Raw genomic sequence first — 122,428 nt, forward strand, 5'->3', positions numbered from 1 at the left:
GAAGAGATGATGTGATATGCCCCACATTCCCTGGGCAATAAATGGTAATACCTAGATTTGAACCCAGATTCCTTAATGCCACATTCAATGCTCCTTCCACTACACTAATAAGACTTTTCTAGTGGTGGTGGTGGTGGTGGTTACAGTTGGAGAAAACCTGTTCTCCCTGCCCTTAAGGCAATCTCTGTCTAATTGAGGAAACAAGATTCACACAATTAATACTTTGCTTATAACATTTGCTTAGTTCTTTACAATTTTCATGTTCTCTTTTATTATTCTCATTTTACAGATGAAAGAACTGAAATGTAGATACATCTTAGGATCAGAGGACTGAGAACTGAAAGTATCTTTAGAGACTATGTAGTGGAAATCTCTCATTTTCCAGATGCAGCAACCCTTTGAGATAGGTGCTACTGTTGTTGAGTCTTTTCAGTTCTGTCTGACTTTTCATAACCTTATCAGGAATTTTCTTGGCAAAGATAGTAGAATGATCTGCCATTTCCTTCTCTAGCTCACTTTACAGATGAGGAAACTGAGGAAAACAAGGCTAAGTGACTTGCTCAAGGTCACTGGATTGAACTCATAAAGATGACTCTTCCTGACTCCAGGCCTGGCGCTCTATCCACTGTGCCAGCTAGCTGCCCTTGAGGTAGGTAGTGTGCAAATTATCATCCTCATTTAACAGATCAAGAAATTGAGGCTTAGGGAGATTAAGTGACTTGCCTGTGGTCAGCCAGCTAGCAAGTGGAAGAACTGGGACGTGTCCCAGGTCTTGTGATAACAAGTCCAACATGCCTTTCACTACCTTGTTGCAAACACTGGAACTGTTATTAAAGAGATGTTCGTTGAATTGAAAGGAATTGAATTGAAATTGAAGGAGGAAGAGCTCAGACCAGGGCTTTTGTTAGTCCATGTGCTTTGCTCTGAACTGGGTCCCTTAAGCACTAAATAGGGATCCTCAGGAAAGCCCTTCTTGGCCACTTCCTCTGAAATGTGACCTTCAGCTCAGGAACCTGGGAGAAGAACAGAGAGAGAGAGTTGGACATATTTTTCACAGCCAAGTCACATGTAAGGGCTGGGCATCATGTCTCTAGGGCTGAACCCACACTCTCAGAGCTATGTTAAGACAGGATTGGGAGGTCTCCCTCTCCCTGATCTCTGGGAACAGTCACATGGACTTGGCCCTGCTATAGACAGATGGTTTCCCTGACTGGCAATGGACTTATTTACAGCTTACAATGGGGGGAAGGGGGACAAAGAGAGATCATTTCCAGTAGTTCCTCATGATTCCATGCAACAAACATGCTAGAGATATAAAAATAAAAACAGCAGAGACCCTGTCCTCAAAAAGCTTATAGTCTAGTGGGAGAGAGTAGAGAGGCATGGCATAAACATAACAAAATACAGAGGAGGGTGAGCCAGGAGCAAAGAAGACTTCCAACTCTCACTAGACCCTGGGCAAGCCCCTGAACCTTCCTTTGCTTTAATCTCTTGGAGAAGGAAAGGTAATCTATTCCACTATCTTTGGCAAGAAAACCCTATGTTCAATATTTGGCAGAAGGGATCTAAAGGTTGAATATGACTGAACAATAAATTTGTATATATATATATATGTATATATATATATTCATGTTTATGTTATCTCCTTCATTATAAAGTAAGCTCCCTGAGGGCAGGGATTTTTCCCCCTTTCTTTGTATTCTCAGTTTTACTACAAAGCAACTAAGTAAACCTTTGCAGATTGATAGATCTAAAGTTTCCATTCCTGAAGGAGGCCTTGAAAGAAGATTTCAAAGAGTGGAAAGTAGAACGTCCATTCCAGATAGAGTCAGGTAGACATACTTTCACTAAGCCCATTATACTCCGGGTACTATGTTAAGTGCTAGGGATAAAAAAAGAGGCTGATGTCAGTCCCTGCCCTCAAGGAGCTTACAGTCTAATGGGGGGGGGGGGGGGGTGGAGATAACAGGCAAACAAATATATACAAATAGGAGAATAAAAAAATTAAAAAAGAGACGACACTAGAATTAAGAAGGGTTGGGAAAGGTTTCTTGTAAAAGGGAGAATTTTAACTGGAACTTAAAAGAAGCCAGGGAAGGCAGGAGGTGGAGAGGGGGGAGATTTTGGAGAACACATAGAGTTGGGAGAATGCAGGATCAGATCTGGGAACAGTTCCAGCCATCCAATTCCTCTGTAATGTACAGTTTGTGAAGGGGAATCACTTTCAAATGAGTCTGTAAATGGAAGTTACAGCCAGATTGTGCCAGGCCAAGATGGTTTTTTTTTAGTACTCAAAAAGAAGTGGGATGAAAGCAGATGCCCATTGATTAGGGGAATGGTTGAACAAAGTGTATTCTATCGGTCAAATAGAGTATGATAAGAAATGACAAACATGAAGTACTCAGAAAAGCCTGAGAAGACCTCTATGAAGTGATGTAGAGTGAAATGAGGAGAACCAGGAGCGTCTTTTATACAATGACCACAGTAATATAAAGGAAAGCAATGAAGAAAGACTGCAGACTCCTGATGGATGCATAAGACTGACAGTGAATCATCTTTTGTATGGAGATGGTAGATTGTAGTAGATACAGAGAGATGCATCTATTTTTAGACATAGGCTAGTATTTGTTTTGCTTAACTACTGATTTGTTATAAGGGAGGGTTGGGGGGAGGTAGTCATTGGGAATTGATGGTGATGGATTTTTTTGAATTTTCAAAAGGAAACAATAACAATAAAAGACTAAGAAATTTTTATCTTTATCCCAAGGGAAATAGGGATCCAAAGAAGGTGATTTTGAGCCAGAGAGAATTTTGGCATTCTATGGCCTTCTGAAGAAGCCTTTGAATATTCAAGAACTTCTTCACAAAATTTCCTCCAGCATTGGACACCCAGGCCCAGTGGCTTTAACCTCGAGTCCAACACAGACAACAAGGATATAGAAATATGGAAGAGGATTGCAGGGAGGCAGGATGATAATGGAAATTTCTCCCGTGCTTTAAGATTTGCAAAGCCCTTTTCTCACATCAGCTCTATGATGGATATACAAGGATGATTATTCTCATTTTAAAGGGAAAGAATCTAGCTCCAAAAGGGGGAAATGACTTCCTTTGGTTACCCAATTAGTAAATGATGGAGCTAGAACTCAGATGTAGGTCTTCTCACCCAATCAATCAACAGACAAGCTGTTGTTATTTGTCCTTCCATCTGAAGAGGACCATGACATCAGGGTGGTGATGCCATGACATGCCAGTGGATTGGATTTAAGTGAAGGAAAGCCATGTAAAGTTACCAACCTCACTTTCTCCTCCAAAGTTATCTGAGTCCAGTGGCCAGATATGGATCAGGACTACTGGAGACAGCCCTGGATGTAGTGAGAGACCTTGATCTTTTTAAACTAAGATCTTTAACAGGATCTCAGTTTGACTTTAGGCAATGCCCCTTCTGTATTTAAGACTGGGTATGAAAAATATGAGGCAAAGAATGGTCACTTTTACCTAGTTAAAAAAATCAAACTAGGAGGGAAAGAGTCTCAAGGTTTCTGAACAAAACAGAAAAAAATTGCTATTTACAATCATTCTGGGTCCCATCAGGGACCAAATAATGACTTGACCTGGGACCTATTATTGGCCTATCAATGAGAGCCAGAATGTTTTGGGTTTAAGGCACAGAAATAAAAATAAAATATAGGGATAAAAATAAATAAAAAATATATAAAATAAATAAAATAAAATAAAAATAAAAATAAAATAAAAATCCCAATATTTATTATGTGACAGCTTAGGAGGTGAGGTGAGAGTCAAAGAAAAAAAAAAACCAGTCCCTGCCTTCAAGTAATTTACATTATACCCAGGGAAATAATTTGCATATATATGTAAAGAAATAAGATATAAAGTAATTTATGGGAGTGGCATGGGATCACAAAAAGCTTCAATTAAGGGGGTGCACTTGAGCAGAACATGGAAGGATTTGAATAGGTAAAGATGAAGAGGGTATGGAGAGGCAGCCTGGGGAAGGTAGCAGGTTGATGTCACATTTGAGGAAAGTTAGGGGCCCAGTTTGGTTGGAATGTAGTGGCTCCCACTCCTGACCTGGATTTCCCTTAACTCCCAACCCCACCAATCCTTAGATGACCCATTGTGCTTCCCATTTATTCTCCTAGAGACTAAGGATGGATCTTCTTGCCAATATCCCCTCTTCTCCCTTCCACTCCTCCTCTTCCTTAGACCTTCTCATCCTCTATCTGAAGGCTAATAGACCTTGGATTTCCTCTAAGACCTGTACAGTTGGGGTGCAATGGTCCAGGGCAGACCTTTCTTAGACTTGGACATTGCAACGAGAACTAAGACTCAAAACCTTGCCCTGCTCTCTCCTGTCTCAATATCCATGTCTTTGGTCACACTATTTTCCAGAAATTTCCCCCACCATCTGTTCTAAATGAAATCCTGCTGTACTTTGCAGTCCCAGGTCACAGGCTGCTGCTTCCTCCATGAAGCCCAGTCTTTTTTCCCTCCCCTGATTTTCCTGAAGCATTTTCCCTTTGCTGTATCACAAGTTTCCTTATATTATAATTGTTTATGTAGATCAACTCTTCCCTTGATTATCTCTTCCATTTGCACTTGTATGACATTGGAGAAATCTCCCTCCCAGTGACCTCATCTGAAAAATAAGCAAACTGGACTGGATCACAAGCTTTCTAGAACTTGTAGCAGCTCAGTGGTATAATCCCAAACTCATCTTCTGAGTTTAAATCTGGCCTCAGACACTTACTAGTTGCGTGATCTGGGCAAGTCATTTAACTGTGTTTGCTTCAGTTTCCTCAAAAGGACCTGGAGAAGGAAATGGCAAACCATTCCTGTATATATGCCAAGAGTCAGACACAATTGAACAGTAACAAAACCCTGGAAAGCATGCAGGCCAAGCCCCTCATTTTAGTGATGAGGAAATTCAAAGCAATTAAATGACTTATCTAAGGTCACATAGGTAGTAAGAGGAAGGATTTGAACCCTTTACAACAAATGAACCTTTTAGATTTTCTGATACCAGAGCTCATGACTTTTTTTCTAAAGTTTTTTACCAACTCTAAACTGGCATCTAAAGGCTTTAGGGAAGGGGATATCCTGAGGACTTTGGAAGGAGTGCCTGGAGTCCCTTATTGACTATCAATAAAGTTATCAAAAGAAGCCCATGGCCTTGCTCACCCGCCACCCCTAGAGAAGAGAAGACATATGTTTCTGAAGAAGCAAGCCAGACCTTCCTTTCCCTTCCAACCCAAGAACCAGATGTCCCCACTGTGCAGTTGGGGAGAATGAGGCAGACTGGGGGAAGGGGGTGGATGAGTAACAATGGGACTGAGCAGAAACAGTACTCCTCAGTTCCTTAACCACTGGACCACCCACCCTTTGCAGGAAGAAAAGCAGAGAGCTGCCCATCCTTTCCTCATCATCCTTTTCCCTCTCCCTCCCTGCCTTCTTTACTTCAACCTCTCCCCCAACTGGTTCCCCTGCCCCTTTAAATTCCTCCCAGGCAGGCTTGGCCCCCTCACACATGTTTATGACATCTGGGCCCCGGCTGCCTCCTTTCCTCAGTGACAAATGCCTTCTTAATGTTGGTTTATTATTCTAAGATGCGGGAAGCAGCTTCAGCCAAGATCTGAGCAGCAGCTGAGCCGAGGCTGGAAAAACCCTACCCTACCCACCATCCCAATCTCAGACCAGTTACCCCCTCCTTTGGGCCATCTCATCAAGCATGGGAAGTCTCATTGCCAAACCATTGACTATCTAGGGAGACTGGTGTGGCCCCAGCCTCTTGTAGCCTATGGATCCAAGGTATTCACCAGAAAGGTCACTCCTCCCCCAAAGTCATCCAGGGGCAAGGTAGTGCCTAGGATCTGACAGGCAGCAGCAGACATCTCTTTCTCTCTCTCTCTCTCTCTCTCTCTCTCTCTCTCTCTCTCTCTCTCTCTCTCTGGGTTGTCTTCTTTGCCTGAGATCCCACCATCAGACTACAGTTCCTGTAGGGTAAGACCTTCCCAGCTGTTAAAGTGCACACACCCTTGGGAGAGATAGCACATTAACGCCTCAGTGTGAATTCCTTCATCAGATTCTTCTCCTAGGGCTTTTGAGCAGAGAATAGATTTGGGGGGGGGGGGGGCAGAACTGCAGTGGAGAAAAGGAGCTCAGTGAACCCAAGCATTCAGAAATGGTTTGGGGGACTTAGTGAAAGTTGGGATTGGATGTTCATTAAAAGTCTAGGAAGCTCACTGAGGTGATGAGGGACTCTATGATAGGTGGAGACTCAGATTCATTAAGAGGATGAAAACTCGATGGGGAAGTTATGGGGAGGGAGATTCAAGAAGGGGAAGGGAGGTTCCAGGAGAGAAGGGGGACAGATGTAACCTTTCCTTGGACATTATCCTGATGAGTCTGTCCTTTACCCTTTAGTGCAGGATTCCACCCTTCCCACCTCTACCCCTCCTTCCTTCCACCCTGCCAACTCCCCAACCCACTCTCCCCCAACCTAACCCAGCCCTATTTTACCCTGAAGGGAAACATTTTTCTGCTTGGAAAAAAAGGAAGGATGGGACTTGATAGAGAGATTCTCTCCCTGAGGCCACAGTAATTTCTGGGTCCAGCTTTCTCTTCCCTCCTCCCTCCTGGTGTTGTGGGGGACCCCAGGGCCCAGGGGATTATCTCCATTTATCAAGATATCCAGTCTAGTTTGACAGACAGATGGGGAGAGGGGAATATGGAAATAGATGGATCTGAGACCTCCCAGTAAAGAGGAAGGCTGATGGGCCCTTGGTCACAGTTGGTCTAAGTAGTAGAAAAGGAGAAAAGTAGAAGTAGTATTATAATAATAGGAAGTTGATCTGGGAGGCCTTTGGGATTTAACTTGATATAGGGAAGAGAGAATTCAAATGACTTGGATTCAAGTCTCAGCTTTACCACAGACTGGTTTATATGGGACCTTGGCCCTGAGTTTTCTAATTTCTAAAATAAGGGATTGGACTAGATCTCTAAGCTGCCTTCCAATTCTGAATAACAATCTCACCCAAAGTATTTTATATATACATTTGATCCTTATAACTACCCTGTGAAGCAGGATCTATTATTTTCCCAGTTTTATAGATGAAGAAACTGGAGCTGAGAAAGATTGAGTGACTTGCCCAGGGTCACACAGCAAATAGGTGTCTGAGGTAGGATTGAAACACACATCATCCTGATTATAAATCCTGTGTCCTAGCCAATAGTCATTCAACAACTGGCTCTAAGCTTAATGATTCAATTCAGCAAATATCTATTAATAACTCAATATGTCCAGAGCATTGTGTTCAATTGGAAATAAAAAGATTGACCAGCAGTATTTTTCTTTGGGGACCTTACAACCTATTAAAGAATAATTGACATTTACACAAACAAGTAAAATCCATGGTGGGATGGACAAAGAAGCAACTCAGATAGAGTGTTCTAAAAAGACCTGAGGAAAGAGAGAACATTTTCTGCTGAGGAATGAGAGAAAGGCTTCGAGAAGGAGAGTAGAATGGTGGACTGGTGGCGACTGGTGGAACTGGGGAGTGAGGGTGGAGTGCTATCTTAAGGATTAAAATAGGATAAAACCAAAACTGGGAAATGGAAAGAAATCCAGTTTGCCTAGAAAATAAGTACATAAAGAAGCAAAAAAGGGAAAACTTCAAAGTCAGACTGAAACTATGGAGATCTCTAAAGACTAGTACCAGGCAACAAAGTACAATACTTAGAAAGATACTCAGAAAGAAAAGAGCACATGGATACAATTACCATCCAAACAGAAACAATGAATAGGAAGAATTCCGAGAAGCATGTGAAGATTTACATAGTGGATGCGGAGTGAAATGAGCAGAACCAGGAAAGGGTTCTAGACATTGTAATTACAATCATGTATTACAATCATGTAATGGAGAGAACCAAAAAATTGACATAATTGAAGACTATACAGTTACAGTGACTAAAGATGACCTCGGAAGAGAACTGAGAAAATACCCTTCACTCCCTTTTCTGAAGCAGTGGGGGACTATGGGTGTGGATCCCTGAATATATTATTATTTGATATGTTGGTTATTTTGTTGAAATAGGTTTCCCCCCTCTCTTTTTAATATTTCCTGTTGCATGAATAGCTAGCTCAGAAGGAGAGAAAGAAGGAATGTATTTAGCAGAGGAGGGAGGAAACAAGTTTTTATTAAGTGCTTATGAAGTGCCAGGCCCTGTGTTAAGCACTTTACAGATTGTGATCTTATTCAATGTTTCAAAATGAAGGTGATGTAAAAACAAAAATATCAATAAAATGTTAAATTAAAAGAATAAAACAGTCCAAGTGAGAGGTGATAAGTCCTAAACTAGGGAGGTAGGAGGGGGAAGGAGGGGGGGGATACCAGATGTGAAAATAGAATGGACAAAACTTGGCCAGTGACTAGATGTGAAGCCCTTGGCACAGGGAAAAATTTGGAGTCTAAATAACTAAGAGGATAGGGGTGGAATTAATAGACAAAGGAGAAGGTAGGAGCAGACTTGAGACCTCTTGACCAGAATGAAAAGAATTAAGAGGAGGAAGAAAACAGCATTTGTTAACCACCTATTATAATTTCATTTGATCCTTGTAATGTTCCTGGGGGCAAGTGTTACTATTAAACCCATTTTACAGTTGAAGTGAATGAGACAAACACAATTTAAGTGACTTGCTCAGGGTCACACGACTAGTAAATGTCTAAGGGAAAATTTGAACTCAAGTCTTCTGGTGCTCAATGCCTTGGACCATGGAAGTTGTCCATTTTCTTGGTCAAAGGAAGAAGCCAGGACTTAACCCAAGGCTTCCAACTCCATAGTTCACCTTCACCTATTCTCACATCTGAACCAGCTCCCCCAGGATCCATGGAAGGTCTTTGATTTCTACCCCTTAGAGATTCATTCTTTGAGGTTGAGCATCACCATCTCCCCAGTTCTTCTGTAAGGGACCAGAAAGGTCATGGATTCATATTTATAGTCAAGGAAATCAGAAGGAGATGGCATCTGGGCTTCCAATAAAGAGTAAGATTGTGGCAATTGATGGAGTTGGGAGTAGGGGGCTGTCCTATCCTAAGGATTAAGATGGCACAAAGTCATTACTGGAACTTGAAAGCAGTTCAGTTTACCCGGAACATGAGTATACAAAGGAGAAGACAAGGAAAGACTCAGCAGATAGATTAGTCAGACTATGGAAGTCCCTAAAAGCTAGCTCCAGATGACAAAGCATGGTACCCAGAAGGCACATGAATACAGTGAGATATTACCATCCAGTCAAAATAATGAATAGGACGACTGAGAAGCATGACAAGACAAATAAATGGTTTCAGAACCAAGTTAACAGAATCAAGAAAGGGATCTAGACATAGTGATTACAATCAAGTAATGAAAAGAACCAAAAAGCTGACATAATTGAAAGTTGTACCATTCAGTGACTAAAGTTGGTCTTGGAAGGGAGCTAAGAAAATATCCTTTATGCCCTTCTTTGTAGAGATGGTCCAGACCCTCTGTCACTAATAGAAATATGGACAGATTTAGTCAACAAGGAGACAGAAAGAACTGGAATCCCTGGCAAGAGAGATAATGCCTTCACTGTCTATGACCTCTTTATGAGGGAGGACGAAAGTTTGTGGTTAGACTGGGATGCAGTCCTCATACCTGTCTAGAGTTGGGTGAAGTTCCCTGTAAACTCTGCCATATAGAAAATAAAATTATGGGATTTAGAATTGGATGTTACCTTAGAGACATCTAATTTAAGCCCTTTGGCTGAAAAGCACTATTGCACATTACTGCTATGAATATTTGGATCTTTTTTTCCCCATTCCTAACCCCACACACACACACATTCACACCCAAACTATAAGTACCAAACTGTCTTCCAGTATCGAGCATGACCTGCACACAATAGAGGCTGAACAAATGTTTGATGAAGAAAAGTTCAATGACCCAGTGGTTGGAAATTACAAAGAAGCAGATTTCCACTCAAGATAAGGGGAACATCTGACAAATGAGTTGTCTTAACATGAATGAGAAGAGGCTAGAGGATCATTAGTTAAGCTTTGTGTACAAGGAGTCATGATTTGAGTCAGGATTAGATTAGATGATATAGTGGCCAAGAAGGTTAATGAGATCTTTGGTAGCAAGAAAGAGACATTGTCAGTAGTACAACCAGTCAATAAATATTTATTAAGTGCTTATTAAGTTTGAGGTACTATATTAAGTAATTGAAGATACAAAGAAAGGCAAAAGACAGTCCTTCACAATCTAAAACATGGAGCCTAGCCCTATGGAGGTAAAAATCTCACCAAACTGGTGAGATTATATCTGATATAGAGTTTGGATCTGGATAACATGTTTTAGGAAGGATATTAATGTGTAGATGTATATCCAGAGGATAGTATGGTTGGAGCAAATTGTAGCCCATGTCATTCAAAGACTAGTTAAATGAACATGGCATACTTAACCTAGAGAAGGGAAGACTTTGGAGGGGAACATAGTTTGCTCAAATATTTGAAGGGGTATTATAAAAGAGGAATTTTACTTGTTATTCCTGTTTCTAGAAAACAGAACTGAGGTGTGATGAGCAGAAATTAGTCTTTCAGTAAGAATTTTAAAGCACTAGATCCATGCCTTAACTACTGAAGATACAGAGAAAGACAAGGTACATAGATTTCAGTTAGACAGGTAGATGGTACAGTGCTTAGAATACCAGGCCTAGAGTCAGGAAGACATCTTTGTGAGTTCAAATCTGGCCTCAGAAACTTACTAGCTGGGTGACCTTGGGCAAGTCATTTAACCCTATTTGCTTCAATTTCCTCATCTATAAATTAGTAAGTGGCAAACTGATCCAGTATCTTTGCCAAGAAAATCTCAAATGGGGTCACAATGACTGAAAAATGACTAACCATTAGAACTGTCCCAAAGGAAAGAACTTAAAAAGTAGTGAGTGCCCTGCCAATGAAGTATTCAAGTAGAAACTGAATGACCCAGACTATCAACCACAGAGGTCACCTGGTCCATCTTGAATTTGAACACCAATTACCCCTTCAGCATTCCCAACAAGTTCTAGGAGAGGGTCTTGATCAGGGACAAGTAGAAATCAGTAGCCTCTGAGGTCCTTTCAATCCCAAAATTCTTTAGTCCTAGGAAAGGAGATGCTGCATGCTGAGCCAGAGAGTAAATCTGAATCTCCTGCCTCCAAACCTGGTGCCAGGAGGCAGTTTCTCATAATGGGAATGGGCAAAAGGAATGGTTCCACTTTGGGTTCATTGGACAGAGATAAGGAAGATGTCACCGACACTGGAAGGGGTAAAGGGAACCTTCCTCTGGGGTCAGAATAAATTTGGAGACCTTGGGGGCCAGAACAATCTGGTGGAGCCAACTCCCTTCTGGGTCCTTTATCCTTCTCCACTCTCATCCACCCCCCTAGAGTGGAACTAGTTCCTATACTTCTCTGAATTTCTGTTTTCTTGGAGACTAGAAGAGAGAAAAGGGCAGGTGGGTTGATGAAGGGAATTTATAAAATACACTAGGAAAATTCTGCTGAAAGGCAGCCTAAAATCACTCTGAAGTTTGAGAGCATTTGAGAGTCTTGGTTCTCATAAGGAGAAGAATTGTAGTGGCATAGAAAGATGATTAGAGGGGCGGCTAGGTGGTGCAGTGGATAAAGCAATGGCCCTGGAGTCAGGAGTACCTGGGTTCAAATCCGGTCTCAGACACTTAATAATCACCTAGCTGTTCAGCCTTGGGCAAGCCACTTAACCCCATTTGCCTTGCAAAAACCTTAAAAAAAAAAAAAGAAAGATGATTAGATTATAATTCAGGAGGCCAGAACTCAAGTCCCCAAATCTACAACTTCCTAACTGTATGACCCATTACTTCATGTTCTTGCACCTCAGTTTCCTCATCTGTAAAGGAGTCAAAGTTCTAAATTTTCCGGATGAGGAATCAAAATCAAAGAACTTCCAAACTAGACCAACCCTTAGAGACTAATGAGTTCAAAGTACTCATTTTACAGTCAGGTCTAGAAGGCGAAAGGTCACATAGTCAAATGGCAGAGCTAGGATTCAAGCCCAGCTCTCCAGAGTCTCTGTCCAAGGCTCTTTTCACTATGCCAAGAGGTATTTTAGGAAAAGGGATGCCCCTTTGATTTCTCTAGCCCTGACATGTTTGGGAGGTTTAGAGTCATGGAGGCAGGAAGATAGGTGAGATGACCCTGGGGGTCCTCTGTGAACACATTTCTGATTTGTAGATATGAAGCCTTTCTCAAGTCTCTTCCTTTTTTTTCACTCCCCTTATCCCTTGATCTCCCTGTTCTTTCTCCCTTTCTCCTGGGAAATTAAGGCCCTGTTAGAGCTTGCCCTCAGATTCAAGATTAAACAACCAGTCACTCAAGAGGGGAGGGTGGGGTCTTTCCCTGTGGGCTTTGGGAGTGGAGGGGAATTAGCCAGAACCAAAGGTTCTGGACCTTGATCCAGATATTGGAACATGACTTCCACTTGGCACTGGGAGAAGTTAGGAAAAAAGGTGGCATTGGATCAACCCAGTCCCTTCCAGGGCCAAAACAGAAAGGGGGGGGGTGGGGGAGAACAACTTTTTTTTTTTTTTGCTGCCAGGTGCAAAGCAACTCTGAAGGGTAGTGTAGCCAAGGGTGTGGATGAAGGAATCATTGGATTATTGAATTTCAAGTTGGGAGGGACCTTCTAGTCTACCTCCAAACCATCATTTCACAGATGAGTAAACTGAGGCTTTCAGCAGTGGAATCCCTTACCCAAGAGCACTCAGCTAATGAAGAGGCAAAACTGAGATTTGAACCCAGGTTTTCTGATTCCCCAAATCCAGCATTTTATCAACCACACTATGTTACCAGCTGTAAGAGAAAGGCTTGTACAGAAGACATCTATCCAAACCCTTGCTTGGAAAGGAATCTTCTCTACAACACTACAGGCCATTGGTCATTAGGTTTCTGGTATTACCTCTAATAACAGAGAACTCAGTACCTGCTGAGTTCTCCGTATCATCCCTTTGGTCTCTAATTCTCAGAAAATATTCACCCCCCACTAAACTAGGACAGGTCACACCTGGAGTCTGTGGAAGGTCAGAGGTCAGGGGTGGAGTGGTACCCAGGACAGTATTCTTATGACATCACTTCACAAAGTGGCTGTATTTCACTAAGTCTTGCTATATCTTTACTGTGGGCTCTGAATTCTCCTTCAAAAGTATAGGAATGAAGGAGCATCCTCTATAAAGATGGGCAGCTAAATGATTCAGTGGAGTCAGAAAGATGTGAATTCAAAGCAAGCCTCAGACATTTACTAACTGGGTAAGTCACTTGACCTTTCTATGCCTCTGTTTCCTCATCTACAAAATGGGAAGAAGAAGAAGAATAGTGCAAATTACAGAGTTGTTGAGAGATGAAACATGAAGCTATTCTAATAAGGAAAAGCGGCAGGGAAATCCTCAGAAGAGTTCATTCAGGAGCCAGAAACCAGGTGTCTGGCCATACTGGGGTCAGGGCCCCCCAGAGCTTCCTAAACTCATTCATTGAAGTTAATAAGGGCAGCCAAGGTCCTTGAGTTGAGCACCCCAAACCAAATCTCAGCTCTTTACCCAACTGTTCCCAGAGTTGTTTGGAAATAAAATCCCATCAACAAAACGAAAACCAGACCTTTCCTTCCTCAGCCCTACCAGCTCCCCATCCCCCTCCCAGCAGAGAGCAAGGAACCCAGAGGTGCAGAGAGGGCAGGCTCATAACACAAAGCGGCACAGCAATCTAGAGACCCAGCAAGGAGCAGGACTCTGGCATTCTGGCCCCCAGCCAGGATGCCCTCATTTGTAACGAGAGAGGGCTGTAACCACTTAAACGGCAGGAGTGATTCGGCATGTATCCTGATGCCAATTTAGATGCCTCCCTCCTCTGGGGCCCTGCGGATTAATGATGTTAGTACAATTCAATTAGATTTCTCGGCTGCCACCCCGCTGAGCCGACTGGAGGGCTTCATACATCCCTGCCCCTGATAGATCGCTGGCAACCACTGACTCCCAGGGACCACTGTGGCATCCCCCTCAAAGCCGAGATGAAAAGCAGAAGGATTTGGGGGGGTAGAGAAAGTATAGAGGGGGACCGGCAGAAAAAAGACTTCCATACTCAGGTTTTATGCTTGTGACTTCTTTCTCCAAAAAAAAATACTTTCCCACTGAAATCCCACTTTTAATAATTTAACCCTATGAGAATAAACCCAAACCTTCCATTTCCAAATTCAGTTCCTTACCCTACCTTCAAAATGTCTTCTTCTTCCAGTTGATGTTTGTCCTTTATTCTCAAAGAAGACCATGACATAAGGGAAATGATACCATGACACACACATGAATTGGATTTGAGTGAGGGGGGCTGCACCAGCCTCACTTTCTTCCCCAAAGCCAACTGGATTCAATGGCCAGAAAAGAATCAGGATGACTGGGGATGACCCTGGATGTGAGGCGGTCAGGGTTAAGTGACTTGCCCAAGTTCAAATTGCTAGCAAATGTTGTGTCTGAGACTAGATTTGAACTTCCATCCTCCTGATTCTAATGCCAGTGCTCTATCCATTGTGCCACCTAGCTGCCCTTATTTCCCTCATAAGACCCAGCTTAATATCAACTCCTCTAGGAAGCATTCCCTGCCTCTTCATTCTTCTTCTTTCTATAGGACCTGGAGTCTGAGGTTCCAACCCACTATGGGTCCCTCTGAGGGTGTCTTGTTTCCCCCCAAGTTGGGAACTCCCCAAGGATAGGGTCTACATTTTTTCCTCTTCAATCTCTTCTGCTCTCTCTCCTGTCTGCCCTTTCCTGCTATGCCAACCACAGGGTTGGGCACACAGAAATGTTTAGGAATGCTAATAATTAAGTGATTGATTTGGACTGAGGTAGGGAATGAGGTGGGCTCTGGACTGCTGGTTAAAACACTGGGGTTTCAGCTCTGCCCCAGTTGTTCTGGATGACCTTGGATAAGTCTTGTAAACAAAACAAACAAAAAGACTGAGCAAATCCTTAAAAGAGAAGTCTTTGGAACTGGGCTTGAGGAAAATCTTGGAGATCATAGGAAGCTGAGTGGGTACAGTGGAAAAGTACAAAATTTGGACCAGAGAAGCTGAGTTCAAGTCTTTGTTTTGCTTAATGTAGCTGCAGCCTTAGCAAAATGACTGGTGATTAATTGTTGTTTGTCCTTTGTTCTAGAAGAAAAGTGATATCAGGGAGGTGATGCCATGCCAAACAAGTGAATTGGATTTGAGTGAGAAGGGTGATGTGAGCAATCAAGGTTAAGTGCCTTGCACTAGGTCACACAGCTAGTAAGTATTAAGTGTCTGAGGATAGATTTGAACTCAGGTCCTCCTGATTCCAGGACTGATTCTCTATCCACTGTACCACCTAGCTACCCTCTGATATATGTACATACTTATTAAATGTTAGTTGACTGACTATTCTACCCTTTATCACCTTGGGCAAATCACCTTTTCTGAGCCTATTTATTCATTGGACTGGATAACCTTTTCAAGACCTACAATTCTAGGCTCAAGTCTAACTTACTTATCTTACAGATAGGAAAACTGAAACCCTGAGAGTAGGCAAAACTTGGCTAAAGGGAACTAAGCATTTGGGGCCAGAGTCAGGACTATAAATCCAAATCCCTGGAATCCTAAACCACAGTTCTTTCTGCTGTAGTATTCCAAGCTCCTTTCTAATTTATCATCTCTGAGCCTCAGTTTCTTTATTTTGAGAGGCAGCTGAACTAGTGGAGAATGCTAGAAAAACCAAAAGCATTTACCTTCTCTTAAACTTAGTTTTTTTTTTAATCTGTAAAATGAAGATAGTAAAACATTACTTAGGTGATAGTGAGAGTAAAATGAGGTCACATACATAAAGTATTCTGGGAATTTTAAACTCAGTTTCCTTATCTATAATTGGAATAATAATAGCTCCTACCCTACTAGGTTGTAGTAGGGTAGTAATGAGATAATTTATTTGAACTTTGCAAACCTTAAGGCTATATATACATATATATATATATATATCAGCTATTATTATTATTATGGTTGTTATTATTGTCATCATCATCATCATCATCTGTAAAATGGGGCTACTGATCAGTACAGTGAGTCCTGAACTTCTCTGATCCTTTCTCCCCCTGCTCCTAATTACTTCTTCTTCTTATCCCATTTTCCCATATCATCTGCCCTCATTCCCTTCAAACCTACCTTCATGACCAGTGTCCCCTTCCTGGGATCTCAGATCTGTTCTTTTCATAAGGAATGACCTGATTAACTTCACTTTGAAAATAATTAAGTCTAGGCCTGGGGCTCTGGCCTATCAGATGGATTCCCCTCTGGAGTCCACCATGGCTCCAGAAGTTTTGAAAGCAGAACCAGGGACCAAGGTTCTTCTTGGCACAGGGAGGAGGAGACAGACTTTTGAGGGGGATGACTCATCTTTTCTGTGGAAAATTGGGTTCTTCTGAATTCATTGACTGGGGAATAACTGGACAAAGTATGGTATATGCATGATAAAAGGGTATTATAGTTCAAGGAGTGACAAATTTAAAGATTCCAAAGAAATATGGGAGTGATACTGACAGAAGAAAGAATAACCAAAAAAGCAATATACACAGTGATTATAATAATCATTATAGTAATATATGCTGGACACTGTCCTAATGCTTTAGAATTATTTCATTTGATCCTCTACCCTGTGAAGTAAATTCCATTATTATCCTCATTTTACAGAGGAAGAAATTGAGATAGAGATTAAATAATAAAAGTCTAAAACTAGACTTGAACTCAGATCTTCCTGATCCAGGCCCATTACTCTATCCACTGCACCCTTAGTTACCTCAACCATGCTAACAATATAATCAATCCTAAATCAACAATAAAAACAGCCAAAGCAACAGCAGCAAAACTAAAATGCGTCCTGAGAGGAGTCAGCATGATAAAACAAATGAGTATTGGAAATAGAATTACAAAGACATAAATTCAAAAATCCATTGTCTTAATATTATTTAATTTTTCCAATTAAATATAAAGATAATTTTCAACATTCATTTTTGTAAGATTTTGAGTTCCAAATTTTTTCTCCCTCCCTTCCTGCCCTCTTCTCTCCCCAAAACAGCAAGCAATCTGATAGAGGTTATACATGTACTATCATGTCAAACATACCTCCATATTAGTCATCCAAAAAGCACTTCTGACACTAGCTGAGTTCATCCTCTTTGTGACAAATTATAAAAGAGGAGTTATAATGTGACATGGGAATTATTAAATTTTTTGTTTGTGTATTTGAATGCTTTTGTTTGTGGTTATAATTTGATTGATATCTTTTGTTTTTACATTAACCTCATTTCTGAATATATACCTTTTCTCCTCCCCACCCAGAGGGTCATTCCTTCAAACAAAGAATTATAAGGGGAAAGGAGAAGAAAGCAGTTCAACAAAACTTACTGATGCATCAAATGACTCTGGCAGTGTATGTAGCATTTCATACCAGTAATCCTCAACTTCTGCAAAGAAGGGAGGTGCATTTTCTTATGACTTCCTGGGACTGAACTTCATCATGATCATTTCCTAGCATTTAGTTTTGATGGTGTTGCTATTACATTTATAATTAGGCAGTATAAAGAGTTATTTTAGTCATCATGTATGTTATTTTCCCAGTTCTGCATATTTTACTCTGAATCAGTTCATATAAATTGTCTTGTGATACTCTGTTTCCGTTTCCTACTATATTCCATTATAGTCATGTACCATGGTTTATTGATCCATTCCCTCAAAGAGTGGGCATCTTCTTTGTTTCCAATCCTTTCTTACCACAAAAAGTACTGCTATAAATATTTGGCATTCTTTGATATCTTTGGGATATCTGGCAATGATATCTCTGGAGCAGAGGCTAAGGACATTTTAGTCACCTTCTTAGCATAATCACAAATCGTTTTCTAGAATAGTTGGAACAATTCATAGCCTCACTAAATGTGAGCCTGTCTCTCCATAATCTCACCAGCATTGATCATTCCCCTCATATCATCTTTGCTAATTTGATAAGTAGGAAATGAATAAATAGCAATTGCTCCTGAGATACAGGCCCTAATTTCATGTCCCATCACTGATACTAAGCCCTCTGTGACTTTTAGGCAAGCATTTTAACTTCTTTGTGTCTTAATTTCATATATATATATATATATATATATATATATATATATATATATATATATATATGTATGTATATATATATATAATGATGATTTTAAGGTCCTAGGAGCTTAAAGGACTTGTGAATTAATTTCTCAGGAGGGAACTCCCACCTATCAGTGACCTTAGTACATAAATTATAGGGAGCTGCCCAAGACACATAGACACTTAGCCATGGCCAAATACTTCTGAAATGATAAAAGGGAGATTTGAACCCTGGATTTCCTGACTCCATATCCAATGCTCTATACATTAAACCATGCTAGTACTCCTATCTAACTAATTTTCTCAATAATAATTCCTATCTTGTCTTTTGAAATACAACTCTTCCCATTCTAAGAAGAATGAGTTTATTGAGTAGCTTGGGCTCCTCCCTCCTCACAGATCTTGAGCAATCCCTTAAGCATTGACTCCTTAGTCCCAAATCCCCTCTCCTTGTTGCTCCTCTTTCCATGCTTAGTGGTGCCTGTGAGATGCCAAGCAGGTGATGAGTGAGCAGGTTGCAAGCACAGGCTTTGTTTGGCCAGGGTAGCCCTTGGAGCTCTTAGTGTTATTAGCCACTGCTGATGGGACTTAATATTAATAAAGAGGCTTATCTGAGCGGAGCCTGGGCGGCTGCGGTGGCTCAAAAGGGCTGCCCGGGGTATTTTTAGTCTTCTGCCTAAGCATGGTTATTAGTTATTAATACTCTAAAGTGCTATCCGGATGGTCAGCATGCCTCAGTGGGCCTGCGGTAAGAAAGTGGACTGTGGCAGGGATCTCCATGGTCAGTTCTGTGTGTGGACTTGGGAGAGGGGAAAGAGATAGAGAGAAGACAAGAGTTTTGGGGGAGACAGAGAAAGAACATCCCTAAGTCCTTTATGCTTCAGACTTTATGCTACTGGATGGAGCTTCAGGAAAAGTCAGCAGGGACTAGAAAGATCAGGTGGAGCTTGAAAGAGGGGTCCATCTCCCCTCACCCTATTGAGATCTATCTGCTCCACCACTGCCTTTCTAGATCCATGAGACCTGATCTAGTCTGGGTTGGTGCCTCATTTCTGATCCTTGGGAGGTGGAATATGCCTGGTCCTTTCAGGCAAAAGCCTCTTATTAGAATCCTGCTAAGAAGGAGGCTTCTTTATTTCCATTTTTTAGAATGATAAACTGAGATAAAGGGTCAGAAAGCCACTGTACTACCCCTACTTCCCATGAAGCAGACAGAAATAAAGTAGAAAGAAATCTAAACTATTGGCTGACTTCTTCTGAGATTATCTCCCATTTAAACTGACTATTTTGTACACACAAATAGCTGTTTGCAAGTTCTCTCACTCATTAAAAGATACGCTCCTTTAAGGCAGGGACCATGTTTTCAATTTTTTCTTTCTTTAGATTTCCCATACTTAGCAAAGTGCTTGACCCATATTAAATGCTTAATAAATGACTGAACTGAGAGCCAATCACTAAATCAGTTTAGAACTCTACCCAAGTCAGGTTAGTAAAGCTGGGTGGTGCAGTGGTTAAAGGACCAGACCTGGAGTCAGGAAGACTCATCTCCATAAGTTCAAATCTAGCCCCAGACACTTAATAACTATATGACCTTGGGCAAGTCATTTCACCCTGTTTGCCTCAGTTTCTCATTTGAAGAAGGAAATGGCAAAAATACTCTGATATCTTTTTCCAAGAAAACATCAAATGGGGTCATGAAGAACTCCAATGGGGTCAAATTCAGGTATGACTGAAAAATAACTCAACAAAAGTGAGACTCCAAAAATATACCAATAAAGCAGACAGTATAGAGGTCTGGGCTTGAAGTCAGGAAGACAAATTCAACTCCTACCTCAGATACTTACTAGCTGTATGACCCTAGACAAGTCATTTAACCTCCATTTGTCTCAGTTTCCTCAACTGTAAAATGGGGATAATAACTATAGCTACCTGAGAGGGTTGTTGTGAGGAACAAAAGAGATAATATTTATAAAGAGCTTGGTACATAGTAGGCACTCTGTCAGTGCATATTCTTTTCCCCTCTTTCAATAATATTCCCAGACTCACATCACCTCCCTGGAATGGTTGAAGTTATACTGTGAAGACCTCTAAATGTAAATTGAGGAATTTAATATTTTGTCTAAGAAGTAATAGGGAACTGGAAGATAGTTATTCCATTTTACAGATGGGAATAATTCTATTTGTTCTGCCTACTTCATAGGGATGGTGTGAATAGTTGATGAATTCACTCAAAGGAAAGTGCTGAGTACACTGTAACTTAGCTGGTGGGTGGAATGATAAAGTAGGAGGGGGGAGAGAGAGAGAGAGAGAGAGAGAGAGAGAGAGAGAGAGAAACTAGGTAGTATCTGGGCTTCCAATTTCATTCCTGAGGAATTGCGCTTAGATTTTAGGAGTGAATTGGTCCTCCCAAATGATCCCAGTGGGTCTGTGACTCTCAGCCTGGAGCACAGTCATTTGCTGCTGAAAGACTTCAGATTCCCCCAAAGCTCTAATGGGCTACTGGAGTTCTCCCTTCTCCTACACTGCCCCTGAGAAACCAAGCCTAGATATTTTGAGTTGAAAGAGCATGCTGGGAGAAGGGGGGTGTGTAGCATGAACTTGGGGAAGTCCTGCCCCCTTTCCTGTGAAATGCAGAGCTTAGAGAGGAGTATTCCCCAGAAAAAAGGGGGCCACCCTAGGTGGAGGGCATGGTAGGGTGGAGTGATGGAGAAGACCCATTCTTTGTCAAATGGCCCAGGGCAGCAGACTCTGCTGAATACTTCACAATCCCCTTGAATCATTCCTTGGCATCATCTATAAAATTTTGCTCTCTGACAAGACAGCTTCCCGCTTCACCTAGTACCATGTCCTTCCCTCTCTTCAAGCCCAAGCACCTCCCTCAGGTTAATATGGTCTAGCAGCAACTACAGAGATAACAGGTAAAAACCCTGTGAATACAAGAAAATACATCAGGATCTCAAAAGGAAGGGATGGAGAAGAAAAGAATTCAGAGAAACTGGGCCCAGCCTTAGGGTGGGTTTTGACCCTGACTCAAGGCTGAGCTCTTTCCTACTACTAGAATTAGTTCTGGACTATCTCTGAGACTGAGCCCTGACCTTGAGTCCAGAATGACAATCTTGACTCTGACTACAGATTGAACTCTGACCCTGATCCCAATCTCAATCCTAACCCCAGTTCTAAAATCAGTCCTAACTCTGGCTTTAGAATGACTGTTGACCCTGGATCCAAACAGAGCTCTGGTATTGGCTCTAAAATGGGTCCTAGCCGTGTTTCTAGTTTGGGTTCTGGGCCTGACTTAAGAATAAGTTTGGACACTGGCTCTAGATAGGCTTTGGTCTGGCTCCAGGATGAGCTCTGGCATTGGTTCTAGAATGGACCTTGGCCTTGGCTCTAGATTGGGTCTTGGGCCTAGATCAAGAATGAGTTGTGGCACCAGCTCTAGGATGGGCTCTGATCCTGGTTTCAGAATGAGTCAACATTGACTCCAGAATGAGCTCTAGCATTGGCTCTAGAAAGGGCTCTGACCCTGGCTCCAAAATGAGTCTACAATATGCCTCCCTCCCAATGAGCTTTAATCCTGGTTTACTTTGGAGACTTCAACCCCATCCCAGCTAGAACCTTAACTCCAACTCCAGACTTAGCCTGAACAAACTGGAAAACCTACATGAGGGAAGTCAGAGGAGAGAGCCCTCCCTATCCACTGGGAGGGCCTCCTCAGACTCTGCTTTGAGATATCAAACTCCAAACACTTAGCCTAAGGTCAGTCCTGCCAGATGTGTAGCCAAACTCTGACACCCTGTGACCCCCACCTCCCTGACTGGAATAATGATTTGTGCTGCATCTTTCTCAGCTGGCTGGTCTGGGGACAATGGCCCCTTGTCCCTGTGTCTGGGGTTGGCGCCTGAGGTAGCCTGGCTAAGATTTCTCACCAATCTCCCTCCTGGGCCCTTCCCCCCATCTCTGCAGGCAGGTCTTGGGCCCTGAATGCCAAGCCCAGCAGTAATGTCTCAGGAGCCAGAGATTCAGTCTCTTCTTCCTCTAGGGAGGTAAGCATAGTGCCAGGTCTCTGCTAAGAACTAAGTTCTGGAAGCCATCCTGTCAGGGAAGTTAGCCTGAAAATTTCTGGAATCTTGGACTGGTGATGACATGGGCCAGGCTCCCTCCTTCTGCTGCCCTCCCACCAGGACCAGGACAGAGGTGGAAATGAAGGAGAATGGGGCCAACCCCCCTAGCTTCTCTCTAAACAGGATGTTCTCAGCCATCGATTTCTGTCCTGGGTCACTGCAAAACCAACACAGGTCACCCCCAGCCTTCTGCCTCCCTCTCAGCAGGAGCAAAGTCCCAGTCTGGCTAGAGACACAGAGGGGTTCTGAGGGTCACTGGAAGGTCATTCCCTTTATCCCACCCCACCCCCCAAGCAACATTGAAGACCGAAAATGGGGGCTTGGAGGCAGGAACCTTTGCTCTGGCACTTAGCAATTCTGTGATTGTGGGCAAATAAGTCACTTAACCCCCCTGAGTTATGACTTCCTTATCTGTGTAAATGGGATCAAAAATACTTATTGATTGTTGTGACATTCAATTAAGTTCTCATACATAAAACTCTTCCTAAATCTTAAATTATCTTGTAAAGGTCAGCCATCTTCATTCCCCTTTTTTATTCTATACATCTTGTCAAGTATCTATCTCCCTTTCTCTTAATAATAGTTAAAATTTATGTAATCTTTAAAGTTTGTATCTTACAAATATCTCATTTTATCCTCAAAACAACTCCGCAATTATATCCCCATTTTACAGATGAGAAAACTAAGGCAAACAAGATGATGTGACTTGCCCTGGGTCATCTAGTTACTAAGTATCTGAAGTCAAATTTGAACCCAGGTCTTCCTGGTACTGCTATCTCCTGAGCCAACTGTCTTGATTTCCCATCCTCCCTACCTCTAACTCAAAGAGAGAAAATTTTCAAATTGTCTTAACTCAGCTTGGACTATTCCCATTACCATTTTTTTCCAAAGAAAAGGGAGATTTCTCTCTCAATCCTGCCCAAAATCTAACATGCTCAAACTCCCTCATCTTCCAGTCCCTCTAAGTCACATGACAGGTTACAAGTGACATCCCATATCCTTTCCCCATAGGAGAACATATACTGGGGAAATTCAAAATATGTCCCAAAACACCTCTCTCAAACCCGTTCCTTTTCTGAACTTCCCTAGGGTAGCACCATCTTTCCAGCCCCTTAGATCTACAACCTGGAAGTTACCCATAAGCCTTTACTTTCCCTTCATCTCATGTCCAATCAGTCATCAAGCCCCCTTCCACAACTTTTGCCCGTTCCCTTCACTCTCCTCTATGGCTACCACCCTATTCAAAATCTCAGCACCTCTTTCACCTGGGCTATTACAGGAACTCTCTCTTCTCTACAATCCATTTCCCTTTTAGTTGTCAAAGTGATATTACTAAAGCATTGATCTGACCATTTACTTCCCTACTCAATAAACTCCCTCTACTAATTCACTAATACTGTCTCTAGGATTGAATACAAAACAATTGTTTGACATTTCAAGCCCTTTCCAGTCCGTTACTAGAATAGAAAGGAGGCATTTTGGGTTTATTACACATTATTCTCTCTACACCACTCTATGGTCCAGTAAAGCTAATTTCTTCTTGTGTAAGTCTGGCTGACCCCTGAGCCTAGAATGCACTCTTTTCACCATGGCTTCTGAGAATCATTTCTTTCTTTCAAAGCTCAGCTCAAACTTTTTGAATGATTGGTTAGATCTGAGAGATGAAGTATGAGTTCCTGTTCTGGTTCTGCTATTAATTCCCTATATAACCTTGGGCAAATTATTCTTCTTTTATGGGAGGATTAACACAAAATAAAGGCATCAAACATGATGGGCTCTGCTGTTCTATGCTTTCTCTTCTAGTTTTAACATTCTGTTTAATTCCTGTCCAGATGTGATGGTCTCTCTCTTTCTCTCTCTCTCTCTCTCTCTCTCTCTCTCTCTCTCTCTCTCTCTCTCTCTATATATATATATATATATATATATATATATATATATATATATACATATATGAAATGTTTTAAGGTCCCTTCTAATTCATCATGGCTCTTCAAAGTCAGTTAATTGGCTTCATGGGCTTCCTCCCCAAGAAAAGGGAATAATTTTGTTAGAGGCTCTGAACACCTAGTCCACTGTAGCAGAAGCCAGAGGGAAATTAGGGTGATGTGGGACATCCCCAATCTCTCTGTACAAGAATATTTGAATGAAGGAACTAACCCTACCCTTTTCATTAGCTCTTCTTCTTCTTCTTTTCTTCTTCCTCTTCTTTCTCTTTTCTTCTTTTTCTTCCTCTTCTTCTTCTTCTCCTTCTCTTCCACCTTCTTCTTCTCGTCTTCCTCCTTCTTCTTCTTCCTTCTTTTTCCCCCTTCTTGTTAGGAATAAATCAACCACTGGCCAAAAAGCCCTTCCTGATCATAGCATCCCTGGTTGCTCAGGTCTGTTAAGGGTGGAGTTTGCTCTGCCATGTGGAAGGTGGAGGGGAAACTAAGGGCAGGTGAAACAGAAAAACCTGAAGAACAGGGAAATGTGAGCTCTCTCTGAGCATTGGAGAATGCTGGGCAGGCCAGGGCCTGTTTTCTGCCTGCTGGGTTGGGCCTACAGCTAGAATCTCCAATGACCCCTGGAAAGTAGGTTTGTCCCTACCTGAAAATAGAGGCAAAGCAGAGGTAAAATATGCATGTGTATGTGGGGGGGCGGGGAAGAGGGAGGGAGACTGTCCTTCATTTCTTTCTCTGCAGAGCCTAGACATGTTGGTCTGGCTCCTTCCTCTATCCAAGGTCATACATGTTGGGGAAGAGATAGATGGAAGATGATGATTAGGGATAAACTTGAATATTACTCAACTCCTTCCTGAATTGCTTGAAAGCAGTTCCAAGTGCACCCAGGTCCTGAGACATAAAGTCCCAACTCCTAAGTCTGTAATTCAAGGTCCTTGGCTATGTGACTAATTAGACTATCTACTTCCAACATGTTCCTCTGTTAGGCATCCCAATCCCTACACTGTAGCCAGTCTAGTCTTTTTATTTTGTCTCAAATATTCGTGCAAGACTATTCCAGCTCCCTTCCTTTCCTCATGCTGTATCCTTCAAACATCCCTTCAAATTCCTTCTCCTCTAGGAAGTCTTCCTAGCCCACCCTAGGTAAGTGGGTTCTCCCATACTGAACAATGGAGAGAGGAGTTGGTTAACTTCTTCTACTTTTCCTAGCCTCCCCAGAACCAGGATTCCTTCCCCTCCATATCTTTCTCGCCTCTACTATGGTGAAGTTCTAGATTTAGAGTCAGAGAGATCCATTTTAAATCTCAATTTCTCCAGAATGACCTTGAAGGAATCTCTTAAATTCGCTTGGCTATGGTTTCCCTTATATGTAAAGTGAAGGGGTTAGATGACATGATCTCTAAAGTTCAAATCCTATAATCCTATAATCCTGGGGGAATCTCAGAGTTCCAGTGCCTTTCTGACCTTCCAGCTCTTTCTGGCTCCACTCACACCTTTACAGAGAAGTTGTATGTGGAACAGAGGCAGCTCCTAACTGACTATCCCACCAATATACTTCCTGGAGACATGACCTAAAAGAACAAAGTCTGGGAAGATGACCAGGTGGCACCCATCCCCACTCCCTGGGACATCACACTCAGCACCCTGAGTATGAAGACAGGGGGAAGGGTAAAGCCTGACCAAGAATATTTCCATATAGAAAGATCACAGAGTGATCTGGTAGGAACTTCAGAGATCCCCTAATCTAACCCTCTATTTTACAGATGAAATTGAAAATTGAACTAGCTTAGGGTAGTGATGAAACTCCTAGGGCAAGACTTTTTCTATTATCTCAAATCCTGAGTTAGGAATGGGGGGAAGTGCCCAGAGTTTGAGAAATTAGGAAGGAATGACCCTCTTCTGGACACTTGACAGTCTCTCTTCTTCTCCTTCAAGAAAGCATCATGGTATGGTAGATAGATCTTGTTGGAGAATTTTGTTCAGTTCTGGGTGTTTCAGTTTAGGAAGGATGCTAAGAAGCTGGGGAGCTTCCAGAGGAGGGTAGTAAATGGTAAAGGACCTTGATTCCATGGAAGGACCAGTTGAAGGAACTATGAATGTTCAGCTTGGGGAAGAGAAGACTTGATCGGAAATTTTGAAAACTGTCTTCAAGTATCCAAAGGACTGGAAGGAGGGACCAGACTTGTTCCAGTTGACTGTGGAGGGTAGAACCAGGAGCAATCGACTCAGGAAAAACTTCTTAACAGAGTAATCTCATGGTGGTGGCATTTCCTCTCACTGGAAGTCTTTAAGGAGAGGCTGGATGACCAGGTATGTTGCAATGGGGTTTTCTTTTATGTGCGAGTTGAATGCTGAGCGTCCTTCTATCTATCAACCAGGGTGTCAAGAACACACTGGAGTGGGCAGCTAGGGGTCATAGTGGATAGAACACCAGTCCCATGTTGGGCAAGTCATTTAAACTCAGTTGCTGCAAAACAAAAGAAAACCAAAAATTCCCTGGTTTATAATCCTGTCTTCAGTACTCATTGGTATGATCCTGCATGAGTCATTTAAACTCTCTAAACGTCAGTTTGTTGAATTGTAAAATGGTTTTCCATATAGTACTTACCATAATAAAGCATCATCTCTCTTTAAGTAAGCTAGTCTTGAGAGAGGCTGTTCAGGTTCTCAACAGCAACTTTTTTTCTTCCAGCTCTTGACTTCTCATTTAACCCTGTCCTTTTGTGATTTCTCCCTTGGATCCTCTCCTATTTTGGAGAGGAGCCTCAGGAATTTGGAGGCAGACATGGAGCAGGCATCCTCCTTGTCCTTCCCCTCTGAATTCAGGAGTCTAGGATAGCTCTTCTTTTCTCTCTCCTGTCTCTGTTGGGAGCAACAGGTCAGCAAGGCCCATCTGAAGACTTTGAAAGTTCACACATTATTAAAAAAGAGAGAGAAAGAGAGAAAGATGGGGGCTCTGTCATTTCCTCCCCAGCTGTAATAACAGCACAGAGGAAGAGACCAGAGAAACCCAGCCCCACTGTGTGCTTGGTGGATGTTTCAAAGGAGTTTTCAGCTGAATTCTTTCTCATGGCCTGAGTTGAGGAACACAGGGGGAGCGGGGTAGGTAGGAGGCCAGATGAGAGATGCTTGACCATTTTTCACCTTCAACAGATGAAAACTGGCCTTTAGCCTGGTCATCCCAGGCACCTGAATTTTCACCCTATATGGTGAGGTAGGGTGGGAGATAGAGTGCAAAGAGATTCAATACGTGACGAGAGAGAGCACCCTAAGCTAGAGATGGGCTAGTAGTCATTTGGCCCTATCTATTGGACAGCCCCCCCCCACCCCATTCTGATGGGGAAATCAGATGTCCCCATCTCTGGTGTGCTTGGAGAGGAGAGCTAGTGAAGCAGAAGCAGCAGAAGCTCTGGGGGTGATCCCCTTTTTTACTTTTCTACAACTTTTCCTCAGGACTTTGAAGGACCCTGAAACAGGAGGGGGATGGTTTCCTCGTCAGGGCTTTGGGGTCCCTGTGGCATTTCCATGACTCTGAACTTTACAGCTGCCAGAGAGAGAGAGAGAGAGAGAGAGAGAGAGAGAGAGAGAGAGAGACTTGAAGGCCAGAAAGGAAGGGGGCAGGGAAGGAGAAGTGGGACCAGAGGGAAGGAGGCTGTCCATTCCACCATCATTTACACATCTGAAGCCATGAAAAAAAAAATCAATGGGAATCCCCAGAGCCAGGCTGGGGCTGCGGGTTGGGGGTGGTCTAGCCTTCATCACAGCTGTACTATCCTTTCAGTCCCATAGAGCAGGGAAACAGGCCCTGAGAATCTCCCTGAGATTGGAGGGGGGGCTGGGGAGGGCCTTAATCCCCAATTTCCAGCTGCCACTGTTCTCCCTATCCCAGGAAGAGGTCTCTGATTTGAGACAATCATCACTGTGTGGGGGAGTGGGGGGGGGGGGCGCTGACCACTGTCTGCTGAATTTGCTGGAGCTGAATCAGCCTAAAGACTAAGCCTGGAACTGAGGAGACAAAGTAAAAGCAAAATACCTCCTGCCCTCAAAGAGATTGCATTCTAATGGGAGATACAACAAATGGATAAATAGGCACCAACAAGATACAGACAGGCATCCTAAGAAGGCAGCCTTATAGGAGAAGGAAAATAGTCACTGAAAGGACCAGGAAATATTTCTTGCTGAAGGGTCTATGAGAGTTGTCTTTATATAAATCAGAGATCTAAAGAGAGGGAGGTGGTCAATGCAAAAACTCCAAGGCAGGACAGCCTAGAAAAGAAACCAGAGCAGATAAGTTGCTTCATATGGGGAACATTAAACCAAGCCAACCAAATAGCATAGTTTTGCTGATACTACAAGGAGGGTTGCAGTTAAGTGATGCTGTAGTACATTGGAGCCAGGTCTGGAGTCAGGTAAACTCACCTTCCTGAGTTCAAAACTGGCCTCAAACATTTATTAGGTGTGACCCTGGGTCAGTCATTTCTCCCAGTTCGCCTTAGTTTCCTCATTTGTAAAATGAGCTAGAGAAGAAAATGACAAACTCACTCCAGTATCTCTGCCAAGAAAACCCCAAATGGGGCCATGAAGAGTCTGATGTGACTAAAAAACAATGAGGGGGAATATAATGGAATAAATCTGGAAATGTAAGCAGAAGAAATTAAGGATTTTAAATGTCCAATAAAGGAGTATTTGTATTCTATTCTAAAAGCAATAGGGAGCCAATGAAATTTCATGAGCAGGGAAGTGATATGGCTACTCACAGATTATTTTGACCCTATTAGGAGATTATTGCAATAGCAGAGGATAGAACAAAAAAGGATCTGAAGAAGGGCGGTAGAGAATAAGGAACAGATGGGATAGTTGTGGAGGAAGAAGATTAATACTTATCTCCTGGAGTGAACTTATAGGTTGAGCAGGCAAGGCTGGGCTATGATCTGTGTCCCTGGCACTGCCAGGAGCTTCCATATTGATGAGATCAGAGATCTATTTGAGTCTTGAACATCTAGGTCACACTCTGATCCTTTGGCTTCCTTTAGGGGTTTCCTGCAACCTTACATTCTTCCTCAATGTAAAGATGAGATGGGTCTTCCTATGATTCCATTTTGTAAATGGGAAAAATGAGGCACAGAGAGTGATGGCAATGATGAGAATAGTGATGTTGAGGGCAATGGAGAGTAATGATGGTGGTGGGGGACTTTCCTTTTGTCAAAAATCGTCTGGGGGTGGCTAGGTGGCACAATGGATAGAGCACTGGCCTTGGAGTCAAGAGTACCTGGGTTCAAATCCAGCCTCACACTCTTAATAATTACCTAGCCATGTGGCCTTGGGCAAGCCACTTAACCCTGTTGCCTTGAAAAATCTAAAAAACAAAAAACAAAAAACCAACAACAACAAAAAAATCGTCTGGCTATTCTTGCTCATTGTCATGCTATGGGATAATGTACCAAAAAGTTTCTGCTATTTTAAAGGGTCTTGGGTGGAGAAGGTGCCAAGAGGGGGGGTTATATCCTGAGTATTTTGTTCCTAAATATGGTGAATGACCAGTTCTCTCTCCCCCTTGCTAGGATTCTATGGGCAGAACTGCCCCAGTGCCATTGGGACTTTGAGGTTGGCACAGAAGAGCAGAAGGAAATTGTACAATTGGATGACTGGAGGACAAGACCCAAAGCAAAGGACCAATAATTCTGTCCCCTCTGATTGGCTGGCATTCAATATTCCTTCCCTTCCCCACCCACCTTCCAGTCCATTCCCAAACAAAGCTTCCAAGGGTCCAGGTGATTGTTTCCTCTTTTTATCATAGGATCCCAGGAGTTCAACAAGATTGATCTGAAAGCATGATCTCAATCATGGGTGGGATATGGGTCTATGAGTAGACAAACTTGGTTAGGACTGATCTTTTCTAAGACTCAGAGCTGATCACTCAGATGCAAGTCTTTACCTCTGACTTCTGGAATAGAAAATCAATGAATCCTTAGGTTATGAACAACAGCTGAAGGGCTAGCAGGACTAGCTGGACCATCTAGAGGTTGGAAAATATCTCACTTCCTGCTGTTCCTCCTCTTTCAGAAAGGACCAAAGACTCAACATTCGAGTGAATTGGGTTTAACTGAGGCAGGATTCTGCAAAGTTGTCACTCTCTCTTCCAGAGTCATCGAAGTCCAATGGCAGGACAAAGACAAGACAATTGACCATGTCGGGGATGCAGTGGATGACCTTGGGCATCTTTGATGTCTGAAAAAGCTCTAAGCACACTACAACTCCTGATCCAGTGGCTTTCATGGCCCTTAAAACAAATTGTTTTCATCATTCCACTCCACCAGGGGGAAGTCTTCACTTGCTTGGGGGTAGAAACCCCCCAAAAGTCATCACCAGATTTAAGATCTCTCAGTTACCCTCAACCTGGTTTAGCCTGCTTCCCAAAAGTTTTACCAGGGTGTGGCTGCTGTTTATGCTCTGGTTGAGCCACAGATGAGAGGGATCCTGGTGGATACCAAGGACGGATGAGCAACTGGGCAGAGGGCTTGGCAAGCTCTCACACCGGGAGTGCTAGCCCCTCTTGAGCACCCCCATACAACCTCTAAAGCATAGAAGAATATGAAGTGTTTCTTCTGGGCTGTCCATTTTCAACAAAACCTGCAGCCCCTTCTCCTCCCCTGGACGAGTTGTATGGGAAAACTAGTATCCTCCTGGTGGGATCTAGGGGTTGGAGCCAAGGAATCGGGGCTGAGGTGGGATGGGGGCTGGGACTTTGTGCTCTGAACAGGAGGGGCCACAGTCCCGCCCGGTCTGGGGTTATAATAACACAGTGTCTTGCCAATCCTGCGGCTCTCACTTTCCCTCTCTCCCTGGAGGAGATCAGATACTTGATCTCACTCCACTTCAGAACGTCTTTCCCCTTCCTCCTAAGCTCCCCAGGAGAAACCAGTCAAGAACCATGGTTCTATTTAACAGATCCCCAGAAACAAAAAAAAATACTCTAGGTCATCAAAAGTAGGATCTGAACCCAGAGCTCAAAAACCTTTTAAATTTAGAGTTCAGGGGGATGGAAGAGAACAGGAAAACATTTGTTTCGCCAAAGGGGGCTTAGAAATCTCTTTGGGTTGGATCCCAGACTCAACACAGGGGAGCTGCCTGCTATTCCCTCCCCAGGAGTAGAACCAGCCCCTGAGTCCCCTCTGGCCTGGTCTGGCTTGCCTCTCCCCCCCACCCCAGGGCTTGCCAAGAAGCAGGGCGAACACTGCCATCTACTGAACGCCAGAGCCCTCGGGTTCCATCGGGCTACTTCGGGCTGAGGTCAAAGCCCAAGGGACATCCCCCCCCCCCCCTTCCCTAAACCCCTCAGGGCATCAGAGGTGACTGGTTCAAAGCCCTTTCTCTTCCAATCCTGCCCTTGGGGTCGTTAACCACTAGGGGTGGGGGCATAAACTAGGGAATGGGAGGTTACTTAACCCCCCCCCCCGTGCATCCAATTCCTCCTTAGAAAGGCGGATGGGAAACAAGGGGACTGAACTCTTCGTGCCTTCTCTTTGCCCATCTTTCCCCCATCTCCGACTCTTCTCATCTCCCAGCTCTCTTCCATCTCTCCCCCCCCCCTTCTGCTTCCAGTCTTCCTTTCTCTCCCTCCCTCTCTCCTCTCTCCCCTTCCCCCCTCCGCCTCCGGCTCACCTCCTCCTCCTTTCCCTCCTCCCCTTCTCGCCTTTCCCCCCCTCTCTCACACCTAGCCCTCAGCTCTTCACCTCTTCCCCTCCCCTGGCAGCCCGCTGCTCCTCCCCCTCCTCCCTCCCGCGCCCTCCCCGGGGGAGTTTAGACCCTGGATAAACACTAGACTCAAGTATATAAATAAGGGAGACAAAGCCGAAGGGAGAGATTAAGGGCTGATTATCGCCGAACAAAAGCGGTCGCCGGGCTGGGGGGCTCTGCCGGGATAGGAGGGAGGAGGGGGCGCCCCCCGGATTCGGGGCTGGGCCCGAGCCCCTGGCGCGGGGGAATGGGCGGGGGTCTCGCGTGCTTTCCAATCTATTTAAAAAGCTGAGGTGTGTGTGTTTAATTAAAAAAAAAAGCCTGCCTCCCCTCCCCCGATGCAGCCCCGGGGGAGGGCACGGCTCCGCCCCTCCCTCCGCCGGCGCCTTTGTGGCGACGGCCCCCAGAGCGGCGGGGCGGTGGGTGCGCGGGGCGCGGGGCCCGGCCGGACAGGTGGAGAGGGCGGCGGGAGAGGGGGCGGGGAGCGCGGGGCCGGGGCCGGGCCGGGCCGGGTGGCTCCCCGCCCCGGGAGGTGGGGCCGGGCTGGGCCGGGCTATGCAAATTCCCGCATTGAGGGGCCAATTGCCTGCGCGCCCAGAGCCGGGCTCAGTGCGCTCGCTTTTCGCCAGGCAGCCAGGCAGCCAGGCAGCAGCGCGCCCCGGCCCCAGCCCCGGCCCGGCCCCGGCCCCTGAGCCCCCGGCCCGGCCCCGGCCCCGGCCCCGTCTCCGATCCCGCCTTCCGGCCCGGCCCGGCCCCGGCCCCGGCCCGCGCCCCGCCGAGGGGCTCCAGCCGGCCGCCCGCCCGCGCCCAGGTGGAATGCACCCCAGGCGCGCGGTCCAGGGGGCGCAGTCAGCCCGTCCCGGGGGAGGCGGCGCCCGCGGCCGGCCCGCCCCGCGCCGCTGTCCCTGACTCTGCCCCGCGCCCCGCGCCCCGCATGGATTCGGGGGGCAGCCACTGAGCCAGCCCGGAGCCGAGCGGGCCGGAGCACTTGGGCGCCTGGCGGGCATGGCCGGGGGGGCCCGCTAGGGGCGGGGCGGGGCCTCACTGGGGGGCGAGGGCGGGGGGCTCGGCTGGGGGGGGGCCCGGCTGGGCTGAGAGGGGCCGGACACCGAGCCCGGGAGCCGCCGCCGCCGTCGCCGCCGCCTGCGCCTCGGGAAAGGTGAGTGGGGCCAGAAACGGGGAGGCTCTTGCAGGCGCCCCGAGTGGGCAGGACGGGGGGCCGACCACTACGCCCCCTCCCCGCTCCAACTCCGCTCGAGTCCTTAGGCAGCTCAGCCCCCCACTGGCCTGGCGTCGCGCAAAGTACTGGGCCAGGACTCCTGCCTGGAAGGGGTGGGGGGTGTAGCAGTAAGACGAGAGTACGGGGCTCAGACAGAAAAACTGATTGGGACGGCCCCGCGCGGCCCCGCGCTCCCCATGCTCGGGGAACCGAGAGGGGTTAGACCCGGTGGGCCCTTCCTGGGGTCCGCGACGTGATCCCCCCTTCCCCATTTAAACCAGAGGAGAGGTTTCGTTAACTCTGAGAGCCTCAAATATTGGCTGGTGGGGGGGTGCAGAAGCATCTTAGTCTCTGCGTGATTGAGAGTGGTGGCAACTTTTTAAAGCTGGATCTTGGGGGCAGTGGGCCCTAGCGACCCCTCCTCCTCCCAGGCTGCCCTTGTGCTTGGGGAAAAGGGAGCCCAGAGGGGTGGAATGTTTTGCCCCCAGTGCAAACCCCTGCTTCCCTGTCCGTGAAATCCTCCCTTCCCCACCCACCACTAGCTTCCAGGGGAGCTTGGCAACTTCTGTGCCTCAGTTTCCTCTTCTATGAAATGCGGTAAGGGAGTGGACGGGAGAGATCTGGCCAGAGACAGTGTTGGGGAAATTGGTGACCCTGGAAGGAGGGGCAATATGGGGTGGGCTTTAGGAGGTAGTGGGACAGAGGTTGGGTGGGAGAGATCTGGGCAGGAAAAGTGTTGGGGAAATCGGTGACAGAGAAGGAAGTAACCATTGGGCGAAACTTGGTGGCTTTTTGGCCCAGCCTAGCCTTGGAACCTTCCTAGCATCCCTTTCTCCTTTCTCCACGGGGAAGGGACCTAGTTTGAACACCAGGAAAAGGTGGGAGTGGAGGGAGACCTCCAAAACACCTAGTCTCCATTTCCTCTCCCACTCCCCATACCACTTAATTTAGAAAGAAGGGAAAGCGAGGCAGTTAGGGTGCTGGGTATGTTGGGGGGGAGGGGGAATCTCGGGAGAATTCCTTTTTTCACTCCACCCCCAACAGACTTCCTGAACATCTCTGCCAGTTTTGCTCCCACATCTGACTGTTTGTTGTTCCATGACTGTGTAATTAGTAGGAGACCCCAAGGCTGGGGAGACTGAGGCTATTTGTTGCCGTAGGACACGTAGGGCTAAGTAGGGGGAGGAATTTAGACATGGAGGGAGCAGGACTCTTACAGTCCAGTTCTTCAGGGAAGAGGTTGATTAAGGAGGAGGATGATGATGGTGGTAGAATCCCTGGCAAGAGGATCCAGGAGTCCTTGCTGCCATATATCAGCTTGGGTCCATCCGGGAAATGTGAAGAGGAAAATACTATGGGTAGGTCTCAGGAGAAAGTCTGGGTCCACGGGGCTGACTAAGGAAGATGGGAAGATGGAGTGAAGGAGCAAAGAGACGAAGAGGGACAACCCAATAGACCCGGGTCCTATCAGTCAGGGAGAGGAAAGAATGGGGGAGGGCTAGAGAAGGAGCTGGCCGGCTGGGTAAATAACACTTAATTCTTCAAATAGCTGCACTGCTGGCCAATTAACTCCTTCCTAACTCCATCTCCATCCTGCCTGCCTACACCATGCCCACATGCAGAGGGAGAAATGGTTGCCAGGGGGAGGGTGGGTCAAACTGAAGGAACTCAGACATGCTAGACCTCCAGATGCATCTCTGGAAGACCCCTGCAACTTGGAAGAGCCAGAGATGGCCTTGGGCCTGGTAGAGGGGACAGGAACTGAAAGGGAGCTGATCTCTGAGGTCCCTTTCAACCACAAAATAGGATTGCTCAGCAGCCACTCTCATATAGAATTGAAAGTTGAAAGGGACCTTGAGCTCATCTAGTCTATAAAGTCCCCATTTTATAGATTTAGGAAACTGAGGCAAAAAAAATGATGAATTGATTTGCCTATAAACCCATAGGAAATAGTTAGCAGGCCTATGAATCCAAGCCTTCTGATTCCAAAACCAAGTCTTTTCTGCCATGCCACACTGATTTCTTTTCCGGGTGGGGCCACAGTAGATTGGATTGGAGGGTTTGGGTGTGGGATTTTTTTTGGGGGGGGGGGTTGGGACAGCATGAGAGAATGCTAAATCTTCAATAACGACAATTAGCTAAAAGTATAGAAATCACCCTCTGGCAGATTCAGAGGAAACTCTAGCCTAAAAAAATCGTGGTTATTTCTTCCCACATTACAGATGGGAAAACTGAGGCTTAAAGAAAATGGAGGTGACTCCTTCAGTAGATGGAGAGATCCAGCTTTCTTACCAGTTTTCAGGATTTGAGGAAGGGGTTAATGAGGAAGACTCTGGGTTGGTGAGAGATCCTACCCTGAGATAGAAATGAAGAGGGGTAGTAGGGTTCCTTGGGTCCAGCCATTTAACCTGAAAATATTGCTACCAGTTTGGGGAGCATAGAAGGAGACTGAAGGCAATTCTGAGGTTCCATTCCCATTGCTGGGAAGGAATGTTCCAGGGAGGGATGGAGACCAGGAAGGCACAAGAGCTTGTCTCTTGTCTTCTCCAGCACTTCAGAGGCTACAATTCCTTTGCAGATGTAGGAATGTGTCCCTAGGGCTGGGGGAGGCTGGGCAGGGCCTCTGTCAGACTGAAGTGGAGCTGCAGGAGGGGGCCTGCCTGGGCTTAGGGAGACCCTGCCCTGGATGGGGTGGAGGGAGTTGGGATTTCAAGTATGAAGTCTAGGCTGCAGATTCTGAAGAAGAAAGGAGTGGGCAGGGTGGGGGAAAGGGGTATGGAGGAATAAAGAGCAGAATGGGAGATGGGGAGTGAGAAAGGGGGCAGAGAATTCCCTGGGTCGATGGGTAGTGACTCTTTGGAGACTCCAGAGACCTGGGTTCCTGGGTCCCCATTAACTTAGTTGGTACTGGGGTGGGGGGGAAGCTCTGGGTTAGAGATGCTTGGATCTTGTCCTTTTCTCAACCAAATAACTTCTCTAGGGGTTGGAGCTTAGGCTCCCACTTCAGCAGCACTGGGTTATCATTGGTAAGGTTTGGTAGGGTGGGGTGAAAGGACAGGCTGGCTCCCACTTGGTGGCTCACATTTTCAGAGTTTATGCTGCTCAGTCTGCTCAAAGAACCTTCTCAAACAGGACGGTGCATTTCTTGGGTTAGCAGGGCCCTGGCAAATCTGGGCCTTTCCTTCCATTAACCTTATGCCCCCCCCCCCAACACACACACCTGAGAAGGCGGGGGCAGAAGTGTGACTGCTCCAGGAACCGGCTGGGCCAGCCTGTCCTGTTGAGTCCCGTCCTTGGCCTCTATGTGTGGCTGGCTAGATTCAGCCTCCTCCTCCTGGGCTTAGCCCCCCTTTCCCCTCTGCCCCCCTCTCCCCCAGCTCTTCAGCTCTCTTTTTCTTTGTTTGCTGCCTCCTTCCCTTCTCTCCCCTCCCTCCTTCCCTCACCCGCTCACGGGCTCAGGCGGGCTCCCAGGCGGTGGCGGCAGGAGCAGTGGGAGCATCCCTAGCCCACCCGACTGGATTGGTTTTGGGGAAATCTGACAGACCCAGAGGAAAAAGGAGAGGGCCTTGGAGCAGGGGCAGGCATGGGTCTGGGCCTCATCTGGTCCAAGGAGGTGGAGATGGAGGTAGGAGACAAGCAGCAAGCGAGGAAGAGGGACAGCAGACAATGCCTCCTTCTTCTTCCTCATTCCCATCTTCCCCTTTCTCTCTCTCTCTCTCTCTCTCTCTCTCTCTCTCCCCCCTCCCACCCAGGGGGCTAGGCAGGCAGGCTGTTTAGTTCAGTGGGTGGGGGAGTAGGGGTGTCCCTGTCAGGATTGCTGAGGGCCCCTGGCTTCAGCCCCAGGATAAAATGCAGCTTCATCAACTTGTCTCAATTTGACAGGTTAAAGAAACACACAGAATCCCTGCTCTGGAACTGGTGGCCCCATCCCACCTCCCTCCACCCTGCTTAAAGGGACAGAGCTGCTTAGGAGTATGTGGCTTGAAGGATGGGTGGGGGTAGGGAAGGAGGGTGGTGGTACCCTCTGATTCCCAGATCTTCACCTCTTTTGCTCTCATCTTTCCAAGAATATCTCTATAGCTTAACCCTTTCCCTCCCCTGCTGAGAGGTGACTTAGTCATGGAAACTGAGGTATCCTAGTTCGGAAGTCAGTGATCTACCTCACTTCCCATCTGATATTTGTCTGCTTAATTCAGGGTGGACGATGTTTCTCTCCTCATCTGCCCAGATCTGGAAAGGGCTTGAGGTACCTGCATCAGCAAACAGACCCAGATCTTATTTCCTTGCAGATAGGTGGGGGAAGGAATGTCAGAGAGAACAGGGAAGAGGGAGTTTAATAAGCTAAGCTAAAAGGCTGAACAGTTTTTTTTTTAGGGAGTTTGAGGATTCCCAATTCTGCTACTAATTCAACACCTGAATTTAAACTGCTTTTATCCTATCTCCAGGCCTTAATTTCTCTACCTACAAAACCAAGGGCTTAAGCTTGATAGTTTTATTCCATGTCTAAGAAGCCGGAGCCCAGAGCCCAACATTCCTATCGTTCTTTCTTTCCTTCCCCTTTGCCACAAGAAAAGACTCCATAGGACAGACCCTATATATAACCCAGGGATAGTTCAGGACCTGAAGCATAGTGATGAATTTGGAGTCTGAAGGCTTTGCTGCTCATTATGCTTGTGACAACTGACAAGTCAGTACCTTTTGGGGCCTCAGTTTCTTAATCTGCAAAATTAGGAGTTTAACCTGGATGGCCAGCATGAGGCCCCCTCTAGCTTGAAATAGATGATCCTTAAGGCTTCAATTTATTCTCTCTCTCTCTCTCTCTCTCTCTCTCTCTCTCTCTCTCTCTCTCTCTCTCTCTTTTACAAAGGAGGAAGCTGGGATTCAAAGAGAACTGATTTGTCCAGGATCACCCAGAGTTGGTGTGTGGCCCATCCCAGGTCTCCAAACTCCAATGCTAGTGCCCTTGGAACAGAATAAGGAGCTCTTAATGATCATTTAGTCTAACCCTCTTGTTTGTTTTCTTAACCAGAAGTGAGGCATTTGTAGAATGCCTCACATCTCTTAATTTAATTAATTAAAAGGCTAAGTTTCAATGACATACATTGTCAGAAACTTCATTACCAAAGCTGGAGGAAGGGGAGAAATAGAAGCTAGATTATTAACCCCCTTGTTTTACAATTCAAGGTAATTAATTTCCAAAGAGGGATATGACTTAGATGAGGTCACATACTCTTAAGCAGGCACTTTAGCAGCCTAATCCTGAATTAAGACCCCAGACTTAGTACTGGATGCTTGGGTGTGAAGGCGGGCATGCCCATGCGACCTAGGATGTTGGAGGCTGTACCATCTTTGGCCAAGGCCACCTGCTTCCCCACTGTGTATCCAACCCCAAGCCCTACCTCTACCCTTGATTCCTTCAATCACCAATTCATTAGATGACCCTTAAGTCTGAATGAAGATAGGGACAGACACAGATACAGGAGACAGCTGATTTCTCTTTTCCTTTTTCATTCAACATCTGAGCAAAGTGGCCTAGCTAGTATAGTGAACGGTATGTAGAATCAGAAAATCTGGGTTCAGATCCCTTATCCCTGTTTGTTTCTTACCCTTCTTATCTTTGGTCCTCAGTTTCTTCATTTGAAAATCAGGGGCTTGAGCTAATGGTCTTGAAGAGCCTTCCTTGCTCTCAATTCTCCTGTTATATTTTTCCTTCAGTCACCCGAAGGGTCAGGGTCTAATTCCCTGGAGTCCTGCCAGGAGAATGTAAGACTGAGCAGGCTCCAGTCCTGGGGAGTGTGTGTGTGGGGGATTGGATTTCCATGCCAAGTACCCCCTCCCCACGGGGGGGGGGAGGGAATTGGCACCACTGCCTCTGCCAATCGGCACAGTCTGGTTAGGAAGCAGTCTGCTTGGACACCTGGTGTGGGCGGCGTTCCCCAAACAGCCAGCCTGCTGGGGAGACAATATTTGAAAAACACAGATTTGAAGTGGGGCTGGTTTGGGGAGTGGGGGAGATGAGTTGGGTGGATGAAAGCTATGCTGGGGCAGGAGCTGGGATGGCTCTGAAAAAAGAGCAGGTGCTCAGTAGGAAGTGAGAGCCCATTCCTTGGCCTCTGCCCCTGAAGGAGCCCATCTTCCTTCTCGTGATGCCCAGACAGTCTGACCTAGCCCGGAAGTTCGCCTTTGCCTCTGATCTGCATTTCTCTTGCTATTAGTTGCCGGCTACTCGGTCACCCCCATTCCTAGCTCCGAATTCTCCCTGCGGCTGAGGTTTCTTCTGCTCCCTTTTCTAACCCTTCTTCTATTTCACTGGGTATCTTTGTCAGTCTGTCTCTTTCTGTGTCTCCCCCCCACCCCCACCTACTCCTTGTCTCTCTCCCTTCCTCCCTCCACTCCATTCCCCCCCCCCCCTTCTCCAACTCCCTACAATAATCAAATCCAGGTTTTTTGAGTTGGGAGGAGATGCTTGGCTGAGGTGGCCGAGAATGGCCCCATCTCTCTTCCTTTCCTTTCTTGGCTCAAAGGGGAGCAGACCCTTTTGTCGGGGTGGGGGAGGGGGCCCTCCTGATTCCTTTGGTCTGATAAGAATGGTTTGGGCTTCCTTGACAAAGGGCCAGACCCTCCTTTTATTTAGAGATGGGAAAGATATGGAGAATTGGAGGCCTTCTGGAGAGACTTAGACCCTAGATCTTTAACCTTAGACTAGGATGGGTAAACAGGTGGGGGGGGGGGAAGGAGGGGGAAGTGTTGGAGATACTAACAAGGCTTCTTTGTCCAGAGGGGATCAACCAAGACAGCCCTATTGGTCGAGGCTCTCCCCAGTTAAACCAATGGTGAGATTGTTCGTTTGGTCCCAGTGGTATTGGTGATGATAGTAAAAGTACACATGTCTCTTATGTAGAAGGTGTCTATCCATCCTGACCCAGATTCTGTCTCTAGGTATCCCAAGGGCCACGTTTGCCTCCCTCACTCTCGGATGCACCCCATCATGCCCGCCACTGTCTTCCTCTTCTGGGCCTCCCTGCTGACTGGGGCCTGGCCTGCTGCCCTCACCAAGGACTACCTCTTTGCTACCCCCAGGGTCCAGCTCTCCTTCAAAGGTAAGAGATGGTTTTCAATCATCCATACCTGTGGATTAGTCATTTTAGGAATCCTCTTTGGTCAGAATAGAATCCCAGGCTTCCCTTTCATCTGTATAGCTCTTGGCAAGGCAGACCCAACCTCATCTTTGTTTGAGCCAGACTAAGTGAGGCAGAAAGGATATCGTGTTATGGAACCAAAGCAGAGCGACATTTGGGTTCCCTGCCAGCAAAGCAGAGGCTTGGGATTTCCCATGGCACTGTCCCCATTCCATGGACATGGAGGATTAAGAGGTGACGGGGTCAGTCTGGGCCTCCTGAGAGCCAGGCTAGGGAGAAGAATGCCTCTCCTGGGTCCCTGGACACAATGGGCTAATGGTTTTGGAGGTCAGGATCGTGGTGGCCGGGCTTGCTTTGCCTGTCCTCTCTTCACCTCCCACTAGTTCTTGGTTTCTCGTTTGTCCTTACCAGGGGATAGTATTGGATCGTAGTCAGAGAGTCCATCAACCACTCAACAGAAATGATCCGTTACTCGACCATCTTCTCCAATCCACTCTAAGGGGATGGGGATGGAGGCAGAGAAGGGGCAAGGGGAAGTTCAGCCTTCAGGGAGCTCCTGGTCTGGGGTGAGGAGACAGCCCAAACCCAGGGCAGAGAAAACCTATGACAACAGGCAGCTAGTACAGTGGGAGAAATTGGACCAGAAGTGAGGGAACTTGTTCCAGGCCTTCCTCAACCATTCATTTCCTATATGTCTTGGTCTAGGGTCCATTCTTCCTCTCTGAAGGCTCCTTGGACTTTCTGTGATTTCGTGGTTGTGCTACTGGCTAGGTGTGTGATTAAGATTTAAAGGACCATGGGAGGGAAGGGGAGGAGGTCAAAGGTGAGCTGGAGTGATCAGGGAAAGCTTCCAAGAGGGGTGGGATTACACTGGATTCCTACCCCCTGGGACCTAGTGGAAATTGTGTCCCATGAAAACCACCAGGAGTAAGTAAGTGTGTGTTCACCCAGGCTGACTTTGTTAAAGACTTTCTAAGCTTCCCTGGAGATTCAGAAGTTAGGGCATTTTCTCCCTTATCAGGGACACTTGGATATCTTGGCATTTGGCATCTAGGGACCTGAGACTCCCAGGGCTGGGAAAGATGTGGTCACCCTGAGAGACTCTAGGCTAACATAGCTGGACCTAATTTGCTTACCTCCCCGAAGCTCTCTAGGGCCTGAGATTCCTGTAGGGCTCAGCTGAGCCTTCTATGGACAGGACCATTTCCAGGCTCTCCTTGAGCTGGTATTGCCAACAGATCAGGGAAGTGAGCTGTCTTTAATCAGCTTTTCTGCCTCGATAACTTTTGTGTGGAGTCTCTTTCCCTCTGGTGAGGCTCAGCAGGGGTGGGTAGGGGGCAGGGGCCAGGAGCCAGGGAAACTGCTGAGCTGTGGGTTTGAGAAATGGGAGGAGGAAGAGTTAATCGCTTAGGACTGTGAAATCCCCTCAACTCCCCCGCCTCCTCAATGACCAGCCCAGGCCCCAAAAGGTGAGAGATTGATTTTGCTGACACCTCCACCCAGCCTCCTTGGCCCCCATTTACACAGCAGCTGATTAATAAATCGGAGGGATGCCGGCTGCCCCCTCTCTTCCTGTTCCCTTCTGCCTACATAGTCAACTCTTAGCTTTGGAAGAGCCCTCATTCTTCTTTTGCCTGCTTCACAGCCATGCTTAACATAGTGTTAAGCATCCTTAGCTGGTGCCTGGACAATGGAATGCTCCTCAGCCAGTGTTGGCAGATGAGAGAATGGCCAGTTCCTTTTCCTGGAGGGCATGGTGGAAAGAGCCCTGGATTTAGGAGCAGAACATTTGACAATGCATGCAATTGGGAGCAAAGCCCTTCACCTCTAGGCCTCAGTTTCCCCATCTGTTAAATGAAGGAGGGTGATCATATTTACATTATGAGCCTTTGTAAGCTGGTTGTTGGAAATTCACAGAGTTTTATCAAAATGGGAATTTTTGTCTGCATCTCAGGGTCACGGGTCAAGGTGGATCTAAAGGGGTGGGCTCAGAAATCTGTAGCTTCAAGTGAGGTGGAGAAGGGGAAAGGAACAGGTGTTTTTTAGGAATCTACTGTGAGTCAGTCATTGTGCTAAGTGTTTCACAGATATGATCAGCAACATTGTGAAGCAGGTACCTCATTTCCCCCACATTTCAGGTGAGGAAACTGAGGCAAAGAACAGTTAAATAACTTGCCCTGTCTGAGAGCCACTAGCTAAACCAGCACCTCAGAGGAGAGGATGCTGTTTGACTGCCCAACTTAGTGCATGGATGGGTCTGGAGTTGCAACTTTCCTCAGAAGAACCCTCAAAAATGTAGGGAGCCCAGACTCTCAGAGCCAGCTCTCATCAGCTAGTCATTTTGTTCCTATCTTGGCCTTGTGTTAGTGACCTTTGGTTGAAAGGAAATTCAGCCATGACTTTGTCCACAGATGGATCCGAGTATCTAGAAACACAGTTGAACATGCTGGAGCATAGATTCAGATCAACTTCCCAGAGGGGAAACTGAAGCAAAGGGAGGGAAAGCTGGCATTAAAGCTAGAAATAGAGCTTAGATAGGCATCCTGCAGCTGGGTGGTACAGTGAGTAGAATGCTGGGCTTATGAGTTCTAATATAGCCTCAGATACTTCTTAGCTATATAATTCTTGACAAATAACTCTTTGCCTCAGTTTCCTCAACTGTAAAATGGGGAAAAGAACCACAAAGTGACTGGCATCTAATGAGGGCTTTATCAGTGTTTATTCCCTTTCCTTCTTCTCTGTCTACAATGCCCCCCAGGGGTAGTATGTTCTTTTTTTAACCCATGTCAGGGTGGTGCCTTTGGGGCCTAGGGATGCTTCATCTGGAAATAGAGATAAGGCAGGTACTAACTCAGATCTAGGGAGAGGAAGCTGTCCCCCAGATTTAATCACAAGGAATCTCAAAAAAGGGCAGAGCCAGATCCAAGTAGGAAGTTTCCTTGAAACCATGCCTCTCCCTTTTTCTCCTCCCTAAAAAGGAAATTAAGAAGGCAGAGTTGCCCCCAAGTCCAAGAGACATGATCTAGGGCCTTTAGACTACTCATCAAAATAATAGCCTCAGACCCTTATCTCCTGAGTTCCCTGCAAAGAAGATTAACATATTATAGGACTTTAATTTTTAAAAGGACTGAACTCAGGATCAGGGGCCTCAGTCCAGATCCCCTGTCTCTGCCTTGATCTTTTTATATGATTAGACTACCAGATCTCAAGAAAACAAATGATTTAGACCAGATAAACTCAAAGAATTCCTCTGGTTTTGTTGAATTGCTCAGAAATTTATTGTTCCCTATGAGAAATGGGCATCTCCAGGCATACACAAGGCCATCCTACTCTGGCCATGGAAAGTTGGGGAGTTGAGTCAGAGGTAGGAACTGGGGAGATGATGGAGAGGTGAGAGGGATTGGCCTGACTCTGACTGCTAAACCCAAATTTCCATCTCTGGTCTGACACTCCAAGGCAGGAGATGATGGAGTAATGGGCCAGCCCAATCTGGCCCTGATAAGAAGGGAATACATCAGCACTGGAGGGTAGATAAAAAACAAAGGCAGGAACCTAGATGGAGACCCAAACAGAGGCAACTCTTCCTCCCCAATCTAGGGGGATTTGGCTGGGGGCTCCTGTGCCAGGGAAAAGAGTCCTCAATTTGTGGGAGGAGCTAGGAGGCTCACTGTCCTCCGAGAGTCAAGAACCAGAAGTGCACTCCCACTTAAGGAGTCTCTTGGTCTGAGGGAGAAGGCAGTTCAGAAGAGGAAAGGAAATTATTATTATTATAGCAGACTGGTTTCTCCATGTGAAAAACAGAATTGGTTCTTACAAAATGAACTTTGAAATGTGGGGATTCTATAGGTGTGGGTGAGCAAAGAGTTAATTGCTGGCAGAAGGTGTGTGGGGGGGGCGCGTTGCAGATATAGTAGGGCTTCCTGAAAGAAATGAAGTTTGAGCAAGATTTAAGAATCTTTGCAAATCATTTCCCTAAATCTCAATTCCTTTGGAATACCTCCTTTCTAATTTTAATTTATTGCCTTTCTTTTAAATATACTGTTATTTTATCAAGTATTAATGAACTGCATATAAGAAATTGACATTCATTTTTAAATGTTCACAATTTAATTTAATGAGCATTATAAGACCCCAAAAGTTTGGAGTATAATATAAAGATAGATTTAATAGAGTCTTGCTTTGAAGAAGCTTATTCCCCAGTGTGAAGGATATATGGAAGAATAATTCTAAGAGAGATGACCATCATTTCCCTGCCTTGGGGTTGCTCTGATGCCTCTGGGATCAAATGTAAATTTTTCTGTTTGTCATTTAAAGCCCTTTCAGTCTGTTTCCAGCCTCATGCCCCATTAGTCCCCTTCCCCCACTCCCAAGGTCCAGCCCTACTGGCCCACTGGGTTTGTTTGCTGGTCCTTATCCAGTAAATTCCATCTCCTGATTCAGGGGCCTTGTGTAGGCCATCTCTCATGTCTGGAATGCACTCGATCCTCCCTCATCTCCACCTCTTAGCAATTTTTCCTAGTTGCCTTAAGCACTCAGCTCATGCCCACTTTCTACCTGAGCCCTTTCCTCTGCTTCTCCCTTAAACATTTCCTGTCTCCTGCCCTGAAAATCATTTGTGTTTACATTGTCTAAATACTTGTTATTAGTTGTGGTAGATGTATCTCCCCCATGAAATGATAGCTCCGGGAGGCCGGGATGGTCTTGATTTTTGTCCTCATTGCTAACTAGCTGAGCTTGTAGACACTGAGATTGAGATAGATGCAAAAGGGAAGAGAGATCCAGGGAGACTAATCTGAGCAGTTTCCCAAGAGAGGGAACTTTGGTGGAAGATTTCTGCAATGAGAGATGGTTAGGAAGAGAGCCCACTACGAATGATAAATGGATTGGAGGGAGGAGAAACTAGAAGCACTAGGTAGCAGGTTCTTGGAGGTGGAAAGAGAAGAAATGAGGGTTTGAACTAGCCAATAATTATGAAAGTAGAAAGGAGGGGGCACATGAACTAGGATAATAATAATATTGTCAATAATAGCGGGCTTTAAAAGAAATTTGAAGGTTGGTTGGGTATTTTTTAAGTCTTTGATATCTTTTCTTTTTCCGTCATCTTCATTGCAAAGAAGCCCCTCTTCATCTCCTACCTAAAGGATGAGAGAGACAATCAGAGAGAGAGGGAGGGGGGGAGACAGATAGACAGACAATTGACAAAGATACTTACCCATCGCATCATTCAAGTTAGTGTAGTCAGGGTGTCCCAAAAGTCTTAATGCAGTTTTTTTTTGGTTTTGCAAGGCAATAGGGTTAAGTGACTTGCCCAAGGTCACACTCCAGGGCCAGTGCTCTATCCACTGTACTACCCAGTTGCCCCTTAATGCAGTTTTAAACTATTTAACTTGGGGAGTGAATAATGGGTAATGAAGCTATTGAAGCTTCAAACTGCATTAAGACTTTTGAGACATTCTGTATACAGTATACCCCCCCCCCCATAGTCCCCCACCTCAGCAAAGAAATGAGGGTGGTAAAAACTCATGTCTCTTTTGGAGTTCAAGCTTGATTATAATCATTTCACAACATTCAATTTTCAATTTTGTTAATATCATTCTATCTATACTTTACTTTCCTGTTTTTACATCACTTTGCACCAATTCATATACATCTTCTATTGCTTCTATGGATTATTGTATTGATCATCATACATGTACCACAGTTAGGATAGGCATTCCCCAACAGTTATCATTTACTTAATTTTCCATTTTTACTACAACAAAAAAAGCACTTGAAGGTCCTCAAGGTTTTACATAGCTTACCAGTCTTGATTCTCACTTTTAGCTGTTGTTGTTAAATCACTTAATCCCATTTGCCTCACATCCAGGGCCATCTCCAGCCATCCTGATTCATATCTGGACTCAGGTGGCTCCAGAAGAGAAAGTGAGGCTGGTGACTTAGCACAGCAACCCCCCCACTCAAATCCAATTCACTTGATCGACATGGCATCACCTCCTTATTATGGTCTTCTTGGAGAACGAAGGACAACATCATCAAGTCATGACTTTTCGTGATCCCATTTGGTATTTTCTTGGCAAAGACACTGGAATGGTTAACGACCATTTCCTTCTCCAGCTCCTTTTACAGATGAGGAAACTTAACAGGGTTAAGTGCCTAGCCTAGAATCACACATCCAGTATGTGATTGAGAATGAATTTGAACTCATGTCTTTCTGACTTCAGATGTTTATCATCTAGCTGCCTAATACTCACTTACTGAAGGTATTATCTCCATTTGGCAGATAAAGAACCTGTACTCAGAGATTACCTGATTTATCTAGGTAGATAACTGACTCTTAGAGTCAGTTTTGGTGAGGCTTACAAAGGTTAAATCCTTGCTTCTGGTCCAGGCAAATTAGGAACTCCAGGACAAGTCCAGTGCTCTTAATGAGTATTGCTCCTGAAGCCCTTGTCCCTCCCTCCCTCCCTCCTTTGCCTTGCTCAGATAACTGAGGGGTTGGAGCATTTAACATTCCTTGTGGTTGAGACACTAAATGGGGATTTTAAAAGCTGCCACCACCCCTGCACTTAACTTAGCTGGGAGCCATCCCAACCTCAGCCTCAGTCTTAGGGACCTGCCCATTAAGCAGCAGGGGAGGTGTGAAGGCCCCACAACTCCATTGTTTTGTCCTTGTAAATGTTTACCCTCTTTCAGGAAGGTAAACCCCCCACACCCCATGTCCCTGCTGTGAACTCAGAATTGTGTTGTGGTAGGGAATAGGTTTCCCAAAACAGGTCTCCTGAGGTCTGCTGGTGGAGCTGGGATGGAATCTAGGGAGCTGCTTTTCAACTAGGGAAACTGAGACGTGGGAATGGTAGATTCCAGACCAGAAGTCCTCCCCTTGGGGGAACGATCACAGCAGGGCTAAACTTGAAACCTGCCCTAGTGCTGGGCTCTTGGAAACTATAGGGACTTAACATTGAATGTTGAATTAAAGGAGACCTAGCAGGCAGTCAGGATTTATTTATTAAAGGCCTTACTACTTTAGCCAGTCATTGTGCTAAGCACGAGAGATACAAGAAGAGGTCGTTGGCCTTGAGGAGCTCACAATCCACTAGGGGAGACAGTTAGTAAATAAATAGGCACAAGAGGTCAGATTCCCAGACTGGCAACTGAGGCAGAAAAAATACCCCTCTCCCCAGGTATAAAGGGTCCTTTGGCAAGCAAGGCCTTCCACCTCCCTGGGTCTCATCTTCTTTATCTGTAAAAGGGATGTTATTCTCCTTGGACCACTTCCTTCCTAAGGCTGTGGTGAAAGCATTTTGCACAGTTGTTGTTCAGTTATTTCTCAGTTGTGTCTGAGAAATCCCATTTGGGAGTTTCTTAGCAAAGATACCAGTATGATTTGCTATTTCTTTTTTGCACTTATTTGACAGATGAAGAAACTGAGGTAAACAGGGTTAAGTGACTTACCCAGGGTCACATAGCTAGTGAGTATCTAAGGTCAACTTTGAACTCAGCACTTCCTGTCTCCAATTCTAGTGTTCTAGTCACTGTGCCACCTATTTGCTCTTTTTTTTGGTACATGCTATTGTTTTTTTTTTGTGGGTTTTTTTTTTGTTTGTTTTTTAGGATTTTGCAAGGCAAATGGGGGTTAAGTGGCTTGCCCAAGGCCACACAGCCAGGTAATTATTAAGTGTCTGAGGCCGAATTTGAACTCAGCTACTCCTGACTCCAGGGCTGGTGCTCTATCCACTGTGCCATCTAGCCGCCCTTGTACATGCTATTGTTAAAGAGAAAAGAAAAAAATTAGTTTGGAGATGTTCCTATCTAATTGCTATCTGCCACCACAACTCTAGTTCCTCTTGAGGGACTAGTTCCTCAATGGAGAGGGTGTCCACACTGGAACCCTGAGGGGGGGGTATGATTAATAAGGGAGACCCTGGAGCTTCCTCAGCTTCTGCTGATGGTCCCAGGAGCAGATCTCTCAGAGAAGAAGTGGGATTAATAAGGGAGAACCAGTTGCCAGAGCAGAGGACAAGGGTCCCATCTGCCAGCAGTTCCTCTGGTTTCCAGGCACTTCCATGTGGGTGCAGGAGAGTCTATCAACCCTCAGCAGGGCTGGATCCTGAGCCCTGGGTCTTGAGGGCTGGGTGGTTCTGGGCAGAAGAGATGAGTATTGCCTGCCAGTGTGAACTGGCCCTTAGGTTGGAGGGGAAGGGATGAGCTGAGAGTTGTTTCCGAGAGTTGATTCCTGGCTCAGCTACCTTCCTTCCCATCCCATTTCCCAAGGAAAGGGCAAGGGGGTAGGGCTGTGTGCTTGGACCTAAGCCTCTACCAGGCCCAGCCTCCTCTTCAGCCCTAAACAAGAAGGCAACTATTTTTATTTGATTCCAAGATAAAAATACCTCATTCTTTCAGACCCTGCTCCCACTGAATTTAGGGACAGTCTCTTCTTTTCCATCTCATCCCATCCCTAGTAACTGACTTTTATAAAGCCTAAATTGGCAAAGCTATTTACATACGTATTTTCTCAGTCCTGTGTATTCTTACCCCCATTTTACAGGCGATTATAACTGAGACCCAAAGAGTTTAAGTGACTTGTCCAGGCACACACAAGGCATAATGGAATCAGGATTATAGGGAAAAAGAGCTGGAAAGGACAGGTTGTAAGTAAAAGAGTTGAAAGTTAAAAGAGATACCTCTTGGCTCCAAGGCAAGTGTTCTGCCCCCAGTCTTTGTGGAGGTGACTGGAGGAAGCTCTGGCTGGGAGAGGTTTCCTCTTTCCCTAGAGGAGAAGTAGCAGCCAAAGCCTCTGGCTCCTGGGACCTGGTTAGCTCTGGTGGGGGAAGAGGAGTCTTCAGTGAAAGTGTTTGATGTTAAGGATTGAGTTAATGGCCCTTTATTGCCATTAGACTAATGGTTTAGAAATGAGTTAAGTGAGGAGTTTGGCCACCCCTATCTCCTTGGGAGCCCCTCCTGAAGTACAGTGAGTAGATATAACCTGTGGTATTGATTGGCAGGGCTAGAGGAACAGAGTAGGCTTGCCTCGGAGACCTTTCACTTCAGCAACCTCAATTTATGACTCAGGAGTATTTCAAGAATTGGTTGTGGGGCAGGGTGGTACAGTGGATAGAGCAACAGCTCTGGAGTCAGGAGGACTTGAGTTCAAATCTGACTTCAGACACTTAATAATTACCTGTGTGACCTTGGACAAGTCATGTAACCTCCTGCCTTGCAAAAAAAAAAGTGGTTCAAGGGATGGGAAGGATACTTCCCAAACCTATTCCTTCCCTCCTCCCAGAGCTGTTTTGTTGGTAGTCTTTCGCAAACCTTAACAGCTTTAGGGAGGAGAGCCATTATTCATGCTGGCAATTGGATGGAACTGAAAATACCAAAGAGTTTGGGCCCTGGAGACCTGAGTTCAAATCCTTGGCAAACTAAAGGTATCTAGGCTTCCTTCCCTGGCTCTTTTTCCCTTACTTGGGTTTCCCCTTGGCTGGAAGGGAGAGTCATCAAAGTACAGACTAGCCTTTGGGTTCATAGATCTTATTCCTTCCCATGGTAGCCTTGAATCCTGGCAAGACAGAGTAAGAACTTGCTTCCCTTGCTTTAAATAGGAAAACTTCAGCAGAGTGAAGCCCGGGTTTGCCTTGGGAAAATGGAAAATAGTAATCATGGTATCTTCTATTTGAAGTTGTAAGGGACCTTAGAGGCCTTCTAATCTTCCCTTCTTCCCTCATTTTACAATTGAGGAAAATAAGGCCCAGAGAGAGCAAGTGATTTTCCTAGTCACACAGGTAGTAAGTAATAGAGATGAGATTTGAACTCAGGGCCAGCTGAGTCTGATCCCTGAGCCCCCCTATATTGCCTCCCTCCTAGAGGTTCAGTAAAAATGCACATTAATTTCCTCAGCACATCAAAGATACTCCCTACCCTTAACTTGGTCTGGGAGAAAAGCCTGGGAAGAGGTTATAATGAGAAGTATGGGGAAGTTCTCTCCAAGGAGAGGAATGGGGCTCCTCCTGGAGCCCAGAGCAGGTCATGTGGGTCTCCCGGAGTCAGTGACAGAGCCAAGGGAAAGGCTCAGGAGTTTCAGGTTCCTCAACTGAGCAAAGCTCATTATGAAGATGGCTCTTTTGAGGCAGAAGTCACTGGGGTTTGGAGATTTTAGGGAGGGTCTGGTTAGGGTTAACCTTTGAACCCCACCAGATCTGGCTTTGCCGGGTAACAGCGAGACTTCTCCCCCTTCTCCCCCTGCCTTGGGTTTTCATTGGCATCGAGAATCACTAGTGCATTCTCAGTAAGTAAATCATGTTACTTGGCTCTCCTAACCTCTTAGTAATCATAAAGAATTTAAAGGAAAACCGCTGAGATGAGATTTTTATCTTGGCTCATAAAGGCTTCTTTCATCAAGCCTTCGATGCTTAGAGGGCATCGAAACCCTCCACCTGTGCCTCTCTACCAGCAAGGCCACAAACCTGAAAAAAGAGGGGGCAACTGGGCCACCTCTGCTCCTCCTCTCAGAATAGGGATCCCTGGGAGCCTGAGGGACCCTGTTCTGCCTTGTATCTGTGTGATTAGCCCAGGGCCTTGCATGAAACTAAGGGCAGAGTCTCTGATTTGGGGTCACCAGCCTAGGGCTTTTCCTCTCAACCCAAAGGAACTATGGAAGACAGGCTAGTCAAAAGACCTGAATTTGAGTCCCAGCACTCATAGTGGAAAGGACATTGGGTTTGGGGGTCACAATTGGGGTCCAATTCTAGGCTCTTTCTTTAATGCCTAAATGACTTTGGATAAGTCACTAACTTTATCTAGGCCCTTAGTCTTTTCCTCTGTAAAATAAAGGATAGCCTTTCTAAGCCCATATTTTTATGGTTTTGGTCTCTATGGGAAAAGAGAGTATCTCCCTTCCATTCAGGTTTGGACAAGTTGGCCATATGGTATCTCTGTAGAAGTAGAATAGACTCAACTTTCCCTCCAGGCATCCTCCCCCCCAAGACTCAGCTCTTCATGATCTTGTCCCCAATTTCCCTACATTTTCCCAGATCATCTGGGCTTCTGAAAATTTTCTGCCACCTCTACCCCTTATGATCTGGGACTCTTTTTCCTAGTCCTGTTGCCTAACCTTTCATTAGCTGGAGAAAGGTCATCTATTGACCAGCTACCATGTCCTTTCCCACAAATTTCTGGAGGACAGGATAGAACTGACTTCCTTTGCCTCAGTTATGAGGCTTTCCATGGAATAAAAGCCAGAGTTCTGCCTTGTCCTCCTCCCTTCAATGATGCTGTGGGAATGAGATCCAGTCTTTGTTTTGTCCCTGTCTTGTAAGGTTTTAGGTGGTGTGCACTTGGAGATCTGAGGCTCCCCACCCCAAGCCCTGGAGGGAGAATGGATTCCAGTCTTCCTTTCCTCCCCTTATTCTCCCCTCCCTTTGTTCCTGCCTACAAAGCCTTCAGGAGTTGGGGGGGGGTATCCTGGCCCCTTGGCCTGGAGCCTCTGAGAAGATGAGAGATCCTTGCTACATATTTCTTAGAAATAGGAAGAAACCTTTTCCAGGAGCCTCTGAACTCTTATGCCAGAAGGCTCCAATTTAGACCCAACAGCACAAGCCCGAATAGTCTGATGAGTCTTTCCCTGGCTTTGTGCCCCCCCCTCCTGTTCCCCCTCCAAAGAACTGGGAAGGGAAAGGGGCAGGACTCCAGTCTATGTGGGAGGGGAGGCCGTAGCCTCTGGCCTTTGGCTGGTCAGAACAGAGAGACCAGGGCTTATGGAGTAGAGTGGGGAGCAGGACCAGCCCTCTCCATTCTCCAGAGGGACAAGTGGAGGCTAGAGATTCCCCAGCTAAAATGGCAGCCAGGCATTTCAGCATTGCCAGCAAGTCCATCTCCAGCCTAAGTACCAATGCTCTTCCTTTGTGCCCCTCCGCTTTCCTGCATGTTCTGAATCCAACTTAAACTTGACTCAGCTACCTACTAACTGTGTGATCCTGGAAGTTAAGAGATCCTGGATCAGTCTTCCATATGGTCATGTTGTCACCCTCTAGAGTATAAGCTCTTTGAGGGCAGGGACTGTTGTATTCTTCTATTTGAACTCCCAACTCCCAGCATACCAGAGCTTAATAATTGCTGATTGTAGGACCTTGGCTCAGTCACTCACATGCAATTCAATTTCCTGCTCCATCTAATGAGGACAATCATCCTTGCCCTCTCCATCTCACTTATTTCAAGGAATGGAAAGGGACTGACCTGGGGTTTCACTGGTTTAGGGGACTCCCCTGTGGTAAAACTCCCTCCACACTTTCAGATCAGCACATTCTCTTACAGAGCTGTTTAGAGCTCTGAGAGATTAACTGATTTGGTTGGATTTGTTTATCCCTGGATCTGGTCATTGGCATTTTACCCTTCATGCCACATGCTTTCTAAATGGCCCTAGATTCAGGGTTCCTTTTGTCTTATTTTATCCAAACTCTGCCAGCCTGATGAGCATGAAAACTAGCATTCCAACAGGTGGGGGAAAGTTATTGGTTTCAGTTTCTCTGATCTCCTGGAGAAAGTGAAAGACAGTTAACTGAATTTTAGAGAAAAGAACTTACTTCCAGATGGGCTGGGGTTGGGTAAAGGCCATCCTAGAATAGAGACCTCCAGACCTGGGAGGGAGAGGGATCTGGGAGTGGGGGAAGAAGATCCTTGATTCCCAGCCCTCTGGCCAAGCCCTGGGGAAGGAAGGGAGGAGAAGAGGCAGAGTGCCATGGGCTCTGATCCTTGCTGAAGGGAGCTTCCTTGGCGGGTATAGGGGAGATCTGTCTTAGACTCATACTAGGATGATTGGTTTGGTCTTCTAAGTGCCAGAGGGCTTCTGATGGTGGTGGTGGCGGTGGTGGTGGTGGTGGCGGTGGTGGCGGTGGTGGTGGTGGTGGCGGCAGTGGTGGTGGTGGTGTTGTAATTAGGGAATGCTTCTGGAGGAAATAGACACTTAAGCTAATATGATTTAGAGAGAGCCTCTAGGAATCTTAACTAGTTGGGAAGCCCAGGGGAGGAAAAAAGAGACTTGTTCAAGGAGTCAAGGAGACCCAGGGCTTCTAACTCCAAAGTGAATGTATTTTTCCCCTACTTCACCCTTCCCTTTTAGCACAAAAGGACCAGGTGGGGAATTCTGAGGAATCTTCCAGGTTAAGGAAATAGCATCAACGAAAACATCAGAGTGGAAAATGCTATCCTGTCCCTAGATGAAGCTAGCCCAGTAGGAGTGGGCAGGAGTCTGGACTGAAGAGAATATTTGAGCCCTGGTTCCTTGGCTGAATTCCCAGCTCTCCAATTGCTGTGTGACCTAAGAGAGGTCGCTGCCCCTCTCTGGGCTCTGAATCAAAATCTGGCTTGGCCCAAAGCATTCAGGGAGGCGAGAGAACGCAAACCCTTTGGCAAGAGAGTGCTGGCAGCCTTGGGAGCTAGGGGATCATATGCCTGGTATTTGAATCTTTTTTCCAGAATTATTTATGGTCTACTGTCCCCCCCCACCAAAGCACAATAGCAGATGGACCACGCCACCCTCTGAGGCTGGAAGAAAGTTTGCATACCCCAGGCACGGGAAGACTGGAAAGCAGGAAGCCTGGGTCTCCATCCCAGGAGGGCCAGAGAACTTATAATTATTTAATGTTTTTCCAATTCCTAGATTTCATTTCATCCCTCATAGAGCTCCTGGGAAGTGTCTATAGCATAGAAGTATTATTACCCCCATTTTACAGAAAAGGAAGCTGAGGCCTAGAGAAGGAGACTCCCCACTATCAAAGGGTGGGTGAGTCAGCTGAGGCTCATAGGTTTAGTGCTAGATCAGAGAAGTCATCTAATACAATTCCATCATTTTACAGATGAGGAAACCAAGGCCCAAACAGCTTAAAAATGTCCCCTAAATAGCATTACCACAAACTGAGTCCAAAAACCGGTAAACTGACTGGATTGTGATTTGAGCTCAGGTTTTCAGACTGCATTAGTGATGCGGGAGGCCTGAGCATCACATCCTCTGCCCCAGCCCAGAGTTGAGTAAGCTCTGAGTTGGCCCTGGCCCTTGTTCCCAAGGTGGGGCCAACAGCCCTGTCAGTCTATGATCAATGTTTTTCCTCTTCATACCCCCTGCCTAGACCTCTTCCTTCCCACTTCTTCCCTCCCCCAGCCTGGGCTTCCTGTTCCTGTTACTCCCATCATCAGGAAACCTTACCCTCATGTGGGGAAGGCAGTGTGGGGCTTCGCCCCAAGCTGGACTCAGTCTGACTTCACTGTGGTCCTGGCTTTACCTCGACAGGGGCCAAATACTCGATGATCCTCAGTGTTTAGAAGGGACTCTAGAAATTAGATCCAACTCCTCCCCCTTTTGAAGGGGTGGGTAGGTAGCAGACTTGGCCCAAAGACCCCTAGTGAAGGACAGAACCTACGTTCCTACCTCCCTTCCTCACACCCTCCCCAGTCTCTTCCTCAGGACCACCTAACTTTCTTCAGTTGATAGTAGACATATTTCAAGAATGTTTGAATTGAATGGAGCTGGGGTCATTAAAGCCATGTTCTGGGAAGGGACCCAAGTGAAAAACCTGGCCATTCTGTCTCAAAAGGACCAAACCAAAGTGGTGTCCAAAGACTTCAGATCTGGCTCTTTTCCTTCCCCTGGAAGAAGTCAACAGAGCAGGGCCCCTCCGTTCTTGGTCTTCTGGAAATGATACCCAAGAAGGGGTTAATGAGTGACCACAATGCAGGAGGCTGGGCCCTACCTCCCACTCCAGCCAGAAGCCACCTTTCCACCCAGAGCTGGGGGGTGGGAATTGGGGAAGGCCAAGAGATTCCTCTCCATCTATCTGCTGCCACCCCCCCCCCAGCCCCCCACCACTGATGAGTGAGGGTGATTTATGGGTGTAAATGAGCCATGGAAAGTTTGTTGTGGTTTGTGCAGGGACCCACCAGGAGCCAGGGAGGAAGGGGTGAGGGGTTTCCGGGCTAGACCTGGAATGTTTGTTTGCAAGGAGGGAATATGGGGGAGAGAAATCTAAGTCAGGATAGAGAACAGGGGGTCCTTACTTCCCCTGGGAGGCAAGCTCTAGTCTGCCTCTCTCTAGGTCCCAGATGCCTGGATCTCCTGCCCATGGTGGACTATCTATGAAATCCTCTTTACTGGCCAACCCACCCCATCCATGCTGACATGATGACTGTTCCCACTGGAGCCTCACAATAATCCCATGAATTGGGAAGGACAGGGGTTCTTGTCCCCAGTTTGTGGAGGTGGAAACTGAGATCCAGAGAGGGAAGTGTGCCCAAGGCCACACCATTGGTGGTAGAGGAGGCAGAAGAACACAGACCCAAACTCAAGTTTGTTGACTCCAGGCCAGGGTTCTTCCCCCTCCAGCCTGCCAAGATGTAGGGAGTGATTTTTTCCCTCTCTTCTTCCCCAGGGACAGACAGGGGGGTGGAGGGGAAAAAAAACTCTCCAAATTCAGTCTCAAAAGCAGCTCAGGAATTCTTTCCTTCTCCCTCCCCCCTCCCATAATTCTTCTAAATCCTTTGATAAAGACTCTAGATGCAGGGTGTGTGTGTGTGTGTGTGTGTGTATGCATGCATGCTCAGGGCTAGGGGAAGTAGGATGGGGAGTATTTCAGGGCAAGGGGGGAACAGATGAGCCCCTAAGGATACTGGGAGGCCTAGCCCTCCGTGCCCCATCCTGTACCTCTGTGAAGGCCCACCTGCTGCCCTTTGTACATTCAAGGGCTGTGGAAGCACATACAAAATTCCCACCAGTGAATTCAGGTGCATGCATGTATATCCACACGCTTGATATCTATCTAGCTATGGGTACAGATATTATCTGCTCATAGGCACTCTTACTCATGGGACCATGAGGCAGAGATCCCTTTCAATTCCTTCAGATTTTGATTTCAAGAGCATCATCTGCCTGGACATCATCAGCACAGTTGAGGGCTCTGTTTCTCCCTGTTTGTGTCAGCTGAAGGCTTAGTGATCATGAAGATAAATGGGCATAGGCGAACACAAAGGGTCCCCTGCTCAACCCAGCCAACCTGGATAACTCACATGTCTGAGCCACTGGCCCTTCAAGGGTCTTTTCCCCCAACTTGCAGTTTTCCCTTTGAAACTTTTGTTCTCTGACCCCTCTGCCACCCATCTTGTTTTCCTTTTCCATTTCCTTCTTTCTCTTCCATCATCACTTTTTCCTAGTTCTATATCTGTTTTTCTCATTTTTAGGATCTTTGTTTCTTCATCTTTCTGTCCCCTACCATTATTTTGGGGTTTGAGCAAGGCAGGGCCCCCTCCATTGTTCATTTTGTGGGTAAACTGAGGCACTAAATAGGAAAGAAACTTTCCTGAATCGGAACTGGGTCCAGAATCTGGGTTTCCTAACCTTCATACTTGTCCCTCCCCCCACTCCCATCCTGAGTCACACGTGTGCACGCTTATAATCCTTATTTCCGGGAGGTGTGGGCGTACATGCAAACTTGAGGATGTTCAACTGAGACATGTTTTTTAAAAAATGAGCCTACATGGACACATACTCATACAAATGCTGTGTTTGAAGCTTTTGGCCCATGAGCCCTGTCTGGACTGATCCAGGCTGGTGGGAACAGGTTTGATGCCATCTCCAGTGATCTGGAAAGGTCAGGGGAGACCGTGGGAGGCAGAGGCAGTGGGTCAACAAGGAGGCCGGAAGGGGGTCCTTTCCCTCCCCCTCACCTGCTCTACTGGAAAGGCCAAAGGTCGTTGGCTTCAGGCACCCTGGCCCAGCCTAGTCCTGTTGTTCTGGGTTACAGGGAGCAGTGGGAAGCTTGTGGGAGTGATGAACCTAGGGAGGGTGAATTCCCGAGTACCAATTTTGTCTCTTTTGGAATGGAATGAACAGTAAAATGAGACTGTATTGGATTTGGACAGCTTTTATTGGGGGGGGGTAGGGCAAGTAGATATTAGCCCCTTTCTCTCCCTTAGTTTACCTGATCTTTTTCTGCCTCTCCTTTAACTTCCTACTGATCTATCCTGCACACGGCCCTGATCATCTTCTCCCAGAGGTTTTTGTTTTAGTGCTGGATTTAGAATCAGAAAGATATGAGTTTTAATCTGAGCTCTGTTAGTAACTAGCTGCATGACTCAAAGAAATCACTTACATTTCTCTCCCAGAGTTATTGAATGAAATATGGAAAGGTTATTAGATACTTTAATAGACCTAAGTTTCCATAGACCCATCAGATGTGTCATTCACCTGCTCAAAAGCTCTTAGTGGCATCCAATGTCAAGTGAAAAAAACCTCAACTTCTGATTTTTGAAATCTGCAATCTAGCTCTTGCATCCCTTTCTAGTCTTAACTGCACTTCATGGACTATGCTTTGTCTAAGCTGAGCTCTGTCCACCTCAATTTCCTCATCTGTGAAATGGGTTAGAGTAGGCAATGGCAAACCATTCCAGTATGTTTGCCAAGAAAACTCCAAATGAGGTCTCCAATGAGTTGGACGTGAATGAATGACATCAATAAGGTCTCATTCTGCTCTGTCCTTTCTCCATTATATGAAATGGACTCCCCTGTTACTTCCTTCTCCCTCAAATTTTTGACTTCAAACCCTAGTCCAGTCTACTTTTCCAGGAAGCTCACTCCCAGAACTCTTTTTTTTAGTTTTTTTTTTTTTTGCAAGGCAGTGGGGTTAAGTGGCTTGTCCAAGGCCACACAGCTAGGTAATTATTAAGTGTCTGAGACTGGATTTGAACCCAGGTACTCCTGGCTCCAGGGCCAGTGCTTTATCTACTACGCCACTTAGCTACCCCAAAATTGACAAGAAGCCTTCTCTGTTCTCAAGTATTTATTTTTTTTATTAGGTTTTTTTTTTTTTTTTTTGCAAGGCAGTGGGCTTAAGTGGCTTGCCCAAGGCCACACAGCTAGGTAATTATTAAGTGTCTGAGACCAGATTTGAACCCAGGTACTCCTGACTCCAGGGCCGGTGCTTTATCCACTGCGCCACCTAGCTGCCCCCCAGAACTCTTTTAAAAAATTTTTATTTAAGGCAAACACATTAAGTGACATGCCCAAGGTCACACAGCCAGGTAATTATTTAGTAAGGTCAGATTTGAACTCAGGTCCTCCTGACTCCGGGGCTGGTACTTTATCCACTGTGCTATTTAGCTGCCCCTGTTCCCAGAACTCTTTTGGATCTATCCCCTACTAGCTCTTCTCCAATGTTCCTAGATGACTTCATTTAGATTTCTCTTTTACTCTCACCCATCATACTAGAACCTGTCCTTGAATGTCCACTATCTGAGCATGGGGACCTATACAAATACCTAAGAAGCATTTTTGAAACTTTCCCAAAGAGGTGTGGGTCTTCAGGCAGTGTATCTGGGGAGAAGGGAGTGAGGAAGGGGGAGGAGAGTGAAGAGGGCTGGGGGAAGGGGGTCCTTGATGCTGGCCTGCTTCCTCCCATTCCCTTGGGAAAAGACACAGAGTAAGAGGTCACCCATGAGACCTCTGAGACAGGCTGCATGAGGCCAGCTTTTCATAGAATCACAAATTGTTAGAACTAGAATAAACTTTGACTCATTTAGGTTAATCCCCTCATTTCACAGCTAGGAAAACTGAGGCCCCAAGAATTAAAGTGATTTGGCTAAGATAGTGCCTCTCTAAGGCACTTCAGCCAATCTTTGAACATTTATTGTGTTTAGGGAGGAGTCCCAACTTCCCGACCCAGTTAGGGCCAAAACCCCATTTGCCTAGTGCCCATATCTGGGAAAAGGGAGGTGTATCTAAGCAGTGCTTAGAAATGTCTGCCCCATCCTGCTGGAGCTGGGCACTGGGGCTTAGTAGGGCTGCCTTGATTTCACCCCCCTCTCTGTCACCTGTGCCCCCCTCCTCCAGGAGGCAGGCAGCATCTCCTGGGTGGTAGGTTTACTCTCTCCAGCTGTGTTCCAGCAGAATGTTTATGGAACATCCTGGATGTTTACAGGGGCTGAGGGGGCTGGGGCAGTCACATCCCCCTTGCCAAGAGATGATTCTCCATAGCCAATTTCCCCCATCTGTCTAGCTCAGTCTAGTCCCATTCTACAACCCCCTCTCCTCCTTGCCTCTTATTGGCCCTTCCATCATCTTCAAATGAAGCCAACCCCTGCCAGGGCCAAGAGCTGGGATTATCCCAATGGCCTTCTACCCTCTGGTTTCCACTTTCTGGGCCTCCTTCCCTACCAGATTGTTCCCTGTAGACAAAATCAAGTGCCCTTGATAATCCTGCTCCCTCCATCCCCCCCCCAAAAAAAAAAATCAGTGAGACTATAAGAAACAATCCCCAGCCATGGAGATAGGTTTCATGGGGCCATCCAAACTCTTTCTCCATTATGTTGACTGACTATGGTTTTGTGACACAGCTGGGGGATTAAAACTCAGTCTGAGGCCAAGGTCAGGGCCTAGTCTGGAATGAGTTAGGTCATGGGGTTAGCCTTTCTGGTCTTTTCCTGTCTCTGCTCCCTGCCCTGCTCCATACACCATCATCACAACCTTGGTTATCTCCAGAGCCTAGTCCAGGCAGTGACATTTTGCCTCTTAACTTGACTGAATGAGCATCCAAATTGACCTCAGTCACCTCTGAAGGCTCTCTATCAACCTATCTTGACCCACTGGGCTAAGGAGAACAGCCTAACTATTGAGTATAAAAAACACACAGGTTCATTTACATGTTAATTAAGCCACCTGTGCTTGGGGCCTCTAGTGGTGATAATTGGGTAGAAGCCCTAGTAATTGACTTTGGCCCCAGGATGACTGAAGATACCTGCCTGACCCCCACCTCCATCTCCCTCCACCCTCATCCACTTGATTCTTTTTGCTTGATGGGTCTCTTCTTATCAAGGTCTAACATGCTATTCTGAGGATGGCACAGTTCCTCAGGAGAGCATGTCTAATGTCCTCTCTCTGATCTCCCTGTTCTCCCCTCCAGCCTGGAAAGCTCAAAAGGTCTTGCTGACTGGTAAGAGAAAGAGAACCCAGGAAGCCTAGCTCCCAGCTCAGCACCACCTCACTCCTTCCTTCCCCTATTCAAAAGGAAGGCCTATATAGACTCAGAGATTTAGGGGATAGGCAGGGTATGAGGGGGAAGAGCAGAGGCATGAAGTGAAGGGAACAGAGTTAAGGGGAGTCACAGGATCCTAGGACTGAAAGACCCAACCCCTTCATTTTTCAAAGGAGGAAACTGAAAGCACAAAGTTTGTGTCTTTCTCGGTTGTACAGCCTGGCTGCACAATTCTGAAGGTTGAAGGAGGAAGGGGAGATACAGGGGGAACCTTTCTGTGCCCTCCATTTTCATCTTCATCCCACCTCCCTCTGACCTTCTGACAGAACCTAGAGAGGTCATATAGGCAATCAGGAAACACAACAATTGACATTTCTGGCCCTATAAACACCCATAAAATGGAAGACTGGGGGAGGGAGGAACAGGAAAGACTGGATGGAGAAGGGCAGAGGGAGCTTCCCAAGCACTACAGGAAGGCAGCTTTCCTGAGGTACAAGGCTGTCTGGAGCCAGCCAGGGTCAGGCAGAGGAGGATGGGCTCTGGGGAGAGCTTGGTGCTTTCTGGGAAACTCTGCTCAGGCCCCTCCCCTTCCCCCATTCCCTTCTCCAGAAAGTCAGTTGGGAGAGCCCTTCCAAGTCACCTAGTCCCTCATTCCACTGAGGAGGAAACCAAGCCTTTCCCACTCTCCTGCATCTCTCCCCTTTTCTCCACTCACATATCCTGGACCTTAATTTGAACTTTTATCACCTGATCTAATACAAATACCTCCTAATAGGTCTCCTAGTTTCCATTCCCTCCTTTCCCCAATCTAGTCTCCAAACAGCTGTTAAACTGATATTCCTAAAACAAGAGATCGGACACAGTCAGGGTCCCCTACTTCATTTAATTGAACTTCAGTGACTCCCTGTTAATGTCTCACATCAAATTCAAACTGGCTTAGCTTTTAAGAGACCCTCCACAATTGGGTTCCCACCACCTTTCTAATCCTATTTCATATTACATCTCTACACATAATCTCTCTTTTGGCCAACCTAACCTGCTAGCTGTTCCCCATATAGGATGATGTTCCAGCATCTCCAACTGATCTACCCTAATATGTACAAATGGTCCCTCCACATCTGGAATGTACTCCTTCTAAACCTACACCCCTTGAAATCACTAGCTTCCTTCAAGGCACAATTGAGGGGCTAGCTTTCACATATCCCCCTACTTTTTAGAACATTCTCTCTCTCTCTCTCTCTCTGTCTCTCTCTCTCTCTCTCTCTCTCTCTGTCTCTCTCTCTCTCCCCCCCTTCTCTAAGAATATTTTTATTTTATTTTTTTCTTCGTTACATGCAAAAACAATTTTTTAACATTTGAGGCTTTTTTTTATTTTAAGATACAAATTCCTTCTTTCGTTCCTCCTTGAGAAGGCAAACACTTTGAGATAAATTATACACTGCAATCTTGTAAAACAATTTAATTTGAACTATGTTGCCTCAAAAAAGAAAAGAAATAGTATCTTTCTATCTATATTCAGACTCCCATCAATTCTTTCTCCAGAGGTGAATGGCATTTTTCATCCTGAATCCTTTGAAATTATCTTTGATCATTGTATTGTTGAGAAGAGTTAAATCAATCACAGTTCAATGTTGTTACAATGTTGCTATTACTATGCACAGTGTTCTGGTTTTGCTCACTTCACTTTTTATCCGTCTCAAGGAAGTCTTCCCAGGTTTTTCTGAAACTGTCCTACTCATCCTTTCTTATTTTTTTATTTTTTATTTCTTTAGTTTTTGCAAGGCAATGGGGTTAAGTGGCTTGTCCAAGGCCACACAGCTAGGTAATTAAGTGTCTGAGGTCGAATTTGAACTCAGGTCCTCCTGACTCCAGGACCGGTGCTCTATCCACTGTGCCTGCCACCTAGCCGCCTCCTCATCATTTCTTATAGCACAGTTGTATTCAATCACAACCATAGGCCGTAGCTTGTTCAGCCATTCCCCAACTGATGGTCATAACCTTCAATTTCCAGTTCTTTGCCACCACAAAAAGAAGCAGCTTCTTTTAAAATTACTTTGGTGATACTTTGTTCCTGTGTGTATATGGGCTCACCCCCACCCCCACCCTCCATAGGATGTAAGCCTCTTGAAGTCAGGAACTGTTTGATTTTTTTTTTTATAAAAGAAAGATTTTATTTATTTTGAATTTTACAATTTTCCCCCTAATCTTGCTTCCCCCCCCCCCCCCCCCACAGAAGGCAGTCTGTTAGTCTTTACATTGTTTCTATGGTATACATTGATCTAAGTTGAATGTGATGAGAGAGAAATTATATCCTTAAGGAAAAAAAATAAAGGATAAGAGATAGCAAAATTACATAATAATAGGAATGTTTGGGTTTTTTTTTAAATTAAAGGTAGTAGTTTTTGGTCTTTGATCAAACTCCATAATTCTTTCTCTGGATACAGATGTATTCTCCATCTCAGATACCCCAAAATCGTGCCTGATTGTTGCACTGATGGAATGAGCAGGTCCATTAAGGTTGATCATCACCCCCATGTTGCTATCAGGGTGTACAATGTTTTTCTGGTTCTGCTCATCTTGATCAGCATCAGTTCATGCAGATCCCTCCAGGCTTCCCTGAATTCCCATCCCTACTGGTTTCTAATAGAACAATAGTATTCCATGACATACATATACCACGGTTTGTTAAACCATTCCCCAATTGAAGGACATTCACTTAATTTCCAGTTCTTTGCCACCACAAACAGGGCTGCTATGAATATTTTTGTACAAGTGATGTTTTTATCTTTTTTCATAATCTCTTCAGGGTATAGACCCAATAGTGGTATGCTGGATCAAAGGGTATACACATTTTTGTTGCCCTTTGGGCGTGATTCCAAATTTCTCTCCACAAAGGTTGAATGAGTTCATGGCTCCACCAACAATGTGTTAGTGTCCCAGATTTCCCACATCCCTTCCAAGATTGATCATTGTCCTTTCTGGTCATATTGGCCAGTCTGAGAGGTGTGAGGTGGTACCTCAGTGATACTTCAATTTGCATTTCTCTAACAAGTAGTGATTCAGAACAGTTTTTCATATGACTATGGATGGCTTTGATTTATTCATCTGTAAATTGCCTTTGCAATACATTTCTTTTGATCTTGGTTATGGTGGTTTTGTCTGTGCAAAAACTTTAAAATTTAATGTAATCAAATTGTCTAGTTTGTTTTTGATGATGTTCTCCATCTCTTCCTTGGTCATAAACTGCTTCCATTTCCATAGATCTGACAGGTAAACTATTCCTTGATCTCCTAGTTTGCTTATAATATTGTTTTTTTATGTCTAAATCCAGTATCCATTTTATTTTTTTTTATAATCTCCATAACCTAAGACTGCCTTGCACATAGTAGGCATATAATGAATGTTTGTTCAATTGAATTTGAGTCCAGAGAATTGATAGGATCTGCCCCAGCTCATACAGTAAGCTTATGCCAGACTCCATAGCCCTGCCTTTGGGCAGGTGTTCTTTCAACTTTGGCAAATTTGTACTTGGGCACCCTTGAGTGCATGTGGTGTGTCACTCTGGCTGTGACAAAGAAGAAGCTATCTGGGGCTGAGAGCTGGTGGGAAGGGGCAGAGGGGAAGGGGGGTTATTTATTAAAGATCTGCTGTGTGCTAAGTTCTTGACAAGTTTCATCTCATTTGATTTAGTCTCATTTGACAACTTGGTTTGTCCCTGTGCACCAGATATTGAGGTCTTGCCTCTTCTACTGGCCCTTTGCCTTCTGGAGCCCTATCTCATCCCATAGAATCTTACCTACCCTATCAGCTTAGCCTTGAGGGATGGCAGGCCCTTCCTCCCTTCAGCCAGGATTCTACTTCTGATGAGACATTTGCAGGATATTTGCAGTTTGGGCTATTTGGGTGAGGTGGAAGGGAAGGAAAGATTGCCTTCTAAGATATTGACTTCCCAGAGCATGTAGAGCCTAGACTTATCCTTCATGCTCCCCCTCTGGGTTGCCACCCTGTAGGGATTTATCAGAAGCTTCCCCAGTTTAATCTCCAGAGTCTCCTTTGGGGCTATGAGCTATGGTTTGACTCAGCATTCTCTTCTTCCAATCCTGGGAGAGGGAGCTGATTTTCTAGGGCCAGGACTTAGGAAAGGATAGTGTCTGCCTGTGTATCTTCTCATTGTAGAGTGGGATGAGAGAGAGAGACAGAGACAAAGAGACAGTGAGTTAGAATCTGATTCTACCCCTGGTCCTCACCTTGAGATCTCACCTGGCTTGAGTACTCAGTTGAAAGGCCCAGGGGAGGGTAGCTCCTATTTTCCCCCCTCCCCATTCAGAAAGGTGGCAGCCTAGGGTAAGGAAGGGGTTCAAGCTGCCAGACTTTGGCCAGGGGGGCCGGGACCTTCCGGGCTGTGGAGCTCATTAAAAAGGGATTAGGCAGGAGGCCAGTGGGGGCAATGGGGGTTCATCCCAGGCTCCTTCCTGCTGGGGGCGGGGCCTTGTTAGGGGCCTCCGACCCTAATGAGCTGTTGGCTCCTTAGGGCAGTCAGGGGTGGGGGCTCAGCAGTGCCAAGATTCTCCCCCCAAGAACCCTGACAAAGGTAGGAGGATCAGGGAGCCTGTGGAGACAGTTCCCAGGCCCTTGGAGTGGAACTGGGCCACGTCTGCCCCAGTGGAGGAGGTCCCAACAATTCCTCAGATGTAGCTTACAGTCTCTAAGCAGACAGATGTGGCATGGAGCTAGCTAGACCTCAGGACACCTGGTTCCTTGTCCCAGTTCTGACACACTTGTTTTGTGACATGGGATAGTTCCTTCCCCTTCTCTGGGCCTCTGTGGTCCCATCTATAAAATGGAAGACTCATAGTTTCTATCATACCTCTGCTTCCTTCCCACTGTAATAGATTTACCCTGGTTTAAGATTAGGATTTGAGGTTCTTGGGTTCCTTTCTTAGCTCTGTTGTTGATGCCACTCAGCCCTAGTTTCCCCCCATGATAGAAATTCATTTCTCCCTCCCCCCCCCCATCTCTACACCTGCTCCCATATCTGTCACTTATAATCTCTTCCCCCTCCCCACCCCCCAGCAACTGGGGGCAGAGGTCATACGTAGCCTAGTCCTTCCCCATTCCTCCCCAAATCCCTTCTCTCTGGTCTAGAGATTAGGGAGGGTGAGACTTTGGGGAAAGGGTCAGGGGTCAGTGTGTGGGCTTCAAGGGCCTGTCCATCATGCTTAAGGCCTGTCAGCCTCAAGGCTGAGGGGGAGTGACTGCTGTCCATCAGGGCCAACCAGCCTCTCCAAGGCTTTTGTGGCCCTCTAAATGAGGGGGTGGGGCCGCCCACCTCTGCTCCTGCCTCCTGGTGGTTCCAGAGCTCCTTCTCTGTCCTCTCCCCAGGAGGCTTCCATCCTTCCATCCTGGAAAGAGGCAGCAGAGCGGGGGACTAGGGGCCTGGCCTTGAGGGCAGCCTTTGTTAAGGGATGGGTGGGAGGGTGGGGGGTGCATCCTTTCTCTCTGACATCTGCCATCCATTCCATTGTCTCTTCTCAAGCCTTGGCTTTGGGAACTGTGGTCCCCATTCTGCCAATGAGGTAAAGGAACTCACCAACAAGTTATCTTCTGTATTCATAACCAGCCTTTCCACCTCCACTGCTCTCCCCTCTCATCCATTCCTCCTGAAATACTAGTTTACAACCTAATTTGCTATTCAAATAAAATCTCAGAACCTTGGGATCTCCTCTGCAACATTCTTCACACACTGTCCTGTCTCTGCTTGGAAGCTGCCAATTCTGTTTTAGGACAGCTGAGATGATTAGGAAGCATTTACTTATGTGGATTTGAAATCTTCTTTTCAGTCACCTCTGTCCGTTGACCCCACTCTGCCCTTTGAGATCAAGTCAAATCAGTGAGTCTAATCCTACAACTTGCATATGCTAGCACCCTCCATATGTCTGAAGCCAGGTACCATGCCTGTCTAGATACTAGAGTCATCAGACTCTTTCTGGGAGACTCAACCTCCCAAATCCATCCCCACATGGCCAAACCTCACATGCTTCAATATCCAGAACTAAGTCCAACTTTTCAGCATTTTCTCTCACATGGGGTACCCAGACTCAAACCCAAGCTCTGAGATATAGCTGACCAGGGCCAAGCCTTCAGCTAATCTACCAGCTCAAGGCCTCCCTAGTCAGAACTGGACTGAGTGAAGTCCATAGGAGGTGCCCAGGTGGCAGGATGGGAAGTTGGAAGGTCTTCTGACAAGATCTGCCTATGTCTGTCTTTTTCCTTCTTTCCTCTCATTCTGGCCCTTTCCCCAGCTAATTGGCATAGTAGATAGAACACTGGCCTTGGAGTCAGGAGGATGGGAGTTCGAATCCAGCCTCAGGTATTTACTAGCTGCATACCTTGGGCAAGCCCTTATTGCCTCGAATCCAGAGTTTTCTCTAGTCATCCTGATTCCTATCTGGCCTCTGGACCCAAATGACTCTGGAGGAGAAATTGGGGCTAGTGACTTAATACTATACCCCTCACTCAAATCCAGTTCATGTGCTTGTCATCTCCCTGATGTTATGGTCTTCTTTGAGAATGAAGTACAGCCATTATCATGATCACAGCTACCTGGAATGCCCTTAAGCTATCTTCCACTCCACACAGTCCTTCTCAGTCCCACCTCTTCTGGGAAAGCCTTCCCATATTGCCCCAGTCTACTGGTCTCTGTCTCCTCTGGAGCCCAGCCATAGCCAGAGCCTGTACCTCACACACTTGTCATCTCTCCCTTGACAGTCCCTGGTCTCAACAATTAAACTTTCATGGGACAGTGAAAAGAATGTTGTGGGGCCTGGAGACCACAATTAAACTTCTGCTATAATACTTAACTGGAAGACTGGGCAAATCCCTTTGTCTGAAGGTCTGTTTCCTCATCTGTAAAATAAGGATTATTATCAAGAGCTAATGTGAGGAAAACTCTGTGCAAAATGTTAAAGTGCTGAGGAAATGAGCGCTCTTGTTTTCATCATTATTTATAAAGCCCTTTCCTTGTGGCAAACCTTGTAGACTAAGGAGTTGGAGGCAGGGAGACCTACCGGAAAGAAAGATTGGCAGTGCATCTGAGTGTGATCCTTAGGAACTTATTTCCCCTCTCCAAGCCACTTTGCAGTATTTTGTAAACCTTAAAATCCTTAAAGACAATAGGAAAATTATTGCTACTGGGTCATTTTCATATATACATTATTATTATTATTATTATTATTATTATTATTACTACTATTATTATTATTTAGGATTTTTGCAAGGCAAATGGGGTTAAGTGGCTTGCCCAAGGCCACACAGCTAGGTAATTATTAAGTGTGAGGCCAGATTTGAACTCAGGTACTCCTGACTCCAGGTCTGGTGCTCTATCCACTGCGCCACCTAGCCACCCCCATATACATATCATTATCTCTATTTTTCAAGAGGAGCCCAAAGCTCAGGAAAGGAAAAAGAGGGTCACCTAGCTGGAAAGTGCCCCCCAATCTCTTGGGTTCTCATTCAGGTCTCTCCCTGATCCTTGTTGCTGCAGGAGAAGCCTGGAGGCCTCATGGTTGGTTGGGTGAGAGGACAAAGGCATTGCCTGGGCAGGAGAAGCTCACCCAAGCGGGTACTTCTGCCAGGCTGAGTTGGCTGAGGATGGGTGGAGAGAGTTGTTTGGCAGGTACCACGAACAAAAAAGAAAAAAGTTTCCGGACCGGAAAAGGTGTTTTCTCCTGTTGCTCGGATGAGTGGAAATGAACCTTTCCTTCCATTGATGACGAAAATTCCCCTACGCTCCTGTGGCTTCCAAAGCTCAGACTCAGGCCCAGGCCCAGATACCAGCACTGGCCTCACTAACCATCCCTCTTCTGTTTATTATCTTTCAAAGTCATAAAAGTTTTCACTTTCAATTTTGTTTGAAATTTGATTTCATCACTTTCTGTGGACAGAGGCCTGGGTTACCCTGTGACCTTGGGTCAGTTGTGGCATCATAGGATTTTGAGCTGGTTGTGACTCTAGAGATAGAGAAACTGAGGCCCAGGAAAAGTTCAAAGGTTTATGGAATTTGGAACTTGGAAAAGATTTTAGATGTTACCTGGTTAACTGAGGTCTGTAAACCTAATATTGTTTTGTTTTGTTTTGTTTTGTTTTAGGTTTTTGCAAGGTAAATGGAGGTTAAGTGGCTTGCCCAAGGCCACACAGCTAGGTAATTATTAAGTGTCTGAGGTCGAATTTGAACCCAGGTACTCCTGACTCCAAGGCTGGTGCTTTATCCACTGTGCCACCTAGCTGCCCCATAGAGGTCTTAACCTAATGCAACTGAGTCTGTGCAATTAGGTAATTGAATATTAACCCACACACCCTCTGTGATGATTGGGGTTCATTAACATATCATATGATGTGGGGGGGATCATATTAGGGGCATGTCATGGAATGGGTGGACCTCTTAGATTATAACTCAAACTTGTGAGAGCCTATCAGAATCCAAGAGGGAGGGGAAAGAGTTTCTGAAGACCATAAATTACCTGAAATTTTAACACCAGTTCGTGCCTCATGTCCACTGCACCATCCAGCTGCCCTGTAAACCTAATGTAAAAATATTGTAATGCTTATTTTATTTTCTTATACTTGTATTTTATTCTATGCATTTAAAAGCATGATGATGGGGGCGGCCAGGTGGCACAGTGGATAGAGCACCAGCCCTGGAGTTAGGAGTACCTGGGTTCAAATCTGGCCTCAGACACTTAATAATTACCTAGCTGTGTGACCTTGGGCAAGCCACTTAACCCCCATTGTCTTGCAAAAAAACCTAAGGAAAAAAAGCATGATGATGGCTAACATTTTTACAATGCCAGGCATTGTTTCAAAAGTTTTATAATTATCTCATTTTATCTTCATAACCCTGAGAGAGAGAGAGAGAGAGAGAGAGAGAGAGGTCCTATTATTTTCATTTTACAAATGAGGAAATTGAAGCAACAGAGGTTAAAGGACTTGTCTAGAATCACACAGCTAGCAAGTGTCTAAGGTCAGATTTGAACTCAAATCTTCCGGACTCTAGGCCTGGTGCTTTATTCATTGAATCACCTAATTGCTTCTAAGCTGTCCATAGGCTTCAGCATAGTGCCAACGTATGTATGGAGGAGTTAATGACACAAAAACATTTCAGAATCCCTCATCTAATTGGGGGGGGCACAGCTAGGTGAAGCAGTGGGTAGAGCACCAAGTCTAGAACCAGGAAGAACTGAGTTCAAATGTGGCTTCAGACATTTACTATCTGTGTGACTCTAGGAAAGTCAATTAACCCTGTTTTCCTCAGTTTTCTCAACTGTAAAATGGGCTACAGAAGGAAATGACAAACCACACCAGTATTCTTGCCAAGAAAACCCCAAATGGACCACAAAGAGTCAAACGCCACTGAAATTACTGAACAATGACCACACCAACATCTAATGAAAACCCCTTATGATCAGGGTGTTTGCCCCTGGTTAGTGCTAAGCTAGCATTTGGAATTGAGTCTTTTGAGTTCAAGTGTCCACTATACTCTGCTGCCTACACTCTTCCTTTCTGGGCCCCTGTTTCCCTCTCCTTAAAAGGAGGAGTTGAGCCATATGGCCTCTAGGATCCTTTCTAAGCCATCAAGAAAAGATGTTAGAGAAATGGTGGATTCCTTTTTCAACTTGAATATGGTGGACAATGTGACCCAATTCTGTAGTTTGATGCTTCTGAATCTCCTTGGATTCCTGAGTCCCTCTTCCTCATTTCACAAACCCATTTCTGGATATGAAAGGGCTACTTCTAGCCATGCATTTCTGTATTAGTGTCACTGGCCTTGGAGCCCCCAGAGAAAGGGCAGACAGAGCTTGAACCTTGGAGATCCAACACTTGGACCTTAGCCCAGCCTGGCCCACTTTAAGGAAGATCTGGCCCAGTAGGCCTTCCTCTCCTTCCATCCCCCTTCATGATGCAGTCCTATGTCCCTGAGGCTGTAAGAGAGGGGAACGTGCAAAGCTCCAGTTGTACTGGGGGAAAGCAAGACTGAGTCAACAGTAGTAAGCCTCTCCCTACTTCCTCCTGATCCCTAAGGGTTCTCTCTGGAGGAGTCATCTTTCCTGCCCCTTTCCTCTTCATCATCTTCACCACCATCAGCATCTGTGCCAGAGAGCAGTGATAGTGGAGAGAGCTTTAGACAAAGGTGACACTTAACTTTGTGGCCATGGGCATGTTACAGCTTCTCGGGCTCAATTTTCTCACCTCTAAAATGGTCATAAAAAGTTTTTTGCACTACCTGCACTATGGAGATGCTGTGAGGAAAGTACTTAGTAATCGAAACAGGACTTGGTCTTATTAGTATTGATTGTCTGGGGCTTTTTCTTGACTGTGGGGGTTCCAGGTGAGAAGAGATTGAATATTCACCAGGGCTTGTGGCCCTCCAGAGTTCCAGGATTGGGAAAAATAATTAGTGCTGCCCACCAGTTCCCACCCCCTAAGGAATCCCTCCTGAGTCCATGGCATCCCTGAGAGAGAGGGCTGAAAGGTCAGCATCTTTCTACCTTTGGTCTCTGGCTGCCCACCCTAGCCCCAGGATACCAGGTTGGCAACATTCCAGGGATAGAGTCGGGGGGAAAGAAGGGTTCAGAGGCCTGAGAAATGTCACCAGCATCTTGTCAGGTTTTTGAAACTGGAGCCAAGAAACCATAAACAAAGCAGAGTCCCAGCAAAACTCTCAGAATGGTACTACTTCCACAGGCCCTGTCTGCACTCCCTGGAGGAGATATGTATAACCTGGATCAAATATACCCCTAAACAACCCAGACTCTTAAGCATGGGAAAGCAGCCCCCTGGGGAAAAGGCTTCCATTGCAATTCATGGCATCACATCCTGTGACATAGTCATTGAGATCACAGCTAGTGGGGGTGGAGGGCTCCTATCCCACTGAGTCACCCTCTCCTGACGTCCCCACTCTACTCATCTTCCTCCACCTGGGCTTATAGAAGTGGGGGTGGAAGGGGGGGGGGAGCAGCAGTAAGAGAAGGCTGCCTAGTCTCAACTTTGCTGAGCTACCTTGGACAAGTCCCTTTCTGGGCCCTCTATTCATTTTTAGTCAAAATGACCCTCATCCTGTCTCTTGTACCAGGCTGTTGCAGAGCCATGGAAAGAAGGCATGGGAAAGCCCTTTTATGAGCCTGCAAGTGGCCATGGGCTGTATTCTTTAATACTCTAACAGTTGGACATCAATACAAATCAACGGACTTGCTCAGTAACTATTTACATTTCAGTTCATTTAAACACATCAATTATCATAAAGCTACTTCCGGCCTAGGCTTTAAGTCTCCCTCCGGATTCTTTGTCCCATTCTTTCCTATTCACTGTTCCTGTCCTAGGGCCTGAGCTGGTGTGAGCTCCTTTCTTCCTGTCCTCCCCTACCGGCCTCCCCCCCTCCCCGGGCATTATTTCATAAAGCTCTTTCCAGATTCCTTTGTATTCTTAGTACTTGGTAGATATGGTAGATATGGTATTACACTTCACTCATGGACCACGATTTACTGAACCATTTCCCTAATTTGAGACCCTTAGACTGCTTGACTCCCATTTATTTTTATTTTTATCTTTACAGTTTCATATAATGCTATTGTGAAAATCTTTGAAAGGATGGACTGTTTTGCTTCTGAATATACTTGTAGGGAATAGTCTCAACAATGAGTTATTAGGTCAAGGGGCATGATTATTTTTGTAATTCTTACTGTGTGCTGACAGATTCTCTCCAAAAAGATTCCTTAAGTTTGCAATTCTCAAGTGGCAGGACTATGAAAACAACCAGGCAGCTCGTTTCAGGATCAGATACAATAGTACCCCAGTCCATTAGGATGCTGACAATTCTAACAATGTAGGTCTCTGAGTCCTGGGGTGCAGGTACACAAGGAATGAAGAAGCCGAGCCTGAGAAGTTCCTTATTAGCTGATGGAGACAAGTTCTCGCTTAGCTGGGCAGACGTAGATTCATTTGGGGTGGGTCAGGGTGGTTGGAAGAGAGAAGGCAGGCATGAAAGCAGACTCTCCTATTATTCATCTAGGCTCCTGTGCTCAGGATTTTGCTCTTCCTAGGCCTTAGTTTTCTTGCCTGAGTTATAGAAACTGAAGGGACCTGGTCTGTGAAGGACCCGGTAGGATCCCTACAAATGCAGTAGATAGGATGACTCATTGGATGTGGTCATGACATGAGGGCCTCATGACTTCCAGTCCCAAATCCCAGAGACCTGCAGGGTTAACTGGCTTCCAGTTGTGTCCCTTAGAATGAAAATGGTGAGAGTAGAGGAGAGAGGGGAGAAAGAGAGACCAGAGAGACAAAGACAGAGAGAAGAGAAAGAGGAGGAGGAGGATAAAAAGAGAGATGAAGGGAAGAGAGAAAGAAGGAAAGAAAGAGAAAGAGAAAGAAAGGAAAAAAGAAAGAATATGTGTGTGTGTGTGATGGAACATAAGATAAAGAAATAGAAAGTGGCTTTGGAGATGGAAGGACTTGCAGGAAAAGCCTTGTACAGGAGGTGGCGTTCATGCCTTATAGAAAGTCTCGAATTCCAAGAATTAGTGAGAAGGGAGAAGATTCTGGATTTGGGGGTGCACAGTGAGTGTACAGAGGTTCCAGAATCAGGAGCTAAGTTATGGATGGGAACGACAAGTGGACTGATTTGACCAGGACATAAAATTCACAATAGGGAGTTATATGAATCAGTCTATAAAAATAGATTGGAATTAAATGTCAAACAGAAATGCATTTTATCTTAGAAGCAATTGGGAGCCATTGAACCTTTTTGGGTTAGAGAGTAACAGTCAGATTTGTGCTTTAATATCACTTTGACAGTTGTGTAAAGGATGGATTAAAGAGAGATGAGACTTGAGCCAGGAGGCCAATTAGAGAGTTATTAAAATAGTTTAAGTGATAGAAGATGAGAGCTTGAAATAGGGAGGAGGTAGATGGAGCCCTGAAAAGAATACTAGTCAAGGAACCTGGATTCAAGTCTTGCCACTCCATTTGCCATTTATTATGTGGCCTTATACAAATCACTTACATTCTCACACCTCAGCTTCCTCTTTTGTAAGATGAAGACTTTGGATTAGATGGCCTCTAAGGTTACTTATGGCCGATCTTGTGACTATGTCCTTCTGTTTTTCTGTAATCCTCCATCTATCTGTCTGTCTCTATCCCTCCATCCGTCTCTGTATCCCTCCATCCATCTATCTGTCTGTGTTCCCAGCAGCGAGTTCCTCTCATGATGTGTTCCTCACTTTCCCTGTCTCCCAGAAAACCCCCAGTCCCAGTCCCAGCTCCAAGCCCTGCAGGCATGGGCAGGGGGGGTGTTTTGGGGGTGGGTGGGAGACCTTCTCCCATCCTATCTATAAATAGTCTAGCCCAGGCCGGCTTTCCCGCCTCCTGGGTGACCTCCAGCTGGCAAGGCTGGCTTCCTCTGGCTGCTTCCCCATTTCTGGCTATTTAGTTTCTTGTCACCACAATCTTGGTTAGGGAGGGGTCACAGGGGGTGGGAGTGGGTAGGAGCTTGGTCCCAGGAGAAATCCAGTCCAGCTGACCAACAGGTGACTGGCCAGGACTTCAGAGGAACCGACTGACTGGGCAGAGGAGAGGGGCTCAATTGGAGAAGATTATCTTTGATCCCTTTCCCAGACCCAGGTCATTTTGTCCATTCCCCTGCCTTAGCCTTGCCTCTATGACCTTGCAGCTTTTGGCTGCTGGCATTCTAAGAGAGGGATATAGACTCCAAGGTCAAGGGGAGTTCTGGATGCTGGGGGAATACATTCTCCAGAAGTTTTGGATGCTAGGGGCAATAGGTTCTCTAAGAGTTTATGTGGATGACCTTGAAAGCATTGAAATCTGGTTCTTCTGAGTTGGCTCCCAGGAAAAGTTTGCCCCACCCCTTGTGTTCTTACCCTTGGGGTCCCCTTGGAAGGAATGGGGGTGGAGAAGATTTGGGCAGGATCCTGGCCAACCCAAGAGACAGCTGCCTGGCAAGGAAAAGTGACCTTGGGCAGTGGGGAATGATGGAATGGGATATGAAGAATGGAAAGAGGGGAGACAGGACTTATTCCCTCCTTTGCTCTGGGAGTCCAGGGGTAATGCTCCCACCCACCCTCATTCCTTAAACACTCCAAAGCCCAACCCCAAAAACTGGAGTTGGTATGCAGTATTGAAGGTTTCTGCCTTGCTTAGAAATGGAACCACGGGTCAGAGCTGGGAGCTCTTTAGAATCCTGCCTCAAACAGTTGAGGTGGGCCACTGGTCCATGAGGTTAAGAAACAGTCTCAGGGCCTCTGGGTCTTCCTTTCCTGTCCAGGGTTATCTCCATAGATTTGGCAAAGACTTCCATTCACAAAATGGGGTGGCCAAAAGATTAGGGTAGACACTGTGTTATCTCATAAGTTCCATGGGATTTAGAGTAGTCAAGAAGGGAGGACTCATCTAATGCCAACAAGTGAGAATACTGAGCCTTGGGAAAATTATTGGATATGACCAGGGTCATAGTGAGCCTAGAGTCAAACTTAGGTCTAAAGCATCACTCTTTCCACCTTCGGGGCTTGGAGCTCCTTGGCCAAATAGCCCGTGTTGGTCCAGCAAACATCACCAAACTTACCCTCATGGACTGGCCAGAGGGGAAAGCTGGATTTTCTTCCCTTGGATTAGGAATTCCCTCAACAAAGCTATATACCAAGGGTGCTGCCTGTATATGTCACATGAACCATGTTCCAGGTTCCAGTCTGGACACCTATAGAAGTCCTGGCTTCCATCTGGTTCTGACCTTATTTAGCTTCGAATATTCATGACCTTCATTGTACTTTTCTCTCTCTCTAACCATGCAGATAAAAATAAGGTCTCTGAGGGGGGAATAGGAAGGTTTGAGTGATATTGCCCTCCCCTCTAAGATGGAATCCCAGGCAGCAATGAACAAAACACCAAGGGGGAAGTCTTAGTGGCCTACCTGGAGAGAGTTGTCATGGGACAAGGAGTAAGAATAGGGTCCCTGGTGATCAATAGTTGTCTTCTTCCTTTTCTTCTTCATACTTGCTCTCCATATTTTTCCTCTGCTGGGGTTTCACAGAACATGATGAAGTTTCCAAAGAACTTTCTTCAGGACCATACTCTGTGAGTTAATAGTTAATGCAAATATTATAGTCCTTATATTCCAAACAAGGAAGCCATCCATGGAGATGAACTTGTCTAGGGCCACACAATATGTACAGAGCAGAACTAGAATGAGAATGCAATACACTTGACTCTGGCCATCTTTGTTTCTGCTGTGTCTGTTCTGGTGGTCCTGGGCAAACAAGGCTTCTCTTGGGACTCTTACTCAATTTGAGAAGGGTCTCCATACTTACTCTTCCTGTTGAGAAGCCTTTCCTGATCCCTCTGACTGCTAATTTTCTGCCTACCTTCCCTAAATAATCTATCCATTTTATAATTTTCTCTTCATATATATTTATGTATATATAAATATGTAACACAATATATTCTGTATGTATATGTGAATACTATACAATACTGCATTGTTATACATATATGTGTATGTATGTGATATATTACATATACATATATGTGTGTATAAATATACATGCATGTTTGGAATATTCCAGAAATCTTAGTGAAACTTTAAGCTATCAAAAGCTTAAAATTCCACTAAGACTTTTGGGATTGATCTCTCTCTCTCTCTCTCTCTCTCTTTCTCTCTAGCTCTCACTCCCTCTTTGTCACACACGCACACACACACACATGCTTACCTGGTGATAATTAATAATAATAATAATAATAATAATAATAACAACAACTTTTATTTATATATCATTTTAAAGCATTTCATATATATTTTCTCAATGGATCCTCATAACACTCTTGTGTGGCACGTGCTCCTGTTACCTCCATTTTACAGATGAGGGAACTGAGTTAAATGATTTGCCCAGGATCACACATCAAACAAGAGTCCAATGTTGAATTGCTGGAATTTATTTCATTTTTGTCTTTGTGTATCTACAGCGCCTAGCACAGAGTAGGCATTTTGATAAATGGCTGTGGGTTGCTATTCCATTGTCCTGAAGCTATTTCACTAGCTCTTAGATCTTCTGGGGCTAAGTATTGTCCTTTCCTGTTGTCTGACAGAAGGGACCCTCAGAGAACTCCTTCATTTCACAGACAGGGAAACAGACCCAGAGAGAAGTAACTTAGTCAAGGTCACAGTTAGTTCATTAATCTTCCACTGACAGAGTCCTTTGCCTAAGAGTTAAAAATGATGGTCCCCAGCTCATGGAACTGAGTGCTCTTGGAGGGTGGGGGGCAGGGTGGCATAGCTTCCACTAAGTATGATACAAGGTAGGGAATGATGGGAATATGGGAGAGACCCAGAACGTTCTGGGTTGATCTGAGGTGAGAGATGCATTTTGACCTGGAGACATCAACAAAGGTATCTTAGAGGAAGAGTTACCTGAGCTAGGCTACCTTTAAAAAAGGTGGAGGAAGTTTGTTGTAACAGGAAGGGAGAGGATGAAGTTGTAGAGTGCTCATCGGCCCTGACTGAAACATGAGTGATCAAATTGAGATAGGGCAGGTGAAGTCAAGCTAGAAAGATAGTGGGGCAGCTAGATGGTACAGTGATTAGAGTACTGGCCCTAGAGTCAGGAGGACCTGAGTTCAAATGTGACCTCAGGTACTTAATACTTACCTAGCTGTATGACCTTGGGCAAGTCACTTCATCCTATTGTCTTGCAAAAATTAAAAAAAAGAGTGCTTTAAAGTTTGCCACATGTTTTACATAAATTAGGCCATTTGGTCCTGGCAGCAACCCTAACTAGGTGGGTTCTACTGTTGTCCCCATTTTACAGATGGGGGAAACTGAAGCTAAGGGAATTTGAGCAATTTGCCTAAGTGACTAAAGCAGGAATTGCTTTTAAGGCTTACCAACTACAGGTAGCAAAGAGTATCATGGGGATTCAGACCCAGAATCTTGGACTTCCACTGTGGCCCATCCTCATCCAGAGGGCCCTGGAAGGGCAGTGGTATGGAAAACAGAAGGAAGTTTGGCATAGTGGGTAGAGGGTTAAACTTGGAAATCAAAAAGACCTGGTTCAAATCCCACTTCTAAAACTTAGCAACTACATGAACCTGGACAAGTCAAACTCTGAGTCCCAGTTTGTCTATAAAAAGGGGATAATAACAATGAGAAATACCCTTGGTGCCTATCTCACAGGATTATTGTGAGCCTTCAATGAGGTAATGCTAATCGAAGATTCCAAAAACTTCAAGCCTTTGTCTGCTCCTGAGAGCATGGAGGTGATGCCAATTCCAAAACCGGGTTGAGGCCTCCGCCCTTCAGTCTTGGCCAACCTGAACTAAAAAGTTCTTCCTTGAAGTTCAGCACTGAAAATGAAAGAGAGCTTGGGAACAAGCCCTGGCTCAGGGGCTGGACTGCCTTGGAGTCTAGCAGCTGGGCATCTGACTGCCCTACCCCCCCCCAAAATCTAGGTGAAGAACAGGTTGGAGTTGTTAGACCAGACTCTGGGATTGGTTGGGGGGAGGTGGTCCTTGGGGTGCTGATGATGAGGGGAGGCCGCCAGGGGAAGTCAGACTCCCCAGCAGTGGAAACAGGTCTGGCAGCATGTGGTCGTGGGGGGGGGGGGACTGAAGCCGACCTGGGGGTGCCAGCCATCTTCTAGGTGTGGCAGAGGCTCAGGGAGAGGAGGAGAAGAGGAGAGGAAAGAGACCCATAGGCATTGCAGGCAATCCAGGGGCATCTAGATAGAGCTCCTTTTTACACAGTGATTTGCTTGTTATCTCCATGAGATTGTAAGTTCCTGGAGGACAGTGATTATTTTTTGCCCCTTTTTGCATGCTTAATATTTATTGTGGGGGCCCTAGACCCTGAGGGGATCCTTGGCCAAGGTTGAGCAGTCAACAGGTTTGCCAATTCCCAAAGGGGCAGGAAGGTGGTATCCCAGTCCTGGCAACTACCCTGAACTCACTGGACTCAACCTTTAGGTCCTTCACTTCATGAAATGGATGTCTCTGGCACTGGTGGAGGAGGTGGATGAACCTTGGAGACTGGAGCTCTGAACAAAAGTCCAGGGTTCATCCCCAGCTATTCCCCTACCCTGCCCTGGGTGGCCTCTTCCCAACCTCCCACAATATTTATTCATTGGTACCCCCTTCACCAATCCCCAATGCTCTCTGGGACTATTGAGGGCTCTGGATCCAGAGAGGTCTTATCGCTAGAAAGTCTGTCCTCAGCTTCCTCCTCTCCCATGGCTTAGCTTGTCCTGTCCTTATCCTGGTCTCAGTTTTCTCATGTGTAAAATGAGGAGATTGGATGAAATTATCTCAGAGATCCCTTTTAAACTCTAAATCTTGTGCCTCTTTGAGTACAGTGAGTGTGATAGGGCAGTAGGCAGTGAGCTGGCTGCTCTTTAACCCCTGAATGCCCATAAAGACCTTTGATGCAGCTGTTAGGTTAGGGTGGGGACCCTCAGCCCTTTTATCCTGAATTTCCAGGATCTGGGCTGATGGGGTTGAGATGGATGATGAATCAAGGATTTGGCCCGGAGGTGTGGCCCTGCCCATCCCAACTTCCTTCTCCCCAGTCAGGCCCTGGCGCCATGACCTCCTTACGCTATCCTCAGGAGAGGCTGCAATTTCTGGGGTTGGGTCACTCCCAGCTGAGGACAAAGGGGCAGAAAAAGAGGTTGGGTGGGCCCCAGAAGTCTTGGAGACATAACCTAGAAGAGAGAAGGGAGAAGGGGCTTATTGACAGTGATCTGGGAGAGCTTCTGGTATGATTGGGCCTGGAAGTTGGGAAGAGGGCATAAATTGTTCTCCCCCCAACCCCGCCACATACACACCAAAGGCATAAGAGCCTGGATCCAGTTATAAGAGTCATGGGTTACACTGGAGAGGAGTGTGGTAGCTGGATCTGAGGTTTCAGCTATGTCAGCTGAACCAGTAGAGTAACCAGGACAGCTGACATCTAAGGGGAAGGGTGCCCTTCATCCCTGTTGTTCTGGAGATGCCAGGTCCTGCACCTAAAGCCTCCTGCTCTTCTGACAGCTCACCCCCTTGGGAGGGAAAGGCATCATTTCTTGAGGTCAAGAGACAGAGTTCATGTCAGTGGAAGCCAGGGGAGGAGGATAATGGAACTAGCCACCCCTTTCCTCCCCATGAATGTACCTATGGTTCAACTACTACACAGTGTTAGTATTAGACCTGGAATCACAAGGACCTGAGTTTGAATCATGCCTCAAACATTTATTAATTCTATGGGCAAGTGCATATAACTCTCTCAGCCTTAATTTCCTCATCTGTAAAATGGAGATAATAATGGTTGTTTAATAATAATTATTATTATTGTACCCGATAAAATACAACCTTTGTATCCTTACAGTTTGACATAAATATCAGTTCTCCTGATGATGATGACAACTATGATAGCATCATCTCTCCCAAGGCCTGCTTTCTTTCTCCAACCCTTAAGGGAACACAGGTAGACTCTTTGGGGAATTGTTCCCCCTCTCACCATCCAAATGAATTTTTCCTAGGCTCCAGGATTCCTGGGGCAGCTAGGTAGTACATTGATTGACCAGAGTCTTGGAAACAGGAAGACATCTAGCCTCAGGAAACTCACTGGCTGTGTGACCCTGGCCAAGTCACTTCACCCTATTGCCTGTTTCCTTATCTGTAAAATGAGCAGCAGAAGGCAATGTTGAAACCCCTCCAGTATTTTTGTCAGGAAAACCCCAAATGGGGTCAACAAAGAGTTGGACATGACTGAAATGACTCAACAACAACCCAAAGATTCCTAGTTGCAACTTGGAATTCAGCTAAACCTTGAAGAAATACTTCCTGTATCCTCAGGCCTCAAAGGGCCTTCTGTGCCCCTGTCTTCCTCAAAGGAGTTTAGAGGATGTGTGTATGTGCGTGCATGGGAAGGATGGGCTATGCTCTCCCAGCCCCCTACTCTGACTCATCTTCCCTGGAAATGGGTAGAAAGAGAGGGAGAGGATTTGACTTTTGGAGCTTTTAAGGGCAGGGATCCCCCAGCTTGAGGAGTCCCAAGGGTTCCATCTCCACTTTTTCTCCCCATTCTTAATGACTGGCCCCCCTCCCCATCCTGTGTCTTGCAGAGCTGAAGGCTACGGGTACTGCGCATTTCTTCAATTTCCTGCTGAACACGACTGATTATCGGATCCTGCTAAAGGATGAAGACCATGACCGGATGTATGTGGGCAGCAAGGATTACATCCTGTCCTTGGACCTCCATGATATCAACAGAGAACCCCTTATTGTAAGAGCAGGGCAGGGTGGGAAAACAGCATCAGGACTTCCTCCCCTAGGCAAACACGTGGGGAGCCCTGGCCTTCCGTTGCCCCAATACCTGGAAAGCATGCTCCAAGCCACCCCCATCCATAGCCCTCCACACCTCTGCCCTTAAAGGCTTCTAAGCCTGGCAGAATGACAAGGACCAAGAAGTCCAAGATAGATAGAGAGCTGGGGAAAGGTAGTATGTAGCTGGGATGCTGATTGATACCAACCTAACACCATCAGCTTGAGTGTGAATGTTGGGTATTGGGGGCCAGGGGGAAGGGAGATAGGAAAGAATATAAGATTATTCCTGATCTGATCCCCTGTCCCCAGACTCTGGCCTCATGACACATGTTCATGGAGTCTTGAGAGCTTGATGGAGGAGAGTCTCTGAATTGGGGTGGTTGGAATGAGAGTTTTAGAATCTGACTTTACTCTCCATCTCTGGCAGATCCATTGGGCAGCCTCCCCTCAGAGGATTGAGGAATGTGTGCTCTCGGGGAAGAACAGCAATGTAAGTATTGAAGGCTGAACCACTGGGGTGAAGAGTTGGGTAGATAGGGAAAGGAAGAGACATGGGTCCCAGATCATCCCCCTGGGCTGTGAAGCCCAAAGCCTTCAGCCCCTGAATCTCACAGCTTCTAACCCCTCAGACCTCCAACTCCCAATCTGTTGATTTTCTAGGTCCATCCCCAGGCTCTCAATCTCTCACTCCCTCAACCCTGACTTCATATTCCTCTCAAGGCTCCATATTCCTCTCAAGGCTCCATTTTCCAAATCCCCAAATGAGGCAGTCATTTAATATCAGATGACTGTATAATAATTTTGAAACCGGGGAACCCCTGATAAGCTCCCCCAACCAGCCAACTCTCACCTGCCTTCTTCTAAGCCTATGCCATCAGAGCTGACACGTCCCCTCAGACCAAGGGGCAGGAGGCAACTGGGACTCCCCTGGGGCTCCCTTCCTCCCTGCCCCCCTCCCCAGGAATCATTTCTTTACCTCCTCTTGACCCCCACATCAGCAGATCTGACTGTGAGTCGTGGCTTCACTACTCAGGATTACCTTGAGCAATTCCTTTCCTTTCTCTGGGAACTCAGTTTCCTATTCTGTAAAAAGACAATTTTGGACTAGATCTCTGAGATTTATTCCAGGCCCAATGTTCTGTGAGTCTGTGGGCACTGAGAGGGTGGGAGGAAAGCAGGGAAGAACTGGGGAGGAGGGGCAGGGCGGGGGGCTTTACAGATCCTCTTGTTCTTCTCTCCTCCATCAGGGGGAATGTGGGAACTTCATTCGACTCATTCAGCCCTGGAATCGGACACATCTGTATGTGTGTGGGACAGGTGCCTACAATCCCGTGTGTACCTATGTCAATCGAGGGCGCAAGGCACAGGTATAGCCCAGGGTCTGATTCCCCAGCCTCTGACCCTCGACGTTTGGCACTTGACCCTTTGAGTCCTGACCCCAAAAGCTTAGACCCCTGAACCCCTTTCCTTGATTCCTTCTTTCCCTCATCCATTCCCCACCAAGTGTGGCCCTAGGCCTGCCCACAATTCCCCAGACCCCTGAATCCTAGTCTCGCTCTGTCCCTTCTGATCCATGTTAGGTTTCTCTGAGTGCTCTTGGGCTGGATAAGAGAGGTGGGTAGCATTCCCATGCCCCTAGTACCGCCTCCTCTGTGGCTGCAAGGGAAGTCTTTGGGGCCCTAAATTCTAGGAACAAATTCCAAACTGATTCTGTACCACTCCAGGGACCAAGTGGCCCTACCTCAGGCCTTGGAGGAGAGGGAGATATCTTGATAGCCCCTGAGACATGTGAATCAACAGTGGGAAAGACGTTCAGGGAATGTGGGGAGTGGGTTGGGAAGCTGAAATTCTGGGTTTTCTCCTTTGCTATTGCCTACAACTGACTGGAGGGAGGGGATGTTGGATTTACTATGCCTCAGTTTCCCAGTGCCCCCGATTGTTGGGGGGTGTAGTGGATGAAGAAATTTCCCTAAAACAACTTTCTTTGGATGCAGATGAGCTCATCAATATTCATGTCAGTATATGAGGGGGGTCTTTGGGAGAGGGAACCCTGGGATGCCTCCTCTCCTTTCTCCCAACACCTGCCATTTTTGTCTCTCCTCACCCTTCTGCTTCTGCTTTCTTTCATCTCCATCTGGGCTCGGGTGGGCCCTGTGGCTCCTGTGTGTCCTGGGACATGTGTGTACTCTCCATGGGTACCTCTGTGAGCAGGCATGTTCTTGGTTGGACCACATGTGTTCTCCCAGAGGAAACCCATGTGGCCGGGCGTCTTTTTCGTGGGGTTTGTGTGATGTGGGTTGATTGATGCTGGGCCAGTGATTGTGCACAAGGCTTGGGGGCCGTGGGGAGTTTGCAAGCCACCCACAGTATGAACGTGGAGTACATGTATATTGAGCTGAGTGTGGCTCTGACTGAATAGACTCTTGAGCTGCTGTGTATATGTGAGTGTTCTGAGGAAGAAGGGTGTCTGTGGAAGAGTATGCATGACCATGTGTCCGTGTTCCAACCGGCCGACTGGTCTACCTACAGTGGCCCTGCCTGCCCCAGTTGGGGAGCCCCCAGGGCTAATCTGACTCTGTCCTTCTTCTCAGGCCGTGGAGCTGACACACACCCTTCAGGCCAGAGGCCGGGGCAGCAGAGCCACGGATGCCGCCGCTGTCAGCCCAACTGTGGCCACCCAGCACCAGGTGGGACCCAGGCCTCAGTCTCCCCAGCCCCTCTGCAGCATAGGTCCTGGCCCCAGCATCTTGACTCCCTTATCCCAGAACCATGGAGAGTCCCATCCTACTCAGCATCAGATGGGGACCCACCTCCAGGCTGACCCTGTTCCCTTCCTCTCCATCTTCCCTCTCCCCCCACACAGTATTCCCCCTCACCCCTTAGCCAGGTCATCTACCACCAGTCATCCTTCTAAGCATCTATGGTGTTTCCAGAGCCTTCCTGACCTAACTGTCCCAGTATCTGTCCCAGGACTCCCCAAATACCCCTACTTTCAGCCTCAAACTAAGGGGCTGGAGCTATGAACATTGTGGAGGAGGGGCAGGAATCCTTGAGGACCCTCCCCCCCTCCATTCTACAAGACCTGAAGAGAGATGAACAGACTCACATCTGTGTCAGCCAGGAGCCCACACTGGACTCGTCTCAGAAATACACTTACCCAAAATATGCTCACCAACATGCAGGCAGCTACACATACACATACGCACACACACACACAAAGACACACACACACACACACACACACACACACACACCACACACCACGTGGCTCCTCCTTCATGGGAGTGAACAGGGCGCCTGCCCTGGGGCTCTCCAGGCCAGAGTTGGCTTGGAAGTGGTGAGAGCTCTGTGTATGCTGTGAATAAGGGAGAGCATGACTGTCCATGAGGGAGCTAGATGTGAGATTCTGGGTCTGTGTGGGGGAGTGTCTCTGAGATGGGCCTGGTTGTGTGTACATGAGTGAAAGGTTGTGTGTCAAGGGGCAGGGGCCTGGCATGTTGTATGGATTTGTGTGCAGGTGGGTGTGGAATGTTTGGGAGGGTCACTCGTGTGTTTTCCCATCACCATCCATGGCGCCTGCTCTCCGCTCCTGTACCTCCGCTCCTCTGTTGCCGCAGCCTCCTTCCCCCTCCCCTTCCCTTCTTGTCCCGCCATGTGCACCCCACTCCCCTGCCAGGGCCCAAGCTGGGTCTGGCATTTCACTCCTGATCTGCCTTGCCTTATTGGGGCTTGGTCCCAGCACTGCTCACCAATCCCCCATCCTGGGGCAATCTCAGGGTTCTGGGATCCCTTGTGACCATGGTTGGGCCATACCTGAGTGCCCAGACCTTTGACTTGCTTCTTCTTGGGCCCTAGCTCAGTTGATCTGTTATTAACTTAAACCATTGCAGATGGGAACTTTGTAGAAGGGTAGGAACTTGACTCTGGGACTTGGGGTTAAGACGAGGGATAAGGACCACCAGAAGAGACCATTCTAAGAGTGCCTCCCCAGCCCAGATGCTTCCTAATAGGCAGGAATTAGCCAGGCTGGGAGTTTCTAAAAGGTAGCCTAGCTAGGCCTTTTCTGTCTTGGAGTCAGACACAAATCACCTAGTTGGGCTACTCCACTGTGACACAGCAGTGTCTAGATCTGGAAGGCATTGGCTAGACCAGGCCCTCGGACCTGAGGTCACAGGGAAAAGGTCAGATTAGCCAATTCTCAGTTCCATCCTCTGATGGAAGGATTATACCAATTGGAATTGGAAAATCTGAAAACCAGTTTTATCTCTGGCTTGGTAATTCCCTGGAGAGTTTTTGTGGCTACAGAACTGCCCTCCTCACTGTCTGGCTCCAGATCAATGTATTCTGTGTCTTCCTTCTCCAGGTGCCTGGGGGCTCATGGAAAAGGGAGACTGGGCGAATAGAGCTGTATCCTCTCCCTATCCATGTGATCCCCCAGATTCCTGTCTTTGTCCAGTGGTGGAACTACTGGGGTTTTCCTGAACTTCCCCACTCCAACACTGTCCCCCTAAAAGATGGCACTTAGTCCCCTTCTCTGGGACTGGAACTCAGGAACTTCTTCACCAACGTCACACTCACTGTTGCTGGGGCGATACCCACCTCATCATTAGCATGGACCTTTCCTTAAAAACTAGGGGCAGTTGGAGGGTGGTGAGTAAGTGAGATAAAGCCCATTCTGGTTTGAGGACTGGTTATTGACTATCCAGAGGATCTCTCCCAGCCAGAGCTGTGGACTTGTAGCCTTTCTTAAGACTTGGGTTCAAGGTCAGGTCGTGATACTAGATTATCTTGGATAAGGAACTTTTCTCTGGGCTTCAGTTTCCCTCATCTGTAAAATGGGGGTAACAATACTTGCAAGACCCACTTATAAAGATTACTGTGAGAGGAAAATTTAGTTGATCTTAAATCTTATGGATCTTCATTCCTACTTATGGTTTCAATTCTTGAGGCAACTAATAGGTCAGGGTGGTGGTGATGTGGGGGGTGGGGGTGGTAGTGGTAATAGTAATGTGTATGGGTTCTTTCCTCATTCCTTTGACCACTCTGAATTCCCCATCTCTCCTCGGCAGGACTATATATTCTACCTGGAGCCGGAGAAACTGGAGTCAGGAAAGGGCAAGTGTCCTTACGATCCCAAGGTGGACAGTGTCTCTGCTCTCATCAGTGAGTGTCCTTGTCTCCTGAAGAAAGGGACCTGGGCTTGAAAGACTTCCATGATCCTCCCTGGTCTATGTGGGTTTCCACCAGGATCAGAAGGTTGGGGAGGATTTCAAAGAAACTCAGACCTGGGTTCTAAAGAGGAGCAGAATCAGGAGAAGTTGAGATGCACCTGGCTGAAGTGCCATGGTGGGAAGGAGCTCAGAATGAAATTCTGATGGGGAGGGTGGGCAGCATCAGAGGAGGCTACTGGGCTTGAGAGAGACATTCTCTTCAGTGCACTAGAAAGTGTTCTGGATTAGGAGTCATAAATGACCTGTGTGATCTTGGACAAGTGACTTAACCTCATTATTGGTTCACGTTTTTGGATTTTTTAATCTATAAATTGATGATACTAGACTAGAAGACCTCTAAGATCTCTTGACCTTATGACTCCCCAAATTCCTACAAACTCTGAATCTATGTTACTGTGATCAGGGTTCAAATTCTGGTAATTCCATACCAACTTGTCTGATTAGGAGCAAGTCACTTCCCCTCTGAAATGGGATTTCTTTATTTGTACAACTGGAGGGTTAAGTTCCATGACCTCTGGGTCTCTTCTACCTCCGAATTCTACAAATTCTGATGATTGAAGACATTTGGAGTAGGGAATGGTGTTTCCAGGCATGGGAAGAGGGACCTCTTCTTTAGCCTTTCAAAGTCCCAGCTAAAACCCTACCTTGTCCAGGAAGCCCCTCCTGATCCCCCATAATGCTTATGTCTTCTTCTCTCTGCTCATTCTCTCCAGTTTATCCCATCTATATTTCCTTCCAAGTCGACTCTCTCATTAGAATATGAGTTCCTAGAAAACAAACTGCCTTTTGCCCTTCTTTGAATCTCTAGCTCTCAGCAGCATCCCCAACCCCTAGTAAGCGCTTAATACCCCCTCCTGAATCACTGAATGTCTGCTAAGTGGCCTCCCTCTTCGTGTCCGTCTGTCTGAGCACCCCCTTCCAGACCAGCCTGCCCATGGTCACCCCCCTCAGGTTGGCATCAACTCCCAGGCTATGTACTGCCAGGCTTTATTCATTTGGGAACAGCTGTTAGGCGCAGTGCCCATAGGAGAAGCCTGAGAACAGCCATCAGGGTGAGAGTGGCTGCCCCCCCATGTCCTCCCCCCTGGGCAGCCTGGGAGGTGTCCACTGCCAGGCAGTACCAGGAACTGAGGCTGATTCGTTCATCCAGCAAGTATTTCTTAAATGTTTACTGTGACCAAGCTAAGCAGACAGAATAAGCTAAGAGACAAAAATGAAGGGGTCCCTGCCCTCAAGGGGTTTACCCTTCTGGGAAGGGGCACACAATATATCTAGGGCAAGGCAGGAGGTGTCCCACTCCCTGTTCTTGAGCTACTTCTTGCCTCCTTGGACCACAAATAAAGGATTTCTAAAGTCTCTTCACCTTGGACTTCTGTGATTTTTCTGGGAGAGTCAACCCCCCTGCAAAGGGCCCGGGGACATGAGAAACCCACAGAGCCCCCTTTCTCTGCAGATGAAGAATTATATGCTGGCGTGTACATAGATTTCATGGGCACAGACGCGGCCATCTTCCGGACCCTGGGCAAGCAGACAGCCATGAGGACAGACCAGTATAACTCTCGCTGGCTCAATGGTGAGCTGGTCCCCATGGGCTACATTGAACCAGGATTCTCAGAGACCCTTCTCTTCCAAAGGGAGAAGGGCCAGGGTGTGTGTGTATGTAGGGGGTGGGAGGGAGGGTTGGATTTTGCTTAGTTGTCTCAGACTGACTGCTCCCTCTCCCGGTCCCAGATCCTTCATTCGTGCATGCCCAGCTCATCCCAGACAGTGCCGAGCGGAACGATGACAAACTTTATTTCTTCTTCCGAGAGAAGTCCACAGAGGCTCCTCAGAGCCCGGCTGTCTATGCCCGAATTGGCCGCATCTGCCTGGTATGGCATTGGCATGGGAGTGATGGGCAGGAGTCTGGTGAGCACTCTTGCTCTGGCCCAGACCCTTGGGAGTTCAGGACCTCCCCCTCCCCATCTCTCACTCTGGGAGACTTGGGAGACTGCCAGGGCCTGGCTCTAGGACAGATTAGGGGGTGTTTAGAAGTCAAGACTGATTCTGGGGGTGAGATACGGGGAATTCCTCACAGCAAGGGGCATCTGTACCCACAGAATGATGATGGGGGTCACTGCTGCCTGGTAAACAAATGGAGCACCTTCCTGAAGGCACGACTCATCTGTTCTGTTCCTGGCCCTGATGGCATTGAGACCCACTTTGACGAGCTTCGTGAGTGCCCATGATTGGGGTGGGAGGAGCCCTGGCAGAGGAAGCTCCCAGCCTGGCCAACTCCAAGGTTTTTGGGGGTCCAGTTGGAGCCCTTGGAATCATCTCCCTGACCCCCCTGCTCTTTTCTGCACAGAGGACGTATTTGTACAGCAGACTCAGGATGTGAAAAACCCCGTCATTTATGCCGTCTTCACTTCCTCGGGGTGAGACCTGCATCAGGCTGGGTCTTGGGTTCTCTGGGGGACTGAGATGAGCCAGGGGAAGGGCAGAGGACTTGACCTAGAACCCCATGCCCAGCTCCAACTCTCCCCTCCTCCAGCTCTGTGTTCAGGGGCTCTGCGGTCTGCGTGTACTCCATGGCTGATATCCGCATGGTCTTCAATGGCCCCTTTGCCCATAAGGAGGGGCCCAACTATCAGTGGATGCCTTTTTCGGGCAAGATGCCCTATCCTCGACCTGGCACTGTGAGTCATGTGTGCTCTATCTGTGTTTGGAGTGTTTCTTAGGCTCCCTCAGTCCCCCAACCCTCTCATCTCATCAGCTCTGAACTGGGCACCTCCCTTCCCCCTTCTCCAGCTCCCAAATGTGGATTAGTTCTCTGGGATGGAGCTGGGGAGAAGGGGTTGGGCTGAAAACGTCACTCTCTCCAAGAGAGGGTTTGTGGAGTGGGGGGAGGGCCCTGCTCCTGCCCTAGACCTGGACTGGGGACTGGCAGAATAGGATAGAATGTATGTGTTTTGGGTAGGGATGGGGGAGATGACTGAATTCTGACCCTGAGAGCCTTCAACCTGATTCTATCCCATCCCTCTTGTTCTGTCTGGGTCTTCTATCCTGGCTCATTCTAAATTCCAGACCCCAACCCACCCCAAATCCTGACCCCAGAACCCCGAGAGTAGACAGAAAAACTGAGGCCCATGGTCAGTGCTGTTCCTCTTCGGGATTGTGCAAAACAGGTGATTCCAGGAAGGAATCTCTTTCTGGAACCCTTGGTGAATCCCAGCTGGTTTACAGGGCTGGGGTGGAAGGGGTCAGGACCCAGGCCCCCAGCCCTCTTCACTGACCCCATGTCTGGTGCCTGCAGTGTCCAGGGGGGACCTTCACACCGTCCATGAAATCAACCAAGGACTACCCAGATGAGGTCATCAACTTCATGCGGACCCACCCACTGATGTTCAATTCAGTCTACCCCCTGCAGCGGCGGCCTCTGGTGGTCAGGACCAACGCCCGCTACCGCTTCACCACCATCGCTGTGGATCAGGTGGATGCGGCTGACGGGCGCTATGAGGTGCTTTTCCTGGGCACAGGTACCCACTGCCACACCCACCAGCACCCTCACGCCACGCCTTGGGGAAGGGGCGGGGAGGGATGGGGCTGAGAGTCTCTCCTCTTGGGAGAGGAGGGGACTCCTTGGGAACATGCTTACTACCATTGATCTTCCTTCTCAACTTTTGAGGAGGGAAATAGGGATCCATAGGCTTTAGTCGGGGAGGGTAACTCCTCCTAGGGCCAGCCCTGGCTCCAGGACAATCTCATCTCCTCTTTGTCTTCCTATCAGTGATTGGGGCAGAAAGAGAAATCCTACCAGAGTCTCTGAACCCCCAGCCCCTTGCCCTTCATAAAACAGCCCTGGAGCTGTCCTATCTCCGGCATTTGGGAAATGGAGTGGGCACCCCCAATTCCTGGCAGACTCCCCTGAGGAGCAGCTGTTGTGTCTGCTTGGCAAAGGGGCCTGGCGCCAAATGGTAGTAGGTGGGGCCTGTTATGTGCAAATACACACAAACCCACGCATGCACCTGTGTGTGTATCTACATTCACATATACCCATGACTTAGGCATGGATAATCACACCTCCTGGGGTTTATATAGCCCTTTAAAGTTTGCAGAGCTCTTTAATAATTATTTGGAAGACCCAGCCTGCAGGTATCATCATCCCCATTATCCAGATGAGAGAACTGAGGCTCCCAGGTTATGAGCTCATAAATTGGGAGCTGGAGGAGACCCCCAAGGTCATCTAGACTTGCACAGAGTCTCACAGAGAGCTCCAGGGGCAGAGGCTGAGCCTGTCATTTAACTTCAAATCCAGCCTTCTGGTTGCTCCTCAGTATTCTCAGATCACTGCTCAGCCTTGGACATCCAACACAAGCATGTGGTCGTGTTCAGGAACAGAAGGAGAAAAGGAAACAAGCATTTATTAACTGTCTATTCTATGCCAGTCACTGTCCTAAGCACCAATCTGGTCCCATTGGATCCTCCTCATAACCTGGGTTATTGGTTGTCCTTGTTTCACAGCTGAGGAAACTGAGATAGGCAGAGATAAAGTGACTTGCCCAGGGTCACACAGCTAAGAAATATCTGAGCCTAGATTTGAATTCAGGTCTTCTTGACTTTAGGCACAGTGCCCTATCCAGCTCCTCCCCCCACCCCCCAAATATATGTCCATATATACCTATGCCTAGGCTTCTCTGCAGATACATGTACCCACACATGCATTATGTTGGGTGAGGGGCCAAGCTTCTCTATGTGGGTTCTCCAGTGGCCCCGAGGAGCAGGGCTGATGGCGTGACTTCCTTTTGGATCTGGATTTTGTTGCCTTTGGGGCAGGTCCCTGGGGCTGGAGGCTCTGCTGCTTCCTCAGTTCTCCCTCCAGTGTCCTGGGTTTCCCAGGGTAGACCGCTCCCTCTGCCTTTCCCTTTCCAAAGCCCTGAGCTCTCTCTTCCCAGGCTAGTGCTGGATCAGGACCCCAGACTAGATGTGGAATAGAAGCCAGTGATCCCTCCCCTCTTTGGCCTCTTCCCTGCGCCTCCTTCATCCTCATACCCCCTAAAGGGCCCTTTGCCTCATTCCAGATCGAGGTACTGTGCAGAAAGTCATCGTGCTGCCCAAGGATGACATGGAGACAGAGGAGCTGATGCTGGAGGAGGTTGAAGTTTTCAAGGTGGGAATTTCCCTGCCCTGATACCTACCCTCCCTACCAGCCCCATCCCTAACCAAGTGACTGCCCGATTAGACCCAAGGATTCATGACCCCAGCCCTTGGGCCCCTGAGTCTGCTCAGGTGGGGCTCTACCTAACATCCATGACTTCTTGTCCAGGTGGCTGGGAAAGGCGGACCGTTCCTGGGAGGAGGAAGTGGGAAAGGGCAGAGGTTAAGGGAAGGCTGTGTCAGGAGATACAGTCCTGTCCCTCTTAACCAATTACCTTGACCTCTCTTTCCAGGTTCCAGCTCCCATTAAGACAATGACCATCTCCTCCAAGCGGGTGAGTTTCTGGGACATCAAAGCTCTCTTCACTGGGTCTGCTTCCCATCCCCACTCCAGCACTAGGCAGGACAGAGCAAGGGAGAGTCCTGGGGCCAGGAGTACATCCCCCTGAACCCTTCCTCTGTAATGGATAATTATCTGACTTCCCTTCCCTTCTTTATCCCATCCCTCAATTCAAAGGCTCATCCCTTTGGAATTCTCAAGGTTCTTTTCTCCAAAGCTTTTTAGCAGCGATATCCCAGAGTATAGAAGGGTGGAAGGGTTTTTTTTTGGGGGGGGGGAGTGGGATCGAGGCCAGGCTGAGATAGAGCTTTACTATTAGTACTATTGGCAAGTCAGGATTTAGGATTTAGATCTGGAAAAAGATAATAGGGTCATGGACTTGGAGCCAGGGACCTTCGAGGGCATCATGTCCAACCCATTCATTAACAGATGAGAAAACTGAGAGGATAAGTGACTTGTCCCTAGGTCATAGAGTTAGAAAGAGCCTGAGACCATACTACAATCCCTTCATTTTACAGATGAGGAAACTGAAGACCAGGGGGCATATTAACTTGCCCAAGGTCACACAGATGTATGCCAGAGTGGAGAATTGAACCTAAGTTTTCTGGCTCTGCTTCTCTCTTGACCTCAGAGTCCATTCCTTCTATCTTTAAGTCTTCCTGAATATACAGATGGGGACTATTAAAGGAAAACAGAACATGGAAAAAGGTTCTTCCTCAATCCAACCTAATAAGATAATAACATTTAGGAGGAGGAGTAAGAGCTAATGTTTTTATAACTCTTTATCAATATTTCATTCTCACACATTCTCTCCCTGGAAGGGAGGGGACATTTTTATTATGCCCATTTTGTAGTTAGTTGAGAACACTGAGGCAGAGAGAGGTTAAGTGACTTGCCCAGAGTCACACAGCAAGGAAGTAGTTGAGGTTCACTTTGAAGTCAGGTTTATCCATGATATCACCTGCCTGCCCCTCGGAGATAGGCAGTCCTAGCCCGCTGGGGTGTGGGGACTATGTAGGATCAGGAGCTGACCAAGCCTTGATGCCTTCCCAGCAACAACTGTATGTTGCCTCTGCTGTGGGTGTAACACATCTGGGCTTGCATCGCTGCCACACCTATGGGGCCGCCTGTGCTGACTGCTGTCTTGCCAGGGACCCCTACTGCGCCTGGGATGGCAAATTCTGTTCCCGCTACTCAGCTTCCTCCAAAAGGTAAGAGACTGAGGAGAAGGGGAGAGACACCAACCTGGTCTGAGCAGGAGACTACATGACCTTAATAGGAAAGAACCTCTGTCTTTAGGAAGCTCCTGGTTTGATCTGTGACCTAAGGGGAGCCCTTCCTCGGTCTAGGGGAAAGAGCCCCTGTCCTTGGAGGGATCTTGGGTCAGAGGGGCGTTAGGAAGAACAGGTAAGGGCAGGGATAGTTCCTTTGAAAGTCAATCTCTCCTTTCTTCTTCATTTAGACGTAGCCGTCGCCAAGACATCCGCCATGGTAACCCCATTCGGCAGTGCAGGGGCTTCAACTCTAATGGTGAGTTTAGCCTCATATACTTCACGGGACATTTGCCAAACACAAATCTGCCAGTCAGCTTACTGTTTTTCATTCTGTAGAAACCCCATCTACCAGACTTTGAAAATTACTGATATACCGCATTATAAAGAAATCCCAAGGCTGTCTCAGACATGTATTAATTGCCTACAGTGTGCAGAGTCCAACATGAAGTGGACCATGGAGAGAGAGACACAGTTTAGCTAAGACTCAATGTGTCCCTTTCCTCTTGTTCATAGTCCAGTAGGGAGGTGTAGTCTCTGAGCCTCTCTCCACTACGTAGACACATGGATATATGAACAAAAAAATCTTTTGCACAACTCAACCAACTTTTAAGTACCACTGAGTACAATGACTCCAAATCTTTAGGAATACATGACATGTTATTGTTTTTGATGCTACGTTCTCTATAATTCCTATGAGGTTTATTGATTTTTAAAAAGTAAATCTAGTTTAGAGAGTCAACCTCATAGTCAGGAAGACTTGGATTCAACCTCACTATCCTCACCTATTTGTCAAAAATTCTTTGAGGGCTTTTCCTGCTCTAAATTCCTTTGAATACATCACATCCATGCACAACATAACACAGTCATTGGAAGGGAGAGAGAGAGAGACAGGAATCAAGGGCTTCCAAGGGGAAGTAATGTTTGTGGTACTTTTAAATCAGGGGTGGGGAATGTCTGGCCCATAAGACCTGAGAAATCATTTGGTCTGGTGCTGCCAAGACAATTGCAGGTGGGCCTCAAAATTCAATACATCTAGTTTTTTAGAAGTGAATTAATCAAATGTTTGACTAAATATAGCAGGTTATTTTTTTTTTTCTTTTGCAAGGCAATGGGGTTAAGTGGTTTGCCCAAGACAAGCTAAGTAATTATGAAGTGTCTGAGGCCAGATTTGAATTCAGGTACTCCTGACTCCAGGGCCGGTGCTCTATCCACAGTGCTACCTAGCCACCCCTATCCGTGTTTTCAAGGACGGTTAGGAATTCAGCAGGTGAGGAGGTGGACTCCCAAGAATAGGGAGCAGCTTGAGTCAAGGCACTGGAAACTGAAGAACCTGTTTTGAATGGAAGAGAATAGTCCTAGTATGACTAGAACATACTGGAGAAGAGGCATTCATGACATGAGACTAAGAAGGTAGAAATGGTATGTGATTATGGAGAGCACTCATACCAGAAAAATAGGTCTCAGGTTTTTGATCCATGGGAGATGTATCCTGTGGAAGCTGTCAGTGGCAGAGGGACATGGTAAGGATGCCAAGATCTTAAGTAAAGCCAGATTCTGAAATGATCTGGGTGCCTCTTTCCCTAGTCAATAAGAACACAGTGGAGTCGGTGCAGTATGGGGTTGAGGGCAGCGCTGCTTTCCTGGAGTGTCAACCCCGATCTCCCCAGGCCACCATCAAGTGGCTTTTCCAAAGAGATGCGAGTGACCGGAGAAAGGAGGTAAATAAGCCAGGGAGGCACTCTCCCCACAAGTACCCTCGGCTTCATAGAGGCCACAGGGTATGATGGAAGGAGCACTGAGTCAGAAGACTCAAGTTCAAACCCTTGCTGCTCTGCTTCCTTCCTTCTCTAGCCAATAAAGGGTTTAGACTAGTTATTATCTAAGGTGCTGTCTAACTGATAACCTGTGATTGATTCCAAGAGCCTCGCCAGCATTGACTAGCCATCTGTCCCTGGGCCTATTAATTAATTTTTCTGAACCTGTAAAATGGAGATAAGGATCCTTCATTAAAGATTTCTGAAGTTGTTATTCCTTCTTCCTCCTCAAAGCCCTTAGGCAGATGCCCTGGAGCCTTCTAGGAGAAGTCCCATCCTGAACTAGGATGGGCTGTTGGGTTGGGGGTGAAGTTTGTGAAACAATTCAGAAAAGGGAAAATAGAAGGGAAGGTGATCAGAGAGGGATCCCTAAAAAAGGGACCCTATGGGAGAAGGCTACAAGCAATTGCCTATTTCCCTGAGGTCCTTGCTGCTGGTTTTTCTAGCTTCGATCAGAAGAACGCATGTTGCGGACTGAGCCTGGTCTGCTTCTTCGGGCCCTCCAGCTGAGCGATGCCGGCCTCTACACGTGTACAGCCACCGAAAACAACTTCAAGCATGTGGTCACTCGTGTCCAGCTGCATGTCCTCAGCCGAGAAGCCGTCCATGCTGTGCTCTTCCCGCCAGGTGCAGCCGTTGCTGCCCTGCAGCCTCCTGGGGCTGACCCTGCCACAGCCAGCCTCAGGCCCCCTACACCCCCCTACCAGGAGCTGGCCCAGCTCCTGGCCCAGCCTGAAATGGGACTTATAAACCAGTACTGTCAGGGATACTGGCGCCATGCGCCCCCAAACCACAAAGAGGCCCCTGGGGGGCTCAAGACCCCAGAGCTCCCGGACCAGAAAAAACCTCGAAACCGTCGGAATCACCAGCCGGACACATGAAATCACCATTGCTGCTGCCCTACCCCCTGCAACCTTGGGGGGGCCATAAACTATCTCATCACATCTCTATTTTCCCGCCATCCCCCATCCCCAGGCCATTACCCCCCTCTCCCATTTTAATATAAAAAGATATATATATAAATATCTATATATATATATATATATATATATACAAAGAGAGACACATACATGCGCACACACAGACACACACACACACACACATCATGTCCCTTTATCAGTATTTATTGGTAAGTCCTACATAGTCCCTTGGGATCGGAAGCCCAAGGCCATCCCCTTCCAGTCCTCCTTGTGGCAGGGGCTCAGGACCTCGGACAAGGACCGGTTGCCCTGGTCTGCTGCACAGAGGGAGCAAGAGCCAGGGCTAGGACCCAAGATGGTGGGCTCCTCCACCAACCAACATCCCCTGGACTCTTCAGCTGTGAGAAGACCCAAAAGCTTGGGGAAGGATTTGTTTCTGAGCAGTTGCCAGGACCAGAGCTACCTCTGGTTGATAGATGCCCACTGCATATCTTGGGGAAGGGGTGATGAGCCTGGGGTGGTAGTGGAGAAACCCAAATTCTAAGGATGGAGAATCAGTTTTCCCCTCCCAGATCTCATGGGAGTACACAAAGAATAATATGGGCAGGGCAGGGTAGAGCAGGCAGGAAGGGGTCAAACCACTTTGGGGACTGGCAGAGGACAAAGGCAGGGAGGGATGGACTGGGTCAAGGTATGGGGTTGGTCACTGATCATTGGCCAATACAGCAGGGGTGTCTGGGGCTGGAACTGAAATGGGGAGTCCAGGGTCTGGGCTTAAGTAGCGACAATGTACCCATGGTCTGAGAGGAAGGCAGAAGAGCATCTCTAGGCAGGAGAAGAGACCAGGGGACCAGGAGGAGGTTGAGGAGGAAGCCATAGGAACTGGACTGTGGGAAAACTGAAAGGACAAGGGAGCAGTGAACAGAGAGCAGGTGATGGGAATGAATGTAGAGAGTCAATACCAGCCCTCCTTCCTCCCTCCCACCTCTGGCAGGGTGATGAGATCCTAGGTGATGCTGGGAAGTGCCCCTACTTACACTAGTGAGCCAGAGGGCTGGGGCTGGGAAGAGCCCTGGATGGGTCTTGCTAAGGGGCTGGTGGAAAAGTGCAGAAGGGGGCATTTTGGGATATTTATTCTCTATTTATTGGGGGAAGGGAAAAGGAAGAGCAGTTCATGCCAGGCCCTCTCCCAGTTGCCGAACCTTCCTTTAATCTTTTCTGAACTACTTCCATCTGGGGGTCTTGGAGAATACAGTTACTGGTTGGGGTCAGCATTAGTCAACCCCAGCCTCCCCATCTCCCTGCCCTACAAAAAAAAAAACTCCTGGGAAGCCCAGCCCCAAAGGGGTGGCCATGGAGGGTAGCCTAAGGCATCCTGGGATGGAAGATCAGAACCTCTTCTCTCCTCCCGTGGGGGCCACCCTGGGGCTGTAAATAGTTGTACAGGGAGACAGCGGGGTGGGGGGAGATGGGGGACAAGGAGCCTGAGCCACGGGGTCAAGGGAAGTTCCTGTGGATGGGATCGCACTAATAAACACTGGTTCTGATTATAGTCTCTGGAGTATTCTTTGGTGGGAAGGAGGGCAACGGCTGAGTCCTAACATCTATGCTTGCATGGATACATCCCAGTGGGTGAGCTCCCCACCCTGCAAAACACAGCAAGGCCTCCATCCTTTGAGCTTTAATTTCCTCCAATGCAAATGTTCATTCATTGACTTGGGAATGTAAAGAACCTCAGCTTCTCTTACATAATTCTCATATATATAATTCTCTTATGTGATTGGTTATTTTTCAGTAATGTTTGAGATTCTATATTCTCTTATATGATTGGTCATTTTTCAGTCATGTTCGACTATTCCTATCCCCATTTTAGTGTTTTCTTGGCAGATACTAGAGTGGTGTGGCATTCCCTTCTCCAGCTTATTTTACAGATGAGAAAATTGAGGTAAATGGAGTTAAGTGACTTGCCCAGGGTCACATAGCCAGTAAATGGCAGGTCATGATTCTTCCTGACTCAAGGGCCAGCAGTCCATACACCTTGCCAGCAGTAACACCTTTCTGGCCCCAATTTTACCTGTACCTAAGGAGGAGGGGGAAGGAGAGGAGTAAAGGTGTTGGCAAAGAAAGTAGACGAAATCTGTGACCTAGGGCAAGTGTATTAAATCTCTGGGCTTTACTTTCTCCATCTGTAAAGTGAGGGCTTTCAGAGCATCTGGCTTCATATCCCACTCTTGATACAATCTATGTGACCCTGGGCAAATCATTTATAATCTTTGGGCCTTAGTTTTCCTCTTATGTAAAACGAGAGGATGGCCTTCAATTTCGTTTCCTGTTTTGGTCTTACTGTTGTCCAGTGCTTAGCCCAGGGCCCCAAATATGGCAAATGATTAATAAATGCTTGTAGACTTGATAGGAATCTGAGGGCCCTCCCAGCTGACTCCTCCAGCTGTCTGTGGTCTCCCTGATGAGTGGTTGCCTGGGGTCCACTTGAAGACCCCCAGGAATAATAGAAGTCCATCCTTCTTTGATGAAACTAATTTTTAGGACTTTTCTCCCCCCTTATATGGAGCTGGATTAAATTGTCTATGAGAGGATGTCTAAGTCCAAAATGACTTTTTCAGTTTTTTTCCTTCACCCAGCCCTTAGGACTCACTGCTGTCATTTCTCCGGCAATCAGACCTCAGCCCCAGAGAGCACAGAATACTGAAGGGGTCCTGTCCTGTGGCCTCTGGAGAAGAGACTCCTGGGGCCGGCCTCACACTAAAGTATCTTACTACTACATTTCCCTCAGGAATCTAAACTTCACATTGAAGGAAGGATGCGGATGCCAAGGCCCAGGGTGACTGACCTGCCTTTAAATCAAGGGAGAGTATTTATCCTGAAGATGAGGATTTAAGGGAGTCTGAGGGAAATTACTTTCAAGCATTTGAGGGCTATCCTGTAGGAAAGGATTAGGTTTATTTTCTGCTTGATTTCAAAGGGCAGAACCAGGAGCTGGGTTCAAGTGGCAAACAGATTTCAACTTAAAGGAAAAAAACTCCAACTTTTCCTAGCAATTTAGAGCTGTCCCATCATGAAATAGGCTGCCTCCTTAGAGGTCTTCTGAGACAAACTGAATGACCATTTGCCCCAAAAGAATGTTAAGCTCCTTGAGGACGGGCTGTTTGATTTTTTTTTCCTTTGGACCTCCAGCACTGGGCACAGGTAAACACTGAACAAATGATTAAATCCTTGTAGAAGGGATCTTTGCTCAGGCATAATTTTGCCTCGTCAGACAACTGGTAAGTAGCATTTGTACTTATGTTCTCTGACCCCTGATCCAGGACTATTTCCACTGGGAAACTTGCTTCATTCACATACCTCCGTATCGGTTTCATGGGACCTTTCCCAGCTCTTTAAGACTAGGTCAGTAAACCTCTACAACATTCAGACATCCACCCTCCAATGTCACTAGGGCCCATTACTGGAGCAGGGATTGAACTTGTAGTCTTATTGAGCTAGGAAGATCCGACCAATGTTGGTCAGTAAGAGAGAGATCTATAACACTCAGAGATTAAGTGACCTGACATGTCCCAGGGTCCCAGCCTGGAGGGGTGGAAGAAAGATTTGAACAGGGGTCTCCCTAGGCTCCCTTCCCACACCTGGAGGCTTCCTCCTTAGCACTTGCAGCTTCACAAAATGTTTCTCCTTGCAGTAACCCTGTACAGGGAGGTAGGGCAAGACCTGTCATTAGGATTGATCCCATAAAGAAACTGAGTCTTAGAAGAAGCAAAATGCCCAGTAACAGCAGGGAAGTTTCAGAGTCAGGGTACAAATCAAGATCGTCTGACATCAGGGTCTGGGCTATGCTCTGAGCTCTCTATCACTAGCCCCTTCTCCATATGTGAAAGGTATTCCCCATATTTATATAACAGCACTCTCTCTGCTCTCCGTCTCTCTCCTACCCTCCCTCCTCTCTCTGTCTCTCTCTGTCTCTATCCCTCTGCCTATCTCTGTTGCTCTATCTCTGTTTTTCTGTCTCTTATACTCTCTGTCTCTCTGTCACATACACACATCACACACACACACAAACAGACCTTGATGCATTGGCACATTACAGTAGGTCATCAACTTGTCCCCCTGAGGAAAGATTAGGTCAATCAAAGAAGCTAAATATTATCATAGTAGAGAACTGAGGCACCTCAAGCAGAGGACTACTGTTGATTCCATGGCACGGGAGGATCTCTGGATATTGAGGTAAGGAGAAGCAGGTACTGAGAATGCTTCCAGATCAAAGGAAGAAAGTTGGTGTTAGTGGTAGTGGTGGGTGTGTGTGTGTGTGTGTGTGTGTGTGTGTGTGTGTGTGTGTGTGTGTGTGAACAGTCCAGACTTTAATCCAGTGAACTTTTATTGAGAACCTACTATGGGGACAAAGAGAGCAACAACTTTCCACAGAATTAAGAGCAATCCCTGCCCCCTCATGGAGCTTGAAATCTGGCAAAGGGGGTAGGGGATGTCATGGGATTTAGAACTGAAAAGGACTAGGGGTGGCTAGGTGGCACAGTGAGGGGCAGCTAGGTGGCTCAGTGAATAGAGCACTGGCCTTGGAGTCAGGAGTACCTGGGTTCAAATCCGACCTCAGACAATTGCCTAGCTGTGTGGCCTTGGGCAAGCCACTTAACCCCATTGCCTTGAATAAAAAGAATTGAAAAGGACCTTAGACTGAATCTAGTCCAATTTTATTTCAAAATGGAAACTGAAGACCAGATGTGGGAAGTAACGTGCCCAACAATGGTGTCAGAGACAAGATTGGAACCCAACTCTAGCTCTCCTTCCACTGAGCAAAGATGGATAAAGACAGAGATAATGATATTTAGAGGCTGATAATACCCAATAATATATAATAAAGGTGGTCAAGGGACAGTCCCTTGCATAGTAGATAGAAAGCTATCTTTGAAGTCAGGAAGACCTGGGTTCCAGTCTTCTTTTTATTACCTACTGACTGATGATACCTCAGACAAGACCCTGGGCAGCTTTCTGAAACTACAAATTGCTGAGGTCTGCTTTGGTGCAAGAGGTTTATCACCAGGAGCCTCCTACACTGATAAATGAAATCACAAGTCTGGTCCAAAAATAAAAAGGGAGAAGCATTCAAGGCCTTTGATTCAAGTGCTATGTGAGGTCTGAAGGGAAAGGTAGTAAGTCATAGGGAGATGAGGGAAGGCTTCTGGAAGGAAGGGCGTTGAAATTGTCATTTAAAAGCTGGGGAGGCTTTCAACAGGTGAAGTTGCTTGTAGACCATTCTTCAGTGTAAAGTAACATTCTTCCCTAAAAAAAATTTTACTTAAAACTTCTTGGGGGCGGCTAGGTGGTGCAGTAGATAAAGCATTGGCCCTGGAGTCAGGAGTGCCTGGGTTCAAATCGGTCTCAGACACTTAATAACTACCTAGCTGTGTGGCCTTGGGCAAGCCACTTAACCCCATTTGCCTTGCAAAAAAAAACTAAAAAAAACAAAACAAAACTTCTTTTTGGTGTTCAGCATATATTTGTCAAGTCAGAATAGAATTCTAAGATCATGGATGTAGAGATGGAAGGGGTCCCAGCCCAAGTCTCTGCATGGACTGGAAATTTAGAGTTTAAGGGAACTACAAAAACCACCTCCTCTAACACCCTGATTTTACAGTTGGAGAAACTGAGGCTAAGGAAGAGTGAGTTATTCAGGGTCACGGAGGCAATAAACAGCAAAAGTGGGATTTGAAGCCAGGTTCTTTGCCCCTTAGAGACATCTAGTTCAACCTATTCATTTTACAGATAGGAAAACTGAAGCACAGAGAGGTGACCTAGCCCACTGAAGAATCAGAGCAAGTATTTGGAGGCCATGGTGGGGAAAGACAGTTTGGAGAGAGTGATTAAAGAGGAAAGAGGGACAGTGGGTTTTGGGTCTCCTTCCTCCCTTATTGTGCCTGTGGTCTATGGGAGAGTTTGTGGGCATTGTTCAGTCTATAGTTCAAACTCCAGTGCCCTCCCACTGGGTCATAATGAAGCTTTGGTAAGAGCCAGTCTAACACTGCTTTCTCCAGTAGTATCTGCTGAACTTAATTCCCAATTTATATGAGAGAAGGTGGGGCAGAGGCTGGAAGTGACGATAGCAAGAGTCAGGAAGCCCTCCCTGCCACCCCAGAGAATAATGGAAAGAGCCCAAAAATGAAAGCCAAAAGACATAGATATGAGTTCCAACCCTTCTGTTTGGTACCAGTGACCTTGGAGGAATCTCTGAGACTTTGTTTCCTCATTTGTAAAATGAGGGCTAGGTGGCCTCATTTGTCCTTTCTAGCAATTTATTTGTGATCCTATGAATCTGAGCTTCTTTAATTTAATAGTATCTGATTTTAGATGAGTCAATGAGACAAGGGAAGAGGAAATCCTCTTAAAAAAAACTATGGCGTCTCTCCAATGAGTATCAGAGGAAGACAAGATTCAGTTTTCAGAAATTTCAGCTCACAGCCAACTTTTTTTAGGGTGAAAGTGGAGTGATTGTGTAAATTGAAGCTAGCTTAACTCTTAGGGACTGTCTCTGAACACTTGGTGCCCTCTAGTGGTTACTATAGGTTCTTCAGTAAGAAGACAAGTCCATTGAGGTCATGATAGGAAGTTAACCCAACAGAAGAGTAAGCAGAAACTATGAGTACAAACTTCTCATTTTTCAGATAGTGAAACTGAGTCACAGAAAGCAGAAGAATCCAAAGGTCATACCCCATATCAATACTGAGAACAAAATCAGAACTGGAAGAAAGTCAACCTGACTAGTCAGTTGTGACAAAAGTATACAATCCATATATGGGTTGGGGTATCCACACTGGAATCCCAACATTGCCAATTATTTCCAATATGATCTTAGATGAGTCACTTTCTCTCTCTCTCCTTTGTAAAACTAGAGGATTTGACTCTAGTCCTATAATCTATGAGTCTATAGTCTTGTAGGATTCCATTTAGGAAAATACTCTTGTTTACTACTGCCAAAATTATTGTGTTTTATGGCTTCCCAAAAAAATACTAGAGTGCCTTGATCTGGAGAAAATCCAAGTGACAAATACACCAAAGGACAATGGAAAGATCATGCTGCATATAGACAGGATGCCACATATACCTGACTAAAACATGTAAGAAATTTGCTTATTGCCAAAAATTTTTATCAGAGAATGCCAACTAAAGAGATTTGACCCAAAAGGAAAGTGGTCTGATCATGAACCAATGTCAGCTCCTCTGGTGTTCATGCAATGCCAAAAGAACTAGAGGAGGGTTTCTTTCCTATTGGTGATGACAATGTTTGGTCCTTCATTTTCAAAAAAGCTCATGACATCAAAAAAGTGATGCCAAGACAAGCAAGGGAATTGGATTAGAATGAAGGGGTGCTGTGCTAAGGTACCAGCCTCACTTTATCCTCCAGAGCCATCTGGGTCCATGAATCAGGATGACTGGAGATGACCCTGGATGCGAAGCAATCACACAATTTGTAAGTATAAAGTGTCTGAGGCCAGATTTGAACTCTGGCCCTCCTGACCTCAGGACTGATTCTCCATCTACTTTACCACCTAGCTGCCCTAATGGTAGAGCCCCTATGGAGGGTCAATGGGTGGACATGGACAAGTGTAACTCAGAATGAGAAGACATGAAGGAGTTTCAGTGTTCCTCATTGAAATACATCCATCAAAGTATCCATCAAAAGATTGAATTTATTTATGTCATAGCCTTCTTAGAAACTGTAAGCTCAATGAAGATGGGGATCATATCTGATATCTTCCCCTGCACCTAACATAGTGTTCTTTTTTAAATGTTATTTTATTTTTTCCAATTACATGCAAAAATAGCTTCCAGCATTCATCTTTTTGTAAGATTTTGAGGTACCATTGTTCCCTCCCCATGACAGTGAGGAATCTATTATAGGTTGTACATGCATAATCATGTTCAAATATTTCCATATTTAATCACCAGCATGGTGTTCTTCATAAAGTAAATATCTGTGCAATGTTTATGTGTTGGAAAAAATAAAGAAGGGACAGAAAGAAGAGGCATTACCAAGAACTTGTGTTTTAGGAAAAGGCATGTATCAAGATTGAGAGTCGCCAGATGGACTATCCAAATGTTGAGCCCTCAAAATATTAAAAGAACCAGAGGAAGCCTCCCATTTATTGGGTGGATCCTTGATATTCTGGGGATAACATGGATGACAGTTGCACCAAATTAGGAAGAGCCTCAGTCTGTGTTAGCTAAGGGTCTGCCCATCCTGGAGGATCATGTTGCTACCAATGGAATTATTTCTATGTCTGTAACATATTTCTTCCCACAAGCTAGAGCACTCCCTGGAGATGAAGCTTGGGTCTATCCTTCCCATGCCTTCTCCGGGTTGTACGTGGGCCCCCTTGGGGGGAGGAGAATCTATGCACTTAATCATGGCCTCTCACCCCCAGGAAGGAGTCCAAGAGAAAGGCATCCAAGTACATGTCCCATGAGCACCTTGGGGTGCAGGTGGGGGATAAAGAAGACTCCATCTGCCACCATTTTGTTGAAGGCAAGAAGAAGGATAGGGGATATAGGGCTTCTTCAACCTGGATGTCTCTGAGCTCCAGATTTGTTCCTTCTGTCTCTGCAAAGTTCCAGGGAGGTCTCTGGGGGTGGTGCAGGGAAGGGAGTGGAGTCCAGGCTCAAGGTTAGTTCTGGCTTCTCCTAACAAATGAATGAAAAAAAGTATTTATTAAGTATTTACTTGCTATGTACAAAGCTTTGTGCTAAGGGTTCAGGATGCACCCAGAAAAAACAATTTCTTTGTCAACAGGGGAAGCTTCTCTCTCCAGGATTGAGAAGGAAGATGCTTCACCTTCCTGGCCCCCAGATTGGAGCTAAGGGGGGAAAGCACAGAGTCAGCTTGTAAGGGATTGGGGCCAGGGCCACTGTCTGATTAGTGCTGGGGGGGAGGAAGGGAACAGGGGCTTTCCTGAGCCGATTCACCTGTCCTTGGCTCTGATTGGTTCCCAGGGAGCCCCTTTGCCCCTAAATCCTGCTAAGCAGTCCCCAGCAGGGAAGGAGGTATGGAAGGGCCCTTCTCACTCTGTCCTTGAACTTCCCAGGACCAAGAGGGCATCAGGAAAGAGGGCCAGGGGCCCCGGGCTAAGCCCGTGATTTGAAGGCCCCCATCTCCTCAGAAGAGTTTGGTTCACATTTTCAAACCACCCTCTTTCCCCAGCCCTACTAGGAAGATGGGGGCTGGAGCCAGTGCTGAGGAGAAGCATTCGAGGGAATTGGAAAAGAAACTGAAGGAAGATGCTGAGAAAGATGCCAGAACAGTGAAGTTGCTTCTTCTGGGTAAACTGAGGGCCCCTGGGGCAGGGATCTTCAGTATATCTGGGGAGGTGGGAGTGGGTAAGCTCTCCCAGCTGACAGGGAGGAAATAAATTAATTACATGGCAAGGAAACCATATGACTTCAATGAAAGGAAATCTGGTCAAAGGAGTTCCTGCTATCAGGAACGGGCCAGGATTCCAAACTCCCTTCCTTTTATATGATTTGTGAAAACCCAAACAACTTGATGACAACAGAAGCACATTCCAAATATTGTACATGGGAGTTCTAAAGGACTCTATCTGGAGGGGGGAAAGCTTTTTTTTTTGGTAAAATAAGTAATAGTCTCTAAACCGGAGAAGCTTTTGTAAAGTGGATAATTCTACCCCCAAGTCTACTTGAGGACATTTTGCAAAAAAAGAATAATTACCCTTTAAGCTATCTGATAAATCTAGACTACCTCTGCCATAAGATTAAGTATATAACAGACACTCCAAAATGTTCACTGACTAAATCAATGAATGAATAGATGGAAAAACAGAGGTGCTCCATTAATCTAATCATGGTACCTATCATCCCTGGCCCTTCTCCCAAAGATTGCATGTCTTCTGTGGGGTTGCTGGGAGTTCCAGAGGCTCTACCTGAAACCATCTCCAAGCTCCTAAAAATATAAGTAAGGAGACCTGGGTGCCACCACCAACTCAATCTCAAATAGGCTGTGGGATTCCAGGCAACTAACTCCCTCTCCCTCCATGATCCCATTTTCTTCCTCATCACAATAAGGACAGATTAGATCATCTCTAAGACCCCTTCTGTATTCTAGGGTGCCTCCCATTTCTATTCAAATTCATTCAAATCAACAACTATAAATTAAGTCCTTAACAGATGGAAAATGAAGAGCAAAGTAGTTTGCGGTGAATAGATAGACCTAATTGGCATTGGGAATAATGGGGTTCAAATCTCACTTCTCATTTCCCAGCTATGTGACCTTGGGAAAGTTAGTTAAGCTCTCAAATAATTTAGAGGTAAATCTCATCTGCCTAGGTTCCCACAACCTACAAAACTCAAAATTTCCCCACAAAAACTCAAGACCTAGAGATAATGTTTATGTAGTATATTAAGCATACATAGCATTTTAAGGTTCTTCTAGCTTGGAACTTCAACATAAATCAGGTTTATAACTCAAAAATACCAAGCCACCATGCATCTATGGACATTTCAGTTTATGGAGTATGTTCATATTGGTTATTCGTTTGGGACTCAGGGCAGGGATTATTATCCTCATTTTATAGATGAGGACATCCTGAGCATTATCATAGCATGTTGGAACCAAAAGACATTTTAGAAACCTTTCTGGCCAACTTCTTAATTTTTAGATAAGAGGTTAGTGAGGCACAGAGAGAGATCAACTGAATTGCCAGAGGTCACACAACGAGTAACAAAGCCTAGTCTTAAAATCTGACAGTTCTCTGGGCACCCGTGTAACTGTATGCAGACAATCCAATTTGTAAATAAACAATTAAATGCACCACTGGGGTACAACTCTGTAAAGAGGGTGCTTTAGGTAGTGTCCTTTTGTAAAGTGAAGAATTCTTTTTTAATAAGAATAAAAAGTTACCTCACTTTAAGTAAATTCCTCTACATCAGCTAGGTGGTACAGTGAATAGAGTACTGACCTCTAAACTAGCTTTCTCTCATCTTCTTGAGTTCAAATCCAGCCAGACACTAACTACGTGACCCTGGTCAAGTCTGTTAGCCTCAGTTTCCTCATCTGTTAAAATGAGCTGGAGAAGGAAGAAGCAAGCTATTCCATTATCTTTGCTAAGAAAACTCCAAACAGGGTCACAAAGAGTCAGACACGACTGAACACTAAACAAATCCTCTCATGAAACAGATACATCAGAGGTAGTCATAACCCTAGAGAAGGATTTGACCTACTAAAGGGGTAAGAGTATTGGATTTGGGGTCAGAACTGCCGTATTTCTGTCCATGATCTTCACATGACCTTGGGCCAGTCACTTCCCTTCCGGCAGGCTCAGTAACCTAAGGAGGTTGGACTAGTTGGCCTCCAGGGTCCCTTCCAACTCTAAGCTCCTATGAGCCTCAGATCTTCATTTCACTGTGGTCCCTACAGGACTCTTCAGTGAGCCCAACTCCCCAAGGACATTTAAAATGCATTGGGTGTTAAGTTACAAAGGTTTGGCTCCCCCACACACACATTCCCAGAGTATGTTTGTTGTATTGTTTCATGGGTCACCAGGGCCAGAGAATTCATCACTTAGTGGCCAGCCTCTCCCTTCTCAGCTGGGATGGTCTTGGGACAGCCAGCTCTGTTTGTCACATGGTGGTCCCTTCCACCCTAGTAGAAATTGTTAGCACTTCCCTTCCTTTGGCAAAGCCCTTGAGAGCCCAAGGTCATCTTAGTACCACAAGGACATTTCCCCCCCACCCCACCACATACAGATGGGAATCAAGTCAGCTGGGCTAAAATTTCTTTATTTAGCACAATGAGATTTTGAATTAATAATAACAATAATATCTTAGAGGTTGGCAAAGTGATTTTAATAATAAGAATCAAAGCTAACATTTATGTACTAACATATATGTAAGGGCTTAACAATTGTTATCTCATTTGACCCTCACAGAACCATTGTCAGGTAGGTGCTTTCAGTGCTGCCATTTTACATATGAGGAAACTGAGGCAAACAGAGGTGAAGTGACTTTCTCAGGAGCACACACTAGTGTATACCTGAGTTAACTTTCAAACTCAGTTTTTCCTGACTCCAAGTCCAACTCTTTAGCTAGCTGTAGGTGAATAATGTGAAATCTCAGCATTTCCTCAAGATAATAACAAGACAATACTCTGGTCGGGGGGGAACAGAAGTGAGGTTCAGGGATAGTAGGAGGCTAAACCCACTGATCCCATTAACTCTGTCCAAATTGCCCTCCCCCATACTATGCCCCTTTAAAACCCCAATAGACACAAATCAACATTGGACTGGATTAGAGGTCTTGGTCACTGATGGCTCTAATCAGTGTACAGACCTCACTCTGTTCCACCTATATCCTTCCCCCTGCCACTACCACTTCTGTTAGACTGTAAGTTAGGTGGCACAGTGGTTAGAATACCAGGCCTGGAGTCAGGAGGATCTGAATTCAAATCCAGCCTCAGATACCTACTAGCTATGTCACCCTGGGCAAATCACTTAACTCTGATTTCGAGAGAGAGAGAGAGAGAGAGAGAGAGAGAGAGAGAGAGAGAGAATATGGGGGTAGAGACCATCTTTTTTTGCTTGTATTCGTATCCCCTTGGGTTAGTATTCTTTCTGTAACATACTTAGAGTTTACTAAATACTCTATCTACCTAGCTATCTAGCTATTTTTCTTTCTTCCTTCCTTCCTTTCTTTAATTCTTTCCTTCCTCCATCCTTCCTTCCTTTTCTTTCATTTCTAATCCTGCTTTCCTTTTCTCCCTGCCCCCATGTCTCCAATCTACCCAGATCCCAAGGCCCAGTCCAGAAAGAAGTTAATCCCCTCTTAACCTCTCAGGGTGATCCTTGGCCAGACACCCCACCTCACCCTTGTCCTGACCCAGTAGAGTGGGTGGGAGGAGCACTAGGTCCTACACACCTTCCCTGAGGGTTTAGTACCCTGGATACCCTTTCCCTGGGGAGGGAATAATCCTTGGGTTACTTAGCCCTGCCATGGACCTCTTGGAGCCAGTTCAACTGGCTTGGGGGACAGTCTTTGTCTCAAGGTCTAGCATTCTCCATCTTCTTTCCAATTTTTTTTCAGTTTTTTTTTTTTTGCAAGGCAATGGTGTTAAGTGGCTTGCCCAAGGCCACACAGCTAGGAAATTATTAAGTGCCTGAGGTCGGATTTGAATTCAGGTCCTCCTGATTCCAGGTCCGGTGCTCTATCCACTGTGCCACCTAGCTACCCCTCCAATTGTTTTTTGAGTTCACCCTGTCCATCAACTTGAGACCTTCACTCAAGTAGCATTCACTGAGTCCATAGCATTAGGGGTTAACAAACACAGGTAACACAGCCCTCCTAGGGGGACATAGCCTCAGGAGTTCACAGTAGATTTGTATTTCTGTCTCTAGGGGCTGGTGAATCTGGAAAAAGCACTATCGTTAAGCAGATGAAGTGAGTGTCTCTCCTTATGCACTTTCCCTCCTCCCTCCACCCTCCTGAGCACCATCCTCTAGGAAAGGCCTGCATTGTAAAATAGAAGACCCCATAGATGCCCATTCTGTGCACACATGTATAGCTACCCCTACTTCACTCCCTGCAATCACCACTAGCAATTCCATTTTCCTACCCCAGACCCCCCATGTTGGACCTGACTCCAGCCTACTGTTGATCCTTCTCTTTCTTGGCTGCCCCCAGAATTATCCATCAAGATGGTTACTCCCTGGAGGAGTGCCTGGAATTTATAGCCATCATTTATGGCAACACACTGCAGTCCATTCTGGCCATTGTCCGGGCTATGACAACCCTCAACATCCAGTACGGAGATTCGGCCAGACAAGTAAGGTTCAGATTTAGCAGGCATAGGTTAGGGGCAAACAGAATTACTAGTAGAGAAATGCAGCCTGGGAGCCAAGGATGTAACCGGTATAATCACAGTTTCATGTTTTGAAGAGGCTATAGAGGTCATTGAGTCCAACCCCTCATTTTCCAGAAAAGAAACAGAGGCCCAGAAAGAGTACTCAAAACCATTCATCATCCAAGTCAATACTCTTTTTAATTTGTCAAATTTGGGAGGAGGGTAGCCTGAGTTCTCAAAAAGGTGCTCAGCAGGGACCCTTTGGACAGTTAGGTAGGATCTGGATCATGGGATGAGGTTGGGTAGTTGGTTAAATGCACTTGGGGGAATCAACCTTTGGTCTGGGTCATCCAGTTGGATTAGGGGAGTTCAGAAAGGCATTGATAGGGCCATATATAAGAGAAGAGCCCCAGAAGGGATTGGGTTGGTTAATTCAGGGAGTATGAGGGTCAGGATACCTGGGAAGTGAAGGAAGGCAGGGATACCTGAAGCAGGTTACCCAGGAGATGGATCTGGGAGCTTGGGTTGTAGAGTCCAGGGGCTAGGTCATTCCAAAAAAGGAAGGGTAGAAGAAGAATCACTGGGTTAGATAAGTGAATTCTAGGAGGGCTATAGTTAATTCATCAGAGAGAAGGTTTACTCCCTTTTCCCATCCTAATCCCTTTCCCAGCCTCTACTACTCACCTTTCACCCCTTCTTTGATTCTTTGATTTTTCAATCCCTCTTTCCCTGTCTACCCCAACCTCCACCCCTGTGAGTTCTGACCATGACCTTAATTATCCCCAGGATGATGCAAGGAAGCTAATGCATATGGCAGACACCATTGAGGAAGGCACAATGCCCAAGGAAATGTCTGACATCATTCAACGGCTGTGGAAGGATACAGGCATCCAGGCCTGCTTTGACAGAGCCTCTGAATACCAACTCAATGACTCTGCAGGATAGTGAGTTCCCAGGCCCCACCAGGGATTAGATGTGGGGGACAGAGAGGCTAGGGCTCCCCAAGTCAGGAGATTGGCCCAGATCAGGATCCAAGGCCTCAGGGTCTAGCTGCTGCCCCAAACCAATTAAATTTAAACAGCAATCTTACCACAAATGCTAAGATTATATTTCATAGTTCATAGGTAGGTAGGTAGGTAGATAGATAGATAGATAGATAGATGATAGATAAATAGATGGATAGATGGATGGATGGATGGATGGATGGATAGAAAGAGATAGATGATATAGATATAGATATAGATAGTGATATAATGGCTTTCTGCCCCATTAGAGGATGAGCTCCCTGAAGGCAGAGGCCATATTTCTCCCTTTCTTTGTACCTCTGTTGCTTAGCACTATGCCTGGAACTGAGCAAGTATTTAATAAATGCTTACTGATTGACTAGACATTTATAAAATAACAATTATAGGAAGGACCCTAACTTGGTTTCAGGAATACAAAGATGAAAACTGACAATTCTCCTCAAAGACCTAGTTAAACAAGGTAGTATAAGATGTATGAAAAAAAGCTATGAGATAATGTGAGAGCATAAAAGGAAAGGACTGAGCAGTGCAATAGAAATCCCTTTTACTTTTTTGGGGTATGTGTTGAAATGACCTGAGAAGGATATTGAAAGAAGGGAGGTTTCAACTGAAGGGAGGGGAGGAAAGGGGAAGCCAAGGGGAAGGTTGAGTAAAGAAAAGATGCCAAAATTGAATAGTTGGATGAATCTGGAGCACACTAAACTATTGGCAATGAGGAACAACCTGGAACTTCTGAGTTGGAGACTGGCAGGATCAGATCTGTATGGAGAGAGGAGAGAATAGAGGCAAGGAATTCAGAATCCAGAGAAGACAATCTTTGGTCACATGCTCCATGACCATCCCTACTGGCCATGAACTTAACTCTTCTGGGATCCGAGGCCAGGTTTCTCTCCACTCTATCACCCATACATACTTACATACAAAAATTGCAGAGAAAGTGACAGCTTGCATAGGAGGAAGGACTATCCTTACCAGGGAGGTCTGAATCCAATTCCCATTCCCTATCCCTAATACCCAGCTCAGATATCCCCCAAAGTCTCCCCTGAGTCTCCAAGCAGAGACCCAAGAACATCCCCCAGTCCTGTTTCTAGGAGTCCATGCCAACCCCATATGGTTATCCCTTTGGTCAGCTACCTCTCAGACCTGGAGCGACTGGTGACCCCGGGTTATGTGCCCACTGAGCAAGATGTGCTGAGGTCCCGAGTCAAGACAACAGGCATCATTGAGACCCAATTCTCCTTCAAGGATCTCAACTTCAGGTAAGGAGGCCAAATTCAGTGAGCTTCCATCCCCCTTCCTGAAACTTTGTTCCTTTCCTGAGCCCTCTGTCTCTTCACTGAACTTCCATCCCACATGCCTGACCTCTCCAACCCTGTCCCTGAGTCTTCAATGCCCTTCTTAGGTCCCTGAGTCTTTTATCTTTCCAGTGAATTTCCATCTCTGGATCCTCCCATATTTCCCTAAGACCTTCATCTACTTCCCTGAGCTCTCACCCTGCCTCCCTTATGTCCTGCCTGTAACACTCCATCCCTCTCATTGAACCTTGGATCACCATCCATAACAATCCCCATCTCTATTTCTTCTCTATAGGCCTCCCTTTATGAATTCCCCCTGCCTCCCAAATCTCAGACACTGGGGTAGAGATTCCTTAAACAAAATTGGAGATCACTAAATATTTACTGCTTGTTTTCTGAGAGTCAGGCCCCTCCTCCTCTGGTGAAGGATAGAGGAAGCTGGGGTCCATAAATTTGAGAGTGGGATCCCAGAAGGTGCACTGTTCTCCGACAGGATGTTTGATGTGGGTGGCCAACGCTCAGAGAGAAAAAAATGGATACACTGCTTCGAAGGTGTCACCTGCATTATCTTCATTGCTGCTCTCAGTGCCTACGATATGGTGCTTGTGGAAGATGATGAAGTGGTTAGTATAGACCCTTATAGAAGTCCCTAACCTGAGAGAAAGACCTTGGGAGATTTGGGGGTTCAGTCAATGGTTATTATCAGGATGTTCTTCCCTTTTGATCTTTCAGTCTTTCCCTGCATCTTATGGTCCTCTGTCCATTGTCCTTCACCTAGCTAAATTAGCTGATACTTAGGGGCCCTTGCCATGAGACTTTTTTCCCATGGACTCCCCCTATGCTCCCAATAGTCACTCCATCTGCTGCCCTCTGCCTGATAATCAGGAATTGGGGGTCAGGTGTCAGAGATGAGTAGGCAATTAGACCAGACTCTGGGCCTGGATCCCTATTTCCTATCATGCCTTCACCTATTCAGGACAGATTGTCCTGGGAACCCATGGACATGACTCTCATAGGGCATACCTTGGCACTTTTCCTTCTTAGAGAAAGGAAACCTGAAGCTTGTCCCACCCATCCTCAATAACCAGCTCTCTTCCCTCACAGGAACTTGTACCCTAAGATCCTATCTTTTCCCTTCAAATGAATTTTTCTCTGGGCTCCAGAATTCCTAGTTAAGACCCTGCCAGCACCCAACCTGTTATCTCTCTACTCCTGCCCCTAGAACCGGATGCATGAGAGTCTCCACCTGTTCAACAGCATCTGTAACCATCGTTACTTTGCTACAACCTCCATCGTCTTGTTCCTTAACAAAAAGGATGTTTTCACCGAGAAGATTAAGAAGGCCCATCTCAGCATCTGCTTCCCTGACTATGATGGTGAGAGAGGCCTAGCCCAGTTGCCAAACCCTTAGCCCCACAGTCCTCCCTGGGCTGCTAGGAGCAAAGCAGACTCCCAAGTTCAGGTTCTGCCAGGGGAATCTTCTTTGCCCTCACTTCAAACATGTGTTCCATGTTTGACCACAAGATGGCAGGCCATCTACACCAAACTCCTCACCAGCCTATGGTCCTCATTTATCTCCAGACTCCTTTGTAGGAGACATGGGGCTGAGGAGATTTGGAAGGGTGGATGACTTTCTACATAGTCCTGAAACTTGATTATGACTTTCCTTCTCCATTCTTAGTTCTTAATTTCCATCCTTGAACCCTCTCAGCAGTGACTCCACCATTCCTCTCCCAAACGTTCTCACCCCATCTTAGACATCCTATCCTTATGTCCCACTCTCTATCCTTGAGCCCTTCTCTTATTTTCCAGTCTCATCTCTTACCATCTCCTGCCTTCCCAAGTCCTACCCAACTCCAAGTCAGCCTTGACCTTACATCTTGCATTCTTTCCCTCCAGCGCTTGACCCTTCATCCCTAGCCTTCATCCTCAGCCCTCTATTTCCATCCCTAACTCCCCACACACACACACACACACACACTCCTAACTCCTCCGTTATCCTTCCCTGACTCCTTCCTACCTGCCTCCTCTTGCCCCCCACATTGCACCCTCCTCTTCTCCCATCCCTGACTCCTCCGCCCCCACCCCCTTCTAACCCTTGGGCTCTAAGGCCATTTGGGAGGACTGGGCAGGGGCAGGGTGCTGGGAGCGAGCCCTATCAGAGTCCACAGGCCCTTTCCATCGGGATCCCCTCAGGCCCCAACACCTATGAGGATGCAGGGAACTACATTAAGCTACAATTCCTGGAGCTGAACATGCGGCGAGATGTGAAGGAGATTTACTCACACATGACCTGCGCCACAGACACCCAGAACGTCAAGTTCGTCTTTGACGCGGTCACCGACATCATCATCAAGGAGAACTTGAAGGACTGCGGTCTCTTCTAAGCTGGTGAGCCCCCCATCCCGCCCCCTCCCCTTCTCATAGGCCCTGACCCCAAACCTCCACTGATTCTCTGCAATGACCCTCTCGGACCTGGGGCACCCCAACCGGCTGGCCACGATGCTGCCCATCTGCTGGGAGCCCTGATCTTGCCCTGGACACCGACCAGGAGGGACTAGGGCTTGGACATTGCTCTCATGCTCCCTCTCAGACCTTCCTGGCTTCCTTGGCTCTCCTTTCCAGAACCACTCCCACATGGGACAAAAGAGGCTCTGTAGGTCATGAGACCCCCCAATAGACACCCACACACACACACAGACATGCACCTGACTCTCCTTTCTCTCCATAAGGGGCTCTCTGTAGGGCCAGGAGACTCCCCCTAAAACACACACACACACACACACACACACACACACACACACACACACACACCTGACTCTCCCTTTTTCTCTCTCTCCAGACTCTGCCCAGACTATGGACCTTCCTGCAGCCCTCCATCATTCATTTCACCAGAATTTTGCACAGAGAACCTACTGTGGGTGGGGAGCACTGTGCTGGAGGAGCTATGAAACTTAGAGAAGCTAGGATCTTGGCCTCAGAAGCTAGGCTGTCTAGGGATACGCACTTCTTACGTCCATAGCTCTTTAAGATTTCAGTCTGAGTTGTATAAAGCATTCTGCGCACATCAGCTCTGTGGGGTAGGTAGCATTCTTATGATTATCTGCATTTTACAGATAAAGAAACTGAGCTCAAGGAGATACAGAGATCACACAGTTAGTGAGTCTAAGAGTTAGAATTCAAATCCAGATCTCCTGACTCCAAGTCTACTCTTATTCTGCTAGGGCATACTGCCTCAAAGGCAACCCTCTGACTCGATTTCCTTTTAGTTCCCTCCCATTTTCTTCTCCAGACCTCTCATGTATTTCCTCAGGAATGAGAAGCCCAAATGACTCCAGGGGCTCCATGTCTTTTAGCCTCCAACTCCAACTCAGCCAGGACTTTTCCAGTTTAGCAGGGTAAGGACCCGGTACCATACTTCTAAATTATTCTTGGCCTGGTTCTCATTCAAAGAACAGGGGGAAATAAAGGCTGAAGAGAGGTTGAAGTGTCCCTCCTAGAGTAAGCAGGTCCATCCAAGTGGAAAGGTTCTCATGGTCACTGTCCAGGGAGTTTAGGTCTCAGAAAAGGTTCATCAAGCAGACCACCTTTCTATCCCCCACCCCCTAACTCTCCAGGGAACTACCCCTAATTGCTTCCTCAGACCTAAGCCCCACTTTCCCTTTCCCCAAGTCAGACATCATAGCCTACTCTCCTGGCTGAGGCTCCCTCAAGCTGGCCAACTCAGGGACAAGATTGGGGGGGGAGCATATCCCCGCTCCCCTAGTCCTGCCCTTCACGGCTCTGCTCTCATGGTCCCCACCCACCTAGCCAGGCCACTGGTTGGAATGAAGCAGAGTGACTCAGCTTTGCCCACAGCCTCTGCCCTACAGATTAAGAGAAAGCCCCTCTTGCTGGGGGAAAGGGGAAAAGGAGGAGTGGGGAAAACTGGTTTATTCTCTCCAGGATCGCCAAGGCCGGGATTGTGCCACCCTCTCCTTAGGTCCAATAGCCCTCCAAATCTGACCTCGACCTAGGACTGACTCTGGGAGAGGGCCCTCTGGTTCCTCCCCCGGTCTCCCAAAGAAACACAATCTGCCCCACCCCTTTCCCACCCCACTCTGTCACCTCCATGTGAGAGAACTAGCACCTGGTGTGCCCAGGCTTGGCAGGGGGCATTGACCAGTTCCAAGGTCTTCGTTTCCTGGGGAATTTCAGGAAACCAAAACCCAGACTAAACTAGTAAGACCTCATACCCCATTTCCTGAAAGAAAGACTACTAGGGGCAGAGGAATGAGATCTTGGAAACTCCCTAGTTCAACTAAACCCTGCTGACCCTACTCCAGGGACATGGCCTTCAGAAGCTTTAGGTCTAGGGGAGATTCCTTCCTTCTGGTCTCCTCTTCAGAGCTCAGCTAAGGGGACCACCCAAGAAGGATGGGTGCAAAACTACTGAATCTACTGAGTCTGAGCTACTTTCCCTTTTAGAGCCCTTCTGTTCTTCCCAAATGGCCTCCACCCCCTGTTCCCCCAAAACCCCATACTTCAAGACCCACTCAGGGCCTCAGTTTGTTCCAGTCAAGCTATCATTGTGATATCAGATAGGCGCCAGAGCAGAGGTGAAGGACCCTGAAAGCAGTAGGAGGATGGGTTAGTGTTGACATTCTCTGGGACCAAAGGCCCCTCACAGGAAGCTGGCCAATAGCCACCAGGTCCTTAGGGGCGGACTGGGGCATAGTACTGGCTTCCATCGATCCAGTCAGGTCTGGGAATAGAAGCCTCGGGCCCCATACCATCCATGGATGGGGATTCTGCTACCTGAGTGGGGAGAGGAAGGAAGATGGAGTAAGAAAGGACTCTCCTGAGGAGTTCCCAAGTGAGCTGCCTCCTGACCCAAAGCTGTCCCCACTTCTAGACCAATTTTGACTCTGGAATCCCAGTTCCCCTACTGTCCCTCCAGCACCACCCTCACCCCCCCATCAATCCATCACCATTTTTACTGAATCCAACTAAGGACCCAACCCTGCAAACAGAGGAGATAGAGGTGATCTCCCTTTACAGAGGAGAAACAGATTTAGAAACTCAGCTAGAAATCCAAATATAGATGAAAGCAATCAGCAATCAGCAATAAATTGTGTATCTTGCACCTGAGTGGCTCTCTGGAAGGGGGTCAGTTCATGATGGGGAGGGAAGAGGTTGGAGGAGAGGAGGCCAGACACATAAGTGATTCTGAACAGCTCTAGCTGCCCAACAAAGGAATGGGTGGCCACAAGAAGTCATGAGCTATTTATCCTTGGCAGACGTTGCCATGGATGCTGTAAGTTGGGACAAGGCCCTGCATTATATGAACACTGGATCAGGTGACCCCCTCCCCCAACTCCAAGAGTTCAGTCCAATCCTAAAATCATTTTTATAAGTGCTTGCTGTACCCAAGCACTGTGATTAGCACTGGGATTCATGAAGGAGCTTGTATACTACAAGGCCAATACAACAGTATAAAAAGAAAAGAACCTGAGGCATAACAAAACACCAAGAATGAGGGGGATCAGGAAAGATGGGGAAAGGGAAGGAGAATGCTAATGATCCAATGAGTCAAGAAAGAACTTTGTATCAACTGGCTCAACATGAGTTGTGGGTGAGGAAAGATTGCCTGCTGAACCTACAAAGGACAGGAAACAACTTGGGGTTGGGGAGTGATCCATAGGTCATTTTGGCTGGAATGTGGAAGGAGGGGGGAGGAAAGAGAAGCAGACAGGGAGGGGACTGTGAAGGATAATGTCCAGGAGTTTGGTTTTTTTATCTTAGAGGCAATGGGGTAATCTGGAGTAGGTAGGGGTGAAGTGCCGTGGTAAGACCTGTGTTGAAAGGAGATTATTCTGGCAGCCTTGTAGAGCAGACAAGCAGCAAGAGCAAGGAATTGAATTAAAATATAATTAGGAAATATGCTTACTAGCTGAGTGACCCTAGGCAATTCACTGTTTGCCTCAGTTTCCTCATCTGTAAAAGGAACTGGAGAAGGAAATGGCAATCCACTTCAATATTTTTGTCAGCAAAATCCCAAATGGAGTCTTGAAGAGTTGAATATGACTGAAAACAACTGAACAGCAAACATTTAACAAAATAAATAAAAATGCAATAATATAACATTTGAAAACTAAATCAATGCAACCCACAGGGATCCTTAGATGTGGATAAGTGGCCTCTGTTTCTACTGGAGTTTGAGATCACTAGTGTAGAGGACAAATTGGAGATGAGGAGACTGGAAGCATAAGTTCAGCTAGGAAGGTATTGAAGTCAGTGCAGGCAAAAGGCATTAAAGGCCTAAACCCCATGTGAATGGAGAGAAGGGAAAGGATGGACAAGATTTGGCAATTGATGAGATAAAGGGGTGGGATAGTAAAGGGAAAAGAAAGAGGGGAGGAAGCCTCCAAGGTTTCAAACCCAGGTGACTGGAAGAATGGTGGTGCCCTCAAAGGAAATAAGGAGAGAGGGTGGTTTGGGGTCGGGTAGATGGGAAAATAAAACATTACTTTGGAGATATCAATGAGATAACCAGTAGAAGAGGTTTCTCAGATTGTTTGTGATATGTGATTAAAGCTCAGGGGACATATGCATGTATTTGACACACATGTCTACATGCATGATACATATGTGTCTTTTTCTATCTTGATATTAACTGCTTATAGAAGATAACTGAACCCACAGATGAGATCACCCAGAGATAAGGTAGAGGAGGAGAGAAGAGAGTTCAAGATAGAATCCTGGGAGACACCCGAAGTTAAGGGGCAGGACAAAGATGATAGATAATCCTGGAAAGGAAATTGAGATGGAGAAGTTGGATAGGCAAGGGGAAAACAGGAGAGATAAGTATCCAGGAAGAGGGGGTGGTCAACAATGTCAGGTGCTACAGTACAGAGAATGACAGACAAGACCATCATATTTGTTCTTTAAGAAGTCAATGATCACCCTGGGTAGGAGCGTCTGGAATGCTGGGCTTCTGTGAGGGACAGGTTGGCTGACCAACTATGCCCATCTCTTGGAAAACCCTTCAATGGGTCAAGTGGTTCAGGTCACCCCAGGTCTTTTCTTTCTTATTAATCAACATCAATAACTATGTTAAATAATAGCAGTTCCATAGCACCTTAAGGCTTATAAAATGCTTTCCTCACAAAGGCTTATAAAATGCTTTCCTCAAAACCTCATAAAGTAGGTCATACAAGTGGCATCTCTATTCTACAGATGTGGTTAAAAAAGGAAAAAGAGAAATAGTTCAGATGCCTTTCATAGCTATGAGGAGAGGGAGAGCTCGTTAACCAAAGGAAGAATAGAAATGATCATAAAAGATAAATAGATCATTTCAATTACATGAAATAGAAGCCATTTTAGAAGAACAAAATCAATGCAACTACAATAAAGAGAAGAAATTATTTGCATAAAAGATCAGACCTTTCTAAAGGTGTAATTTCCAAGCCATCAAGAGGCAATTGTGGGAAAAAAAGGACAGAGAACTAACCTCCCAGTCTGGAAGACTTGATATCAGCTCTCATCCCTGTCACATCAGGAAGTGTGACTCTGGACAGGTCATGTAATTTCTCAGTGCCCCAGGTGACTATGATTATCTTAGATTCAGGGCTCTTGTTGAACTGCAGAGATGGAGGGAACTTCCTTACCTCCCCCACACAAAATCATAGGCTCTCAAAAGTCTCACCAAAACACATATGTACAAAACCAAAAGTCATTCTCTCAGTGTCAAAGGGTATGAACAAACAATTTTCTTTTGTCTTTTATTTTTTTAAAGGCAATCAGGGTTAAGAGCTTTGTCTAGGATCACCCAGCTAAGGTCAAGTGTGTAAGGTTGGATCTGACTCCAGGGCTGCCCCTTGGACAAACAATTCTCAAAAGAAAAATCATACATTAAGACTATGTGGGATTGTTCCAAATCACTAATGCTAAAATAAATGTCAATCAACAGGCACATAGGCCAGTTCCTGAGTTAAAGAAGATAAAGAAAAACAAAAACAATTCCTGCTTTCAAGGAGCAGACATCAACATAGATTAATAAGTACATATAAAACATTCTAAAACTATTATTAAGAACTTACCACATACCTGGTTCTGAGCTAGGATTACAAAAAAAAAATACAAAAAAAAAAAGGGAAAAAACTGCCTCTGCCAGCAAGAAGCTTACATTCTAATGGTGGAGAAACAATGTTAATAATTGGGTTCAAACCAAATATTTACAGAACAAATGGGAAGGAAGTTTCAGAGGAGAGACTACTAGCAAGTCATAGAGCCTGGATTCCTCAGTTTGTGCTGAGGCTTGAAGGAAGTCAAGGAAGAGAAGGCAGAGATTCAGAAGGGAAAACAGGCTGAGCATGGAGGACCATCAGTACAAAAGCAAGGAGTCTGGAGATGGAGCCCTGGGTTCCAGGACAGTGTAACTGGCCCAGGGGTAAGGGGAGTAATGTGCCACAAGACTGGAAAGAGAGGAAGGGGCCAGGTTGGAAAGAACTTCAAATGCCAAACAGAGGCATCTCCCTATTTGATCCTACACATTATATGCTATTACAGACTTCTCTAGTATTGGGGTCAGGGCCTGGAACTCAGGTCTCTAAGACCAGTCTGAGTCACTGAACTTTAAGAGAGTCTATGAAGATATTCAAAGCAACTTCTGATTCATTCCTGCGTCCCCGCAATGTAATTAGGCACTAAGGAGGAAGATCAATAATAGTATCTATGGGTTCACAGCCTGGGGAGCCTGTGTGTTCTGTTCTGTGGGATCAAAGAGGTCCTCTGTGTTGGGAAGAGGGAACATCAGAGGACAGGTTGGCATAGGGCCAAGTGAGGAAACTTGATGGGGGTTGGAGAGGAGACGAGAAACTGGGATAAACCCCTAGACATTGAGAAGATCCTAGGGCCCTGAGTCTATCAATCCCCTCCTACCCTTGTTTGGTCCCCTTGGGCTAGGGCCCCTTCTGCTCTCCCAGGCCAGATCTCAAGGTCACCCTCACACACGTCCACACACACACACTCCAGGTGGCTCCGGAGCCTGCCAGTGGAAGCCCCAGAGGCCCAGGAGCCTCTAGGCTGATGAGAGATTAAGCAGAACCTTGGCAGGGCCCTGACCTTGCAAGCTCCCAATGAAGGGCCCTCCCTCCAGCTATAGCCTCTGATGGAGGGAGGGAAGAGAGGAAAAGGCACCAATCGTTCCTTCCCAATGTGACAGAGACAGAGACAGAGAGACAGAGACAGACAGAGAGATAGAGACAAAGAGAGAGAGACAGAGGGATAGAGACAGGGAAGGAAAGACAGACAGAGAGAGACGGACAGACAAAGAGACAGAGATACAGAGGGAAGAGAGATAGAGAGACAGACAGAGAAAGAGAGACAGAGACAGAGAAAGAGGGATAAAGAGAGACAGGGACAGATAGAGACAGAGACAGAGGGGAGAAGAGACAGACAGAAACAGAGATAGACAGAGAGACAGACAAAGCAACAGATAAAGAGACAGGGACAAACAGAAACAGGATGAGAGACAGAGAAAGACAGAGGGGAAGAGAGACAGACAGACAGAGAAGCAGAGAGAGACAGAGATAGAGAAGCAGAGAGACAAAGAGACAGAGACAAAGAGAGAGACGGACAGAGACAGAGGGGAGGAGAGATAGAGAAAGAGGCAGAAGGGAGGAGAGGTGGGGAGGGAGAGGGAGAGACAGAGAGACAGACAGAGAGAGAGAGAGAGAGAGAGAGAGAGAGAGAGAGAGAGAGAGAGATGAAGAGAGGAAGAGAGACAAAGAGACAGAGACTGAGACAGGGAGCCTGACAGAGACAGTGAGACAGAGACAGACAAAGAGACAGACTGAGGTAGAGACAGAGACAGAGACAGAAAGACAAAAGGCAAAGGGAAGGAGAAACAGAATGGGGAGGGAGAGGGAAAGGGAGAGAGAAATATGGAAAGTTCTCTTTCATTTTTTTTTTAGAGGAGGAGAGGGGTGGGAAAATGTGAGGAATTCTAATGCTCTGAGAAGGAAGGAACTCAGTGGGGACTCATTGGGAGGATTGCTTGACTGGGTTCAGGAAGGTGAGAGGGACTTCTGGGAACAAAATTAAGAAAGCAGGTGAAGAGTGGTCATAAGGAGACTGAGGGGGGGTGGCAGTTAAGGTCAAGGTTAGGTCTTTTCCTCCCTCTTCAACATACTGTGAACTCAGAGAAGCAAGCAGTACCACCCTCTGATTCAATCTGACCCTAGACTCAGGCTGGGCTTTCTGACCTACATTAGTCAAAAGTCATTACTGTTAATAATATTCATCATCATTAGTGCTGGAATTAATGCTGGGGTGGGGGTAGGAGGGAGTAATAAGAGAGTCCAAATAGAAATAGTTTTTCTGTTCCCTACCTCTAAGCTCTCATGATTCTGCCTTTTTTGAGGCAAGAAAGAACTATTCCATTCTACTGCCCCCCCAAAAAAAACCCCACCTTATTCAGGTATCATGGCATAGAAAGATCCCTAGAATGTCAGTCAGGAGACTTGGGTGTCCCTAATAGCTATGTGATTTAGACATATCCCTTCTACTCTCTCCTCTTTAGTTTCCTCATCTATACATTGAGGAGGCATGGATAACTAAACTGCCTCTAAAGATCTTGCTAGGCAGAATTATAACCTCAGGGTGATCAGTCTATTATAAGTCTTTAGAAGACCAAACTCAATACCCATGGGCTGACTATCTGATCTCTCCTTCCCAAGAAAGCCTTGAGTGGTTGAAGACAGCTACAAAGTGATAGCATTGGGTAGC

General features: G+C 46.4%; 2 protein-coding genes across 3 annotated transcripts; both read left to right on the forward strand.

Annotated features, from left to right (window-relative positions):
* The first annotated feature begins 33,113 nt into the window (after positions 1-33,113).
* SEMA3F (semaphorin 3F) lies at positions 33,114-97,133 on the forward strand. 2 transcript variants are annotated; one of them, XM_074198000.1, is made up of 19 exons: positions 33,114-33,193; positions 40,193-40,353; positions 80,555-80,715; positions 81,184-81,246; positions 82,004-82,123; positions 83,348-83,443; positions 85,826-85,919; positions 87,441-87,560; positions 87,719-87,858; positions 88,087-88,201; positions 88,335-88,404; positions 88,521-88,665; positions 89,283-89,505; positions 91,048-91,136; positions 91,417-91,458; positions 92,517-92,674; positions 92,926-92,993; positions 94,322-94,455; positions 94,998-97,133. In XM_074198000.1, the coding sequence occupies exons 2-19, from the start codon at positions 40,230-40,232 to the stop codon at positions 95,430-95,432; spliced, it is 2,397 nt and encodes a 798-aa protein (XP_074054101.1). In that variant the 5' UTR covers positions 33,114-33,193; positions 40,193-40,229; the 3' UTR covers positions 95,433-97,133. The 2 variants fall into 2 exon arrangements, with proteins under 2 accessions (XP_074054101.1, XP_074054102.1); XM_074198001.1 differs by lacking the exon at positions 83,348-83,443 and having other exon boundaries at positions 94,998-97,130.
* A 7,571-nt stretch (positions 97,134-104,704) lies between these two features.
* Positions 104,705-114,045, forward strand: GNAT1 (G protein subunit alpha transducin 1). The gene is made up of 8 exons (XM_074196047.1): positions 104,705-104,810; positions 108,893-108,935; positions 109,179-109,320; positions 110,125-110,282; positions 111,494-111,622; positions 112,152-112,281; positions 112,881-113,034; positions 113,855-114,045. The coding sequence occupies exons 1-8, from the start codon at positions 104,705-104,707 to the stop codon at positions 114,043-114,045; spliced, it is 1,053 nt and encodes a 350-aa protein (XP_074052148.1).
* The last annotated feature ends 8,383 nt before the right edge of the window (positions 114,046-122,428 follow it).

This window comes from Macrotis lagotis, chromosome 8 (genome assembly GCF_037893015.1).
Source record: "Macrotis lagotis isolate mMagLag1 chromosome 8, bilby.v1.9.chrom.fasta, whole genome shotgun sequence".
Taxonomy (NCBI): Eukaryota; Metazoa; Chordata; class Mammalia; order Peramelemorphia; family Peramelidae; genus Macrotis; species Macrotis lagotis.

Bases quoted from the DNA above. Each gene is read 5' to 3' on its own strand.
- SEMA3F (XM_074198000.1), top strand. From the start codon at position 40,230: ATGCACCCCATCATGCCCGCCACTGTCTTCCTCTTCTGGGCCTCCCTG. The intron at 87,561-87,718 runs GTGAGCTGGTCC...TCCCGGTCCCAG, and splicing joins TAACTCTCGCTGGCTCAATG to ATCCTTCATTCGTGCATGCC. The intron at 91,137-91,416 runs GTGGGAATTTCC...CTCTCTTTCCAG, and splicing joins AGGAGGTTGAAGTTTTCAAG to GTTCCAGCTCCCATTAAGAC.
- GNAT1 (XM_074196047.1), top strand. From the start codon at position 104,705: ATGGGGGCTGGAGCCAGTGCTGAGGAGAAGCATTCGAGGGAATTGGAA. The intron at 104,811-108,892 runs GTAAACTGAGGG...TTCTGTCTCTAG, and splicing joins AGTGAAGTTGCTTCTTCTGG to GGGCTGGTGAATCTGGAAAA. The intron at 111,623-112,151 runs GTAAGGAGGCCA...GTTCTCCGACAG, and splicing joins TTCAAGGATCTCAACTTCAG to GATGTTTGATGTGGGTGGCC.